Source organism: Globicephala melas, chromosome 21, assembly GCF_963455315.2.
Source record: "Globicephala melas chromosome 21, mGloMel1.2, whole genome shotgun sequence".
NCBI lineage: Eukaryota > Metazoa > Chordata > Mammalia > Artiodactyla > Delphinidae > Globicephala > Globicephala melas.
The window spans coordinates 17,223,489-17,338,139 of NC_083334.1; the positions used below are offsets into that span (position 1 = coordinate 17,223,489).

Consider the following 114,651-nt stretch of genomic DNA (forward strand, 5'->3'; position numbering starts at 1 on the left):
AAGTCTTTCACTTCCTATCCTACCCTGTCATCACAAGCCCCCACCAACGGGGTAGCTATAGACGCTCATACTTTGCAGTCTGCCTGACCCAGGGTCTTGGTTATGAACCCCGTGGAGCTGCTGTCAGTGGTCAGTGAAGGCTCTTTAAGGCCAGAGATTATGGCAGTGGCTTCAGCCGTGATGAATAAAAGCGAAGATAGTGCTCCCAGCAAACAGGGTTGCCATTGGGTTGAGCCATAACAAAATGCATTTGAAATGAACATGACTAAACTGTGTACATACGAACAATAATGAATGTTATGGAAACCAACCACTAAACCAACAACAATAACAGATCAGGCCTCTCAAAATTCAGAAACCAGAAAGCCATTAAAAAATGTTTAAATATGATATACAAGGAGATAAAAAAAAAAAACTCAGCTAAACAACAAAGTCAAGCAACCTCATTTTCACATCTACGTGTCTGAAAAATGACCTGTGATGGCATGAGTTCCTACATGAACTTTGGTACTTCTTCCCTTGATATTTTAGGACAAGTTAGAAAACGTAGGTAGAAAATATACAGAGAAGGCACTATTTTGGCACTAGTCAAAAACCAAAAACAAACCAAAAAACCCAGTTAATCACAACCCCCCAAGAAATTCACACTAATCATGTGAATATTAATATTCCATGATGCATACTCTAAACCCAATCCTTTAAAATTCTGTGGACATTGTGTTTTTAGTTTGAATTGTACTGTCGCTTGAAGCACATCAGGAGAAGCCCAGACAGAGAGCATCAGAAGCAACATCACAGGTAAGTCAGAGTTGGAATCTTGGCACAATTTTATCATGTGGTTTATAATCTCAGAATGTGCTGATCTAAGAGGAAAAAAAGCTAAGACTAACCTGCTCCCTCTGGCACTACCAGCATTGGCGGGCGATTACTTTTCCTTATTCTCCCTGCATTCAAATATGTTTCGAAAATAGTTTGGTAAATACAAATTCTAATTCAAAAGATTTTAACGTCTACCTGTAAATACCCAGGACTTAGAAGATATTTTGGCTAATATTTAAAATAAAAGAAGTTTAAAAATCTTTTATTCAGAAAAATTTGAAGAAGACAGGCCCTTGTCTTTTAAAGGAAGGTAGTTCTGAAACATATTTTCTACCAAGTGTGGTTGATGACAGTAAAGTTTTATAGATATCATCATTAGTTTTTCATTAATGTATATAATACCTCAAATGATGTTTTGGTCTTTTCTTGATAGTCATCTCTGGGGAAAATGTGATTAAGCAGTATACATCAGAAGTTCTAAATTTTCTCATAAATACTTTTTAAACTTGGATTTGCATAGCTACCTAGTTAAATGTAGGGTAGGCATGGCCTTTGTATGTTATTCACAAATCATCTTTCTTTTTTAAGAGTATAAAATAAAGGTGCTATTATTAAAGTCTTTCACTGAGAATGTTCAGAGAGCATATTTCCTAGGGCAAAAAAGAAAGGTAATTCAAGCTGTTTTTACTCAGTCACAATTAAGAGAACGTATATGTATTTTTTAATTTCTGAAAAGGACTTTATATAAGTGTGACTGATTACTAGTAAAACCTGTACAGAACATTTTGGCAATCCTAGGAAAGTAAAAACAAAATTTTGTTCAAAAGGTTATAAATTCAAATGCAGGGACAGAGAGGTGATAAAAGACCTGGTAGTACTGGCTTTTCCTAATAAGCACAAACCAAGACAGAAATGTCAGAAAAGGTGCAGCAGAAGCAATAAACAGAAATCCCCCAATGCCCCCGCCCCCAACTCCATTTCAGATTATAACGCTCCCGGTATGATGTACCAGACTTCAGTGATTTCATATTAGAAACATTATAAATATATCTTTCTTAAAGAATCTATCTATAGAAAATATTACACATATAAAATTGCTATATATTTCAAAATAGTTTAAAACCTAAAAATTTTGCATAAGCATACCTATCAATATAAAACATTATTTTTCCTCCATCAGTTGGGTTTTTAAAATCTAGACAACAGTATTATTTCCAAACCCCATCCTAAACCCAGCTGACTTCTACACTGACATTTGAAATATACACACACATATATATACGTGTATCTGTACACACTCACACATACATACGAACATACATTTGAGTTTTCACAGAAAAAAAGCATAGTCACTGACAAAGCATCTTTTCATAGATATTTGTATTTGTAAAGTGTTTCAAGGTAGAAAAATAATTTTTAACTAAATTCTGCTCCTAATTGAACACAGTGGGCATAATAGTTTTAGCTGCCTGTCATGTTCTAAACAAATTTCTTGATATTGTTACAGTAAAAGTTTTAATATTCACATATGAAATTCTTCATGTTCCCTGTGTGAAGGGCCTGTTCTAGGATGATTTCAGAAAAAAAGGCTTCTCAGTATACGGCAAATAACAGCAAGGACTTATGATTAGGTCCACAGTGCTTACAGAAATACTTTACCCCTTGCATAGCCAACTCTTCCTCTCCAGTAAAACATGCAGCTTCAAAGAATTCTGGGCTTCAGATTTTACCGTGTGCACCCTGGAAATTGTGGAATGTTAGTACTGAGTCCTATGTCAGAGATGCTACAACACTAGCAGCCAGAAACCCAGGCCTTCTACCTGTTTATTGGATATTTAATCACAATAAACTCCTCAACAATCATAACTTGCTTTTTAATGAAAAAAATAAAGTGACATCTCTTGGAAAAGCTGTCAGAAAATAAATGTGTTCCTTGCCTTTGGAGTAAGCTGGTCACCTGGGCTTGATAATGTTCTTCCTGGAAATAGAACCCATACATATGTAAGTGTTTAGACTCAGTCTCATCTAGTGAACCATATAATTATTTGTAAGAAAAATAATTAATGAGAAGCAAAACACACTGCAGATAAGTAGTCCACTATTAGAGAACCCTATTAAGTAAAATACAGTAATTATAGAATCTTACATTTAAAAACAAACTATTTACTCATACAAAGGTTATTGTGTTTCTATGGCTTTAATTCAATTTGGTTAATTTTTCAGCTTGACGTTTTAAACGATCATGTATTTTACCAAAATATTCTATTCCCCGACCACTGATGGGTTTTTGTAGCATACTAGAGCTTGTATCAATAGGTTTAGTGTGGTCATTTAAAAATAAATGAAATAAAAAGTGCTAAACAATTTATGGGATGGGGGAAGAAAAACATCCCTGTTTCCAAAAGAAACATCAGAGGCAAATTAGATCTGAACCCCTAAAATTGGGTCAAATGCCCTTTAATAACCGAATAGGCACTTTAAAATCAGAATAGGGGAATTTTCGTTCCTTGTATCCCTTCATTTTTTCCTTCTTTTTTGCATATAGTAGAAAGAGAATTTGCTACTGAGTTAGAAAAAAAAGTTGAACTGTGATTGTTTATTAAGTAATGGAAAAAAGTATGAATCATTCCACCAATTGTGTGATCTGGGAGATTCTACTGGCTTATTTTAACTGACTTTTAAAACAGGGGTGCTTGGGGTCTACTTGTCCAAGCACAAGTCTACTCTGATCTTCAAACATCTCCTCATCTTTGCCACTTACATGAGCTTCCTGCCCATGGGGACCGCGCTCACTCTCTAGCACAAAGGGTCCCAAGTAGATCACACTACCTCTCCCAAGCCTCTGACTGGACTGGGACAGGGCAGGGGGGAATATATCATTCACAGAAGGTGAAGGCCTCACATTTGAGGACCACTGTTCTCAAAGAAGACAGCAGTTCAAAGGGGTGCCTGACATCTGATGACACAGAGGGCCACTCCTGCCCTGCGCAGCCCGGCAGACACGAACACTCCTATTGGCGAAGGTTTTAGCAAACTGTCACACCTCACGGAAGAAAAATCTGTACTAAAGCCACTGCTGGCATTTGTAAGTTGTAGAAAAGGCTCATTTCCTATCCCCTCCTCTTACTCCAGACCAATGACAGACACTGTGATGGGTAAATGCATTTTTAGCATGTTCTAACTTGACATTAATAAAGCCTAATAAGGAAAAGCAACAGCTATTTCCCCAACCACACCCAGCACATACAAAATATTTTTCTATTCCGTGATTATCTCCATTTCAGTATGTGCAGTATATGCTACCGATTAATGACAACACTGGAAAAATGCAATACAATAATAGTAAAACACCAACAACTTTTAACATTGATATTCCCCAACATATACAAACATACACACACACACTCCCACAGTCCCACTATTTGGGGGACATTCATCACCGAGGAGCGAGCTCAGGGTGTTTTCCCTGGATGCATAATTCACCATCTGAGGAGGTGCTGTCCAGGCGAGTAAGTATAAATTAGGGTGAACTGTGTCTGCAGCAAACCGATGACAACCTAGCATGACGATGACGTCCGTCATGGTTCACTCCATGTAGGATATGTACGTGAAGACTGTGGACCAGCTCTGCTCGTGCAGGTACTAGCATTCACTTGTCTTTTCATGGAATATGAAAGGTAAACTCAGGTTTCTTTGGTGATGGTCATTTGCTTGAATGGCAGATTTTTCTTCTGTCGCTGCATTAATGTTGTCTGAATAAATATCTTCATCATCATCGTCATCCCTCGAATTACCCTCCAGGCTGTGTCTAATGCCATAAGCGAAGTAAATCAGGAAGCCTTTTAGAGAAAAAAAATCAGTGTCTTAGGTGTGTCAGAAAATGGCTGTTTGTATATGGAAAATTTAATACAGAACTTAATAGTGCCTTTTGCCTTCTCTTTCTGTGCTGTTTTAGAAGGACGGAATGCAAGTACAGGATATCCCATAAAAGGTCCCTGACAAACATCTTCCCAATAGAATGTGCTTCTTCCTTTTTAACCTGCAATCTTTATATGCATGTTTTTTCAATAAATATTTTTCATTTGTTTATGTAGAAAAAAAATTTTTTTACTTTCTCAACACTCAACACTACACTAAACAAAAGGATCTGTGGGGAAAAATCTCATATACATCCCCCAAAACAAGTGGCGGGTTAACAAAGACACAGTCAGATATTTTGGAAAGCATGCCCTGTGTGAACAGGGGACACGGGTGTGCCTTACACACGTTACTGTCACCAGGAGAGGATGAAAAACTGTGTACTAGGCCAACTGTTTATTATCAGCCACGCTGACTGGGGATCAGAGGGAAATGTTTGAAGTATTCTCGCAAGATATGTAGGCATTTTGCTGTATTGTAGCTATATTTTAAAAAATTGGTTGAGCGTTTTGGGTTGATGTGAAATGCATTATAATTTTCCCATGTAAAATCATGGGAAGCAGGCTACCAATGAGTATTTTGGTAAGTCCAGTTATTAGGAGTGATTCTATTTCCTCTCGTGTCCTTCGAGGTTTGAAGATCCAACCTTCCTTGTCCTCCAATAAAGGTACTGTTATCACCATTTTACAAAGAAACTGAGGCACAGAAGCAGGGGTATAACATGGCCTAGGTGACACAGCTAATACATGGCAGGGGTGGATTGAAACGTGGAGAGTCTGGCTCTGTAGTTCATGCTCTTCACCAAGGTCAAGTACATGATTAAACCTCAGTGAGCTACGACTTGAAGAAAGAAGCAGTGGCTTTTGGAAAGGCAGGAAGGGTAGAGAAGCTCTCCACCAGATTACAAAGAGATTCTTCTGGGCTCAGAGTAGGGGAGAGAGTGCTATGGTCCTGTTCCCCGGGGGGTTGGGCTCAGCTTCCTGGCAGCACCTGGGGAGGTGGCGAGATCACAAAGGAATGGCTTTGTGGTACATTATGGAGGGCAGAGCCGACGGGCAAGTGATTCCCGTCAGGATCCTGGCCCTGATGCAACAGAGCCACCTATCAGAAGTGGCCACAGTGACAGAGAGAATACTCCAGAGTAACCTGCGTGGAGGGATAGCCTTTGATGCACCCCAATTCCTTGACACAGTGTCAGATCCCCCAAATATGGGCAAAACTCTAGTGTGGGGATGGGTGGGGATGGGCAAAACTGACCAGGTTAAATCTCCTATCAACTCAAGTGGGTTGGTGGCTTGAGACTGAAAGTAAGTTAATTTACAGCCACAAAAGAGATTCATTCGTTCATAATAAGAGATTCATTCTTATTAAGCCAATGGGAGGACTGTCAAAAAGCATCAACTCTCAAACTCCTCAGGCCACCAAAACCAATGCAGACTTAGCTCTCATTTCTCACTGATGCACCTTTCAGCCACTTCAGTTCATATTTTTAAAGACAGTTGGTGCTCAGTGCTTCAGTTACAACAAAGTTAAACTCTTCATTTCTAAGTCAATCTTCACATAGGAAACTGAAGAAGTCATGATGGAGAACAGTGCAGAATAGATATAAATAAGCTCACTTATGTTATTTAATGCCAAATTCCACCCCAAGGCATTCTGGTATCAGAAAAGAAATTTCTTGATATAAGCACATTCAAAATGTTGCCAGAAATCCACTGGTACTCTGGAAGGAACTGGCTTTGGAATCAGACTCTAGGGCTGCCATTTGCAATTTAGATCCCTTGACTTTTAGGGGCTTCATTTTTCTCACTCAAGAAGTTAGAAAAAATAGGACCTGTAGAGTTTTACAGGGCTACTGGGAGAACTGAATTTTCCAAAAGCATCTGGAAAAGTAAGCACTCAGATGTTCTAAAAATTGGGAAAGGAAGAAACTGAAAAAAAGTCTTTATTTCTAGGAAGGGGGAGTGGATGCATTTCTCTAATCACAGTGCATGACATTGGAAAAAGAGAGCCCACGTTCAGAAAGCAAAAACATTAAAAGACCTACCAAGCGCCATCCAAATGCTAAATCTGATCCAGGTGTCTGCACTCAACTGGACCATCAAGTAAATGTTCACCAGGATGCTGAAGGCTGGCAAAAATGGTAAGAATGGAACCTAAGGGGGGAAATATCTTCTTAAATATACTCAAATTTTGAAAGCACATTCCCCAAATTATTTCGACATGGTGGCAACTAATTTGACATACATACTTTCACACTGTGTCAGTAAGTTTATATTCTCACAAAAAGGACAACCTGAATAAAGGCCACTCATCTTGAGAATACTAAAAGGAACACCATATTTCACATTGTTTACTGCAGCCCAAAGCAACAGAGGATTTATCCAGCCCGCTAACACCTGCATCATCACCAAGATGCGATTGGTTTCAAGGTTTCGTTTACTTTAGGGTGTACCGGTTTAGTTCAGATATCAACAGGGCATGCCTCTGGAACTGGCTACTCATGGTATCTCAGGGGGATCCTACTCTTAGTTCAAATGGGACAAGATAATTTCACTTGCAGTGGAAGGGCTTTTGGTGGAAATAATCTTCCTGGGAGGGTACTGAATTTCCAAAATAAAATATTCTAGTTATTCTTCTGACACTTCAGAATATCGGACAAGAAATTCGTTTACTATTATATAGAATAATGTGATAGGGGCACATTCAAGTTTTTGAAAAGAATACTTTAGACAAAAAGGAGCATCTCAAAGAATTGTGACACTCTTGTTCATTGGTTAACGTCATCGGAAGTGCTTTTTTTTTTAAAGAAACAATTCACAAAAACTAACGTACGAGAGAAAATGTGCATAATATTTAGGATCTCCAATCCTCATGACACGTACCATAAAGGCTACTTTTTGCTGATTCTGAGGCTGCCTCCAAATGATGAGCACAATGGCAACGCAGAGAACAAGCAACAGCACAAGAAGAGCGAGGCTCCACGCTTCCAGCCTGGCAATCGTGTGGACTCCGTGCGTGGTCAAAATACTCAGGCCCAAAATGAGAAATGCTGCAGAGGTGACAGGTTCGGGAAACAAAATCAGCACACGCCCTTCACTCAGACCCCTATGTTCAAAGAGTCTATTTTGATAAGACATCAAGTTCTTTCTAGATCTGCTCTGCCAAATACTAAAATTCTTCATTTTTATTCTGGGAAGAAATGGCTAATTTCCCTGATTTAAGAAACACAGCTCGCTGACTCATGACTGTCTCCCCTTAGAAGCCAGCCTCCCCTCTGGGCACTACCATCTTGCCTTTCGGCTCATGGGCTACAGTCTCAGATGAGATCACGTGGATTGATGGGATGTTGTCCGGGGTGGCTACTTCCCTTTTTTCAAATGGGAAAAGCAGGTCTGTTCATGTTCAGCTGTTGTAAACACTGACTGTTTATGTAAACAAATAATATATGATCTGCACCTTTTCTCCCTATTTCAGAGAGCGACATCACCGCCCACCCACCCTTCTCTGACCATCAAGTCTGCATTAGGGGTCCCTCCTACGTGCTCTCAGAGAAACCTGTACTGCTCTTAGCTTGCCGCCAACAGTCCTGTTCTGCAAAACCCAGTGAGAGCAAGGACCATCCCTCTTGATATCCCAAGTACCCAGCAGAGTTCTGGCCACACTAATGATGCTCAATAAGTGTTCCTGAAAACATGCATGATTACGTAACTGTGGGTGAGCAAACAGGATCTGCTACATTGCCTCGCAGTCTCCTTGGGTCTCCGTTCAGTTATTGCCAGGTGTACTTTGCTTCACACAGGAAGCACCCTCGCAGCTGACAAAATGGACCAATTTTGTACTTCTGCCACTCTCACCTTAGGGAATTTCTTCTTCAATTACCAAGATATAAGCAATTTATCCTGCTAATATAGAGATGAGCTCAATGACCAGTGACCAGTTAGGTTCAAATTTCAGGACTGAGGGTAGTGCTAACATATTCTTTCATCCTCTTTCACATCATACCTGCTCTACCTACATATACCTGCTGGGTCTTTATAATGTACACAGTTGAAGGGGACTTACCAAGGAATCCTACCAGAAAGCTCACGAGAGAAGCCGACTGTTTTGTGGGCAGAAGCGAGGGGCTGAAGAGGGTTCGCAGGCTGAAGCCCTGTCCTGGCGGCACAGTGACCTGGGACTCGCTTTTGGAGGCAGTGTTGGCACACGATCCCAGAGCTTCTTTCTCAGGACAATATTTGGGTTGCTCGTAAGATAAGCCAGGCTGGTACCTATTCCCAAATAAAGGCATGTGTCTTTATTCTCAACGGACACTTGGTCCAAATGAAACGAGCATCTGAAACTCTAAGAGAGACATTTCCATTCACAGCTGGTGCAGTAAATCCACACGTCTTGTGGCTGCAGCCCCAGAATGTACTGAAGCAAGCCACACACCTGCTCAGCAGAATATCTGCAGCAACTCTGAATTTCCTCTGATAGCCACTTGATTAGAAAGTTATGTACATTAGATGCCGAAGAGAGTTACATTTTTATTTTATTTTTTTAAACATCTTTATTGGGGTATAATTGCTTTACAATGGTGTGTTAGTTTCTGCTTTATAACAAAGTGAATCAGTTATACATATACATATGTTCCCATATCTCTTCCCTCTTGCGTCTCCCTCCCTCCCACCCTCCCTATCCCACCCCTCCAGGCTGTCACAAAGCACCGAGCCAATATCCCTGTGCCATGCAGCTGCTTCCCACTAGCTATCTACCTTACGTTTGGTAGTGTATATATGTCCATGCCTCTCTCTCGCTTTGTCACAGCTCACCCTTCCCCCTCCCCATATCCTCAAGTCTGTTCTCCAGTAGGTCTGTGTCTTTATTCCTGTCTTACCCCTAGGTTCTTCATGACATTTTTTTTTCTTAAATCCCATATAGAAGTGTTAGTATACGGTATTTGTCTTTCTCTTTCTGACTTACTTCACTCTGTATGACAGACTCTAGGTCTATCCACCTCATTACAAATAGCTCAATTTCGTTTCTTTTTATGGCTGAGTAATATTCCATTGTATATATGTGCCACTCTTCTTTATCCATTCATCCGATGATGGGCACTTAGGTTGTTTCCATCTCCTGGCTATTGTAAATAGAGCTGCAATGAACATTTTGGTACATGACTCTTTTTGAATTTTGGTTTTCTCAGGGTATATGCCCAGTAGTGGGATTGCTGGGTCGTATGGTAGTTCTATTTGTAGTTTTTTAAGGAACCTCCATACTGTTCTCCATAGTGGCTGTATCAATTTACATTCCCACCAGCAGTGCAAGAGTGTTCCCTTTTCACCACATCCTTTCCAGCATTTATTGTTTCTAGATTTTTTGATGATGGCCATTCTGGCTGGTGTGAGATGATATCTCGTTGAGAGTTACATTTTAAAGTGAGGCAAGTGTGACAACAGGATAATTATTCTGGAAGTATCTATGTCCAAAGGAGATGCAGTTCACAAAAACAGCACAGAAACTCTGGTTAAATATCAGCTACAGAGTAACATACAGCCTTCGGTTTGGCCTTCAAAGGCCTCACTGTAACCTGTCTCTCTGGCCTCATCTCCCTCATCTCATACAGCCACCTCCCACCCATTCTCCTCTATCACTGATCCCCTTCCCCTTTAGCTGGCATCAAGATATCAGCCTGCTTCAATTCCTAGTATCTGCCCATTCTCCCCAGTGTGGTCTTTTCCCTCTGAGCAGCCTTTGGTTAAACTTAAAAGTAACATTTGTCCCCCATCCAAAGAAGAAATATGCTCACCGAGAAAAAAATACACAAAAAGGGGGGGTACGCAGAAGAAAGCTGAAGCCACCCATTACACCACTACTCAGTATGAATCACTGCTAGCATGTTGGTACAATTTCAGCCAGGTATAAATGCAAATATGTGTGTATATATGCAAAAATCATTTCTTCGTGTAAATGTACGTTACTATTTAAATAAATTCAGATGCTACATATAGCTTTGCATCCAGAAACTGATATATTTCTCCATATAATTAAATATAATTTTATTTGCTGTTAGAAGAGTCAAATGATAAATGTACCCTTCTTTATTTAACTATTCTTTTTTTTTATTGAAGTGTAGTTGATTTACAATGTTGTGTTAGTTTCTGGTATACAGCAAAGTGTCTGTGTGTGTGTGTGTGTGTGTATATATATATATATATATTCTCTTTTTCATATTCTTTTCCATTATGGTTATTTTAGGATATTGAATATAGCTCCCTGTGCTACACAGTAGGACCTTGTCGATTATCTATTTTATTAACTATTCTACTACTGATATTCAGCTTAGTTCAATTTTTTCACTATTGCATATATCTGTGTGTGCCTCTTTGATTAAATCTTTAGCATAAAAGCTTAGCAGCTGGATCACTGGGATAAAAAATATAGTATTCTTAAGTGTTTTTATACATTATGAGAACTTGTTGTTCACACAGATTAGGCCTACCTTTGGTAATTCTCAATTTTAGTTGATTCTTTGCTTATGGACCAAGTATGCTAATTATGCTTTGTACTCACATTTGTATGTCTACGGCCTCTCACCTCTGTGAGACAGCTAGCTCCTTGAAAGCAAGGTCAGTGAGCCCTAATTTTCCCCGGGCCCCACATGACACACACTCTTCAGAACCATCCGGCAATGAGGACAACTCACCTGAGGATGAGAACACAGGCTGCGACCAGAGAGTAGGCCAGAAGGGTGCCAATGGACATCATGTCCACGAGGGCCTTCAGGTCAAAAAGAAATGCCATCACAGCTATTGGGAAAAGAAAGAACAGGGAGGAAAACAGCCTGTGAGAAAACTCCACACAGTTGATAACTTTCAAGTCAGGGATAAGTGATGGGCACTTTTTTGTTTTAGTGCCAATGGTAAGTCAAAGTGTAGAAAGCGTATTTCTCACAGTTAATGAGATGTTCTTGAGGTCATACAAACTGATAATAGAACTTCAAAAACCCTCGGCTGTCTATCTAACAAAACACATCTACTTTGATTACTTAAAAAATATTGGCCTGACAAAGAGTGAAAATATTATATGACAGGATACTCTCCTTTGATGTTTCAGAAGGAAAACACTGCTAGGAAATACTGGCCGGCTCCTTTTTAAAAAAACGTAAAAGAATTCGAACAGAAGAGCTTTCATTATAGATGTTATAGAATCATTTTAATTCCCATCTGCATTCTGAGTTATATCTTCTACAGAATAAAATAATGTCCAATTAAATTATGTTTCTGATAGTAGCTAAATTCTACTCTGATTAAAACCACACAATCTGACTAAATTTGAGCGATCTGTGACCCATCCCCAGGCCCCAATAATGTTAAGAGGCAAAGTATAATTTATACAGTTGAATAGTCAACTTGCACTTAGCAACGTTTTTTCTCCATTGAAACATCAAAATAGTGATGATATTAACTTGAATTTACCAAATAGTTGTCCCTATCATAATAAGTAGAAAATACCACATTCCACTCATGGGGTGTTCCAGACACCTCGGCAAGCTTTCTATCTCTATGATCTGCATTTATCTTCAATTCAATAATCCTGTGAGACAGGGGAAATTATTTAGATTCAGCTTTATAGCGCAGTATTTGACTGTTTTTAAACAAAACCCCAGCAATTTCACATGGTTTAACTAACAGGATTATTATCCTCTTTTTTACAGACAGGCTGACTTAACAAGGTTACAACTAGTAGGTAGAAGCGGGGTTCCAGCTAAACCAACATGCCCGTGCCCCTTCTATAATAGCACACTGTTTCTTTAAATACACCCCATGCCTTACTTTGAAAAATCTCCATTGCTAGTATAGTTATACATCAGATTAAAATTTTAATATGTTTTGTAAGAACCGCAGATAACCAAAACAAGGTAGCCAAAACAGAAGAAAATGATTAATTATCCATACAAGCTCTCTGATTTAAGTTAAAAACAAGCAAAGCAAGATGTGGGACTACAGAATAACAAAATATAATATTTTAGAGCATTAAAAATGCTACAATTATCTTCTTTTAATTATTAATTTCAATATCTTATTATGCTGGCAAATTAAATTCTTCCTGAAGGAAGAAGAGTAAAAAAATTCTGAATACATAGTAGAGAATTAATGGGCAAGATTTTACTGGAAAAAAAAAAGCTTTTATGGAGTAAATAAAATATGTTGTTCTTTGTCAAGATTTATGAACTATCTTTAATATCATAATGCACTGTTTAATCGTAAAGTGGGCCTTAAATCATCTAGTGCAACCTTCATTTTATGGGGGCAGAAATCTAAGCACTGAGAAAATAAGTGATTTGACCTCCCAACATACATCTAATAAAGTGCCAAATTTATTACAAAACATTATAAAGTGCAGTTGTTTAGGCAAATACTTTCTGACTCTGAAAGAATCCCATTTCATACATAATTAAGCATTAGTGTTCTCTAATCTAATTTCCCCAAAATTCAGAGCCTCAACAAAATTATCATTTTTTGGTTTGAATTTCTACTACCAAGAGTGTTTATTGTTTTATCTATAAAGCTGGCTAAAGTCTTTCTCTTCCTCCATATAACAGGGGCTTTAGGCCATTCTCTTGATCTGTGAACTCTCTTTGAAAATTTCCACATGGAATAAGAATCTGGACAACTAGGGTGCCTGCTGGATGCTGGTGGGCGACCTTGACGCCCAAGGAGATGGACGGAATCCCCACGTGAACCGGTAGGACGCAGGGGGACTGAGGGGGGAAGAGAAGTGGAGGCCGGACAGGACCAGTGCCCTGGAGGGGTGGCTGGAAGGGGGCGGGGTTCCCACACCTGGAGGGACCCTCAGGGACTCGGATCAAGGGGGAATGTGCTAAGCATTTCCCCTGCCCAATTGGCCCGGCTCTCAGGCAGGTCCTACACCCTCACAGGGCCCCTCCAGGCCGTGTTGCTCCTGGGGGCTAGGAGGGAGGTTGGGGGAGAACAGGAGAGGCAGGCGGGAGGGGCCCTCCAGGACCAGAGGAGCAGGAGAGGAGCAGAGGGTGTTTGCCCCTCCGACTCAGACCAAGAAGCCTGCTGTGCTCTCAGGCCGGGTCCCCCACCCTCTGAGACCAGAGGCACAGCCAGGACCTCTTCTGTTGCGCCTAAGCCCCACCCCTCCCAAGGGCCTTTTCCAGCTCTGTGGGTCCTAAGCATAGGCCCCACCCACTGCCAAAACCCGGCCCCTGCCTAAGTCCCGCCCCCACAGCCAAGGCCTTTTCCACCTTTTTTTTTCTCCTCTTTTTTACTATTGTGGTTCTGTTTTACCTTCCAAAAGTTGTTTCACCTATATTTTTATTTTTATATTCTTTCTAACATATCTGTTAGTTTCCTAGTCTAATTTTATTTTTTACTCTTTGTTATTGTTCTCCTTTTTCTTTTATTGCCACCCCATGCAGCTTGTGGGATCTTGGTTCATGAGCGGGGGTTGGGCTGAAGCTCCTGTGGTGGGAGCTCCAAGTCTGAACCACTGAACTAACAGAGAACCTCAGACCCCAGGGAATATTCATTAGAGTGAGGTCTCCTGGAGGTCCTCATCTCAGCACCAAGACCCAGCTCTACCCAACAGCCTACAAACGCCAGTGTTGGAAGCCTCAGGCCAAACAACCAGTAAGACAAGAACACAATCCCACCCATCAAAAAAAAAAAAAAAAAAAAAAATGAGACAGCAAAAAAATATGTCACAGATGAAGGAGCAAGGTAAAAACCTACAGGACCAAATAAATGAAGAGGAAATAGGCAATCTACTTGAAAAAGAATTCAGAGTAATGAGAGTAAAGATGATCCAGAATCTCGGAAATAGAATGGAGGCACAGATTGAGAAAATACAAGAAAGGTTTAACAAAGATCTAGAAAAACTAAAGAACAAACAAACAGCAATGAACAATGCAATAACTGAAATGAAAAATACACTGAAGGAATCAATAACAGAATAACTGAGGCAGAAGAATGAATAAGTGAGCTTGAAGACAGAATGGTAGAAATAACTGTTGAGGAGCAGAAAAAAGAATGAAAAGAATTGAAGACAATCTCAGAGACTTCTGGGACAACACTAAACGCATGAATGTTCAAATTATAGGGGTCCCAGAAGAAGAGGAAAAAAAGGGTCTGAGAAAGTATTTGAAGAGATTATAGTGGAAAACTTCCCTAACGTAGGAAAGGAAATAGTCACCCAAGTCCAGGAAGCACAGAGAGTCCCATACAGGATAAACCCTAGGAGAAACACACCAAGACACATATTAATCAAACTGACAAAAATTAAATTCAAAGAGAAAATATTAAAATCAGCAAGGGAAAAGCAAAAAATAACATAAAAAGGAATCCCCATAAGGTTATCAGCTGATTTTTCAGCAGAAACCCTGCAGGCCAGAAGGGAGTGGCAGGATATACTTAAAGTGATGAAACAGAAAAATCTACAACCAAGATTACTCTACCCAGCAATCATTCAGATTGAATGGAGAAATCAAAAGCTTTTCAGACAAGCAAAAGCTAAGAGAATTCAGCACCACCAAACCAGCTTTACAACAAATGCTAAAGAAACTTCTCTAGGCGGGAAAAACAAGAGAAGAAAAAGACCCACAAAAACAAACCCAAAACAATTAAGAAAATGTAATAGGAACATACATATCGGTAATAACCTTGAATGTAAATGGATTAAATGCCCTAACCAAAAGACACAGACTGGCTGAATGGATACAAAAACAAGACCCATATATATGCTGTCTACAAGAGACCCATTTCAGACCTAGGGACACACATAGACTGAAAGTGAAGGGATGGAAAAAGATATTCCATGCAAATGGAAATCAAATGAAAGCGGGAGTAGCAATACTCATAGCAGATAAAATAGACTTTAAAATAAAGACTGTTATAAGAGATAAGGAAGGACACTGCACAATGATCAAGGGATCAATCCAAGAAGAAGACATAACAATTATAAATGTTTATGCACCCTGCATAGGACCACCTCAATACATAAGGCAAATGCTAACAACCATGAAAGAGGAAATCGACAGTAACACAATAATAGTAGGGGACTTTAACACCTCCCACTTACACCAATGGACAGATCATCCAAACAGAAAATAACTAAGGAAACACAAGCTTTAAATGACACAACAGAGTGGATAGATTGAATTGATATTTATAGAACATTCCACCCAAAAGTGGCAGAATACATTTTCTTCTCAAGTGTACATGGAATATTCTCCAGGATAGATCATATCTTGGGTAACAAATCAAGCCTTGGAAAATTTAAGAAAACTGAAATCATATCAAGCATCTTTTCTGACCATAATACTATGAGATTGGAAATCAATTACAGGAAAAAAACTGTAAAATACATGGAGGCTAAACAGTGCACTACTAAATAACCAAGAGAGCACTGAAGGAATCAAAGAAATAAAAAAATACATAGAAACAAATGGCAACAAAAACACAATGACTCAAAACCTATGCAACACAGCAAACGCAGTTCTGAGAGGAAGTTTATAGCAGTTCAATCTCACCTCAAGAAACAAGGAAAATGTCAAATAAACAATCTAACCCTACACCTAAAGCGACTAGAGAAAGAAGAACAAAGAAAACGCAAAGTCAGTAGAAGGAAAGAAATCATAAAGATCAGAGCAGAAATAAATGGAATAGAAATGAAGGAAACAATAACAAAGATCAATAAACCTGAAAGTTGGTTCTTTGAGAAGATAAACAAAATTGATAAACCCTTAGTAGAGCTATCAAGAAAAAAAGGGAGAAGACACAATTCAATAAAATTAGAAATGGAAAAGGAGAAATCACAACTGACACCGCAGAAATACAAAGGACTATAAGAGACTACTACAAACAACTATATGCCAATAAAATGGGCAATCACGAAGAAATGGACAAATTCTTGGAAAGGTACTGAACCAGGAAGACTGAACCAGGAAGAATTAGAAACTATAAACAGACCTATCACAAGTAATGAAATTGAAACTGTAATTAGAAATCTTCCAACAAACAAAAGTCCAGGACCAGATGGCTTCACGGGTGAATTCTATCAAACATTTAGAGAAGAGCTAACACCGATCCTTCTCAAACTCTTCCAAAAAATTGCAGAGGGAGGAACACTCCTAAATTCTTTCTATGAAGCCACCATAACCGTGATACCAAAACCAGAAAAAGATATCACAAAAAAAGAAAATTATAGAGCAATATCACTGATGAACATAGATGCAAAAATCTGGAACAAAATACTAGCAAACAGAATCCAACAACATATTAAAAGGATCATACACCATGATCAAGTGGGATTTATCCCAGAAATGCAAGGATTCTTCAATAAACACAAATCAATCAATGGGATAGACCACATTAACAAATTAAGGAACAAAAACCATATGATCATTTCAATAGATGCAGAAAAAGCTTTTGACAAAATTCAACACCCATTTATGATAAAAACTCTCCAGAAAATGGGCATAGAGGGAACCTACCTCAACATAATAAAGGCCATATAGGACAAACACACAGCAAACATCACACTCAATGGTGAAAAACTGAAAACATTTCCACTAAGATCAGGAACAAGACAAGGATGTCCATTCTTGCCACTCTTAGTCAACACAGTTTTGGAAGTCCTAGCCACAGCAATCAGAGAAGAAAAAGAAATAAAAGGAATACAAATTGGAAAAGAAGAAGCAAAACTGTCACTGTTTGCAGGTGACATGATACTATACATAGAGAATCCTAACAATGCCACCAGAAAACTACTAGAGCTAATCAATGAATTTCGTAAAGTTGCAGGATACAAAATTAATGCACAGAAATCTCTTGCATTCCTATACACTAATGGTGAAAAATCTGAAAGAGAAATTAAGGAAACACTCTCATTTACCATTGCAACAAAAAGAATAAAATACCTAGGAATAAACCTACCCAGGGAGACAAAAGACATGTATGCAGAAAACTATAAGACACTGATGAAAGAAATTAAAGATGATACAAACAGATGGAGAGATATAACATGTTCTTGGATTGGAAGAATCAATATTGTGAAAATGACTATACTACCCAAAGCAACCTACAGATTCAATGCAATCCCTATCAAACTACCAATGGCATTCTTCGCAGAATTAGAACAAAAAATTTTACAATTTGTACGGAAACACAAAAGACCCCAAATAGCTAAAGCAATCTTGGGAAAGAAAACTGAGCTGGAGGAATCAGGCTCCCTGACTTAAAACTATAATACAAAGCTACAGTAATCAAGACAATATGGTACAGGCACAAAAACAGAAATATAGATCAGGATAGAAAGCCCAGAGGTAAACCCATGCAAATATGGTCGCCTAATTTACAACAAAGGAGACAAGACCATACAATGGAGGGAAGGCAGCCTCTTCAATAAGTGATGCTTGGAAAACTGGACAGCCACATGTAAAAGAATGAAATTAGAATGCTCCCTAACACCATACACAAAAATAAACTCAAAATGGATTAAAGATTTAAGTGTAAGACCAGACACTATAAAACTCTTAGAGGAAAACATAGGAAAAACACTCTTTGACATAAACCACAGCAAGATCTTTTTTTGACCCACCTCCTAGAATAATGGAAATAAAAACAAAAATAAACAAATGGGACCTAATGAAACTTAAAAGCTTTTGCACAGCAAAGGAAATGATAAACAAGACAAAAGGACAACCCTCAGAATGGGAGAAAATATTTGCAAATGAAACAACAGAAAAAGGATTAATCTCCAAAATATACAAACAGTTCATGGAGTTCAATATCAAAAAAAAGCCAACCCAATCATAAAATGGGAAGAAGACCTAAATAGACATTTCATCAAAGAAGACATACAGATGGCCAAGAGGAATGTGAAAAGATGCTCAACATCGCTAATTATTCGAGAAATATCAAAACTACAATGAGGTATCACCTCACACCAGTCAGAATGGCCATTATCAAAAAATCTAGAAACAATAAATGCTGGAAAGGATGTGGTGAAAAGGGAACCCTCCTGCACTGTTGGTGGGAATGTAAATTGATAAAATCACTATGGAGAACAGTATGGAAGTTCCTTAAAAAACTAAAAATAGAACTACCACATGACCCAGCAATCCCACTACTGGGCATATACCCTGAGAAAACCATAATTCAAAAAGAGTCATGTATCACAATGTTCATCGCAGCACTATTTACAATAACCAGGACATGGAAGCAACCTAAATGTCCATCAACAGATGAATGGATAAAGAAGATGGGGCACATACATACAATGGAATATTACTCAGCTATAAAAATAAACGAAATTGAGTTATTTGTAGTGAGGTGGATGGATCTAGAGTCTGTCATACAGAGTGAAGTAAGTCAGAAAGAGAAAAACATATACCGTATGCTAACGCACGTATATGGAATCTAAAAAAAAATGGTGCTGATGAACCTAGTGGCAGGGCAGGAATAAAGACACAGACATAGAGAATGGACTTGAGGACACGGGGAGCGGGGGAAACTGGGGTGAAGTGAGAGAAGCATCGACATATATACACTACCAAATGTAAAACAGATAGCTAGTGGGAAGCAGTGGCATAGCACAGAGAGATCAGCTCGGTGCTTTGCGAGTACCTAGAGGGGTGGGATAGGGAGGGTGCGAAGGAAGTTCAAGAGGGAGGGGATATGGGGATATATGTATGCATATGGCTGACTCACTCTGTTGTACAACAGAAACTAACACAGCATTGTGAAGTAATTATACTCCAATAAAGACATATTAAAAAAATTAAAAAAGAACTGTGAGAAAAAAAAAAGGATCTGTCCAAAAGCATTTTACGTGGATATTATGACATGCCAAAAGGTAGGCAAATGGAGTTCGTGTTTTTTTTTTTTTTTAACATGACTTAATATCATAACTGTTGAAAGGGAAAATAGATTCCTAATGGGGTTTATGACCGTATAGGTATTAGTAACTCTTAGAGAACCATGATGGCCCAGGAAGTGGGGTTAGCCACCATACTGAGGGCAGTGATAACAATGACCAAGTATAAATTATCTTTGACATTTCTTATATTTAATTAAGAATGGGTAAACTTTAGCTTTTCAAAAATCCTATGGTCGTTTAGCAATATTCAACTTAAATCCTGGACAAAAAAGAAAATATTGAATCATTATTTTTAATTAACAATTCAAGTATTAAGTAATCATTCTTTAATTAACATTTCGTGTGTCAATAAATAATTTTATGTGGTCATTCATCGACCTGAAAAGCATTTGATAGCTGATATATAGTGAAGAACCATCACAAACCTTTGCGCATTTGTTAGAAGCCCCAAAGGTTAAGATAACGAAATAGGACCAAATCCCAAAGGGTCAGTTATGATTTCGGTAGAGCACCACCACCACAATTTGCAGATGTGATTCCAATGTTTATACCCTAATTTATCAGTGATTTTGTTCTTAACTTACATGCACAGCAAGCAGACCCTCTTTATAAGTCCATGCATGCGCATAAAATGCTCAAGTCCAATGTTGAAGAATCCTATGTTTGTAAAGCTTACCAGAGATGACCCCTGCAGTCAATGTGGCAGCTACTGGTGACTGCCTCTTACTCACTCTGGCAAGAAATCTAAACAGTAAACCATCCCGGGCCATGGCAAACAGAATTCGGGGCAAAGGAAACATGGAACCCAGAAGACTAGAACAGAAAAATTCATAATCCACATGTGAGTTATTACAAGTATTATTCTAGATGAGTATATACTGGTAAAGACTGGACACACTAAAGTACAGAACCTACAGCAAAAAAAGAAATTCAAAATCGGAAATATTCACAAAGAAGTTATTAATCTTTATATACATAAAAACAGAAAACGACCTAATTTTTTTTCCAGAATCCTCGATGAAAAAAGATCCCCCTTTACTTAATAAAAGTCAACTCTCTCACCTGCCACCGCACCCGATGATAAAGTAGCAATTATTGGTGTCTTCGTTTTGGAATTGATTTGAGCTAGACATTTGAAAAGCAACCCATCCTCCGCCATAGCATAGATTACACGAGGCATTGGGAAAATGGATCCAAGAAGACTGAATAAAAAGCAAACACATGCAGTATGGCAAACACATTCATGCAAGATTACATCCCAGAACTGAAATTAAGTAATCGCATAAAACTCAGCATCACAGCTGTGATTATGAAGTCTTGTTATTTTAAAATGTATTATGATTGGTCATTTAAAAATAGATACCAATTAACCATTGTGCTACTTATTATTCTCTTACAGATATTTGCCCAGCACAATTATCAGACTAAAAACAATACTGCAAATAATTTGTGCAGGCCCATGATTACTACTAGATTAAAACTAAGGAATTAAGACCAAAAAAAAAACCAATTATATCATTAAGACATTTTTAACTTAGAAAATAAAATTTATAAATTGATATGTAATTACAGAAAAGATTAAGTAATTTGATTTTATAGTATAGTCACTTCATTTATTCAATAACTACACATTTTTCATATTTATTTTACCATTATTTTTCCTCATATAGTGTGATCTTTGATCAAATTAATAATTCTTAGCATCATAAGATAATCAAGACAGAAAAAGACACAAAAAAAATCAACTCACTGTATATTTAGTACATAAAAACAGCCGCAATTAAACGTTAGTAACAGTGCAGTTTAAGAAAATGATTTTTTGCTTTAGATGTTTTGAATTACTTGTGTGTTTACTGGCTGCATCATTCCATACATGAATTAGTTGTAAAAAATAACCACTGAAAGAGAAAGTAAGTAAAATATATTTTTTAAATCCGTCTTCTTTATCTTTTAATAAAGCTGGGTTGAGTTGGCCACAAATAAATCTTTGTCCATCTCTCTTCTAAGACCATGGTGGCAAGGTATCACCACAGTTCAGATTTCTGAAACTGTTTGAAACTATTTAGAATAAACCTCAACACTGGCAGATGGCTAAGAAACCAACAGGGGTAATTTCTAACTGCTGCTTAATATTATCTTGAATACAAAATAAAAGAGAGTTTGAGGGGAAAAAAAGCTAGGCTGATGAATTATACAAAAAAAATTCTTTTTCCAATTTCTGACTTTTAGAAAATTAGTAATCAAGCAGAGATTAATTTTTCTCTTCGTAAGAATGCTCTAAGTATAGCACACTATAAAACTCAAATGAAATATCTTATGATCGTATGTTAAATTAAAATATGAGTAGCTCAGGAAACTTGAGAAACGAATCATAAAGTATTAAAATAAGCAGCTACTGAAAAAAAATAAATAAAATAAGCAGCTACTGAAAATCTGAATACTTGAGATTCAACTATTCTTTTCGCATAGATTTATACAAATTTCCACCATTAACTTGAGAACAGTAATTTCCATTTCTACACCAAATTCACTCTGATCAGTGCTGACAGGAAAAAGTCTCAGTGCTTCATAATAAAAAGCACATTATACTTAACAATGCCACAGCATATAGCTTCCACTCATTACAGACTTGATATTATTTTAAAAGACAGCAGAAAATGTCAAGTCTGCACATAAGGTCTCAAATGTCTGTAGCACTACAAGTAACACCAAAACCAGCAGGGGAACATACTAGTATAAGCACTGTAAAGTTTTACAGTACATATATATATATGAATATGTATGAAATATATAAGTGTGTATTAATGCCATATATATCCACAGAAGCTTGGATCATCATTATCTTGAAAAACTGAGTTTTAACTGACGGGGGAAACGTTTTTATCACTTAAGATTTTGATATGGCAATTTGGGCGAACTATTCAGAGAATACAGTTGTATAATGTGTTCCTCATATTAGGATTATTTTTAAAACATACAAAAGCAATTCTTTAGGCACTGACTACCTTTGCAGTAGCCCAGACAGCCCTGCCCCAAAGGCAATGCAATGTACCTTGTTGACAAAGCACAGAGGGAGCCTGCTGCAACGACATACTTGGCTGGACCCCATCCAACATACTCAAACGCTACAGGAAGGGGGCTTTTCTCATCGAGGAGGTAGTATGGCATCATCAGTGTTAAAGCTGCTGAGACCCCAAAATAGGCCATAAAGCAAACGAGCAGAGAAGTCACAATTCCAATAGGAATAGCTTTCTGAGGATTCCGGACTTCCTCACCTAAGGAAACATAAACGAAAGATTTGCATATTTAATAAAACATGAATTCTTCTTCTCCTTCATAGTAACTCTACTCCGCTCTGTCCCTTCTGTTTTCTCAGCTTGCTCCATCTATGCTACATGACGTTTCTTCTCTTCTTGAGGGTCCTGTGCTGTCACATAAAGATCAAAGCCCGGGCTTCCCTGGTGGCGCAGTGGTTGAGAGTCCGCCTGCCGATGCAGGGGACGCGGGTTCGTGCCCCAGTCCGGGAGGATCCCACATGCCGCGGAGCGGCTGGGCCCGTGAGCCATGGCCGCTGAGCCTGCGTGTCCGGAGCCTGCGCGTCCGAAGCCTGTGCTCCGCAACGGGAGAGGCCACAACAGTGAGAGGCCCGCGTACCGGAAAAAAAAAAAAAGAAAAAATAAAATAAAATAAAATAAAAAAGATCAAAGCCCAGAGGCAAGAAGAGAAAGCAAGAAATCCTGCAAGTCAGTTTCCTATTTCCAGAAAGAAAAAATATGTTATCCCAGCACTATTAAATGTTTAGGGATAGAACAGAAGTCTTAATCCATTTGGAAAATGATTCCTCCACAGAGATTACACATCATGGCATTCTGCAGGCCCTTAAATATGAAGGCTTCCATATATATGAAGACAAACTTCTCCTCAGTGCATTGATTTATATTAAATTTTAGTTTTAATAAAAAACAGCACTTTTTCAATCTTTCTAATACAATTTGGCAGTTGAAACACCCAAAATATGGTCAATTATAAGGCCATGCAATAAGGTGAACCCAGAGAAAGCATTTAGAGACTAACTAATTGTAGCATGATTACTTTGTTGTACAGGATAAAGAGAAAAGAATTACCACAACGTATTTTGTCCTGTTAAAGAAGAAACAGTTTAAGAGCATGATCATCGTTGTTACTCACTGTGATAGCACTTTCAGACCAAAGCACTTTCAGACCAAAGCACTTTCAGACCAAAGGTTAAGGGTAGTAATTATGACCAACACTTACAAAGTAGCTGACAACTTGCAAAGTATTTTTCCTAATCTTAGGTGCCCTTCATAACATCTCAGAGGTAGGTATTGCTCTCCTGATTTTACCAATATGGAAACCAAAGCTCAGAGAGTTTCACTAAGTTTCTTTTTCTACAGCAGGTGTTACTTCTGGGTCTGGAACCAGCCCTTATTATCCCAAATTCCACTCTCTTCCCTTGAACCTCTGTTGTCACCTATGGGTACTCATGTGGTTCAAAGAACAATTTTTCCTTCGACATAGAGCTAAGAGTTTGCTCTTACCAGTTGTTGCAATGCAGTCAAATCCCACAAAGGCATAAAAGCAGGTTGCAGCCCCAGCCAAAGTTCCTGCAAAGCCATAAGGCATAAAGCCGCCAGCCCCATAGATACTTGTTCCATTTTCAGAAGGTGGCTCCCTAAGGAAGAGAAGCAGCACATTGGAAAGTCATTTTCCTAGAAAACTGCTTCTTCAAGCAATTTGTCTCAAACTACAGCCTCGGAAGGTTATTGTGTTCATCAGCCCTTGGAAGCTGATGTGTACAAAACTGAAGGTAAACTCTGATTTTTTTCACCCTATCCTAGAGGATGTGGTGGTGTTCTCAATAACGGCACCCCTCTCCGGTTACCAGCACTCAACTAGAGGCTGATCTTTAGCATAAGCAGAAGACTCAGTTCCACTCTGGCCGGAACTCATAGCCAGGCGGGATTTTGAGAACAGAGACCCCATATATGGGCCATGATCTGAAATAAAGACAAGAAACTTTCTCTTCTTGTGGACAGTGGGGCAGACTGTACATCTGAAAAATTTACTAAGAGGACTTTTGACAAGGTGAAATAAAATTCTCTAATCTTGATTAATAATACTGAAGTTGAATATTCTATTACATGTGAAAAATTATATAAAACCAGAGGATGCTAAATTTTTGCCTCATCAGAATGGCTACAAACAACATATGTAAAGAAAAACATGTACATGACTTCATGTAATAGAAATTTTTGTAATCTTATTTACACATAGGAATATTATGCTTAAATAAATCTTAGGATGAAACCTTTCATATATAATTAATTTAATATTTGAGATTATCAGGTTTAAAGTGAAATACATAGACAATTCTGCTTATGCAATCAATAACATTCTCAAAAAAACCAGCAGGCGTGAAAATTACTACAAGGTTGAAAGGATGCAATGGAACCAAAGGGTGTCCCCAAAGGAAAAACTAAAGGATGCATGACTCAAAAATGCTCTTTGTTATTTTGAGGTGACAAATCTTTGGAGGGAAAAAACCATCCTTCCAATGGTTAGGACCTGTCCTTGCTCTTCCTTAAAACTGGAGCCAGGCTTGAGATTAAGAACCAGCAACTGCATGGCTTTAAGCAGCTGCTCCGTAGTGAGCACACCTATGCATTCAGGAAGAACAGTCTTGAAACAGAACAGACCTTCAGAAAGTTCTCTGAAGCAAAAAGTCTGAGAACAGTTTTTCTAGAGGAAAATGTAACATAAGACAAAAGCAAGCAAATATTTTAAAAAAACCTCAAAATAGGAGAGGAAAAACCCGAATATTTAACCTGGCACTTGCAGATATATTTTTGAGAAACTCTTCACTAATCTTCCAGTTTGCCACGTTTCCTTTCACAAACCCAGCAACCATAACAAAGAGAAGGACCAGGATATTGATGGCTGTGAAGACTTTATTCACCCAAGCAGACTCTTTTACTCCAAAAGATAAAAGACCTATGGAAAAAGAAAGGGTATTTTAGTGTTTACCTAACCTTTAGGAAAAGGCAACAGCATTCTGAGATAGTTACAAGCTTTAGGATATCCTTTCATCAGCATTCATATATTTAACTGACATTTACCCCTTTCTATTGAGAGTTCTTAGTCACCTAACTGTGAATAAAACTAACTTGATTTCAGAATGCAGACTGTGCTCATAGCCAGGAGATCCCAAACTCTCTGATAAATGAATCAATTTAGTAACTGGCTTTTATTATCAATGGGTAGGTAAAGTAACTTAATTTTAATGAAATGCTGTTCTAAAAAGCCATTTCAAGGTTAATGGCTGAAACATTTTTAAAGTAGAAGCTCAATCATATTGTCTGCCTCATATTTACAGAACACATTAAACAAAATAATGATTCAATGGTCATGACAAAAAATATTTTGTTAAATCTATTCACGTTAATAGTTTTATTTTTATATTCTGATTGTAAATGCAATCAATTTCCTATTTAAGTAACCTGAAGATACAGAAAAGAAAAAAAAAGAAAGGAAATAAAGATCAAGTGTAATTTCCTTTCTAGAATTTTGCACACACACACACAAAGACACACAGGCACACATTTACATGTCAACAAACATATAGCCTCATTTTTAACCATCACAGACTCTTCTACTATATGGAGACACTACAATTTACTCCTATATTTACAGACAATCAGGTCACTGTTAGTTTCTTACAACTATAAACAGTACTGACCTAATCATCCTTTTATAAATATCTTTTTACACTTTCTAATTATTTCTTTACAATAATTTTCTATAAGGTAATACCATATCAACGGTATACACTTTATGTAAGACTTTTGGTTCACACCATCAAAACAGTCTCCAGAAAGTTTGGCCCAATTTAAATTGTCCATTTTTTCCCATTAGGCTATTCTTATTCATATTGATTTATAAGACTTATTTATACAATAATGCTATAAGCTCTCTCACTGTATATGTAAGAGCATGTTTTCCCCAATTTATCATGTACTTTTAATCTTAGTGTTGATTAAACATGTAAGAAAGTTTTAGAATATACATTTTTCCTCTTTAGTTTCTACCTCTAGAAAGATTTTCCCTAATATTAACCCCAAAACATTCACTTTTGTTTCCTTCCAGTACTTTCATGATTATATCTATCATATCTATATCTTTAATACATCTTGTATAAGATATGAATTATGGATCGAAGAAAGTTTACTTTTTACTGTTGGGGAAATAACTGTGATGAAAGGCTTATATCACATACATACTTGCTTCTTCCCCGTTATCTGTACCACCCATGATCAAATAAGCAAAATTATCCAAGTAGAGATGAGAAAAGCTGAATTGCATTCTCCTACCTGTATAATTCCCAGAATTATACAAGAATACAACTATACTAATATAAAGGAAAACTGGTCAGTACAATTACTGACTCTGTGACTATCTGTCAGATTAGGAAACACTATATAACTCTACACCTTGGAAATATACACTATACTACTACACATGTGGGAAAATAACAAAGCCACCGCCAAGTTTTATAAAAGTTTCCCAATACCCCAAGTGCACTCTCCATTCTGAGATCCCCAACTCCCACCAGTAAATTAGCCTTCTCATCTAAATGCTGCATACACTTCCCTTGTATCTTTAATAAAACAACAGCCTCAGTTGACAAGACATTTGGCATTACAATATGAATAAAGATTACAACAGGAGGTTTTGGTCTTTGAAGTTTCTAAGAACAAAGTTGTCATGTAATCTTAGCCTGTCCTGAAAGAAAAGACATGATGGTTGATGAACATGGGACATAAAATACAGGCCAAGGCCTGAGTCTTGCCATGGAATTTAATGACTGAAACTGTGTCATAACTACATGCTTCTCATCGTTTAGAGATTAAAGCTGAATATTTAAGGTCACTGAAACCATCCTTAAATAAAATGTGATGTAACTAATTTAATGTTAGCTAGGCGGTTGAGAAACCGAAACAAATAAAACCTATCACCTGTTGAAAAACAATTCATGCAATTTTTCTTGACATTAGAAGGAAAATGCCAAATAACTTGGACCTATAAATTTTGTTCATGTCCCTACCCATATCCCTACCTAAAACATTAAATTAATGGCTAACGTTTTAAAGGGTAAAGTTATTTTTTTAATTATGTAATTTTATAAGGAAAAATTATAGAAAGATAGGGAGAAAGTAGCTAGTGATAAGGTTGGACAGGAAAGCAAGGGTCTATCAACCAGGAAATGGGAACAAACATGGACTTTATTCTTAGTGCAATCCTTGATGGATTTAAGCAGGAGTGCCATGTAGGATGACAATCAAAATTGAAAACGCTCAAATAATTAAAACAAATATTAGGGGACAGCAGGGATGAGCTATGCCTACAAAATAAAACTGCCGGCCATCTAAGAGCTTACCATGTATCAAGCAAAAAGCCTGCACAAGATAAACATTGACGTCCTCATTTTATGGATGAACAAACTGAGTCATGGAAAGATTACGTCACTCAATGTTCTAAAGATAGTAAGTGGCAGAGTAGAATTGAAAACCTGGTCACTCTAATTCCTATGCCTTTCTAAACTATTATGCTACACAACTGATGAAACCAGGAAAATTCTAGTATCAAGTATGTTTGTCTCCATAATGTCTACATTAAAAAAAATGATGGGTGGTTTGAATATGTTCCCTTTTTCAACCAGATGTCTACATTATATAGGCATAAATAGAAAGACAGAATTTCTTCTAGAAACAGTATGCTTGCAAATATCCTTAGCTGTAACTAACAAGATGAAATAAGGCCAAAAATTTTATATCCTTCCTTATTGAAGCTTTGTTGCCATTCCTGCAAATCTCCAATTAGTATTATAAAATTTATGTACCGTATCTGATTATTTAGTGCATTCCAGGTGTCACGGACTCAGAAGTACTATTTCTACCGTTCCATGTAATTTAGATTTATTTTTGGAACATACTTATCACAGAAGATAAAATGGGATTCTGGCTAGTCACAAGGCCCACAGATGTCCAATAGTAACTTATGTGTATAAGTATGCTGCCTAACCTTCGAACTCAGGTCCCAAATTCAGTGGTAACCTATTTTCCTGGGACAACTAGCCCGGCTCATCTTAGGGAGAAGTGTAATTGGTTTTCTTACCTGCTAGAAGTAATATAAGGCACACAGCAAAAAAGTCAGGATACTCTGCAAGGCCAGTATAATTCATTTTGAAGTATGTCCTGAAAAACTGACCAATCTGTTTGCTAAGAAGTTCATCAAAGGTGCCACTCCAAGCCCTTGCAACACTTGACGTTCCTTCCAAAACACAGAACGTTCAGAGAATACAAGGTCAGTGGGAGAAAATTAACATAACATCTTTTGCTACTCTATTCTAGAATAATCATGGGTTAGTTCAGACAGAATTGAACATTTTAATCACATATAAAATTATCTTGATAACTTTATAATTACACAATAGCAATGAAATGCTCAAGTCCATAACTGTGGAATCAGGCAATTTTATTTGCATTAAAGAGCTATCGTTTTTTAAGAAAGGTTTTCAAACCCACTAAGTGATGGCATATTCAGAGATGAAGCAGAATCACCGAATTTTGCAACTAGAAGGAGACACTTTATTTAGAGGTGAGAAAAATGAGACACGCAGGGATCAACAGATACATTCTGATCACCTAGTCGCTAATTAATGCAGACCTATCACAGAACCCTAAGGCCGCTGACTCAGGAGTGCCATTTCTACCATTTTACCCAATTTGGTTGATTTTTTTTGCAAACATACCTATCACATAAGATAAAATGAGATTCCAGCCAGTGATGAAGGCCCACAGTTCTCCGACAGTAACGTAAGTGTACAAATAGGCAGACCCAGTCTTGGGAACTCGGGCCCCAAATTCAGCATAGCATAGGCCTGCCATCACGGAAGCCAGCGCAGCGATGAGGAAGGAGACCACGATGCTGGGGCCAGAATCCGCTTTGGCAACCTCGCCAGCGAGGACGTAAACCCCGGCACCCAGAGTGCTTCCAACGCCCAGGGCAATGAGGTCCATGGTGGATAAGCAGCGGCACAGTTTGGTATCTTCTAGACTGTCCAGAGTGACGATTTTTCTCCGGATCAGACATCGCGCAAAAGACAGTGCTGCTCTGCAGGGAATCATTCTGAAGATGGCAACCTGAAGAAGAGAAGGGAGGGGGTTAAAAGCTGATCTGGAACTGTCATCCGTCCAGTTACCCTCCCAGTTTCTCCGCACAGCTGTGCCACCTGATTGCTTTTACTCCTTGCTGGAGGTGCGGCCCGGAGCAATCAGAAGGAGGGCTGAATGAGCCAAAACTGTGATTTTCTCAGAGCTCACTCTGATGTGGCCTTTTAGAAGGATCTGCCACAAATGACTTATTTGGGGAGCAAAGGAATAGGAGCCTTGGGGGATTAAAAAGATTTGCCATTTTTGCTTGTTGTTGCAATTTTTAAGGATATGCCCATAGAAATATATTCCAAGAGATGGCTTATTTGTCGTTGCTTCAGGCAAAGGGGTAAATCACCTCATCTTTCTGGTTCTCTCTCTGTCTCTTTTCTTCAATCATTCCTTGAATTCATATTTTTTTAAGCCTTATTACACGCCAGGGATTGTGCCAAGATTATGTCTAGTATGGTGTGGAACGCTGGTATGGCCTCCAGCTTTACCAGACTTACATTCTAGGTGTTGCCTAAAAGCAGGTAAAAACGCCATCGTTATGTGGTCTACAGCTTTATCAAATATGTGTGAGCTCTGCTTTCATTTGTTTCATTTTAATGTGGAGCCACTTGAACCTTTTAGAATTAAAAGAATTCCCCCCAAAACATGCTTAGAATTTTCTCAATAAAACTGCTATTCACTTATGCTTTAAGTATGCATTTGTAATAAAACACACATGCTTATTCGTATTTACTTGCAATTTCTAAATAAATAAATAAAGTCAAAGTCCATGCCAAGTTTGATATATTCTTTTTTAAATGGAATGAATAAGGTAGACAGAAGGTCTCACTCCCCATACCTTACAGGCCCAAACAACCTAACAGTGAAAAAAAAAATTCGTCAGGTTATAAAACGTGGATTTAGTAAGGAAAAAATACACATATTACAGTAAAAAGTCTGAAGCAAAATATACCAAAATATTAACAGTAATACTGGTAATATACAATATATATTATATAGCTAATATGTTTCTAAATTTACCTCCAATGACTATGTACAACTTATATACAAAAGAAATATAAAAATGAAAAGGCACTATATGGCCTTGTCTATGGAGACATATAATTCAGAAGACTAAGAAATAACTGAGGAATAGGGAATATAATAATATATGCAGCTTCTCAGTCAATAAAGTTAAATGTATTTAACTTTTAGAAGTTCAGAATCATGTTTACCCTGATTGCACAATGATCTACAGAGGCTGCATGTTATCCCTTCAATCTTGTTATACTCATTAGCAATAGCTTAAACTCATGAGATCACAGCTTGACATCTTCTCTGAAGAACTTAGGGCTTTCTATCCTATGAAATAAATCCTTGAACATTTCTCGACCTTAATCTCTATAAAAGAAAACTATTATTAAAACTTATTTCATTTAAAAACAGTAGTATAGGGCTTCCCTGGTGGCACAGTGGTTGAGAGTCCACCTGCCGATGCAGGGGTACACGGGTTCGTGCCCTGGTCCGGGAAGACCCCACATGCCGCGGAGCGGCTGGGCCCGTGAGCCATGGCCGCTGAGCCTGCGCGTCCGGAGCCTGTGCTCCGCAACGGGAGAGGCCACCACAGTGAGAGGCCCGCGTACCGCAAAAAAAAAAAAACAAAAAAACAAATAAACAATAAATAAATAAATAAAAATAGTAGTATAATAAATTTTCTATACTGAATCTCAATGACTTACTGCTCATAAGAGAAAAACATTTCTGGGATATGCATAATCCAGTTTCATGCTAACCTTAGTATATAAAGCTAACTCACTCAACATTATTCACACATCAATATAAATGCAAGTCCTTGATGTTGAAAGCAGCTGATTCAAAGAATATAGAGAAAAATCCTAAAGAAAAATGAAAATGAGTGAAAAGTTCCTTGATAATAAAAATAAAGTTTTGCACATCATTATCGGCCACACCACCTGGCACAGTGCCAAGCACGCCACTTCACAGATACTTGTTGAAAAATTTGCAGAAACAGATGACATCTCCCATTGTGCCCATACTTGCGCTTCCAAAGTCAAAATCTATCAAACTTCCATAAATCAAATGTGTATCAATTTCTACCCTTACCTAGCCCTTAAATAGCTATTTCTCATATAACACATCTAGAAGATAAGGGAGAGAAGTGTTTTGCTTTAAAAAGAATCAAGTGAAAAGCTGGAGTTATACAAAGGCCAACTGAGGTGGGAGGATGGCAGTTGAAGGGATTTATAAATGCTGACCTTCAATAATATTTAAGCATTTTTATACAACAGAGATGTGCAAAGATCAAGAATTAGGGATAACTGCCAACTGAAAAATGCTAAGAAATGAAGACCCACTGAATTTTAGTAATGATTTAAGATCATAGGAAAATGGAACATGTCATACACAACTTTAGGAGACAACTGATGTGCAGAATGAGGCACACCTGTTAGTCATTAATTAAATAAAACACTTGGTAAAGTGATGGATTAACCTCACATGCTATGAATAAAAGACAAATTCTACAACTATTGCAAAGGAATCTGGAAGGAAGCAAGGAAAACTAAGAAGAAAGGAGAATGATATGACTGTGGGTGAGCTTTTATTTATTTTTTTAATCCTTATTTTGGTAATATGGTCACCATGTTGTTTTCGAAGTTTCTAAGCCCCCCCCCACACAAACACAAGATAGCATAAAAATAAAAAAGAATAAGCAAGCCAACCGATAAACAACCTTCTTTGAAATGCTAAAAATAGTGAAAAGTTTTCTTAGTAACATTTACCCAAAATGAATAAATGAGTGACCCTCATCCTGTCAACAGAAAAGTGAATTTAATTCACTCCAGATTACATGGGAAGCAGAACTGTTTACAGAAACATACAGCTTTAATCAGAGAAGATCTGATTGCTACTGCCTCTTTCCTATTAAAAATGGAAAGTATTTCATGTTCAGTTTTTCTGCGTTGCCCTGAGCAAATAAGTCAAAGCTGCCACTTGTCAAGCATTCATTTGCTTTTGAGTAACACAAATGCAGACGTCAGAAACGCTTCTCTGAATTGACAGGTTAGGCAATGTCCTTGGCAAACAGCCTTAACTACGCACAACTGATAAAATACTGATTGCAAAAGCTATGATACAAAACCGACTTTGCAGAAATATAATGAGATGGGAAAAAGCAATGTAAAAACATACCGGGTCAATTTAATGAATCGTTGTTAAATAAACATTTATTAAATCCTAGCAGGTGTATCATATAGTCAATAAAGAAAAAAGAATCCCGTGCTTTTGTTAAATATGTTTTTGTGGAGATACACTGATATATGGAAGTAGAGTGGCAACAGGAGAATGAGAAAAAATAAGATATTTGTGTCTAATGTAATATAATTTGATATTTACTTTTTTAAAATTTAGTAACTTTTCCTTTAAAGCATTTAAAAAGATATGTTCCTTATGTAAATGGTTATGACAACCTTACTCTCATTTCTAGAAGGTCCTTTCATTGCTGAAAAAAATCCACTCATACTTATTCTTTGACACATGTCTGCATTTGCTGTCCCTGCCTGGGCTCTGGTGTGTTGTCTCATCAGCAAACGACTATGCAGTGAAAATATGCAAGGATTTTGAAGGTGATTCTATTTGGTCTGGAGGACAGAGACTGTTTTCCCAAGAGCAGACAATGATCCAAACCATCATACCCACTGTCAGCTGTTGCCACCATGACCAAGGATTGGTACTGAGTATGAACCCTACATAAATGTAAGTAAAGGACAATGATGTTAGACTTTGGGAAGAGGCCCATGCAACACTCATACCCATGACCTGAACCTTAAAATATAAAACTCTAATCAACATTCCTATGAGGTCACAAATGATTCTGGTGATACTAGAAACAGACACGTATCCTTTTTCAATAAACAGTTATTTTACTAATTGCTAAGACAGTGGCCTCTCTACTGAGGCGTACAATATGCACATATTTGCTTAGATCTGAAAATGTAATTAGCCAACAGAAAGCCTCGGAGGGGTCTGCAACAGCTCAGGCAGCAGTAAAGTCTGGGAGTGGATTTAATGAGTCTGGTGATAGATCTTTCTGAGTCCCTTCCCCAATCCCCAACCCTAAGTATAACAGTTTTAAGACATCTAACTCCCCGATGGAGCCCTTATTAATTCTTGCCAGAAAGCTAAATTCCCTCCTCAGCAACTTGGAATTATCCCCTTCTCAAACTTCTTCAATCCAGGTTGTAAACTTGACCATGTAGAGTTTTAGGTCAAATAAATCCCTAGGCCTGATGATATAACAACACTATATAGAGAGCAGACCTCTTTTCCACTAACCACAGAAATCTTGCAAAATCTGCTAATTACAGTCAAAAGTTGATCCTGGATTTTCACTTCGGTTCGAAAGTTGGACGTCGCATTTAGCTGCACAGAAATGCAGCTCCTCCCCTACATAAAGGCTGAAATTTCAAACTTAATCCTCGGTATCAGTATCACAGGCCCTGACAACAAATCTTACAGGAGATAGGAGCTGCGGGGGCAGGCATTCCAACAAATCCTCACTGGGTGCTCTCCTCCGGAGCCTAAAACCAACTTTCCTTTCTCATGTGATTGCTGGTTTCATGGTGAGATATTTGCACTTTCTGTTTTGGGCCTGATAGGGAAAAAGGGATCAAACCATGTTAAGCCTGGGAACTTTGCCCCATTCTGTGTGTGTGTTTTCTCTGAACTAGAGCTTTGGGGTTTGCAATCTCCAAACTCAACATCAATTACATTTCTATAACTTTTCTTTTTAACATCTTTACTGGAGCATAATTGCTTTACAATTATGTAAAGGGTGTGTTAGTTGCTGCTGTATAACAAAGTGAATCAGTTATACATAAACATATATCCCCATATCTCCTCCCTATTGCGTCTCCCTCCCTCCAACCCTCCCTATCCCACTCCTCTAGATGGTCACAAAGCACCGAGCTGATCTTCCTGTGCTATGCAGCTGCTTCCCACTAGCTATCTGTTTTACATTTGGTAGTGTATATACGTCCATGCCACTCTCTCACTTCATCCCAGCTTACCCTTCCCCCTGCCCGTGTCCTCAAGTCCATTCTCTACGTCTGCGTCTTTATTCCTGTCCTGCCCCTAGGTTCTTCAGAACCATTTTTTTAGATTCCATATATATGTGTCAGCATACGGTATTTGTTTTTCGCTTTCTGACTTACTTCACTCTGTATGACAGACTCTAGGTCCATCCACCTCACGACAAATAACTCAATTTCATTTATTTTTATGGCTGAGTAATATTCCATTGTATATATGTGCCACATCTTCTTCATCCATTCATCTGTCGATGGACACTTAGGTTGCTTCCATGTCCTGGCTATTGTAAATAGAGCTGCAATGACATTTCTATAACTTTAAAGTTCAGAAAATATTTTCAAATTTTACTGTAGGCTAAATAATTTAGTGAAAGGGGAAAAAAAGATATGGACATAATACCATGGAATTATTGATCTTTCTTTCATTCCTCTTACTTTTAAGAGATTAATTTCTCATAAAATACACCAGAAGTACAATGCAGGATAAAAGATAATCAGAAATGGTAACTGTTCACTTTGGTATGTAAAAAACAAAAACAAACAACAACAAACTTTTGCATTCAAACCTAAAACCTTTATTTTTCTGGAAAACAAAATACCCTTTCACATACATTTCACTTATATTTGGTCCAAAACTTATCTTTTCACCAAAGCAACATTTCTGAACAGTATCATCCTCCAAAGTTTTCCCCAGATAGGTGAACACAAATGCAGAAATAAGTAAAAGTGAAGGACACAACTGAGACCACTATAAAGTCACAATCATTGTGGCAATAATATTTATGTTTCCTCCCCTTTTATATCAAATCGGTACTACCAGGAAGTTAAACTATTTCAAGATTTCTGACACAGAATCCAGACACAGACAAGCATCTTTCTAAGGACATCCGAAGCAAACAGCTGATGGAGAATTCTAGTTTGTACAGGCAGCTGGTGCTTCAAAACACGTCAATCCATTTAGCTTTATTAAAGGCCAAATTACAGGAATAAGGCATACCTAGCTGTCTCATTCAAATAGATGCAGAGCAATTTAAAAAATTAAGCGTCCAACTTTTGTTTTAGGGTTGGAGAAGAGAGGAAGTAAAAAAAAAAAGAAAAGAACAAACAGAGCCCCCAGCAGCTGGGTAATCAGAGTACCTGCCCAGTCAGCGACCCACTCACAGTCAACGATCTTGGTGGCTCGCTTCAGCCCCGGGCAGACGCCCGTTCCCATTTAGGCTGAGCAGTCTCCGGCTAATAAATCACTCCAAATGCCAGAGGGTACCACCTGTTCCCATGCTCCAAGCAGCAACTGAAGGAAGTGTCCTTGGCTAAGCCCAGTCACCCTTTACATGCCATTTCAAACATCAAGAGATACGCTTTGCAAAGGTATTTCACACCCGTCACTACTCTGCGAAGTGCTAGGCTAATAAAGATGGCTGATGTTTGTTGACCACTTACTGTGTGCTTACTAAGCCCCTTTAATTTATTCTTTCATGAACCTTCACAATATCCCTATAAGATCAGGACTCACATAGTATCGATGAGGAAACTGAGGCAGACAGAGGTCAGCCAACGTCACAGGTAGACGTGGAGCCAGGGATGAACCCAGCAGGCATGACTTTGGATCCTTTATTCACAGCCACTAGGTTAAGCTGCCATCTCGCCAGACAGCTTAGTCATTGCCCACCTGCCCACACCTCCTTGGAAGAGAATCTGCTCTCCTCATAGCACTCTCCTCCCATCCCCCAAGCCACAGGTAACCGGACCAGACACCTGACTCTGGGTTTAATAGCCAAAGGCCAGGTACACTCATTTAATATTCTTGAAAATCTGAATGACACCATTGAATGGGTCAGGTCCTTCCTGTTGTTGAGTGTGTGAGCCCTCTGTATCCATTCAACAAACTTCCTGTTCACTTACTCTATTTTGAGTGATCTCTGTTCCCTGAAACCAGAGGCAACTGATGAAGGTCAAGGTGGTATCAGTAGGGCTGGCTCCAGCAACCTTTCTCCTGATTTCAACCCTTCAAATCTTCTGCTACTTCCTGCCATATCTGGTGGGTTTCCTGATAATTCCTCTTCTTTCTAGAGCAGGTGTCCTGATGGAATAACTTGAATTTGTTTATATATTTCTCCAATAAGGTACCCATAGAGTTTAATATGCATTAGGTCTGTCCTTTATGCACACACACAGACATATATACCCTCTACCTGAGAAAGGTGACTTTATATAGGGCAGAGAAAATCTATCCTTAGACATACATCCAACCTGGGTTCCTGGTACCACTATTTCTCCAATGCCCACTACTGAGCCAGGAACATCCTCCACCTTGTCAAAGACCCAGAAATAGCAAACAGAGGCTCTATAGCGCTTACTAAAGATGTTTAAAACATTTTGTTCACCAATGAATTATAGTAGTAAACCAGTAGCAGAGCCATTATTCACCTAATGAAGGGAGGGAAAATAAAGGAAGCACTGGAAATATTTTATCATACTCGAGAGGGTTTTTAAGAGTTTCCTGAGTCACAGAAGAGAAGTTTCTCCACAGCCCTGCCTGTAGACCTTAACATTAGTGGGTTATTTTTTGTTAAAAATTGCAGATTTCCTAAAAGCACTTTTCACCCTTTTATTAGTTCCACAAATACTTCGGTGCACACCACTAGGCACTGAAACAGCCATGAACAGGCTGCCAAAATTTCTCCCCTCACGGCACTTACAGTGGAGTGGGCGGCGCAGACAGCGGCCAGTTCAATATCATGAAGCAAATGCTTCTGCACAAGGGAAGGCGAGAGGGGCCCACAGTGAAACCACACAACTCAGATTGGGACTTGAACCCAGCCAGAATTCAGACTGAGACTTGAACCCACGGTCTTTTTTTTTTTTTTTAACATCTTTATTGGGGTATAATTGCTTTACAATGGTGTGTTAGTTTCTGCTTTATAACGAAGTGAATCAGTTATACATATACATATGTTCCCATATCTCTTCCCTCTTGTGTCTCCCTCCCTCCCACCCTCCCTATCCCACCCCTCCAGGCGGTCACAAAGCACCGAGATCACACACCTCATCTTAGGACTGACTGAAGCTCAGGTTCTTTATGTCTCATCGCAGAAAGAATTCAGTGAGAGACAAAGTGATAGATAAGAAGTGGATTTATTTAGAGAGATACACACATTCCATAGAGAGAATGAGGTCTGTCTCAAAAGGTGAGAATGGCCTTGGGAGAAACACACTCCACAGACAGAGTGTGGGCCATTTTCATCTCAGAAGGCAAGAGGGCCTGAAATACAGGTGGTTAGTTTTCATGGACTGGGTAATTTCATAGGCTAATGAGTGGGAGATTATTCCAACTATTTTGGGGAACGGGAGGGGATTTCCAGGAATTGGGCCACTGCCCACTTTTTGCCCTTTTCTGGTGGCCTTGGAACTGTCATGGCGCTGGTGGGTGTGTCACTTGGCTAGTGTGTTACAACGAGCATATAATGATGCTCAAGGTCCACTAGAAGTCAAATCTTCCGTCATCTTGGACCTGGTTGGTTCTAACCCATTTACGTCACATCCTCAAGGGCTACGTCATTCTTTTAAACGTTGTGCTCTGCCCCCTTCCCTCTTGTTTCAACAGGAGGGGCTCCTCACTCAGACTCTGACTGGGGTTCAGGTGGTCAGAGGAACTTTCCTAGAGAGAGCTATGTCTAATCTGAGGCCTTTGAAATGATGAGTTGGATTTAGCCATCTGAAGGTGCAATGGGAAGGAGGCTGGGGGGGAGTGGTGGGATGATGAGTGCTCTGAGCTGAGGGAACAGCAAATGCAGAGGCACAGAAAGTAGTTTCATGCATATAGAGCTCAGGGGCTGGGGGAAAAGCTAGAGGGAAGTAGGGGTAAGCAGAGGCGTCCCCAGGCCATGCAGGGGGCTTGGACTTGACCCTGAGGGCAGTGGGGAATCCCTGAAGGACTTTAAACCAGATACACAACTTGACAATTATTGTTCTGATTGTGTTATACGGAAGGGATGAGAAAGATCAAGACTGGAGTTAAGGGGAAGGGTAAACAGGCTACTGGGATAATCTGGGCACGAGGGACTGTGATCTGTACCCTTTTCTAGGGTAAAGGCAGTGGGGTGAAGAGAAACGAATGGGCTACAGTGCCCTTTAGGAGGTGGAGGATATAGGGGTTGATGACTGTGTGGATCTGGGACCCAGAGCTGTTGGATGGTTTGTGTGCCTTTTATGAGGAATTAGCAAGAAGGAGGTTCTTTCTGACCACTCTGATTTTAAGGAATGTGTGGAATTGCCATGTGGTTTCAGCAAAGCTCAGGAGAGCACAGAAGACAAGAAATCTGAGAATGATCAGCATAGAGATGATAGTTAAATAGACAGTATCACCCAGGGAGAGACTGCACAGGAGAAGGGAAAGAAAGGAAATACCAAAGATGTATACTTTTTTTTTTTTTTTTTTTGCGGTACGCAGGCCTCTCACTGCTGTGGCCTCTCCCGTTGCAGAGCACAGGCTCTGGACGCGCAGGCTCAGCAGCCATGGCTCACGGGCCTAGCCGCTCCGCAGCATGTGGGATCTTCCCAGACCCGGGGCACGAACCCGTGTCCCCTGCATCGGCAGGCGGACTCTCAACCACTGCGCCACCAGGGAAGCCCCGAGATGCACACATTTAAGGAATGGGAAGGAGGATGAGGAGTGGGAGGGGGAGGGGGAGGGGGAGGGGGATGGAGGGGAAGAAGAAGGAGAAGAAGAAGAAGGAGACGGAGAAGGAGAAGAACCACTACCATCCCCCACAGAGGAGCTGGAAAGGAGAGGCAGGAGTGACGGAAGGAACCAGGAAAAGTTCTGACCCAAAAAAGGAGTGAGCTTTCAAGAAAGAAGGAGTGGTCATCAGTGTCAGATGGTGCTCGAAATGAAAGGACAATGTTTGAACGCTGCAAAATTATGGGCAGTGCGGAAATGAAAGCAATACATTCAGGTGCCTTTTTCAAGCCAATGCCCTGAGGGGTCCATGGAATCAAGGAAGAGCGTTTTATACAGAAGAAACTTAATCTGTTTAGATACCAATGGGAAAGTGCCAAGAGAGAGAGGTTGAAAATCCAAAAGGGAGAATGGATAAAGCAAGGCTCTTGAGATGTGGAAGACTGAGATCGGTGCTGGGTTCAAGAGCTGAAATTAGGTAGAAGGAGAAATGGCATCGCCACCTTAAGAGTCAAGGAGAACAGTGCGGGACGGGCCAGACAAGTTTGTAGGCTAGGCGATCGGCTGTTGAGCTCTTATTCTATTTGCGAGCTCCAGAAATCCAAACCTTATAAGGCATGTATTTTATAGATAACAATAAGAAGGGATGAAGGAATCATGTCCGAATGAGTTCAGTATAACTTTATACAAGGACAGTTTTGTTTGTGTTTTCACCATTTAAAACTTGCACTCCCATTCTAAACACAAAAAAATAAACAGATAGTAACTTTAAATATATGCTTCTACGGCATAGTTAAAATTTCCATGTCAATCTCTTTGAACTGTCAGAAAACTAAACACAGGAGTTTTTGGCATGACGTTTTCCCGAAACAAGGTATTCTAGATGAATGGGCTCTCTAGATTACTGACGTTTAAATCTGTATATCTTTGATGATTGTTGATCAAATCTTGCCACAATTCAGTGATCCTCCTAAACACTACTGAATTTGATGACGGCTGTCTGCTACGGTACCAGGCATGCAAGCTGCCCGTCTTTACAGGAAGGTGATTCATTCCGTATTACTTCTTAAAAAGCTGTTTAATAAGACTGACAGAACTGTTTTAAAAACAAACAAATAAATACTCGCTATTACCTTAATTCCAATTTTAATCCACCGTCCACACAAATTAGAATCAACTCAAGGATGCCAAGGAAATCCAGATGACCTGGACGAACCCATGCTGTCAACAAAGAGCCACTGCTCAAGAAGTTTATTTTTACTTATTTCTGGATTAGTAGCTGAATTTCAGATTAAAGATGCTAGAAGTACATTCATGGACTAGGAGGTGTGTTAAAAGTACAAGAAAGCTCTTTTTGTCTGAAGGCAAAAACTGAGAAGTCCTTTAGAACACTCTGATTTCTTCTAATCATTCTCTTTCCAGAGCCAAAGTATCCCTCTTAATTCACTTACCCCACACCCTCCTCAAAAGGCTACCTAATTTAGTTGTTAGAATGCAGCCACTTTTGTTTCAATGCTAGGCAAAATTCCTTCCATCAAACTGTGGCAGAAAAGGAATTCAACCAGAATTCACATTCGTTTTTAATTCATGTTCAAGAAATTTAGATGGATACCATGTCGAGTATACTTATGGTTTATGGTTTTGCTGTAAAGTCATTTCTTGAAAAACAGTCATTTTTGAAACTGTATTTTTAATTTTGAAAAGCATGTTCTGATTTGGTACTTCTTAAAATACAGAAACCATATATCACCAGAGATTTTTATCCTTAGCATCTTGGCAGATTGCTGAAACACTGTTATTGGCTGAGAGGTTTGGAAATTCATGTTGGCTTCCAATAAATCTGAATAAAACCTTTCTATTATGTGCTCAGAGAAAGTAATTAAAACAGTGCCAGCTCTTCATCATCATGATTCAAAGCCTCTAAATTCAAGTTTAGAATATGCAAACTAAGAAGAATTTTAAAAATTAAAATAACTTGAAATGGTGAGGTCCTTAAAACTGAAGTCTGATAGTCTTGTCACATTTATATTCTACTTATTAATATGCAGTAACTACAAACAACTTCTCCAACTTAAGCTTTCACCAGATTTTTCTATTTTTATATCATTGCATAGACTGAACTCAACTGATCAGTTGCTTAATGACTGTCAGTTTCTCTAAAAAAATCAAGCCTTAGAAATTAAAAAAAAAAAAAGGCAATTTCTAAATAATATTCCAGGGGGCAGGGGAGATACAGGCAGAGGGAGAAAGACAAATACAACAGACCATTATCATATAGTGTGCTTGTGGGTAAGGGAAGTCCAGGGCACTACCAGAACACACAGAAGGGAGTGCCCTGTTCAGGGGGCTGGGGTGGGTGTCAGCAGGGGAGTCTTCCTGGGGAAGCCATGACTGATCTGATTCCTTATCCATTCTTCCATTCCAGAATTTATTTTTTTTAAAAAAGGCTGAATACCGCTTAAGGAGTCCTTAGAACAAAGAATACAAATATGAAAATCAATATTGAATTTTTCTAATAAAGAAGCAGTATCCAAAATCTTTAATATTCATTTTGAAATTGACAATTTATACAATCAGCCATTTCTTAAAGTCAGTTATTTAAAACTTCAATTTTTCTTCTCTTACTTTATTTGAAAAAACCCTTTTGGTGGGTGGGAGGGATAAATTAGGAGTTTGAGATTAACAGATACACATTACTATATATAAAACAGATAAACAAGGACCTACTATAGAGCACACGGAACTATATTCAATATCTTATGATAACCTATAATGGAAAAGAATCTGAAAAAGAATACACATATAACTGAATCATTTTGCTGTACACCTGAAACTAACACAACATTGTAAATCAACTACACTTCAATAAAAATATTTTAAAAACAAAAAAAAATTTCTTGGAAAAAGATACTGAATTTTATATAAATACTTAATAACAACTAAAGTTACTTCCCTAATAAATAGTAACCAATCCTTAAAATAATCATATTAATTTGCAAATTCTTAATCAGAAGTTCCTGGAAATATCTATCTTGATTTTTAATTTTGAATAGCAATACCTTAAATTACTATATAATTTAATATTCCTGTTATTTCATAATCTTCTAAAAACTCTATTTGGTAATCAATGATTAATAAGAGTTTTCTAAACAAACAAAGTATTTAAATAATGTGTGAAGAACGGGCTCTATAAGGAATAGGATTTATAAAAACAAAATATATAAAGCATTGTAAAACCTCCTGCTATTTAAGCAGAAATTTAAAATATGTATACACAGATAACTACTACTCATCAGGTTACTCAAATTTTGTTTTTCCTTTAAAGAAAAAGAAAAAAAATATGTTCTCCTTGTGATGCGAACTCAGGATTTACTCTTAGCAACTTTCAGATATTAATCATGTACATCACATCCCTAGCACTCATCTAAAACATTCATCTTTAATCTTTTTGTTACTAAAAAATAAAACTGTAACTTGGCCTCTCTAATGGCTCTGTACTACAGTCTGGCAATGGTGTCCCTGAAGTATTAAAATAAGAAGAAGGCACTCTCTTGCTGCTTCTCTGCAAAGCAAAGAGCTGTTTCATCTGATCTTCACAGTATTCAGCACCAAGATGCAGAGAGAGAAATATCTCCCGTGGGGCTCTGATTCCTGCTCTGTCCAGGAAACCAGCACTGTTATTTCCCAACCCTGACTTTAAATGAAACCATACCATGCAGAGACTTGTAGATGAATTATTTTGGTCAATCAGGGCTTAGTGTCCATAATTTTAAAATATGCTTGGAAAGGTTTATAAGTATCAGCACACTCCTAAGTAACACAGAATTATGAAATATGCAGCATGAGCTGAATGTTAATGCTTCAAACCTATCATATCTAATCTACCGTATCTAATCGGCCTCCTGCCAACTTCTCCAACTGGATCAATCCAGCCTGGGTTTCAAAACCACCCCTCTGTCATCTGATCTCAGCCTGCCTTCCTAGCCTTATCCTTTGCTACCCTCCACATGAATACTGTAATCCAATTTGTCCATCAACTGCCCCTAGAATACTGCCCTCTTGTCCACACACAGGTGACAAGATTTATGGACCTGTCTGATTCTGGTTGCCCCCTTGTCCTCTAGGGAGGGTTCGGTTCCCAGGCCTTCAGAGCTACTGCAGGGACAGCAGGAAGGTTCTTTCTTGCCTGTCAGCCAGCTCCTGAGCTTTCCTTTGACTCAAGGAAGAAAAAACCCACCTTATGCTTAGCAAATATAAAGCCAAGAAGCAGGCTGATTTATATAATAAAGGGCTGGGGGTGAGAGGAGAATCCACGCCTAGAGAGAATCCACCTGGCAGAGAGAAGTGGGGAGGAGAGGAGAGGGTTTGGAGAAGTGCTGGTATGGAGTATGAGTTGGATGTCCTTCAGGAGATACAAGTGCATGTGGAAATTCCTTTCAAATATACTTTGGGCAGCTGGTCAGCGTTTCTCTGAGTATGACCGACCTCCCCCACAAAAGAGTATGGCTCCCGTGGCACTCGGGTAGGAGGGACACTTGGTTTATGCTACGTGCCCTCCTATGCGCCCTCCTGCTCTCTCCCTGCCAGAGAAGGTAAAATTGCTGGTTTGGTATAAAACAAAATGTACACATTTACATGCCATCACTTCTAAATAGGATTTATTCAGCTTAACAGAAATGACTGGCAACAGATCCCTGGAAACAAATTTAATAGAACAAGTCAAGTAAGGGCAGCTGAGAGAGCGTCAGAAAAGGAATGAGAGAGTTGTACCAAAGATGTGAGGTTAAGGATAATTGCTGTAATTACAGCAGAGGGTCAGGAAAGACAAATGCATCTAAATAATTCTGCAGTCTTCTTTGAGATATAACTGACATATAACATTGTATTACAAAGATGTTTTAAATGAATTCAGTTACTTAGTAATCTCCCAATGATATTTAATTTTAAAGCCCTTTTAATGCTCTTACTTTTTAATTATAAAGTACGAGGAAATGTATTTTAGAAATCTTAACATCACACTTGAACCCCTAGTGGATACTACACTGAGTTTCCTTTTAATGTCTTCAGAGCTCCTGGTCTCTCCCCGCCTCCCGGCTTCCTGCACAGAGGACCTTAGAGGCAAACACCCCTCACTCCACGTTCACTGCAGTATCCCTTGCATCTCGGACGGGTGGCCATCCTCCACGGGCAAACACTTCTCAAGGCTCCTGCTCTCAACTTGTGTAGCTCCCACTGCTAGAAGACCCTTCTTTTACAGAGCCCTCCTGTAACTCCTACCCATTGGCCTAATTCTGCCCTAAGAATAAAGGCAGAAAGTCCTGCCATTCAAATAATTCCAAATGGCTGTCATCCCAAGATTCCTCTCCACGCAGATAAATACATTCATTCAAAGTACAACACTGATAAACACTAACTTAAAGTACGACACTCCCAGCAAGTCAAAGCATTCCATATGTGGTCAAGCAAGTACAGAGTCTAATTTATTACCTTCTCCATTCTATATACTTCTACCATTCTTTCTGTTTTTTTATTAGTCACCTCAAACCATGGCAACACAGTGCGCAGAGCTCCTCTGGGTCTGGCGCCTCGCCATCTCCTCGGGACATCTCCTGCCTCTTCCTCATACCCTTGTGCTACGCGGGGCTTTCCTTTTAATGTCCTCAGAACTCTGAGCCTCTTACTGCGTCCAGGCTTTCTGCATAGTCGCTGCTCCTTTCTGGAAAGTTACTCTTTCTCCTCTTCTCCTGGAGACCTCCCAATCCTCCCTGACACCCTCCCCCAAGCTAAATTAGGTCACGCTATTGCTTGTGCTCACAGCACTCCGTAGTTTTGTTTTGTTTTGTTTTTTTGCGGTACGCGGGCCTCTCACTGCTGTGGCCTCTCCCGTTGCGGAGCACAGGCTCCGGACGCGCAGGCTCAGTGGCCATGGCTCACGGGCCCAGCCGCTCCGCTGCACGTGGGATCTTCCCAGACCGGGGCACGAACCCGCGTCCCCTGCATCGGCAGGCGGACTCTCAACAACTGCGCCACCAGGGAAGCCCTTTTTTAAAAAATTTTTATTGGAATATAGTTGCTTTACAATGCTGTGTTAGTTTCTGCCGTACAGCAAAGTGAATCAGCTATACACATACATACATCCCCCCCTTTTTTAGATTTCCTTCCCATTTAGGTCACCACAGAGCATTGAGTACAGTTCCCTGTGCTACACAGTAGGTTCTCATTAGTTATCTATTTTATACACAGTATCAATAGTGTATATATGTCAGTCTCCATCTACCAATTCATCCCACCCCACCCCTTTCCCCCTTGGTATCCATACGTTTGTCTCTATGTCTGTGCCTCTATTTCTGCTTTGTAAATAAGATCGTCCATACCAATTTTTTTCAGATTCCACATACATGCGTTAATATCCGGTATCTGTTTTTCTCTTTCTGACTTACTTAATGTAAGGCCAGACACTATAAAACTCTTAAAGGAAAACATAGGCAGAACACTCTTTGACATAAATTGCAGCAAGATCTTTTTTGACTCACCTCCTAGAGTAATGAGAATAAAAACAAAAATAAATGAATGGGACCTACTTAAACTTAAGAGCTTTTGCGCAGCAAAGGAAAACATAAGCACTCTGTACTTTTACGACACTTTTTCTTTATCACAATCATACTCAGCTACCTGGAGGAACATGTTTTACTCCTTGTTATGGGTTGAACCCATTTAAAAAGAAGAGAGAGAGATGCTGAAGTCCTAAACCCTTATACCTTATTTGGTGACATTATTTGAAAACAGGGTCTTTGCTGGTGTTACCAGATTAAGATTAGATCATTAGGGTGAGTCTTAATCCAATATGACTGGTGTCCTTATAAGAAGAGGAAAATGCTGTGTGAAGACACAGACAGATGGGAAGAATGCCATGTGATGACAGAGGCAGAAATTGGAGTGACGTAGCTGCAAGCCAAGGAACACCTACAATTGAGGACCACCACCAGCAGCCAGAGGGGGAAAGAAGGGATTTTTCCCTCCACACTTCAGAGGAGCGTGGCCCTGCTGCCACCTTGATTCTGGGCTTCTAAGTTTCCAGAGCTGTGCAATGATACATTTTTGTTATTTTAAGCCACCCAGTTTGTGGTGCTTTTGTAATGGCAACCCTCGGAAATGAATACACTCTTTTACTCTAAGTTTCTGGAAAGGAAGGTCTATATTTTCTTCATTTGCTGCATTTTCACTGTACTCATAGTGATTAAAATATAGAGAGGAGTGCAGTACACATTTGTTCCGTGAATGAATGACTCATACTTGGTTTCTAGTTAACTAAAACCTTGAGGTCTTTTTTTCTCAAAGACATCAACATAGACTGGTCTTCTTGATTCCATTTTATTTCATTGATTATTTTCAAACCTAAATTCAGAATTTTAAGTTTCATATTATTTGAGATTATGTGTAACATAAATCCATCCATCAGTGTATTAAGCATCGTACCTATCTTTATGTCACTGCAAATTTAACAAGAATGACTTCTACCTTAATCCAAGTAAATGATAAAAATGTGACAGGGCAAAGGACAGAGTACCATGGCATGCCACCAAGAATGTCCCTCCAAGCTGGTATCGACCCATTAATCAACACTCTAAGTATATCGTGCAAACAACTAGAGACCCACATTTCTCTCCTGCTTATCCCAAGGTTATCACAACACATGGTATTAAATGCTTTGCCGAAATGCTAACTGTTATGTTTAAACTTTTGAATTCCACCATTCTGATAACTACGTAACAAAGAGGGTACGCAGTTCGTTAGGCATAACTGTTCTTTATGAACTCACGATGCCTTTTGGGGACTGGTCACTTCTTCTCCAAACCACACCACACAGTCCTAGAATTTTTCTGGTGAACTGTATCCAGCCCCCTGATCTGTGGTTTTCAGGATCTACATTGGCCTCCGTTTTGAAGACAAGGGTTACTGTCTCTTTCTTGCTGCTCCCTTTCTTGTACTTCAGGGCACCTCCAAGATGACAGATGGTCCCGCTACACTCATATCTACAAATTATTTTAATATTGCAAGATGTAATTCATCCAGGCCTGAAATTGTGAGATAGTTTAAAGCAGCTGCATTCTCTCTCACCAATTTGGACCTCAGCTTCCCTTTCAATTATGTGTTCTATCCTTCTGGTCAGAGAGCCACCCTTCTCCTAAATACAAGAGCAGTTCTGCCTTCCCTCAGTCATCTATTGCTACCACTCTAAGGTCGCCCTTATTTCTCCTTCCTGATTAAATATTTCATAAAGATTCAACTCAAACATTCCTTTGCTCCTTTAAATAGATTCATACTTTATTCTTCCACCTTTGAAGTCTGAGTCCCTCAAATGAATTCCTGTGACAGCCACAATGAACCTTTCTGGTGTGTGCCCTTCTCATTCCTCACTCTGAGCATTCACTATCTGATTAGGATTTTGATTATACAATCGTCCCTCGGTATCCGCGGGGGACTGGTTCCAGGACCGGCCGTGGTTACCCAAATCCACTGATGCGCAAGCCCCATGATCAGCCCTACGTATTCACAGGTTCCCTATTTGCGGGTTCCGCATCCGCAGACACGGAGGGCCAGCTCTATTTTTCTTTTCTTCTTTCCAAACATTATTACATACAGTCCATGAAATTATATCCGTATTTTCTCTGAGTATTTAAAAGTCTAACTTTTAAAAATCTAGAGTACGTAGACTGAGTCTGCCAGATGGCCGTTAGGGAACATTCTAAGGTTTAAACAAATAATTTCCTTGTCACCAAGAGACAAACATTTTGTGAATATCTCCAAAAAGTAGAGCTTGTGCAAATTCTGTGAACCGCCTAAGCTACTACTTGGCCTCCCTATTTCATTTATCTTTGGTCAACAAAGACCAAGTTTGTTTAAGAATCTTTCACAGGAAGGTTTCAACGAATCCCGCTTGCGGGAAGGTCGTTGTTTGCAAGCAGCAAAACAACGTTTCATCATCTACGGCCCTCACACCATCCAGTTGCTTAATGTACTCTGAGCACAACCTCACAGGCACCCAGCCACGAACAGAGGTGTAGAAGGCAGGATTCTACCGTGGTCATTTGAAGGTAAGCAGTTCACTGTCGAATTAAAACTCTGGCAAACAAACCCTCCTGGATTATCACTTGTGCCTCCCTCAGGACTTGCCTGCAGTTCTCCAAACCCGTATCTGTGTAGTGTCCTGTTTCTAGGACAGCTTTCTGGGAGTGTAAAGATAATTTATTGAGGAATCAGAAGAAAATGCAACAAATACTAACAATTACAACTATGATTTTTGGCCACTTTCTTGCTTCATATTCCAGAGCTTACTTACTTGGTTTTCGAAAAGACTTCCAAATACTTCCTTTTTCTTCAAATAGAGAAATACTTATAAGCAAAATGTTATCTCTAATGGGGCAGACTAAGGGTCCAGCACATTAAGGACACCCAGTGAAGGCTATTATTCAACTTGAAAAGTCAAGGCAAACTCCTCTGGTGGGCTGAAAGGATAATAACACAACTGTAGCCAAAATATGGGGAAAATACATAGAAACATGGTTCCACGCTGCATTACAACTTTATCTAGGTGCAGGGATAGAGTCTAGTTCTGAGTCATCTTTGACTCTTGCCCCAATCAATAATTTTTGGTAATTTCTCCACTTCCAAAAGTTAAAGTGCTATCACTGTGCACAGCCGAGGAGACACAGGGCAACTAACCATGTGTGCTAAGAACTTGTTTCTAGTGGCATATTGTGGCTCTGGATTTTTCCCTGCTGCAAACAAACTAAAAAAAAAAGTCAGGACTAGATGTGAACGTCACAACTATGTACATAAATGCATAAACACTTTAGCCAATTATTGTACTCATTCCTGAAGCAGGGATTGAAGGGAGAAGGGGCAGACAAAATGCTTTTCATTTGCCTCTTTTCAATGGCAATAACCACAAAACAGCAACTAGGATTCCCCCCTTCCAGGCATCAAATAGAAATTTGAGATTATTTTGCCCCCATGTAAAATTAAACACTTTAAAAATTCTAATGAGATCAAGTATAATGATAATATTACCATCCACACTCATTTGATCCTATAGCTAAGTGACAAAAGCAGACTCCTAAAAACCACCCAGAGGGAAGACCTTGGGGTTTTAGAGACAGGTGGACCAGTGTTTACTTCTTAGCCCTCATCTCCTCTCTGGTAAAATGAAGATATTCTCATAAGATGGTTTTGAGGATCAAATGAGATAATGCATGTGAAGGGCCCACTACAGAGCACTCAGTGGACGGCAGAGGCTGTTGTTAATTTATTATTATAATATAAATGAAGGACCCAAAGACATGTGTTTGACATTCATGTCTTGGAACACCAAAAAGAGTCCGTTTATAAAAGCCACTTACTTTTATTTTAAAATATTTGTAGGTACATAGAAATTAGGATTTAGAATGAAACTGATTGCCAATCCAGTGCTCTAGATTTAAAGGAGAAAACTGAGGCCCAAGGACTTTTTCTGGGCACACAGATAGGTAAGGAGACTGGCTCAGGTTTCCCCATTCCACCCTACCTCTTGGGTAGGACAAAGGGAGTTAAAGTAGCCCAGCTCAGTAGCAGTTTTATGCACCTAATCAAACAGTCTCCTAGCTTATTTGTATATATAAATGCAAAACCCACCCTGGTTTTCCAAAGGAAAACCCACCCTGTTTACGTCTTCAGGGTTCTCACAGATTAAATTCAACGTAATATGTGTTCACAATCAAAAATTCCCCAATACATGCAATAAAATAAACCACTACTTTTTGGGGGGGGGGGTGGTTCAAACAACAGAAATTAATTTTTTCACAATTGTGAGACTAGAATTCCAAGAGCAAAGTGCCAGCAGGCTTAAGCCACTACTTTTAATAGTCAGTGAAAACAACCAACAGATTTAACCCCCCTAAGTCTTCAGATACGAGAAATACCAGACAAGCGTATGGAATAACTATGCAGAAAAAGTTTAAAAAATTAAAAGATTAAATTTTTAAAATGAATCAAAACAAGAGACCACCAAAATAAAAAGGCAGATTTTTGAAAGAACTAAATAAAATTTACATAAATAAAAATATAATGGTAGAAATTAAAAACTCAGCATATGAGTTAAACAGCATATTAGGGAGAGAAAGAATTAGCAAAAGAGAGAATTCATGAACTAAAATGCAAGGCAATAATTACATGTAAGTTGTAGATCATAAATTCTAAGTTTTTTGTATTATTAGGGAAGAGATCTGGGAGACATTTTAAAAGTATGCATGGTGAAATTTCATATGGTCTACACTAAAATAACAGAAATAGAGTGCATATCATCTAAATAAGTAGAGGAAATAAACGGAATAACAAATAAAAATCCCCCAAATGCAAGAAATAATAAAAAATATAAAACATATATAAAGCATAAATTAAGATGATAGAAACATGTCTAAAAGATCAAGAATTTATAGTAAATATGATTGACTAACTTTACAGTTAAAAGTCAAAGAGTATCAGATTGGATTTTTAAAATTCCAGTAATATGTGTTATCACAGAGATACATCAAATCAAAAGAACCTGGAAGTGTTGAAAGTAGACAGAGAAAGAACAACCATGCAAGTGCCAATAATAAATAGAGACAGAAAAAACAAGCAAATAAATACTAGTAAAAAAGAAAGCCAACGTAGTTATATTAACATAAGATACAATAAACATTAAGACTAAAAGCCTTATTAGGGCCATTACACAATGTGAATAGATTCAATTGACGAGGGAGAAATTATTTTGAATTTGTATACACTAATAAAATAGCCTCAAAATACATGAAGCAAAAAGGGAGAGAACTATAGAGAGAAATTGAAAAATGCACACCTTTGGTAGGAGAGTTCAACTTACCTCCCTCAATTATTGACGTTAGATATACAAAAAAAATGATCATTACTACAAATGATTTGAACATCACAATTAATTTGACTTAATTAACATATAAACTGTAATCAGAATCTGTTAAGTGTCAGCCACTGTTCTAGGCACCGGAGAAAGAGCCATGAACAGAATACAGTCCTTACCCTAATGGAAAGCACAACTTAGATGGGGAGACAAACAATAAAAAATACAGAAAGAAAGGTAGGGTACTCACACACACAGAACACTCCATCTAACAAGTAGAGAATCCACACTCTTTTCAAGTCCATAAGAAACATATATAAACACTGATATAACTTAGACCCTAAAGTAAATCTCAACAAATTTCAAAGAAAACCAAATCATACAAGTCCGACCACAATGCAGATTGGTCAGTTAAATCAATCACAAAGCCATTTCAAAACTAAAGCTTATGAAATTTAACAGTATACTGAAGAAATTTAGAATAAAACTTTATAGCTTTCATAGAACTACAGGTTTAGAAAAATCTTGCAACTATCAAATGTCCCATTTTTATGCAAAAGAACTACATATAAGCTACTCTAGTATAATTGGACTGAATTTTAAAATATCTTCATCCCAGAACTTATCAGTTCCTTCTAGGTTTTATTCTGTTTTTATAACACTCTTCACCATTAAAAAAAAAAAAAAAAAGAAAAACTATCCTATGTTGAAATTTTAAATCTCTTTTGCCTGTCTTCATTTCTACTTCTACTACCACAAAGTCCCTGTATTCATTATGATTTAGGTTCAGCTGGCACTGACAGAAAACCCCAGATAACAATGGTTTGGACCGGAAGCTCATTTCACTGTTGTGTATAGTAGGTCTACAGGCTGACTGCCTGGGCCCCACTGGATCAAGGGCACAAGCTGCTTCTAGCTTGCTCCCCTGGCATCCTTGCTATACAGCATTCACCTCATGGTCTAAAGGCGATCATCAAACTCAAACTCCAGCCACCACATCTGCCTTCTAGTCAGTGAGAAGTAGGAAGTGGGAAGTGTCCCAGTCAGCTTGGGCTGCATACCAAAAATACCATAGACTGGATGGCTTACACAGCAAACATTTCTTTCTCACAGTCTGGAGGCTGGGAGGTCTAAGATCAAGGTGCCTGCAGATTCGGTGTCTGGTGAGGGATTCCAGCCTTCTGGTTCATCCATGGCCATCTTCTTGCCCTCACATGGCAGAAGGGACAAGGGAGCTCTCTGGAAACTCTTCTATAAGGGCATTAATCCCATTCATAAAGGTTCCATCTGCATGACCTCATCACCTTCCAAAGGCCCACTTCCTAATACCATCACCTTGGGGGTTAGGTTCTCAACATATGAATTTTGGTGGGGGGCACAAACACTCTGTCCATAGCAGAAGGGGTGAAGAGAGAACCCTTTTTTAAAGGATACTTCCTAGAAGTCACAGAGGTCACTTTTCCTTACTTGATATTAGCTAGAATTAGTCCAACACCACAGAATGCTTCAAGAGAAGCTGAGAACATAGTCTTTATTTCAGGTGTTCATGTATGGGTCCATGTATGGGAAGTAGATGTTGAGGACAAACATCTGAGAAAATGTGATAAGATATAGGAAGAATCCTGCCCAGTCCTCTCGGCCAGCTACCAGGGGGGTCAAATGAGTGCACAGTACACTTGGGTCCCAGGCCACGTGCTCAGCCCTGCTTCTCTGTGGCCAGTAAGGTTTTTAGTCTCTTAGGCCTCAAGTGTATCCTGGATCATTTTCCTCCCCTTGCCTAAGAGGTTGTGTTGCTGCAGCCATGATAGTCTTTAAGGCACAGTCTCAACGGTATTCTGAGGCTTCAGTTAGAAGAAATTCCAAATACAGTTTCCTAAGCATGGCCACTAGGTCCTATCTCCCTAAAGAAGTTGCCTGACAGAAAATTTTAAAGTGGGAAATGAAAGCATTAAGAAACTTGCCCTCACGTTCGGGTTTGATTTCTCCCTTTCATAACTGGCTACATGCTAGCAGTGCATCATTCCGGGCAGGGACACAAGTAAAAAGCTAGGCTTTCTTCAAGTCTTCTCCTCAAGTGCTCCTCCTTAGCGCCCTGTGCTAATGAGAGACATGCTGCCAGAAAGCCAAAGAGAGGCCACTTCTTCCTACCGGCACCACCTCTGGGCTGGCTGTTGCCATGGCTGTCTTCACAGCGAGCGAGGTCTGACCCAGGATTCCAGAAACACTGGATGGATGGCAATTCCGTGTGGGTCAGACAGCAGAATTCCCTCGGTGTGAGTCCTTAACCAAGAAGGTTACCCAAACTAACAGGATGGAAACAATGTGCCTAGAATTAAACATCAAGAAACTATCGGCATCCTGCCAAATTAATCTGATATAAATTATTCCAGTCCTACACTATCCCTTTCCCATCAATCACAAAGAACAAACACAGGCCATTTGCAAGCTCTTTTGTGTGTGGGAAAAACACAAAGCATGCCAAATGTTGCCTAAATTCTAAGGGGATTTCTCTGCACTTTTTCTGAAGTGTAAACATATCTTTGACCTCCCTCTATCAAAATATACAATTTCATCTTTGGAATATATTTTTCCTAGAAGGCAAGTACTGTAAAAGCTCAAAGAGTACAAAAAAGATGAATAGGGGAAAAAATGTAGTCACCTGGCATATATTAGCCTAATCAATAATGTCAACAAACCAGCGAGAGTAAATATCATTATGGTACTATGTGTTTTCTTTCAAAATCAAACTGTATCTGAAAAACGCCAAGCCTGAAATAGGTTTACAGAAGATCATTTCAGTAACATGCATTTTAGCTCAAGGTTAAAAATTTAAGTAACCTTAAGGCAGGTAACAGAATTGATTTGCTTTTAAGATACAAATAGCAGTTCTGTGGTCACAAGTCAATAATGGAGTATAAAATAAACTAACATCCTACTCTACTAAAAAATATATTCTCTTTTTTTGAAGACTTGGAATTTGCAAATATGAAAACACTAACACTGCTGCCCATGGGGACTTCATTGTTTGTGTGTGTGTGTGTGTGTGTGCGCGGGGGCAGGGGAACTTCTAATGTGCCCAGTTACCCGGGTTAAAACTTCCTGTGAACACCCTTTTTATTGCTGTAACCTCAGTTCATCCATGGTCCTCACTTCACAGGAGCTCAGTTATTCCTTGTGGCAATTCAGACTCCTCACTGCCAACCGAATGACACACTCATTACCTCATTATCCAAAGTCTGAACTGAGCCTATCTGTGCCTCCGGCCTTCTCTTCCTTAGGATTAAATCAGTCAATGCAAGTAAAGTGCTTAAAACAATGCCTGGCACATAGTAGGTACTCCACAAACATTAGCTATTACTATTATGCCTCTTCTCATCCCCTTCCCTTCCCCTCCCTCCAATTCCCCTACATTCCACCTTACTTTGGTCGAAGAGAAGCATGTGCTCTTTTGCCAACACGTCTCATACTTTTCAGGGTCCTTTGCTCACACTGTTTCCCCATCAAGAATGTCTTTTAAACCTCATTCTCTATTTGTAGATACCTCTTTACTCCTTTTTCAAGATCCTTTTCAAATCCCACCTTCTCCATGAAACTTCCGCATGATCCCTCAAACAGAAGCCACATCTCCGGACGGCATTCATCACCTGTGCCCTGGACTGGAGCATCACATATATCTGCCTTATCACCCCGTCCCCAATACACATCTACCTGATAAGCTGCAAGGCAGAAACTCTGTTCTATGTGTCATCATCTAACCCCTTTGGAAATAACCACACACCCTTGAACTGAACAAGACGCTAAAATATGTTTAATTTTTTGAGGTGAAAGTAATTTTTGTGTTGAAAAAGTACTGGCCTTTTTACTTAAAGAACTAAAGGATGTGTGTGTGTGTGTGTGTGTGTGTGTGTATGTGTATTATCTATTAGAGCCAAAAATACATTCTCATAAATCCCTAAGCTTGATATGACTCGGCTTTGAAATATATTTTGATGGAATGTATGCCACAAGAAGAAACTTTCTACTACTGATGATTCTTTGCTAAAACACATTTACTATTTTTTACACAAAATGTGTTTAACATTTGAAACATATTTGTCATTTATCATAGTCTCAGAATGTCCCAAATTCTAAAATCAGTGCCAAATAGCATTCAAAACTAAATATACTACAGCCTTAATATATGTGTTTCACTAGAATAATCATTAATAATTCCTTCTTACAGAAAACTCTTCTTTTCCCCTATTCACTGTTGGAGAATAAGATGTTTCAATCTATCAAATGCTCTGCTGGTAGACAGTGACGATGGATCCATTACCAAGGTTCATAGAAGAAGCAGGGTGCTCTTCCTGGATCAGTCTAGAAGGCCTTATAGAGAAGAGGGAGAAGAGAATATTTTAAGCAATCAGAAAGAGTCAGCTTGGCAAAGTAAGTGCGAACGCTGGTTTTAGGAACCTGGCCACCCCTATTCAGAAGACCTGAGAAACTCACATCTTCTTTATATAGATGACCTTTGAATGAATGAAGGCGACAAGATGGAGCTGCAGAGGGAAAAGTAAGAGAAACAGGGTGAAGGGTATGGAGCAGAGATGAGAAATCCACAAGGCAATCGGAAACAAGCACTTACATACAAGGCGGTGTCAGAGGCAAAAGAAGAGCCCATAACTCCACATCCTCCATGGAGGCTGGCCTGGGGGCACAGAGCTGGAGGAGACAGGATTCAGAGACAGGCAACTTGGAATTATCCAGGGAAGGAAAAACGCAGCATTATAAAAAAGAAGAGCGAGACTTTCTTAAAGATATTTCTTTAAGATATTGCTTAAAGACAATTCGACCATCAATTTAAAACTTAAGAAGAGTTCTGGGAATTCCTGAAATGAGATATGTTCATAAAATATACACAAACTGACACCACTAAGACTTTTTCTTTTGCTGCTACTACTGAGAGCTAACGTTTATCAAAACACCCTAGGTTTTAGGAGGTAGGCTAAGTGCATTACATACATTAACCCAACTAAATTACCCAACAACCCAATTAGGTACGTACTATCCCTATCCCTAGCCTACACATGAGAAAACCAAAGCTTAGAGAGGTGAAGTATTAGCTAGCTATATGATACTGGCATTGACCTCGTGGAAGCAATGGAATGAAGTCTCACAATGTTTCTATTTTGTTACAGTCACTGAAGGTTTTTACTGGTTTGTGCCACCTAAAGATACAAGCATGAAGTGTGTCTTTCAGAGGTCAGCGTTCCCATGATGAACCCTGGACCAAGGGGACAGCGCTTGGACGAGCAAAGCGCTCACCACCACGTCCTGCAAGTGAAGCACAGGCACTCCTTCGCCAATAAATAGTCCGGTTATGAAGTACAGATTCTAAACTGAGATGAAATACTATCCAGAGCATGCCTTAAGGAAAGAAACTTGTCGCCACAGCTTGGTTCAAAGCCAATGTTAGCTAACAATTACATCATGTAGCTCAAGATAGCTTGCTGAAGAGAAACTCAGAACCAACGGAGCTGCAGGGTACTGTTCCTTTAGTTTTGGATATGGTGGGGGGGAAAAGGAAAGAAAGAAAAAAGTTATAAATACTTGAGACTATCCTCTGGGGAGAAAAAAACTGAAAGGATTCCATTCATAAGCAAGGCCACTTACCACAGGCTTAGGGATATGAAAATAAAAAGTAATCATTGGGGTCATTCACTGCTCTTGTATTATGTTCTGGGCACTTGATATACATTATTTACTCCTCACACACCTCAGCGGAAATGTTGTCCAATCCTCAGTTGACAAAACTGAGGCTCAAGGATGTTAGGGAACTTGCTCAAAATCACAGACCTAGATTTGAACCCAAGGTCTGTGTAGCTTCAAAGTCCATGCCCTTTCCTCTATGCCACATAACCATTTCAGCACAAAGAAATGCAGAATTCTAGCTGTTCCCAGGCTCCTGGCAGCCCATCTAAGACCCAGCTGATGATGAAAGGCATCACCCAGATACCAGAAATATATTCAGCAGACTTTGGAATTTTAAAACCTCATCTCCAACAGAGTCTAACCTTCCAAACTCATGAACCACTATTACCTTAAGATTGAAAGTATAATAGTTATTAAAATATAAGCAATGGAGGGACTTCCCTGGTGGCGCAGTGGTTGAGAGTCCGCCTGCCGATGCAGGGGACACGGGTTCGTGCCCCAGTCCGGGAAGATCCCACATGCCGCGGAGAGGCTGGGCCCGTGAGCCATGGCCGCTGTGCCTGCGCGTCCGGAGCCTGTGCTCTGCAACGGGACAGGCCACAGCAGTGAGAGGCCCGCGTGTCGCAAAAAAATATATATATACATACATATATATATATATATATATATATATATATAGGCAATGGGGAAAAATTTTTAAGGACCAATTAATTAACTAGATAAGTATCATAACTGATGTCTGTATTAAAAATTCTAACATATATTAAAACTCATTTCTTCTAGCTACAAAAATTTCAAAGAATTTCATAAAAGAAGGCTTCCTGCAATAAAAAACTGAAGACTTTTACTACTTTTACAAAAACATATACCATTTTCTGAAACACTGTATTCATCTTACAATTTATCTAGTTCATTCCTTATCCATCTCTTGGGTTCTCAAATATCTCGTATTCTTAGTCCTCCCCACATGTCTGAATTCAGAACATACCGCAGAACAAATAAAGTCTTGGGCCCAGCAAATCACATCTTACATGCTTTCATTTTGCTTAGATTTTATTTCAAATGGCTTCTGATAATATCAGAGACCTTTCTCTTCTATTACCAAAAGTTTTTCTGTGGCCTCATTTTGTGCCCGGAAATAAATTGGTATAATTCAATAGAAGTCAGCATTATTCTCTCAATACAGAGAAGGAATCTGTTTGAAGGGATGAAAAGGGGGAAATGAGCAGAGATATTATATTTTTTAATACATTATTCTACGTTTTCATATAGAATTCCCATCTTAACTTTTTTTTTTTTCTTTTGGTTGTACCAGGTCTTAGCTGTGGCAGGCGGGCTCCTTAGTTGTGGCATGGGAACTCTTAGTCGTGGCATGCATGTGGGATCTAGTTCCCTAACCAGGGATAGAACCTGGGCCCCCTGCACTGGGAGCGCAGAGTCTTATCCACTGTGCCACCAGGGAAGTCCCCCATCTTAACTTCTTAAGAGCACAGAACCCGCTACTCCAATTCTTCAGTCCCCTGTTTCAAACTCCTCTTGGGTGTTGCTGTGGGGGAAGGGGTCTGAACCCTGTTGGAAACCCTCCGAATGTAAGCTTCATGAGGGCAAGAACTTCGTTTGACTGCTTTGTTTACTGGTATATCCCAAATACCTAGAGAATGTCTGGCACATAGCAGCCACTCAAATATCTCCCGCATGGATGGATGCTTGGCTGTAGCTGCCGTCTTTTTCTTAAATGCTGACCAAGTATGTCCAGTAAAGAGTGACCAGGGTAGGGTGAGGGGTCTGGAAGCCACGTCATGACTTGAAGGCAATTAAAGACAATGCAGGTGTTCAGGTACGATAAGCAGGGAGGCAGCTGGGCCCCAGAGAGGGAACCCTGCTCTGAGTCTAGCCAATTAGCTCTGAGAGTTACCGGCCATGTCTGGGCAAGTCACTGGACTCTCAGTCTTCCCATATCGGAAAGAGATGTTACAGAAGTGATATAAGGGTTAAGTGAACACGAAAAGTGCCGGGCAAAGAGCTTTAGAAAGATAAGTTGCTCATATTTCTACATTTTGCTTCTTTTCACTCTTGGGGTGGGGGAAAGCCTTAGCGAAGAGATGATAGCTTTCTTTAAATATGTGAATGGCAATGTGTAAGAAGACAATGACTCCATATTATACTAGAAGATAAAACTACAAAAAAAGGATATAACATAAAAAAGAGCAAGACACTGACCCAGTACAATGCATCACACCCTAATAAAGAGTGTTCCTGTCCATTAGAAGCTGCCTTCCAAGAAAGGTGTCAGATTTCTGTCATTTTAAAGAGAGGACAGGTGATTCAGAATGATTCAGAAATGTGAGGAACCAGGTCTAGTTAAAAGGGTATTAGCGGGCTTCCCTGGTGGCGTAGTGGTTGAGAGTCCGCCTGCCGAGGCAAGGGACGCGGGTTCGTGCCCCGGTCCGGGAGGATCCCGCGTGCCGCGGAGCGGCTGGGCCCGTGAGCCATGGCCGCTGAGCCTGCGCGTCCGGATTCTGTGCTCCGCAACGGGAGAGGCCACAACAGTGAGAGGCCCACGTACCGCAAAAAAAAAAAAAAGGATTATTAGCTAAATTATCTGCCAGCTCAGATTCTATGATTTAATGATACAACTTCTTTTTTGTGGCTGATAAACTAAGTTTGTCATGATTCTCTGCAGATATAAACCAATAGTCAGAGAACAGGTAGTTCGTTTACACCAAAGTCCATATTGCTAAAAACCTCCCACCCCACTCAACATCCTCATCTTCCCAAAAAAGTGATAATCACGTAAGTTCACGGTGACTAGAAAATTTTAAAAACCCACAAGGTATTACACCATTACATATCCCCTATTCAGATCAAATAGATATTGATTTGGTAAACCTTTCTCAAGTTTAAAGGTTCACCTTATGCAACAAGCCTATTTTAGTATTCGCAACTGTAATTCCTCTGTCTCTCCCCTTCCCCATGTACCCCTGTATGGAATATTTAACTCTGAGTAGTGGGTAATAAAAACCTCTACCAATGTACCTACCTATCACACATAAAACAATCTTCTACAAGACCAGAAAAGAAAAGCTCTATCATTCACCCACATAGCCTAGAAAATCACAATATTAAATGCTGGGAATATTCAGATCACACACAAACAGGAGATTTTACCTTTCTCATTTCAGCAAAACTTATCAGTCTCCACTGCCTTTATCCTCACTACTGAATGCTTCCAAGACCTAAGGAAGTTGTGATTCATAATTTGAAAAAGTAGAATCTGTTTGGAGATGAGGCTTTAGTTGACCATTTTTACAAGAGAACATTTTTGGCTGAATGAAAGGATAATGAAGCTAGCCTACGAGACAAATACGAGCTCTAAGAAGCAGGGAGAGGACATTCTGCCAAGATTGAATTTTGCTTCCACTCAGAGTATCCTTAAGAGAATAGGGAAATCCGGAAAACCTGAAAATTGATGGGCGTCAACTCCCATCCATAGCTACTATATGGATATTTCCCAACCTCTTTCTTTCTATGTGTCTTTTTAAGAAAGGAAAATAGATTTGCAATTGCTTCATTTGCCAGTGTGTTCTGACATATTTAAAGGGATCTAGGATACAATTATGGGTTTTCTGGGCTGCAGTCTCATTCCACAATGTGACATTCTCACAATGTCAGGAACTCTGCTTGGTTCTGTGTAAATCTTTTATCAGTCACTCTTCCCAACTCCCAGTGTATGTTTTTGGGACACACGGTATTTTAAAATGGATTGCTCTCTGGCTCACAGTTCCCAACCATTCCTTACTATTTTGCACTAACCTGTTTCATTCATTTGTATCACATGCCTGTACCCAGGGAATTGGGAGCAAATCAACGGGAGACTCTGTGAGGTAAAGGAAGCCTCATGAATGTGCTCAGCTACTTTGCTCCCAAGCAATCCTGTAAGGGCAGAGCATGGACTCTTGCAGGGAAGAATCAAGCTTATTACGTGCCTTTGATATTTACATGCTGTTTGTGGGTTGAGAGAAGCCCAGAATTTTCCTTTTTGACCTACACTGTTACATAGACGTTTGGGGGATTAAGAAATTAAGGACAAAATGCTGATTGTTTTCTTCAGTTATAGATAGTCTCAACATTTTGTTTTTAAATATGAAAATATTATTATTTATGATACTAGTTAGGAAATTTTGACTCTCCTGCAGCTATGTCTGCACATGTACAATCTCCAGCTCACTCTTACATAGTACACACGCCTATGAGGAATGGTTAGGCATGGTTCTGCTTAAAATGAAATGTATAGGCTTCTTCTGAGCCTAGAATCTCATGATTTATTAAACTAGCAATGCATATATTATGCCTTTAAAGACATGGAAAATCCAATTCAGAAAATAATTGCAGTAGAAGTTCTGTTGACAAGAATACTAGAGAAACATTACTTTCTCTGCCTTAAAACATTATTCTAGGGCTTCACTGGTGGCGCAGTGGTAGAGAGTCTGCCTGCCGATGCAGGGGACATGGGTTCGTGTCCCGGTCTGGGAAGATCCCACATGCCGTGAAGCGGCTGGGCCCGTGAGCCATGGCCGCTGAGCCTGCACGTCTGGAGCCTGTGCTCTGCAACGGGAGAGGCCACAACAGTGAGAGGCCCGTGTACCACAAAAAACAAACAAATATTATTCTACATACATCATTTTGGGGAGGGCAAAAAAATAAAGATTTTTGCATTCTTTTTTCCCCTTTTATTTCACTCAACAGAAATTATACTTAGTTCAATAAAATGAGCACCTTTCTTCCAATTCTTGAAAACAGTCTGAATTCTGATTCATGCATACAAAATTAGAAGTGAAATTATATAGCTTCACTTTACTGATTTCTCTGGTCTAATATGTAATGAATTAAAATTGTATGTGATGAAGTAAAGCCCCATTCCTAAAACAAAAGACTCTTGAACTTTCAATTACCATTGGTACCAGCTACTAAGCTGCTACCTGCACTCCTCACTAGTCAAGTTACCTCCACTTCGGTAATACCATCCTGCCCACCTGAGGCCACCATCATGTACACATTTCCCACCACACACAAGCATCGACCAACAACTATGAACAGGCCGGTGATGGTGAATCAATAGAAAGTCAAATATTGGATTGCAACTCTACTAAATTCTTTCAAAATTGGGATTAGCAAAATGATGTGGGTTCTTGAAACTTTAAGGCTTAAAATCCTTATAAAAATTAATTTACTACCAGTTCTAGTAGTTCAATGAGATAAACAGTTCCTTATGCTTTCAAAGTCACTGAACAATTTTTTTGCAAGCAGCTCATGGAACATACCCGGCATTAGCAATGCAGTTAAGAATAGAAAAATACTTTAATTCACCAGAATAACTTTTAAAATGATAATACTAGGCTGTTTGTCCTTCACATTTCTTTCTTACTCTGTAGCAAAAAAGATCAGAATAATGTAAATATGCTATTCATTATTCAGAAAGTTCATGTGATCCATTTCAGTGAGATAAAATGCACCATCAACAGAAATTTTATGCAAAGTCTGTTCTTTTTTTGTTTGGTTCACTGAACTAAGTGCAAACCATCTGTTAGCTATGATAATCAGAAAAAGCAAAAATTCAAACAGGTTTTTTTTTGAAAGATAGCACAACAGCACTCCAAACAGAACTTGTTTAAAAGCACCACTTACGAGGTATAAATCCTAATGACTTTAGATGGCTTAGAATCCATGTGTAAAGTCTTTTTAGTTTTAGGTTAAGATTACATTTTTCCATTTTGGGGGCTAAAATATGCTATTTAATAAAAACTGTTCACATCACGAGCTTGTCGCTATTACTAAAATGTCTTATTCAAATACGTTAATTTCCAAGAAATTTTAAGATGAAAAACTTTCAAGTTAAAATTGTCTTTTGATCCCCACTTATAAAATTCCTACCACCTAAGTAGTGTATTATAGTGATTAGGATTTGCTTTTACACAAACGGAATGGCCTGGTATAAATGAGCGCTTTTGCTAAGTCAAAAAGCTTGAAATCACGTCTTCACTCTGCTCCTAGCTGTCCTGACCTCAGATGAGTTACAACTCGTAAGATCTCACTTTCTTAACTGTTAAAAGAGAGCTCTAAAATGTCATTCTCAGGAGGCTACTTCCTTTACAAACCTGCCTAGCACCGTGCTTGGTACACTTAGAGCCAAGAACTCAGTAACTGTGCATGACCACGGGGGCTGGAGGTGAAAGCTTCCAAACTTGAGAAACTGCCCACAAGACAGCTTTCGGTGTATTGTTAAGTTTAGGGAATAGAATACAAAACCTGCCGGCACGACAGTGTGTCACCATCCTTACAACGGTAGAACCAAACTTCCAGGATGCAGTGCCTTATTCATGTACTATCATCTAATGAAAAAATGATTTTGTTTTAAAGGTGGAACTCTAAGTTTCAGGAGAGTTTACAACAGGCACGTTTCCGAAGCTCTAGTACTACAAATGTTATCAACACCCGCTGTTGTTTCTCCACGGCCTGTAAATGCGCTTTGTGCTATTTTCTTGATGAATACTGCACACAGACCCGGCTCCACCTACACAACCACCAGGTCACAAATGTAATGCATGTAAAAGAGGGCCTTTTTGCAACAAAACCTTACAGATCTTAACCACTTACAAAACAAGTTTGGCAATGGATAAGAATTTCAGCAGAGAAACCAACTTAAAAATTCTTCACTCTGCTTTGCTATTATTCATTAGGCATGCTATTAAACAAACATGACAAGTAAAAGGAAAAGCTTTCAGTGAGTTGTTTTATTTTATTTTTTTGCAGTACGCGGGCCTCTCACCGTTGTGGCCTCTCCCGTTGTGGAGCACAGGCTCCGGACGCACAGGCTCAGCGGCCATGGCTCACAAGCCCAGCCGCTCCGCGGTATGTGGGATCTTCCGGAACCTGGGCACGAACCCGTGTCCCCTGCATCGGCAGGCGGACTCCCAACCACTGCGCCACCAGGGAAGCCTTCAGTTAGTTATTTTATACTTTGAAAACTGACAAGGCTCTGCGGTGACGCTTACGTCTTTATTATGACCTCTTTAGTTCTATTAAACCATAAGTTTATTACATTTCAGAGATTACTACAAGAAGATCCATGTCAGACTGACATTGAGCCATAAGGTTGGATTTCTAATGTCACTCGAAAGGTATTCCAATTTTAGATAAGAAAAGAGAGCACTGATTATTCTTATCCATTCTTTCTTTTTCTTCCCATTTGTGTATACTTCCCATTGTGTATACATACTCAATGATCTCAGTTTAACTTAGAATCAAATTTATTTCCTGGCCCACAGGTAGACATAGACATCTGTGAATCTCAGAATTTGGAGGAAAGAATTCTGATAATTTTGGAGGAATTTGATGCTGGTGACAATTAAAGTCCAAAGTATCCCTTCAAGGCCAGGGAACTGCTTCCACCATGGCACAAACGGGAATGGTCATCACTGCGTTATTGTCCGGGCTCTTTAACTCGGAGCACCCCACTGCCCCACCCGCCTCTGAGCCCATCCTCAGCTCGTCCTCGGAGGCCACAAGCAATGTTATATCAACGAGGGGAAAGGACGTATGACCGGGACGGCCCCATCCTGCCCCAAAGTGTTCTCTCCTAAGACAGTTTTCCCACAGGTTGAAATGGCTTCTGAGTTGCAGGGTTCTTTCTTATTCTGGGTTCCAGAGACCCTAGGTGTCCACTGGTTGGAATTCAGGGATTCTTGAACTCCCATGGGGTAGGGGCATTTTACATGCATATGTGTGGTTCTTCTTTCTTCTACTGAAGCATAGACATTATTAGAATCAAAAGAATTTGACATCTTTGATATCTTTGTATATCAAAGAATTCTAAGTACTACAGGACTTATACCAAAGAACTGTTAAGTGCCATTAGTTCAAATACAGTTGATCAAAACTGTATGAAACTTGTCATGAAGCCTTTCATTAGAAAAGACATATGTCAATGTAATCTTTTCTTTTTCAACCTGAATCTCTTTAGTTCTCCCACCTGATTCCCTTGTCCAGTCTTTTAGGAGGTACACAGTTACATTTCACAGACTGCTTAAACAGCATGGACCCCATGTTGTAAACATTAATATGATTCTACGAAAAAGAATATGACCTTGAATTTCTGCTCCAAATGTGTCTATGTAAATTCATAGTATAGGTTAAAAAGCCAAAGAGAGGAAACTATTCACTCTGAACACCATGAAGCTCCATAGAGACTAAAGTGGGAGCCCCACCGGCCTCTCTCATTCACCTCTTCAGACACATGCTCACACGGCACGGAGCTGGTGCTCAATACTTACTCCAAGTGCTGAGACGCACTAAAAACTCAGCAGTGCCCTCTAATTTCAAAGGGATGAAAAAACTGAACTCTCAGTAAGTTTTACACTTGGATGAAGGTTGTTAGTCCTTCTGTCAACTCCTTCCTGGAAGTCCAGATCGCTGCAAAATGTCAAAAACTAAAAGCTGAAACAGCAATCTCACTTCGCCTGATTAATCATAGTCAATTTGACTTCGTTTTCTAGCATGGGCTGCCTTGGAACAAAGATAAATTCCTAATGTCGCGGAAACACTCCAGAATGTTATTAAGCCCTTAGGATGGAGTGTGAAAGCTCACCCCAGGCTCCTTCTAAGTCTCGTGAAAATACCTCCCAAACAATTGCTCAGATTACAACGGAATTAAATAAACCACTTAAATCTTTGTGTTGGATTGAAATACAAGTATAAAATTGTGTTGTTTAACATGATAATTAAAGCACATAAAAAATCTATACAGAGTAGCCTGAATTTTTTTGGACACAGGCTTTTCCCAGAGGAATTCATGTCCAAGTTGATACAAACTACAAGGAAGTTTTCATTTGGATTTTTATCAGGACAAGCACCTAAGCAAATTGCAAATATCCTGTGTACTATGAGCCCCATTGAAAAATAATAAGTATTCTTTGCTTCAAGATACCAGGAATGGGGCTTCCCTGGTGGCGCAGCGGTTGAGAGTCTGCCTGCCGATGCAGGGGACACGGGTTCGTGCCCCGGTCCGGGAAGATCCCACATGCCACAGAGCGGCTGGGCCCGTGAGCCGTGGCCGCTGAGCCTGCGCGTCCGCAGCCTGTGCTCTGCAACGGGAGAGGCCACAACAGTGAGAGGCCCGCGTACCGCCAAAAAAAAAAAAAAAAAAAGATACCAGGAATGTTATGGAAGTGAATATAAAGGAATTTTAGGAGGAAAAAAAATCACTGTCTAAAGAAAGCTGTCCTTCTGAACGAAAGGAAAATTTCATTCAGTACAGATGTTCTCTACTTGAAGGAAAAACACAAAGGAGACATTTGTGAAAATTTTATTTACTAATTTATTTAGGGGAAATTGAAAATTTTATTTATTCATATATCATTTTAAAATCATAATACAGTGAATATCCACCCACCACCCAACCCAAGAATCTAAAATGGGTAATATTTATTGGCCATACATGAGCCAATAATGGCATGACAAAGTGTACTGCAAACAAAGAATTATGATTAAAGGAATTCTGAGCATCTGAGGTCCATTAAACAAAAACCCTATGAAGTGATTTTTACCTAGTAGAAATGGATTCACCCCAGGTAGTCCTTTAAATAAAGATTTGCCTATTACACTGAGAATGTAAATCAATTCCCTGTTCCCCCACACACACACCACCTCTTGGGAACAATTATCAGATTTTTTTTTTAAAGGTACATTCACAAGAGCCTGAAACCTGGAAGGTGAAGCAGTGGTACCCAGTTGCATGTCTTCATTAAAAACCCTCCTTGTACAATAGAAGAGCTATGTTGAATATGACAGTAAATATATTTTTGGTTAAATAATTTATTTTAGAACATTTTTTTCTTCTTCTAGGTCAATGGTAGGAACTGAAACGAATGTGTTTCCTTCTAACAAAAGAACTTTCCCCTCTCTAACAAGTAACAGAAAAGTATCTCTTCAGCAACCAGCATTTTTTAATCAGTCCTTTGTCCATTCTAAACTGAAAGCCAAGACTAGAATCAACACTAAACTGTAGCTGGGGATTGCTTTCCTGGATTTCAGAGGGACTCCTGCAGGAGAAGCAAAAGTGGGAGGGATGGCTGAAGACCTCTTACGATTTTTACATTCCTGACAAGGCCCCTTATGGGTTTTAAACGCACTAAGTTTGTATAAATGCACTAAACTTAACCAACATAACACTCAACTGTCAGAGTGAGAAGTTAAGATAATCTCATGTTCTTAATTTGACTGCACTTTTGGAATGACTTTATTCTTCAAATTTTCCACCTAAAATATAATCTCCTAATGTGTTTTAACTTTCCTCTAAGACCTTTCAGAATAGTTTGAATTCTCAGTTAAACATCATAATTTTCTTGAGTGTCAGGGTAATAAATGACAGACAGTTCTGCCAAATGATTAATAAGTATTATTGCCCCCTCCCAAATGCAAATTTTTGTGAATAAATGCTCAGCCAGAACTCAAGTCTAAGTGACCCAAGTTTCACCAAAGAGCAACTGGAGGAGGAAGAGTGATAGTGGTTTTAACAGCAATAATAGTAACAGTAATGGTGATGACAACAGTACCTTAAATTGATGGAGCATTTAGTCTATGTCAGGAACACAACACACATTATAAAAAAGAGAAGTTTAGGGCTTCCCTGGTGGCGCAGTGGTTGGGAGTCCGCCTGCCAATGCAGGGGACACGGGTTCGTGCCCAGGTTCCGGAAGATCCCACATACCACGGAGCGGCTGGGCTTGTGAGCCATGGCCGCTGAGCCTGTGCGTCCGGAGCCTGTGCTCCGCAACGGGAGAGGCCACAACAGTGAGAGGCCCGTGTACCGCAAAAAAAAAAAAGTTTAGAACACACTGTTACTTCTCCTTCTGATACCTTCAGCTTTGTGTATGGCTCAATCAAATGGCAGCTTTATCATTCTCTTCCTACTGTGTGTGTACTCGTTAACTCCTTCACTGGTGGTCAAAGCCCACAGAGACAAAGTCATTGATTTATTCTTCGCTTCTCTACAGACTCTCGATCTGGGCTGTATATATTTATAACACATATTCATCCAAAATGGATTAGCTAACCTCCGATCATGGAAGACTCCAAATGGATCATCTCCTAGGATATTCTTAGAATCAAAGTCATATTTCCTATTCCAAGGGAATCCCAATGTATCAAAACAGTATTTCAGTAATTTGTACATACAATTGCTAAAAACTATGATTTCGCATGCTAGTTTCACAAAAATCAAATTCAGCTGTTTCCACCAAATGGACGCATTTTTTTTTTTTTTTTAAGAAACCAGCAGGATGAATAGGGGCTGGTGAGGGAGAAAATCCAAAGGATACAGATACTTTGGAAAAATACAATTTGCATGTGATACAGAGATGACTTCCCACCCCACCACTCAAATATATTTCAAATTCTAGAGATTTTAGTGTGATTTTTTTAAAGTAGAAATTGAATTGCATTCTGAAAAATCTTCCCCGAGTTCACATTGAGGAAGTAAACAAATAAGGCTGAACATGCAAAGAGAACCAATTTTTTCCTTACGGTTCAATATATAATGACTGTTAATTCCACTAGTGACTATCACCATTATCATCATTTACCAGATGACAGCTGGATATCTAGAGCCAAGTGAAGAAAAGACCCTAACCAGTCAACTTTTATCTTCTAATTATGATAAGTTACCAACTCAGATAACATCTCCCTGCCCACAAAGGAGTAGAATGAATAAAAAGTGAGCTTGAAGGTTTATGTTAAACTTGACTTTTTGAAAAGACAAGCATCTGTTTTTAAATGGAAAGATCCATTAAAATCAAAAAAAAGATGGGCAACAGTAGAAGCATAAAATGAGCATCTTAATTACAGTACTGTTCAGCATCCCTGGCGACATCAAGCTCTATCCACGGTGATCACTAGGTCTCCACTGGAAGGAAGTGGGCTTTGATGGCATAAAGAGCATTGTATTAGGTATGACTGTATGAAGACTTTTAAAGCCTTTGATGAAACCAGAGTGGGCGAAGGAAAGAAAAGAATTTTCCCCACAACTGTGGGAAAAACTAGCAAGAATCAACAAGGAACATAAAAATTCTTTGTTGTGTATTGTTCATAAAATATTCCAAAAATGAATATAACATAGTCAGGGCTTTTTTTTTTTTTTTTAAACTCCTAGAAGAAAGGTTATGAAATGTTCTTATCTCATCCACCTCACTGCCGAATCCCAGATGATACAAGTTCTGAACAGAGGCGCTAGTTAGTATGCAGTACTAGAATAGGTGTGAACGTATGGGTTTTATTTTTGTATTTTTTATTTTATTTTTGTAGTGGGATAAGGAGAAGGCATAAAATTAAATACATGACATTTGCAGTATTAAGTCATCACATAAGACACCCAGCTGATGTTTCAATCTTGGATGTAAGAAACTTGATTTTCAACAAACCATTCATGTTTGTACACACCCAGAAAAACCGAGAACCACAGACTTTTCGGAGGAGAGATATTGGAAGTAAAAGTCTAAATATGAATAGAAGAGATGTGACCCACATATTCAAATCCAGACTTTTAAAGAAAAACCACATTAACTCAAATCTTAAGTCAACACTAATTGTACTTACCAATGAGAAGGTTAACAATGGCAGCAGAGGCCATTCTCAGAAACATTTAAGGTTTAAAAGAGTCCACAAGCACTTGAAAAATAATAGCATACTGCTTGTTTCCACAGATTAATATACAACAGTTATTTTTACTAAATTGGACAAAAAAAATTAGTAGGTAAATCATGCTCTGATTATCTTAACTCAGCTAGTTAGAGCCTGATCAACTAGTTAGAGTCTGGTGGAAATGAACCCCCAGTTGTTGCTTTGGTTTTGTCCATAGCATCTGCAACATTTCCACGGACACCACTTCTTAGAAAATAGCCAGAAATGCAATGAAAGGAAAATATAAGAGTCAGGACAAATTTGTTACTACCAGTAAAACAGAAATGCCAAAGCACATGTGCTTTTGATGATGGAACAGAAAGTAACATCATCTTCATATTTCAGAGAATGTGTTCCTTGTTTGCTTCCTGGTGTAGAGAGTACTGAAGTCATCTGTTTATAGGTGTTGTTACCTTACATAAAATTACAACAAAATAAATAACTACTCTTAAAATCCATCAATGGACGGTTTCCGGAATATAAAAATAATTGTAGAATCTCTCCAAAATTGGAGCTGCACACTACTTTTCGATGTCTAATGCTGAGTACAGAGTAGGGACTCAGTACTTTCCAATGAAGGAATATACCTTTGAAGACAGACATACACCCTTTCTTAAAGTATTAAAAGCAGTGGCGTTCACTCAACAATAAGGAGCACATGTTATGTGCCAGACATTGTGTCAGCCTGTAGAATGAAAAGCTATTAAAACAGAAAACAATGAAAAGAACAATATCATTATTTTTTTCTTATCCAGGCTATATTTACATGGTTTTGAATATTCAGATAAAGGTGTAGGAATAAGTTAACCATTTAAGTCCTCAAAATCATTTAGACAAGAGGTATCATGTAACTGAAATCTTAGTTAACTGAGTTTTTCAGTGTTCAGTTGGGTGACAAAACATCCAAATGGGCACATGTTACTAAGTATGTGAATATTCAGAAATCTACTCAACTGAAAATGTTGCTTTTGTTCTAAATGTCTGACATGCAGTAAGTCTACAAGAAGCCAGTCCATGAAATCGATGTGTTCATATCCTGTTTGGGGAAATAATAAAACAAATAGCAACCTACCGGTATCTTCAAGGTTCTGTTTTGAAAGTTGGTCACTGAAGGGCATCAAAATAAAACAAGCAGATGGCTCTGAACACTTAAAAAATACACACATGTATAGAGAGACAGATATGGATATATGGAGCAGCAAGCAAATATAACAAAACAGAAGGGAAGACAGAAACTAAGCTAAATAGAGAAATCACAAAGAAAAACTATGAGGGAGAGTCCATTTGAAAAAGTAGGGCCAAAAAAGAGAAGAAATGGCCACAGACAAGTGCTCCAGGTCTGGCCAGAAGAGCCAGGAGAACCAATGATAAATTACGCAAGGCAGCCTGAGAAGAGAACAAGGTAGGCCACCTAGAAAGGAGACTAGGCCCCTCCACTCTGAGAAGGTGAGCAGGTTTGCAGTAGAAAGCAAGAAACATGAACTTTAAAATCCTTCGGACACATATGTCCCAATGACAAAAACATATGAGTGTACAAGACGAAAAACTCCAGAGTATTTTCAGACTTTTAAAACTCCAACAGGTACCATGTCTTCCCTTCCAGCCTCTAAATCCAGGGATAATGATTAGAGACTTTGGAATCAAAAGGGCTTTAGTAACAGGTTAAGCTAAACGAGGCCAAGGATTCTGTGAATTGAATCCTTGCAGATACCATGCAGAGTTTTACTCTGGTTTCCAAGGCCACGGCACACCCAAAAAGACTAAGTAAGGTAAATGACATTCCCCTAATCAAGGCACAGTGCAGAAACCAAATGAGGGGCAAGGGAGGAAACCTGAAAACTCCTAATAAATAATGTGGCTTCCAGAGTCATCCAGAGTAGCTAACTAGCAGCTTTTCAGGGAGAAATAAAAATGCATATGTTCTATTTCACTGAGAAATCATTCCATGTCCAGCTTTAGTGAGATTAAAAGAAAAAAAGGATTTAATATTACAAAAAGGAAAAAGCAACCATAAACATATAATTAGCATATTCTTACCCTGTACATCTTCTAGAAGAAGATCACAAGCACAAATGTTTGCAATTTCCTGAGGAAATAATTATTATTAATGCTGAGGGGGAAGAGAAGTGACAGAGGTTCTAAAGACTGCCTAGGGCAAGAGTAAAAAAGCATCAAGTGGGAAGCCACAGACACACTGACTTCGTATCTCAAGTCCCGCCGGGATTCAGATAGCTCTACTTGAATAAAATCTGACGATATCCCCTAGTTAAAAGGATGAGTGTTTCTGTAGAAACGACTAGATAAATCTTATCCCCAGTCTAAAAACTGCTTTTTTAGGCAGTTCTGCATAAATATTTGAGAGTTTGAATATTTGAACATTTTTACTCCTGAAATCTGGGTACTGTTTGCACTTCAAAAGACTTATATAACTCTGTGAGCGGATTTCTTTTCAATATCTTTAAGATACAATCTCTGAAAATGTTAGTCCTTGGATTGGATATACGCATACCCAGAACTTGCAAAGCTCTCCGGAGGAACGGGTACTCTGGGGTTGACCGGCAGAGTTCCTAAACGTCAAGAATGGTATTTGGAGTTCAAGGTTGAAGGCGGCATGAAATAGGCTTAAAAGAGTATATAGCCCATCTCAAAAGGGTTTAAAACTGCACCCCATTACTTAAAAAATACCCCAAACAGACAGCACGACGAGCCATTTTACCTGTCCTACCAGTCCCGGGCAGGTCGGGGTGTGAAAAGACTTCCAGAGCTCCGAGCGGTGTCCTATATGTAACCCAACAGCCTCAAGCGAGCGGCAGGCGACTTCGGGGACCCGCCAGTGCGCAGGGCGGGGTGGGGAGGCCCGGCCGGTCCTCCCGCACGAGGGTGCCCAGGGCCCCTCGGGACCAGGGCGGCCAAAGGGAACCGCGGCGTCGCCGTGCCAGGCCGCCTACCGGCCCCCACGACCCGCACGGCGGCCGCGGATCCCGACGCCCTGGGGGCCGTACGGGGCGAGGCGAAGCCCGGAGCGCGGCCCCGGGACTCTCCGTCTCCGAGGGGCCGGAGCGCGGCCTCCGGGAAGCTGCGCGCAGCTGGACGCGGCCCCGGGCGCCTCCGCCCCAGCCCTATCCCTCCGGCTCGGCGCCCAGGCCGCCCCTCGCCTGCGGCCCCTCCGCGCCGCCCGACCCTCGGGAACTTACTGGGGCAGCGCGAGGGCCGCGACGAGGGGCCGGGGATGGGCGAGTGGCAGGAGAGTGTCGGGGCTCGCGGCTCGGGGAGGCTGCTGGAGCGGCCGCCGCCTCGCTGGTCCGCGCCGAGACTAGCGCCGGGGCCGCCGCGCTGCAGAAGGCGGGCTGGGCAGGTGGGCGCAGCTTGTGTAGCCGCGCCGGGGGCGGGGCCTGGCCGGAGGGCACCGCCTCCCCCTCCCCCCTTCCTCCCCCTCCGGCCCCCGCGCTCGCCGACCCCCCCACCCGAGCCCGCCTCCCGCCCCGACAGTCCAGGCCACGCTGCCAGCCCTCGGGGTAGGAGGGTCGGGCTGCAGCGCCGCGGAGTCTGTCTACGGCCCGGTGCACTTGGCCGTGCGCTCGGCCGGGGCTAGGCCCGTGGGCGCCGGCGGGCGGGGAGGCCGAGCTCTGCCGGGCGGCGAATTCTTGCTCTCCCTGGAGGTCCCAGCCTCAGGCGCATCTCCGAGGCTGCTTCTAAGTAGAGTTCCTCTAAGTGGGATTTTTGTCCCCGATTTATTTTTTATTCTGAGAAGAATTTGCAAGTAAGAAAGTAATGATAATAAAATATGTCAAGGACCGTAATAAATAGAACCCAGATGGGCGTGCTTTGTCAAATAGTACTACTTCACCAGTAAAAACCGTAAACCGTTTGTTACAATGTTTAGTTGCTAGTTTGAAAATCCCGGTTATGTGAATAGGTAGTCCTGATGATTTAGGGGTGGGCTTATAAGAAAGTGACATTTGCTGTTTCTGAGAGAGTAGTAAGAGTTACATGACCAAGGTTTCTCATGCTGTGCTGTTGTTTAATTTAGGGGTCTCTGATAAGATTAAAGACACAATATGAAACTGTTCATTTTAATCCAAAAGGAGGCCAACGCTGGCACTGAATTGAGCAGTGAGTGTATATTATTGTTTTTGTTTGCTGGAAAGATCTACCTTATTTTGTTTAGTGTTGTGGTAAACATCTTTATTCATCTACCAGTAATGCTCGTCTCTTTGGCAAAGCGCCAAATTCATATTGAAGAATTATATGTACATTTTTCATGTGATGTTCTAAATCATTCTTAACTTCTCTAAGACATGTGTTCCCAAGAGAATCTGATTAAAGATTTAGGGCTTCACTCCAGAAACTGGTCCATGTACCAAATCTCAATGACTATTTCAGAAGCGCATGTACCTCATGAAGCCATTAAGAACCCCATTAAAGAACTGGAAATCTAAATAGCAACATGGCTACAAGAGTATTATCTGTTCCAGTAAATGTCCTAAGTAATAGAGACACTGTTAATATAAACTTACTTTTATAGTATAAAACGGATTCCTTATGCAAATAATTATTAATGACATTGAGGAAAATGATACGTATAGACTCTGACACCAAATTCATTCAGTCCCGCAAAGGCTAAGAGGCATTGTACAGGGGGGTGAAGACTCAAGACGCAAGAGTATTTGTCTAACTTCTAAAGGTTAAGAACACAATCTAAATGTTTTTACCTGTTTTTTTTTCTTTAATAGAGATTGCTATTTTTTAATTTATGAGATTATTTCCCCGCATATTTTTATTTAAACATCGTGAAGGGACAGTCTGTTATTAGGTTGCAGAACAATGACTGGGGATAAACTAATCTATTTGACATTTAGAAACTGCCAATTTAGTCAAAATACCAATCTTTGAGTTTATCTAGTAATCTGCCCATCTGATTTTGGTACTTCTTGAAACAATACATGTGTCCATGTGTGTCAATAATGAAAGCTATTTCATCTCTAAGCAAAAACGAACAAGTCCTTTCTAAAAAGCACAATGTTTGATGAATATCTTGACACAGTAGAAGGTTTTTTTTTTAATTAATTTATTTTATTTTTGTCTGCGTTGGGTCTTCGCTGCTGCGCGCGGGCTTTCTCTAGTTGCAGCGAGCAGGGGCTACTCTTCGTTGTGGTGCACGGGCTTCTCATTGCGGTGGCTTCTCTTGTTGTGGAGCACGGGCTCTAGGCGCGCGGGCTTCAGTAGTTGTGGCTCGTGGGCTCAGTAGTTGTGGCTCGCGGGCTCTAGAGCACAGGCTCAGTAGTTGTGGTGCACGTGCTTAGTTGCCCCACGGCATGTGGGATCTTCCTGGACCAGGGATCAAACCAATGTCCCCGGCATTGGCAGGCGGATTCTTAACAACTGTGCCACCAAGAAAGTCCCACACTAAAAGTTTTGATTTATATATTCCTTTTCCTGTTTGCAATTACTTGTTAACTGTGAACCCCGTATCTCATCTTTGGTTATTTCTCAAATGTTAAAATGTATTTAGATGTAGAAAGAATAGAAGATCCACAGATCTAGTATGAGTCTTTAAGACTGACTCTGAGAGACAAAGGATATTAGAATGGAATATTTAGAAGTAAAATGTTTGACATGGTCTAAGCTATTTTGACATCTTCATTTGCATTTCCTTTAGCACTACTCTATTCCTGCTACAGAAACAGAATTATTGTCTTCTCCCTATTTGATTAATCCTTTCATCCACCTCTGCCTCACCTGTGTGGAGTACTGTACAGTAATCACTTTTCATTTTCATGTGTCAAACTTCCTGCTTAGAAATGAAACAGAAAATCCAAGTTAGTCATTTTCAGCAGAAGGAGTAATCTAGGTTGTTGTCTTCCAAAGATTTCAGAAACATTTGTGCATGTCTGAACTCCTAAGGTTTTATGAAATTACAGGAAAGTTCAAGGGACTTTTGTAGCTCAATAAATTACACACCCTGTATCCTACACTTGCCAAACACAACCCAGAGTAAGTCTCATATCCACGAATAAGGGATTTACTTTAACTATCAAGGCTGAATGAGTTGATTCTTATTAGTTCTAATTTTGACTCTATTATCCCCAAGCTATTTCAGCAAAGACAAAGCTAAAATCCACCAGTTTTTTTTAAATGGTTGGATACTAGATATTGAAGCTTGTTTTATAGTTGAATAAATAGGCTTGAAGGAGAAAAAAGTCTTGGATCAGAGTTCAGACCACTAGAGTTTCAAGTGCTTTCAGGCCACTGTTGTTCTCCATTTCCCTTTCAAAAACATGTAAAAAATTAAAGGTGATTTTCCACACATTCCATATTTACCCATTCCTTAAGATAAACAATAAAATATTGAAAAAAATACAATAAGCCCTTATAAGACAAATTATCTTTTAAATTTGTATTTTTCGACTTGTCTTTTAACAAAGACCAAATAATGGTTTCGCAATGGTTTTCAGTTCTGCACTGCTCTCCCTATGAATTTCCCTACATCCTGCCACTCAGCTAGTTTCTGGGTTTTCTTTACATTGGCCATTAATCAAGAATCGCCCAGAGCTCCACCCGTTCCGTGCTGGTCTCTGTTTCCTTCGGCCAGGATTCCTGCTGGGACTGTATCTGCTGAAAAAAGTCAGCCTTCTCAATCCAAACATCTTCAGTCAGCCTGTTGCTCTAAGGACTGAAAACCAGGGAGGGGGTCAGGAGAGAGCTCAGCTGATGTAAATCCTTCTCTGTCCCTCCACCTTGTCAAAGGTTCTCACTGCTCCGGCGATGGCTTCCTAACCATGTCCAGTGGACTTCTCTCAGTTTTCAACTGCCTCAAATTCTCTCCGGCTTTCTATCCTTTTGTCTGGAAATTGTTTTCCCCCTTGGCTTTCGTGATCTCTTCATTTTCTTCCTACCATCCTGACAACTTTTTGTCCTCCTTGCTAACTATGGAACTCCTAAGAATAAATTCTTGAATCATTTTATCTTCATCCACCTTCACAATCTTAGCTGTTATCCATTCCTAAGGCTCAGCCAACTTGATGGCATCTCTCCCAAAAGCTACTTCGTTAGACCTTGTGTTTGCTCCAAACTGTGTCTCTGGGGAGATAAACTTGCAAGTACTTGAAATTATATGATTGAAGAAAAATCCATCTCTTCCTTAGACTGATATCTCTCTCCAGCTTTCTTCTTACTATTTTTCTGGTACTCTTTAAGTTATACATTCTCCTGGTAATAACCTTAAATTGTTATTTACAGCTCTCTCCTTTACTTTTTTTTTTTTTTTTTTGCGGTACGCGGGCCTCTCACTGTTGTGGCCTCTCCCGTTGCGGAGCACAGGCTCTGGACGCGCAGGCTCAGCGGCTATGGCTCACGGGCCCAGCCGCTCCGCGGCATGTGGGATCTTCCCAGACTGGGGCACGAACCCGTGTCCCCTGCATCGGCAGGCGGACTCTCAACCACTGCCACCAGGGAAGCCCTCCTTTACTTTTTTTTATGTTCCATCAGTCACGAAGTGCTGCTACTCTTCCTCCGTTGATTCTGTATTACAGAAACAATTTTTTCTCTTGATTTCTAATCTCCGTCTCCCTAATCTCTATCCTTATCACGTTTTCTTTTTAACATCTTTATTGGAGTATAATTGCTTTACAATGGTGTGTTAGTTTCTGCCGTATAACAACGTGAATCAGCTATACCTATACCTATATCCCCATATCCCCATATCCCCTCACTCTTACGTCTCCCTCCCACCCGCCCTCCTATCCCACCCCTCTAGGTGGTCACAGAGCACCGAGCTGATCTCCCTGTGCTTTGTGGCTGCTTCCCACTAGCTATCTATTTTACATTTGGTAGCGTATATATGTCCATGTCACTCTCTCACTTCGTCCCAGCTTCCCCTTCCCCCTCCCCATGTCCTCAAGTCCATTCTCTACATCTGTGTCTTTTCTCCTGTCCTGCCCCTAGGTTCTTCAGAACCTTTTTCTTTTTTTTAGATTCCATATTATCCTTATCATGTTAAGACAAGTTACTGCAGTCTTCTCAACAACTCATGGTGTCTTCTCATCGATTATAGAATCAAACTAAACTCCTATCTTGTACAGACCCCATCAGTATATCTTCTTGACTTATCATGTGTCCAAGATGGTAGCCACTTGCCACGTGCACCTCTTGAGCGCTTGATTCATGACTAACCTGAACTGAGATGTGCTGAAGAGTAAAATATACCCTGAATTTCAAAGACCATACAATCAAAGTCATGTAAAAATGGCTCACTAATAATTCTTTCACATGGATTACATGTTGAAGTAATGTTTGGGCTAGGCCATCTAGATCATTGGAATTATTTTCACCTGTTTCTTTTGACTTCTTTTTCTATGTGACTGCTAGAAAATGTTAAGTTACAAACGTGGCTCACCTTGTATTTTACTGGACAGCGCTGCTTTAGACAATCAACAAGCCTGTCCTGGGCTAAGCAAGATGCAACAAATTTTTTAAAAAGCACGAATGATCCACCCCTTCACAACCCAGCTAGGGGGATAAGACATTGAAAATCAATTATTGACACCACCGGTAGGAAAACGCCAAACGACTGAAGAAGAAAATTAGCCCTGTGGAAGCTTAAAGGAGAGAAGTGGTCAGGAAGCCTTTCCTGAAGAAGTGGCATTTCAAAAGATCCTTGAAGGACAGATAGCTTTTTTTTCTGCAGCTGTGGAAGAAAGATAAAGCCATTCTGGGACACAGGAGGTGGGAAAGCACTGAGGAGGCTTGGGGTAAACGTGTAGACCATTGGCTGGGGTGAGTGCCATGCCCTGGAAGGGACTCAGGTCGACGCATCTCCTGTGCCTCTATGTGCTCAGTCACCTCTAGGATGACCTCTTGCCTACTTTTCTCATCATTCTCTGTCCCATTGCTTCCTTCCAGGCTTTACCATACCCAGGACCTGAAGCTAGGATAAAAGTTACATGCACGTTGCCAGCCCTGCTTCTGACGAAGTTTCCAGAAAGCGTGCTCCAATGTATGCTCCCAGACAGTGACACCGCATGGTGTTTTTGCTGAGGAAATGTTCTCCCGCACTGGGGAAACCTTTGAATGGAGGGTCCGACCCAAATAAAGAACAGAACTCAGTGTTTATTTAAATTGCCACCTATCTACGTTGGCCAACCATTCTGATTTGCCCAGGAGTGTTCCAGTTTTAGCACTAAAAGTCCCAGGACCCAGGAAACCCTTCAGTCCCAGGGAAACTGGGATGGTTGGTTCATTTTACTTACTCTGCCATGTTCCAGGTTCTGACTTTGTTTTTCCTTTTTAGTCACTACTGTGATTTCTAAGACAAAATGACAGATAGTACAATTGTGTTGAAAAGGAGTGTGGTTGCTTTCTCTGGTCACAGTAGTGCTGACTTGACAGCATTTTTTCTCAGCCTTGGTTTTGTGATGTCCTGGGGGGGTCACAATTCTTCATGTTAAATTCATTCAACTTCCATTTTAAAAATATGTCACTGGATACACCCAATCAAATAGAAGGGGGATACTTCAGTTCCAAAAAGTGGGAATAGACAGAATCCTACCTGCAAGTAACCTTACCTCTTCACTGGAGCCTAATCATCCCCGTCAGTTCCCTGTTACTTCCTCCTGAGCCTCTTTCTGGGCCCTGGGAAGTCCCGCTCCTCTTGTAAGTCCCATTCTTGTTCTCAAGGCCTGATAGCTAAAGGACGTCATCAATATGAAGAGAAAACACCTAGATGAGAAATTCGAGAAGCAGATGCAATTCCAAGTTCTGGCAGGAAAAGGCTTACCTGATTTAAGAAGTCTCCTGGTCCCAAAGGAATGAAGCAGCAATGGTGAACTGGGTAGGTGAGAGGATTGGACTTTTAAGATACTGACCTGAAACCTTTCAGATCATCTACACCATATATTCATAAAGCTTAGCCGCAGTAGAATCACTTACCCAAAAGTTCTTGCCCAAGTCTGAAAAAATATCCAAATTCCAATTTCCACTTAGCAACCACCTCTTGCACGGTGCTGTGAATTCCAAGTTGCAAAACTTCGGTCTGAAAATGCTCATGTGGAAAATGTTACTATCTACCACCTTCCAGGGCTTCTGTGTAGCCTCATCAAAAAATTAAATACTTGGAGGTCAAACAATGAAAAGCAAGGGAAGGGAGAGGGACAGTTGGTTCCTTGTTTAGCATGACTTTGATGTTTTACTGTCTGGCTTGGGCTCCATCCCTTAAAAGATCCATCCCTCAAAAAGCTCTATGAGTTGGTAACCTGTCCTTAAAGACCTCAGGGGATGAGAGCTTCAGAGAGTATACTTTTTTTTTTGGTACGCAGGCCTCTCACTGTTGCGGCCTCTCCCGCTGCGGAGCACAGGCTCCGGACGCGCAGGCTCAGCGGCCACGGCTCACGGGCCCAGCCGCCCCGCGGCATGCGGGATCTTCGCGGATCGGGGCACGAACCCGTGTCCCCTGCATCGGCAGGCGGACTCTCAACCACGGCGCCACCAGGGAAGCCCCAGAGAATATACTTTTAAAGCTCCCACCTCTTTTACTTTTATATTTGGATTGGCACGAATTGATGCCTCTCAGCAAATTAAGCAGTCTTTTGTGCCTATTGTATCCTAGACAGAGAGGCAGGGTCTGTTTTAATGACGAGCAGTCTGGTACGCCGAGTTTCTTCATACAAGTCAATGTTGGTTTACTCCGTCCCAGGGAGAACACCTGAGTTCTTCCTCGGTTACATAGAAGAGTTCAGAGTGCTGGCTCTCATGTGGCTTGTTCCCTAGTCTCTACTGTCAAATCTGACCGCACTAGAAACTGTGTGCATTTTCTCCAGAAGCTTTAGGGGAAATTGCGCTTTTGTGCTTCTGCATCTGGGGAGAGAGCTTGTACAGCCAGGCTAAACCTGAGTAGGATCCTGGCCTAATTTGGAAGGCACTTCAGTTCTGCCTGGGTTTTCATTTTCATCTTTCCCAAAATTTAATTCTGGGGAAGAAATCATGAACTAAAAAGATATAATTACATACAGATGTGCAGTAAAAAACACAAATTAATCCTACTGGTTGCTAAGTTAGCTAAATGTATGATTTTGAGCAAAAAGTTCTCAACTGCATTTTTTTCACTTTCTTTTTCCTGTGAAGTGGGGATAATAATACTCCCTTTAACTTCTCCAAAAGATTGTGAGAGTGGTACACAGGTAAGCAAAAACACTGCGAACAAGTTAAGTCACTCATTAAGGTTTGGCATGGTTCATACCCCATCAGTCTAAAATTCAGTTCCAAATACAATTTCAAGTTAAAAATCTAACTCATTTCTCAGGCTGTGCATGTAAACCACATAATGTAGCATTATCTTTAACATTACATTGAAATAAAATAAAGTTTTAAATAACTGATACTTTTAAGCCAGGTTGACCTGTCCAAGCAATCTTCCAACAATAGTTCTATCTTTGGGGTCATCTTCCCTGTGTCAGCAGCAGTCATCGCCAGAGTGTGACCCATGACCTGTTAACTGGCCGAAAGGACCTCAGCCTGATGGTCATACTGCTTTCCCTTCTGTTGGCCCCTGTGTTGACCTTCTTTCTAGCCTTCTTACAGTTCAGGGAAACTTAGAGCAAAAAATAACGAGCAGAAGAAAAATAGGAGAGAAGAAAAAAAATCTTGAAATTGCAACATTTTAATTTTAAATTCTCAGTCATTTCACAGCCTATGTAGGTAAGTGATAATCATTAAAAGTATATAAAAATATGTTCCCATTTATTATTAAATGCATCTAAGGATGAGTCTTAGGAAAATCTACTGGGGCCCCACTTCTAACGCTGCAATCTCAACCTCCCAGCAAGGCCAGGCAGGTAACATCAAACTTTGAGGCTAGCTGGGCATCAGACAATAGTGGGGTGGGGGGAAGGAGGCTATAGAACTGAGAAAACATTCAAATACAAAAATTTAAACACTGAGCCAGATAGGCAACACACAAATACAGGCTGAATTAGTCCCCAGGCAGGGATGCCAATTTTCCACATCTGTTCTAAAAGGTTACTCATATAACCGTGCAGTCAACTGAAATTATTTATTAAAATTATTTTTTAAACCACATTCACTATAGGCATAGTGGATATTTAATTGTCTGTACGATTCTAGTATGTTATTCCCTTTAAGGTACAGTTTCACGTTTTTTTTTTAAGGAAATACAAAGTTTAGTGTAAATTTCTTTCAAAAAGTTACATAAGCATATTTCCCATGAGAAACTCCACTTGTTCGTGTGGGAAACTATACAAAGGAGTTTATTAGCAATAAATTGTGCATGATCATCAGAATAGCAAAGTAATCATTTTGAACTGAGTGCATATTCTAATCCTCCTGTATGAATTATGTGAATAAAATCTTTGAAGAATTGTTGAGGAGGCAATCTTGGCTAAATTGAATTTGACAGTGCCCCTTTATCTAGTTCCAATGTGATTAGACTATGGGGTGCATATAGAATCATAGAGGATACTGCTTTAAAATATGGTGCAATGAGTACATTCCAGCATTAGATAAAGCAACTTAGGACAATGAACCCTGCATTGAATAAAAGTAACTTCAACACCCACAGTGTAACGTTTCCTTTTTGGGGGGAGGGGTTCAATTTGATAGGCTGTTTCACATCATTTTATTTTTATGAAAGTTTGACAGTAATATCCAAGGGGGTAAACATTCATTTTACAACTGTATGTTTTATACCCTTAAGTTCCAGCCGGTTGTGCCCTGCATGACCCCAGGAGGTGCCATTCTTATGGACAACAATGTGAAAAGCATTCCTGGGATTCAGGCAAAGTACAATGTACACAGCCTTAAAGCAACCTCACTGAAGACTCAAGGGATAAACAAGCTGTTCTGCATAGGCATGTTTCTCAAAGAGCAGAAATTTGTCCACTTAAGTACCCAAATTTAAAACATCTGTGTGAGGCTTCCCTGGTGGCGCAGTGGTTGAGAGTCCGCCTGCCGATGCAGCGTGATACGGTTCGTGCCTCTGTCAGGGAGGATCCCACATGCCGCGGAGTGGCTGGGCCCGTGAGCCATGGCCGCTGAGCCTGCGCGTCCGGAGCCTGTGCTCCGCAACAGGAGAGGCCACAACGGTGAGAGGCCCGCGTACCGCAAAAACAAACAAACAAACAAAAAACATCTGTGTGTATGTACATAATTGTAAATAAGCACTTTAAATGGTTTTTTTAAATCAGTGTACAACTTCCTGGATCCTTAAAGAGATGATGCAGATGAAATTTTCTTGTACCTTTGGGTCACGATTATGAGGGTGCAAATAATGAGAACACTGTTTGTAATGTGTGTTACCCCCGTGGTTTTGAAGTGTGCATAGTATTTTTAAAATGTTATGAATATGTCTTTAAAGAAAAGACAATATTCAAGGACTCTATCTTAGCTTGGATTTCCCCAGAAACCAACATGAGACAAGGATTTGACTGCAAGAAATTTATATGAGAGGAATAAGGAAATAGGGAATTAAGATGGGGGAGGGAAGTAAACTAATAAAGGGTGTTATCAAAAGCATGTTGACAAGTGGCGCTTAACCCTTTGGGAGACAGCGTAGATGTTGTGTCTCAGAATTCTCATTGAGGGAGAGGGAAATCGGACACTTACACATCAATTCCATCACCTTTGATGCAGGGCTTCTCCTGGGGGCTATTAACTCTCCTCGAACATGGACAAACAGGCTGAACTAGCCAGAGGAAGCCCTACAAAGGCACATGAAGGACCTTGTCATCTCCGTCCTCAATATGTCATAGCAGCCCTGGATCCTCATGTTAATCAGAACTTCTTTCTTTGCTTATTGGTCACCTGGAATAAGAGGCTGAAAATGCCAAGGGAGAAGATGTAACTTAAGGTTCAGTGGAAACTTGCTCTGTCCCCTTATAGAAGGATCCCTCTCCCTCCCAGGAACCAGGACCCAGCATAGGCAAAGTGGAGGGAATGGGAAGCACAAATTTCCAAGTCATTCCCTGACCCATGTATTTTAAACATGAACCCTGCTGCAGGCTAACTTGTTAAATTAAATTAGGGTATATCAGAGCTCACAGCCCCTGCATCCTACAGTTCTGTTCAAGACATGACATTGTTCTTGATTTCTTACCATGGCCAGTAGAGGCACCTTTAGGAGACTTCCATTTGGCCTTTCTTAACAGATGATTTACTCTGCAGGTCAAAGAACCTGTGCGGGGTGAGGTTTTGCCAGCTCTAAGCATAGTCATTTTGATTATGCCCTTGGGCAACACAGACATTTCTACCTGGGTGTCCATAGATGCACTGGATCTCTTGTCAGATGAACTTGGGCCAGGACTCCAGACTCCATTTATTCTCTAGCCTCTCTAGCCTGAGTATCCCCCACTCTAAAAAGGGGCCACGGGGTTGGCTTACAGCCACCAGGATGAGTATCCTGCATCTCACAACTGGAACTTAATTCTGCTGAGGAAATATAGGAGTACACAGTACAGTTCCATCTATTCTTCCATTCGGTGTGTTTATGCCCCCAATTAAGCATGAGACAGGGACTGTGAGTCTGTTTGTCATTCCTTAGCTGCTTTCAGATCCCATGTTATCTGTCGTTCCACTGCACCAGTTACGACTCTGTGATTTGAAGGTACATATGCTTTGTACGACATGGTCTCTAAATGCAATCCGTAACTCATCCAATGCCAAGCAAAGTAGCGATCTGTTCCAGTGCTGGAGGAAAACCAATCGTGAAATAAGTAAGAGATAGTTTGTCTCATATGAGGTGACTCTTGGCATCCACCACCATCCTAAGAGATTTCCAAGGGTCATGCTTTTCCTTTGCCTTCACGCTACCCTATTTAATCTAACCCCTGAATAAGATACAGTCCCTTGTAATGTTTGCCCTTCACTGGTGTCATTTAGTAAAGAGATTTGGGGAGGAGCTAATTCTGTTTTCTCTTTGAGTGTAATATTTACTTCCAATTTTGTAGCTGGTTTGCTAAGCTTGTTGACATATCTCTGAGGCTTGCCTATTTTTTTCTCTCTAAGAAGTACAACTTTTAATATTTTTTATTTTGTTCTCTTCTCTGTCTTTAGCAATAAAATGAATCAATTTTATACTAGAAGGTATTATTTTGTGCTTGTTCTGGAAATAGGTTCACCAGAAGTGTTATTGCACTTTTTCTTTTTTTTTTTTCTTTTTAATGGTGTGAGAGCTTCCATGGCTTTCTTTTACTCTTTGGCAATGTTTTCTGATAAACAGTGTCCTGGGCACTAGTGGTGATGGGATTGCTGGTCTAATAAAAGCATTTTCAGATATTCTTCAGTATCTTTCTTATTTCCTTCTCTTTTGTAGCTGCTTATACAAAATCACCTTTCAGATTCATTTGTTCCAACACATACTGGTTGATATTCTATATTCATGTTCATGTGTTGTGTTCCCTTTCTACACATATGGCTTGCAATTAGATGTTTTGCTTATTTTATTTTAAAATAAATCATTCTTGGGCAGTCAATCAATTTTTAGGATTGATTGTAAGAAGAAATAAAATGATCAAAGGAGAAAAGCCTATATGCACATTTTTATCTGACCCATACTCTCCCATAGAACTTCACTGGTGATAAAACAAATGAAATCTGCAGCATTTTCAATGTGCTTACAAGTATGCGAGAAGGTGAGTGGATATTCCCAAGCATGAGTTAGATAACATCTTAAGATTATTTTTATGCTGTGGTTCTACTATTACCTCCAGGAAAAGAAAGCAAATGCAACCAAATGTATTACAGGACAGTGGAGAACCTGGGATTTATATTTTTGCTGTTCATTGGTAAATTATACTGTCGTCATAGAACCATTGAAAGCTAGAGTTGAAGTGGGTTTCTGGCATGACCCAGCACAGCTATTCCATTCTTCACGAAAGTGGGGACCTAGGTAATTTAAATGTCTTTTCCTAAACTCATAGCCCTAGTTAGTGGTAGAGCCGGGGGTGGGGAGATACCCAAACTGAATGTTATAATTTTTTCGCTATCATTTTACTTCTCAAAGCAAATCCCATGGCGGTGCCTATAAGTAATGTAGGAAAATTCTCTGGAATTTCCCCAGTCAACTGGACGTCTTGACTTCAGGGAAGAATGCAAATGTCAGGAGAGGTCCACCACCAATGCATCACTGCTCTCGTAATAAAGGGGGCAGGTGTCCTGTGGGTCAAGGCTGAAGCACTTGGCAGGAGAGTAGTACTTGCCTCAAACACGCTTCACCACTAGACAAATACAGGATTTCAATACTTAGGACAACTTGTCCTGTAACCTTGTGATTTCAAACAGAGATGTGAGTGGAAGTGTAGGTAGAGAGACAGAAAGACAATGACTAGGCATTTGCTAAAACCATCTGTCAACTAAATGAAATGTATCAAAAACCTGTACAAACACAAAAGATAAAGTACATGGGGTACGTTATTAGAAAAGACCAATTTTCAAACATTGCTTTATCCATCTCCAATGTACTGCTTAATTTTTCTCTAAGGGATTAAAACGATGTCTTCTCAGTGGTTGGGAGAGGTTAGGTTATGTCTCTATGGTTAGGTGAGGTTAATAGAGAATATTATACAAAAGGCAAAGCTTTTAATAAAACTTAAGTGAAAATGAAGCAAGGCTGAATTGTTGGCTTGTCTTTCCCATCTGGCAGCCCTGTGATTAGTGGTATCAAGGGGTGTGTGGAGGGGGTGTGTGGAGGGGTGTGTGGAGGGGTGTAGCTGGAAAGCTGCAATCATTGCTTTCTCTCTGGTGTTGACGTAGGTGTCAAAAACTGGTTGACATGCTTGATATGTTGGGCAATTCTTGTGATAACTTAGTTCAAGCTTCTGCTCTTAGGCAAACACGTAAGTGGAAAACAGACTGTAAATACCCACTAGCTGGAATGCCCAGAGGCTAATCTGGTTTTGCTCCATGTACAGTATACACTTCATCCCAGCAGATGGTCAGGATGTGGTGGTGCAGGGTGATACATGCTTTCTTATTCAGAGACCCACCGATGACAAATTCTCTCCTTTACACCATTAGCTCTAGTTTAATGAGATCCTGAAAATAAATGTTAGGCTAACATTAAATAATGTTTCTAGGGAAATATATAAGGGGCTAAACCACTTTCCTTAAATTAAATCTTAATAGTGGTAACTTGATTTTGTGAGTGCAAAAGGGAATGCTATGACACCTCTACATGGGTTTGAATATAAAAATTATGTTTAATCTGCTGTTACCATAGATTTAGCTATAAAAATCATTTCAAGGGCATTGTGTTGTGATGTAATGTACAACATGACGAATATAATTAATACAGCTGTATGTTACATATGGAAGTTGAGACTAGTAAATCCTGAGTTTTCATCACAGAAAAAAAATTCTATTTCTTTAATTTAGAACCTATATGAGATGATGGATATTCACTAGATTTATTGTGATAATCACTTTATGATGTATGTAAATCAGATCATTGTGCTGTACACCTTAAATTTATATAGCACTGAATGTCAATTATATCTCAATAAAACTGAAAAAAAAAGAACATTGTGTTTTTACACTTCTCTGGGAGAAAAGTAGACCTTTCTAAAAATAATAAAGGATACACACACAGGCAAATTTTTTTCCTTTCAGTTAATAAAAAGGAGTAATGCTATGCAATTTGAAGCACAGCTGACATATATTTGGCACTTAATAAAACTAACTTTGTAATAAATGAATAATTATTTGAGCTTTGAGGGTTTTTTTTTTCTTTCAGTAAACCTTATAATGCTTTGAAAATTCTCTTAATACAATTGCATTGGTCATCATCCAGTTCATAGAGAAATATGGAGCTTTTTAAACACCATATAAGCAGATAAAATGTACACAGTCTGCTTTCCAAGAGCTTTCAGTTGGAAAGAATAGTCAATTAAATCAATATGTAGGAAAAATTCAGATATGTAAGTGTATAGCAAACTTAGGGATAATAGAGCAAAATCCACATTATTGAACCTCCTTTTTTCAACACAATAGTTGATTTTATATAAATAAAATTTTATTTTCCCACCCACCCATTAACCCCTAAATGAAATATAGTCAACTTCATTTCCACATAAATTAGCAAATCTGAACACAGAATCTTTTCTTTAGTTTCATGTATTCAGTAGAAAATCATAAGCAATGCAATAGTCATCCATAAAGTCCAAAGTTTAAAATAAGGGATATCCTCAAACGAGACATTAAAAAGGGGAAAAATAAAATTCAGTGCTGTGCCACGATTTTAGTAGAAGTCATTAAGAATACAAATGAAAAGAATTTCACCGGGTTTGGTTGACAGAAACACTGTACCAAGTTCTTCCCAGAACATGTTTTGACAACCATGGTTGCACTTGGTTTTTGAGCTTATATGCATTACAAAGCAAATGAAATCCATATGTTTCTGATTCACTTACACTCAACTCACCAAAATGTAGTTGTAGGAGCTTCTTGATGTCTGAGCAGCTTATAAACCATACTTTGCCCTTATGAAATAGAACTCAAAGACAGAATTGGTTTGCATTAACATATAATTATCTAAAAACTATCTGAGGAATTTTGTTCAACCCATGTGGTTTAATACATATTGTGCTATCTCTTGGAAATGAACAAGCAGTACAGGATGTTTAGCCAAATAAATCCTTATTATCCCTTCTTCCCATTGCCTTTTTGCTTCCATTGGTTTTCAAGGGAAACAGAAGGAATTTAGCCTGCCAAGAGAAATCTGTTCTCTCCTCAAGGAACATAATATATTATTAATCTTCTCTCTAATTCTTCATGTAAACAATAATGAAAAAGAAAAAAAAAAAAAGGACTTCCATGGTGGTCCAGTGGTTAAGAATCCGCCTTCCAATGCAGGGCATAAGGGTTCGACCCCTGGTCGGGGAACTCAGATCCCACATGCCAAGGGGCAGCTAAGCCACAGTTAGAGAAACCCACGCGCTGCAATGAAGAGCACTCTCACTGCAACGAAGACACAGCACAGCCAAAAAAAAAAAAAATGTTTGTCAACTATGGAGTTAAGTAATTCTCATTCCTAGTTCTTGGTTGGACTTTTTTTTTTTTTTTAGTATTTATTTATTTTTGGCTGCGCTTGGTCTTCGTTGCTGCGAGCGGGCTTTCTCTAGTTGCGGCGAGTGGGGGCTACTCTTCATTGTGGTGCTCAGGCTTCTCATTGTGGTGGCTTCTTTTGTTGTGGAGCACGGGCTTTAGGTGGGAGGCTTCAGAAGTTGCAGCACTTTGGGCTCAATAGTTGTGGCTCGTGGGCTCTGGAGCACAGGGTCAGTAGTTGTGGTGCACTCGGTTAGTGGCTCTGTGGCATGTGGGATCTTCCTGGACCAGGGCTCGAACCCGAGTCCCCTGCATTGGCAAGCAGATTCTTAACCACTGTGCCACCAGGGAAGCCCCTCTTGGTTGGACTTTTATTCAGAGAATTTTGATCAGAGTTTGATTATTGTTTATAACGACTTGAAGTGTTAGCTCCACAAAGACAGTGACTGTGTTCTTTAGCCTTGCGTTCCCACATCTGGCACAACACCTGGCACAGAAGATTTGGTTGAAGGAATGATCATGGCAGGTCTTGTCGAGGCGACTGGTCCTTTGTTCCTTGTTCCTTAATAGAATATAAGTGGCACTACAATCAATTTATTTTAAGTAGATGTGCTTGGGGATAATATAGAGATGTAACAGTAAATCTGATATTGGGTTTTACAGAAGATTTGAAATATTTTAGCTGCTCAGATCATCAAGAATTCTTCAGGCAGCCTTTAAAGCTGCTATGTTATAACCAAAATGGGATTCAGGAGAGTCACCAAACAAAAAATCCAGTGGACAACTTTACTGTGGGGTCAGTAACATTCCGTGCTACCCCATGAGAGAAGGTCTTCTCCAGAGACAGTTCTTCTAAGGCTATGGGTTTCTCTGTCACTTCTTCACCTACCTGGTGGGGTTGGAGTCCAGCCTCAACACAGCAATTGGTCCCCTGATACGTGGACCTTGTAGGCAAGGAATTCGTAAAATATATATTTACTAGGTTGGTCTCTTTTCTCCATTAAGCTGATTCCACAGATGACCCTGCAATTATTTTCCAGTCCCTTCTAAAGGGGATTTTGTCATTACATCCTCTCCTCTCAGCAGGGCTTAAGAAGGCAGTGAGATATAGAAAAAAAAAGTATTTAAGGTCAACAAACCTTAACCTGTGTAACCCTGGGTAAGTGGTTCAACCTCTCTGAGCTTCAGTTTGGTTATTTCAAAAGCAATTATAATAACTAGCTTGAGGATTGTAATAAGAATTATACACAGTGCCTAGCACATGACTGGTTCTTATAAATATTCTTTTTTTCCTCTCTACTCTGATAGCCTGAAGAATATCATGCCTACTTGTACCCTCACACTTATTATTTCAGCTCATATTCATCAGGTACCATGAGCCAGGCAGTCTGTTAAGTAACTTGGCCATTGGAGTGAAGGAAAGGGATGTGACCATGTCCATGTCAAATTGAGTGGGAGGGAGACATTAAACAATTACACAAATGAAGATGTATTTACAAATTGCAACATTCTGTGAAGCAAAAGTAGAGTACTGTAGGCACTGATGCTGCCAGGCATCCACTCCTACTCAACTGACTTGTTTCCAGGCAAATATCGAGATTTATAACACCCAGGGAATTTTCATGGCCCTAGCTGCAGTCACATGTGATGCTTTCCAATCGTATTAGATTTTTTTTTTTTTTTGGCGATAGGCGGGCCTCTCACTGTTGTGGCCTCTCCCATTGCGGAGCACAGGCTCTGGATGCGCAGGCTCAGCGGCCATGGCCCACGGGCCCAGCCGCTCCGCGGCATGTGGGATCTTCCCGAACCGGGGCACGAACCCGTGTCCCCTGCATCGGCAGGCGGACTCTCAACCACTGCGCCACCAGGGAAGCCCGAGTTTGACAATTTTTGATGATTCCAGTCCCGAGTCCTCTGATGAGGAACCACGAAGAGAGTTCTGATACGTCACATTATAAACACGGATCCGTTGCAAAACACCAAAAGCTCCCATAAAATCAGAAGGAGATTTTGGTCCTTTAGTCTGGACTTGGCGGTACGCGGGCCTCTCACCGCTGTGGCCTCTCCCGTTGCGGAGCACAGGCTCCGGACGCGCAGGCTCAGCGGACATGGCTCACGGTCCCAGCCGCTCTGCGGCACGTGGGATCTTCCCGGACCGGGTCACGAACCCGTGTCTCCTGCATCGGCAGGCAGACTCTCAACCACTGCGCCACCAGGGAAGCCCCGTATTTGATTTTTATAGCGTTGGGAGGGATCAATACTTGTGTTTATCAGACATATAAAAACACATAAAAAAGAGTGTGGGATTCATGTTAAAGCATTAATATAAAGAGAGGCTAACATTATCATTAATGTTTATTTATTATAAATCATCAGTAGATTTGCATCCGGAAGGCTGTATGACGCATCTGCTTACACTAGCGATATCCTATAGGCAAGATTCTTATTGCCAACGTAGAACAGAAAGGAGCCATCATGTGTTATTGCCCAGGAAAGGGAGTGCTCTATTCTTCTTTTTTTCAATTTCTTGAGGTTACTTTCCATATTAAAAATTGCACGTATTTAATGTATACATTTTGATGAGTTTGTACATATGCATACATTTGTGATACCATCACTACAACCGAGCTAATAAACATAGCCATCACCTCCAAAAGATTTCTTGTGTCCCCTTGCTTGTTTTTTGTTTGTTTCATTTTGTTTTGTTTCATGGTAGTAAGAACACTTAGCAAGAGATCTGCCTTCTTAATAAGTTTCTAAGTGCACAGCACCACATGTTAAGCATAGGCACTAGGTTGTACAGCTGATCTCCAGAATTTATTCATCTTTTTTTTGTGTGTGTGTGCGGTACGCGGGCCTCTCACTGCTGTGGCCTCTCCCGTTGCAGAGCACAGGCTCCGGACGCACAGGCTCAGCGGGCCATGGCTCACGGGCCCAGCCACTCCGCGGCACGTGGGATCTTCCCGGACCGGGGCACAAACCCGTGTCTCCTGCATCGGCAGGCGGACTCTCAACCACTGCGCCACCAGGGAAGCCCTATTCATCTTAATGTAACTAAAAGTTTGAACAACTTTCCATTTCCCCTCCCCACCCCACCGCCTTTTTATTCTCTGCTTCTATGAATTTGACTATTTAGATATGTCATATAGTGGCATTATCAGTATTTGTCTTTCTGTGACTGACTTATTTCACTTAGCTTAATGTCCTCCATGCTGTTGCAAATGGTAGGATTTCCTTTTTTAAGGCTGAATAAGATTCCGTTGTATGTATATACCATTTCCCTATCTATTCATCTGTTGAGGGATATTTGGGTTGTTTCCATATCTTTGCTATTGTAAAAAATGCTGCAGTGAACATGGAGATGTAGATATACCTTCAAGATAGTGAATCTCTCCTTAGGATATATACCCAGAAGTGGGATTGCTGGATCATGTGGTAGTTCTATTTTCAATTTTTTGAGGAAGCTCCATACTGTTTTCCATAGTGGTTACACCATTTTACATTCCCATCGACAGTGTTACAAAGATTCTTTCCGATTTTGTTGACAGTGATTTAGAATTCAGAAACAATGTAATGAGTGATGATGAGGGACCCAGACCAGCTCACATGGCATAGATTACCCATTGCATAGCTGAATCTTGATTTTTAATAGCTGTAAATTGAGTCTGAGCCCTGTGAAATGAGAAGTAGAAGATAGAATCTTCCTTCTGATGTAGGTCTGATCCCAGACCAAATTTAAAAACAGGCAACTGTGAAAGGTGCACTTTCCAGCTTGCCCCCTCTACTCCTCCTACCAAGCCCAGAGCCGTGGTGTTATCCAAAAACTATGCCCTTGAGCTTGCTCTAAGTGATAAATAGTCTAAAAATTGGGGGTGGGGTGGAATTTTATTTGTTTATTTTGAGTTAAAAAATAAAACTATATTTTAAAAGCATAGAAAATACAGAAAAGCAAGAAGTCCCAAATTTTCATCATACCAACATATATATCATTCTTCTATATTTCCATTTCCTCTTTTTTGCATAAATGTAATGCATACTCTTTGGGAGGGGGAGGGGAGGGGAGGAGAGGGGAGGGGGGAGGGGAGGGGAGGGGAAGAAGATACTTTGCTATCACCACAAGACTCCCTTATATTACCCCTTTATGGCCACACCTATCTTTCCTCCCCCATCCCTAATCCCTGGTGACTCCAAATTTGTTCTCCATCCCTACAGTCATATTATTTCCCCAATGTTACATAAACAGTATCTTACAATATGTATCCTTTTGAGATTTTCTTCCACTCTGCAAAACTTCTTTGAAGTTCGTCCAACTTACTTCATGTATCAATAGTTTATAACTTTTATTTCATGGCATGCATGCACCAGTTTGTTTACCCATTCAGTCAGTGAAGGACATTTGGTTAATTTCCAGCTTTTGACTACTATGAATAAAACTGCTGTAAACATGTTTGAAGTTCTTCGTGAAAATAAGTTTCTGTTCTTGAGAATAATTGCTGGCCTGCAGGGTATTTGCATGATTAGTTTTATAAAACACTGACAAACTGTTTTCCAGAGTGGCTGTGGCATTTAACTTTTCCATCAGCAATCAATGTACGAGTGATACAGTGTCTCTGCATCCTCTCCAGAATTTTGTGTTATCACCATTGAAAACTTTTAGCCTTTCTGATAAGTGATATCTCATTATGGTTTTACTTTGCATTTTTCTAATGAGTAATAATATTGAACATCTTTTCATGTTCTTATTTGCCATCTGTATATCCTCTTTGGTGAAATGTCTAGTTATTTCTTTTGCCCATTTTCTAATTGGATTTTTTTAATGTTCAGTTTTGAGAGTTATTTATTCTAGATGCAAGTCCTTTGTTGGATGTGTGATTAGAAATATTTTCTCTAGTTGATAATTTTTATTTCTCATCTTTTTAACAGAATCTGTCACAGAAGAAAACATTTTAATTTTGATGAGGTCCAACTTATTAATTTTCCTTTTATGAATTATGCATTTATTATTTAGTCTAGAACTCTTCATCTAGTCCTTATTCCCAAAGTTTGCCTTTTCTCCCCCTTGGAAGTGTTATAGTTTTACATTTTACATTTAACTCCAGGATTCATATTGAGTCTAATTCTGTATAAGGTGTGAGGTTTAAGATATAGGTTTTTTAATTTGTTTTGTTTTTTTGCCTATGGGTGTCCAACTGCTCCAGTACCATTTATTGAGAAGGCTATATCTCCTCCATTGAATTGTTCTTGCCGCTTTGTCAAAAATAAATTGAATCCATATTTGTGTAGATCTATTTCTGGGTCCCTATTCTGTCGCACTGATTTATATGTGTCTTTGTATCTGCCAGTACCACAGTCTTGGTTACTGTAGCTATGTAGTCAGCCTTAATCTTGGGAAGTTATTTTTCCCAATATGTTCTTTCTCAAAATTGTTTTGGCCATTCTAGGGCTTTTCCCCTTTCCATGTAAATTTTAGAATAAGCTTCTCTGTGTCTATAAGAAAGCTTGCTGAGATTTTGATAGGAGTTGTGTTGAACCTATAGGTCCATTTGTAAGAATTGACATCTTTATTACTTTGAGTCTTCCAATCTTTGAACATGTATGTCTCTCCAAGTACTGAAGTCTCCTTTGATATCTTTATTCAGCATTTTGTAATTTTCATTATCTAGATCTAATACATGTTTTCTTAGACTTATACCTAAGTATTTCATTTTGGGGGGTGCAATTGTAAACGGTATTGCATTTTTTAGTTTAGTTTTCACTTGTTTGTTCTTAGTGTATAGAAACAATTTCTGTATGTTGATTTGTATCATGTGACTCTACTTAACTCACTTTTAAGTTCTAGGAGTTTTTTTGTAGATTCCTTGGCATTTTCTATGTAGACAATTCTGTTGTCTACAAATAGAGATAGTTTCATTTCTTCGCTTCTAATCTGCTTGCTTTTTATTCCTCTTACTTGTATTATTATCATAGCTAGAACTTCCAGTACAATGTGGAGTAACAACGGTGAGAGTGTGCATCCTTGCCAGTTCTTGATCTTATAGGGAAAGCAATAGGTCTTTCATCGTTAAATATAATGTTAGCTGTAGATTTCTTGCAGAGGCTCCTTATGAGGTTGAGGACGTTTCCCTCTATTCTCATTGTACTGAGAGTTTTTACCATGAGTCAAAGTTGAATTTTCTCAAGTGATTTTTTTTTGCATCAATTGATATGACCATATGATTTTTCTTCTTTAGCTTATTGATATGGTAGGTTACATTGATTGATTTTCAAATATTGAACCAGCTTTATGTTCCTGGAATTAATTCTACTTAGTCTTGGTGTGTTAGTCTTTTTATACCTTGTTGAATTGCTAAAATTATGATGAGGATTTTTGCATCTAACTGCATAAGAACTATTTGTCTGCAGTTGTGTGTGTGTTGTCTTTATCTGGTTTGAGTATCAGAGTAATAACGGCCTTGTAAAAGGAATTGGGAAGTATTCCCGCCTCTTTCTGAAAGAGATTGTATAAAGTCAGTGTTCATTATTTGAATGTTTGGTAAAATTTTACAGTGAAAATATCTGGGTCTGGATAGTTCTTTCTCAGGAGGATGAAAGTTACAAATTCAATTTCTTGAATACTTACAGCATTATTCAGGTTACCTGTTTCGTCTTGCGTGAATTTTGGTAGTTTGTGGAGTGCATAAAACGGGGAAGGGGAAAGTATTTGGGTAAACACAGTGTTCCCACAATGTAAGGCAAACTACACCTAAAAGTCAGCCCAAACCTAAATACTCCCTAACAGATACCACTTGTTACTTTTCTCACTAATAGAGCTCCGAAGCTTACAGACTTTCTAAAGGATCCAGCTTTGATTTATTGTTTTAACAGCATATGCAACTTGTTTAGAGCGGTAACTGTGGCAGTAGCTACTCGTCTCTATGTGTAGTTCAGAAGTCAGTCTCCATTTTTACAAGTATAATATGTGCTGATTCAGGCCCACTACTGGTTTTGTGGCAGTACACACTCCAAGGCACATGTAAACTGAGTCACATACAGACACGGGGCAGTGACAGAACACCCAAGCCCCTGCGACACGATGAGTTAAGGTAGAGCACCCCCAAATGCCTTTGAAACAAATACATGCCTTAAAAACCAACTCTAGTGTAAATGCTCTTTATTTTCAATTTGAGAATATTGATTATGAACAAAAGGAAAAAAGGTTTAAATTTATTTCTCAGAGAAACTGATCTAAATATTAAGGAAACTGCTGCTGAGTATGGGGAGAAGCAAGTCCCTGTTCTGTTTCCTCCTTCCAGCAGTGTCAGAGATCATGGACAAGTTTCTTAGCACCACGCCCTAGGAACCATGACTGAGGCTTTTCCAATGTCTCCAGTCTCTATGGCACCCGTATTCTAGAAACAGAGTTTAGTCACTCAAACCTGTGGCTTTTTAATCATATAGTTGGCAAGGTTGCTATTGGCTGCTCACAAAGAATTCTGTCTTTTTGAAAAGCACATCTGTTGACTTAGGATGGTCTTTTCATGTTGGATTTTCGTGTTTATCACTTTTTAGCAAATAGTCACAGCATGGGTACCCCCTTCAAAAACAGATCTGAACATCTACATTCACGAGGAATCAATTTGTTAAGTCTGCTGGAAGGACACAAGACCTGAGGATGTTAACCAAATCCCCAGGCCTGGTTAGGAGTGGTCATTAGACCATCAAATAATCAGGGACCCTATGATCACAAATAGAAGCCAGAAACATCCCAAAGTTATCCTGACTCATGTTCCAACCATCTACCCATTACTAATCCAGTTCTTGGCCAGAATATCTTTAAGAACAGACTCTAACTTTCCTAGGTCACCATAGTGGAGATTTATTTTTTCAGTTTCAGAAGAATAAGACACTGATGAGTACTGTAACTCCAGACTACACACATTGTAGGATTTTTATCCTATAAAGTTTCACATTATAGGGATTTGGTCACCATATGAAAATTACCGGTCTCTTAAAGCACATATTTTATTTACATATCTGCTGTTGTATTTAAGATATTTAAGAAATAAGAATACTTAAATCAGAGATTCACTTCTAACATTTTTATTTAGACAATCTTTTGTTCTTTTCTGGACAGACGGATTATAGGCATACCTCATTTTATTGTACTTTGCTTTACTGTCTTTCACAGATATTGCTTTTTTCTTTTCTTTTTTTTTTTTAGAAATTCAAGTCTTGGGGCAACCCTGAGTCAAGCATGTCTATCAGTGCCATCTTTTCAATAGCCCTTGATCACTTCATGTCTCTGTGTAACATTTTGGTAATTCTTGCACTATTTCAAACTTTTTCATTGTTATTATATTTTTTATAATGATCTGTGATCAGTGATCTTTGATGTTACTATTGCAAAAAGATTATGACTCACTGAAAGCTCAGATGATAGCATTTTTTAGCAACAAAGTATTTTTTAAATTAAAGAACGCACATTGTTTTTTTAGACAATGCTATTGCATACTTAATAGACTACCATATAGTGTAAACATAACTTTTATATGAACTGGGAAACCAAAAATTCATGGGACTCGCTTTATTGCGGTAGCCTGGAACTGAATGAACCCACAATATCTCTGAGGTATGCCTGCCTGTATTTTGGTATTGTTTTATAAAATGAAAGTGAAAACAGTGAGACATATGTCATCTAATTTTATGAATAAATTTTATCAAATAAGCTTACAACAACTTAAAGTATTAAAAATATGTAGGAGTGATGACATGATAACATTGCATTCACTTCATTTTGCAGAATATGACAACTGGAAAGAAACATTGTGGGTGGGTGCAAACCCCATGATTACAGCTGCTTAAGCCCCAAACTGCAAGGAAATGGTCCCAATTTCTTCTTCCATGAAAACGTGTAGCTTGTTATCATCCTTCATTTGGAACTTCCCGAACCTTTTTCAAGTCTGCCCTTCTGTCCATATTGTGATGCCTTTCTATTTCATTCTGAGAAGCAATAAGATGTGGAGTGGAAAGATGCCTCTGATTTCCCCAGGTGAGAGAACACGCCAATGACAAAGGTTGTTCTGGTGTTTTATTTTCCCCTAAATCAGTGCTTCCCAACATCTATGAGGATAACAATGACCAAGGCACTTGTTAAAAACACTAATTCTCAACCTTTGCCTTTGAAGAGTCTAATTCAGTAGGCTTAGGGTGGGACCCAGGGAGCTCTCATTATAATAAGGTCCCAGGATGCTGTTACTATCAGGGCAGTTTAGGAAATGTTGAATTAAAGTAGGTTTTTTTGCACATTGCATTTCAAGGACCCCCTTTAAAGAATCAGGGCCACTGAAGGAGGCTGTGCAATTTGTTCTCCACCAGCCCTGCTGGCTAGGAGGCGCTCTCTGGCAGGAATGTGTGGGATCTGAGAAAGGAGAGCTTGTTAAATTTGTCCCCCCAGAGGAGGCGCTTTTTTCTAATTGGCACCACATTGCACCTGTGCTAGCAGCTGACTCTCATCAGAATGGCCGAGAATGCTGGTTATATATACAGATTCCTGGATTCTTACCTAATACCTATCGAAAAAGGATCTCTGGATTGGGTTGTATTTTAAACAAGCTCCCCCACTTCCCACCACTTTGACTCTAGTACGTATAAAAGTTGGAGAACCACCAACAGCTTAGACCCAAACTCAAATAGCAATCTCTTTAATAGATGTGGCTCTGTATTCTTTAATCTCTAATTTTTGAGGACCTCAGCTCCTTGGCCCAAAGGCTCTTTACCAACTCCTAATACCTTTGAATCCAGAGCCAATTTATAATAAACACTGCATACCCAAATTATGATTTCCATCACTGGAGCTCAACCACCACTACCCTGACTTGCATTGCTGTGTTAACCCAACACCTGTGTCACCCTCATTTTCCTCTTAGTTTCCACGCTTTATTGGACTCTATTCTTCATGTTTCAGTTGTACTGCAACTCATTTGAAAATGTGTCTCTATTCTCTACAAATTTTGCAAGGTCCCTGAACCCAGTCTCCTCTGATATTTCATCTGATTCCTGCCGTGTTGCTTTCCACTCCTTGATTCTCTGCAGCTCTTCCTTCTCACCACCTGATTGGCTGCTATCCACCCACAGTGCTCAGCCTCATGTAAACTCAGCACCAGAGAAGTTCCCTCTGGACGTGCTGGTTTCCTTCCTGTGGGATGAACCAAACAGCTTCTTTGGATACCCACAATCGATCAAGCTGGTAGGAGCTACTCAGGTTTGGATGTCTGGGAACAGATGTTATTGAATTGGTTTTTATTTACTTTTTTATTTAGTCCTGTGATTGGCTGCTGTTGCACTAATTTTAGTCACTGCATTTCACAAGATAGTCTCTGATTTAAAGCTTAGTGAAATGAGACACGGGAGAGAGGACAAAATGAAAATCACCACAAAACTTAATCAACTTCTCCAGTCCTTATTTATCTTATAACTAGAAGTTTGTACATTTGACCACCTTCATCAAGTTCCTCCACCCTCTACCTCAGGTAACCACAAATTTGGTCGCTTTTTCTGGGTTTTGTTTTTTGCTTTGTTTTTTTTTTTCCCCCCAATTTTATTTATTTATTTATTGATCACAGGTGGTATCTTTTTTCATTGTTTTGAATTTTTAAATTTAATTTAATTTTTTATACAGCAGGTTCTTATTCGTTATCCATTTTATACACATCAGTGTCTACATGTCAATCCCAATCTCCCAATTCATCCCCCCACCCCTCCCCCACCGCTTTCCCCCCTTGGTGTCCATACATTTGTTCTCTACATCTGTGTCTCTATTTCTGCCCTGCAAACCGGTTGTTTTGTTTTTTTTAAGAGTCCATATGTAAGTGAGATCATACAGTATTTGTCTTTCTCTGTCTGACTTATTTCACTAAGCATAATGCCCCCAAGGTTCATCTATAGTTAACCCTGCTATATGGCATATTTGAAAGTTGCTAAGAGAGTAGACCTTAAAAGTTCTCAGGACAAGGAAAAAAAACCTTTTTTTTGGTAACAATATGAGGTAATGGATGTTAATGAAAACTATTGTGGTGATCATTTCATAGAATATGTAAGTCAAATCTTCATGCTGTACACCTTAAATTTATACACTGTCATATGTCCATCATATCTCAATAAGTCTGAAAAAACTTAAGCAACTTCATATTTGTGGGTAAACCTTACATAGTGATTTAAATTCTGCTTCCCGCTTTCTTAGAATCTTTTCTAATGTTAGAATTTAAAAAAATCTGTATCCGAGGGGCTTCCCTGGTGGTGCAGTGGTTGGGGATCCGCCTGCCGGTGTAGGGGACGCAGGTTTGATCCCCGGTCCGGGGGGATCCCGCATGCCGCGGGGCGGCTGGGCCCGTGCGCCACAGCTGCTGAAGCCCGCGTGCCTGGAGCCCGTGCTCCGCAGCGGGAAAGGCCACGGTTCACCACGGCTGGGGAGGGCCCGCGTGCAGCAACGGAGACACAACGCAGCCAAGGATATAAAGAAATAAATAATAAATAAATAAATAAATGCAAGTCCCTGCTCTTTGGGAAAAAAAAAAAATCTTTATCCGAATATTTTTTCTTGATCCCTGCCTTCTAAACCAGTGAATGCCTATAAGTGCTAGTAAGTCTACCCACTTTAAGACACAGCGAGGGGTGCCTTTCCTAGTCTCAGATTCCTTCTCTGTATTATTGGTTACTGCTGCTGCCACGATAACCAGGCTCCTCCCACTCCAGAATTCAGATGATTCTATTAGATGAGTTCCGGAAGGAAGACCCTTCCATTAAGGGTGATGGTCTTTAATGTGGTTTCGCTTGACTTCACATAACAAGAGTCATAAATAACATTGTAGCAGATCAAAAATCACCATTTTTTAAGCTTTAAAAAATAGCTTCCCAAGGGGTAAAAGAACCTTGATTTGGGGGAAATCGTTGATTGGGAGGCAAAAAACACAACTGCAACCAATTTTTCCTAAAAGCTAATATCGTGCCACAAGGATTAGATCCACCTATGACTTGTTGTTAGTCTATGATCATTAGAAAATGACCAGTTCTGAAAGTGAAAGGATACTCATTTTATTTATGAAATGTTATTAATGAAGCACACCGTTTTATTTAATAATACAAAGTGAAGTTTTAGTCTTATAAAGCAATTCATTTCCCCTAAGAATTTGCCCCCAGAAAACTGGGTTATGGATGCATGGCTGCTGATTTTCCATGTGACTTGACTGGGCTTGAGTCATCGTTGCAAACTCTACTTAACGATGTCAAACATCTTGTGATACAAATACCCTAAAAAGGTTTGCTAATGATGCACTTTCAGTGGCCTTGGCCATGGAAATCAATAAAGTGAAATCTCCTCTTGAAACAAAACCATCTGATGGTAGGCAACGTTCCACACATGGTAAAGTAACTGACTCACGTGACGGGAATGACACACCAGCTAGGTGGTGACTTCACAGAGGGAGAGGAAGCTTAGGCTATGTCCAGACAAGGTGTGTCATTGTCATCAAAGGAAGGGGACAAACTTATGCCAATTGCCAAATGGTGTTTTATCTCCAGGCACTATTTTCCTGTCTACCTGCCTCCTTGTATTCAAAGTTACCCAAAGAACACCTCCGGTTGAAAAAGAATTTCTCTTTTACTTGCAAAACCAAATCTATATCTGTATCTCCTTCTCTTACTCAGATAATTTGGAAAATATTTAATTGCTATTGCCCACTGTGGTAGCCTGGGTTAAGGGAGCTAGAGCAGCGGAAGGCTAGGGATCTGACGTAGATAATACAGAGCCTGGTTCCGGTGTTTTCCCTCAGCCCTAGTGTTCTGTCCTGGAGAGAAAATAAATCAGTGCTCTAATAATAAAAGCAATTTCCCAAAGAGCTGAATTCATAACGACATAATATTTGAAAACGAGGGTTTACATTCTGAAAGCTTTAGAAAGTGATCTGGTGCCTTTCTTTGGTGGTTTAGAGAGAAGGTGAGGAGATTGACGGGAGGGTGTTGGTTAAGGGTTTTGCTGGGGTAACAGGCCCCCCGACCCCCTCCCCTGTGCTTTTTTAAGTTCAAGGTATGAAGACGCATCATCTCAAATCTTAGCGGGTGGGGGTGGGGAGGCATGAAATAACGGTGAGTCCATGCTTAGTGTCAAGGTTCAGATAATATTTCAAAGTTTATGGTAAGTTCATAAACATCTGGAATCTCCCAAACTGGCCTGGCTTGGTCGCAAGAAAGGCTCTCACGAGATTTTTCAGAGTTACTTCCTGCTCTAATCAGGACGTACATGTATAAATATCTTTTCCCAGTACGTCTCCACTTTTGTTTCCAGGTGAAATGGGATGTGTAGATGTGATCAGAATGCAAAATGAGAAAACATATTTCACATATTTTATTAATGGAGGATTGTTTCCATAGCTTCTATCATAGGTCTTTAGTAGTCAATAAGATCTATCTGGTAATTTGTTTAAAATGTAATTTTAATCTCGCTATTTATGTCTATATTTCTACATATATATGTATGTGTGTATTTACACACACAAATATATATATACATATATAAACACACATATATACATATACACACAAACACACACATATTTACTTGTTTGTTTATGAAAAATAAGAGAGCAAGACATGGTGTTCTGGTGTTCAGAGACATAGATACACAAGTGCTACAATCCTTTTTTGTGTTTCAGGAGAAAAATGTGGTAGCACAATATATGAGCAAATATGATTTTATCTTTAGTAAAATTCTCTATAGGAAATTATAAGGCAAATTTTAAAGACTATTTTTCCTCTGTACCCAAAACCCAAATATATCAACTGGCTTAATAGAGGAAAAAGTAGATAAAAATAACATTTTAAATTTCTGTATTTCTCTGTAGTGACATTTTAAATTTCTGTATTTTTCTGTAGTAGGGAGCAAATGCTTAGAACTATAGAAAATTGCAAATACTAATATTTGCAGTGTTACAGGGAAAGTTCGAAACTTATACTAGAAGTTTCAAAGCCCAACTTCTGAGTGCTGAGCCTTTGCCAATATACAACATTTATTTTTGGCTCCATGCTTACAGAGTTTGCTTATACCAAGTTTTATGTAGCCTTTGATTTTTATCCAAAAGATTTGTTCAACACCCCTAATGAGCTTCCTTTTCAGGCAGGTTAGTGGCCTTTCTATAGGGGCTGAAATGTTTGCACCAATTTGGCTCATTTTAAATAAACATATAAAACCAATGAAGGTAATGGAGAGAATACACAGGAACCCAGTGCTGGGACCTCATGTCACAGCAGGAATGATTCATCAGTAAGGCAGTCAGAGTTCCCAGGGTAAATGATTTCCATTTTACCACTGGACTAGAAGATAAGGATAGAACTGTCTTTAAAAAAAAATTAAGTTTAAAATTTCTGACATCTTTTATTTGATAATATCTTAGAAATACATATATATTAAACTTTATTCTTCCTAGTCCCTAAAATACTTGGGGTAGGGAGAGATCTTACGAGTAAAAGAAAACTCCCCAGGGCCAAGCATGAGGATAAGAGATTACAAAAACTTGATTATGAAGCCTAATCATATCTAGTTAATGGAGGACAAAGAAATTTCTTACGAAAAGGCAAAAATAATCAAGCTCTAATTTTATTTTATTTTAAATTTGCTGAGTCCAGTGATTCAATTTTTCTAGGGAGAAGTCTAAAAGACCCTTTACTTCTTGAATTCAATGAATAGTATGTTGTGGTTAATAATTTATTCAACAAACATATCAAAGAAGTTTGAAAACAAGCAACCATGCTAATTTAGTTTATTATCCAAAAAGTGTGGGGTTCAGTATTCAAGTAATGCTTTCAATTTAGCTAAGAATCAGATCTGAGAATGTGTAGCCCATCTACTAGAGGTGAAGGGAGCTGCACAGAAGTTCCGGCCAATCATTCGATCATCAGCTATTAGTTATCTATTTCTATAGCAAGTACCATGCTACGCAATGGATATATAGAAATGAAGAATCAAAACTGAGTCACTAAAAAAAAAAAAAACTGAGTCACTCATGGTCCAGTGAGTATCTGAATGTGTAATAGATTATTGTAATATACCATGACAAGGGCCAGTCACTCTAAGTGCTGGGCATTCTAAGAAAACATGGGGGTCATAAGACAGCGATTGCCTCAAAGAACTGGGAAAGGCTTCAAGGATGAGGTGACCTCGGAGTTGGGTCTTGGAGGATGAGCAGGTGTGTTTCTGACGTGGGGGGAGCTGGTCATTCCAGGCAAGGGAACTGCCTGTACCAAGATGCAGAGTCCTAAATTTAGCAGATCTTTTAAGAAAGCTGAATGTTGCTAGAGTGTTTTGAGCTTGTACATGAGTACAAGGGCAGGGTATAGGACACATGGGTAAATTCTCCCATGGTTTTCCTGTATCATCCTTGCCTGTTCATTCACTTTATAAAATAAGACTGAATGATCCTTAAGGTTCAAAATTTTATGATCCTACGAAAGGAAAAAAATTCTGATCTGAGTTGGAAAAAAGAGCTTGGGGGTGAACAAGGGTGTGGGATTGTTTCTATGAAAGTGAAGCTTTGCAGCTGCTTCACACAAGTTACACTGAGTAAAGAGAAAAAAGAAAAAAAAAGACTTTTTTTTCTATTCTTAGTACGTTTTGACATGTGCCTCTAGCACTATTTGGAAAGAAGATGACAATTTTTATTCCCAATAACAAATACTTCTTTTTTCATTTTCTTTTATTAGACTCCCTCGGCAAATGGAAAGTTTTTGTCCTGGTCTTGTTCTTAGACAGAAAAGCATGTATTTTAAAACTAGGCAATCTATGTCTAAGAACCAGTTTGTTGTCATTTACAGATAGGCACATGTGCAGGGAACCAGGGTCTAAGTTCTGGGCAGAGCTGCCCTGTAACGGTGTTCTTTGCAGACTTCAGACACCAAAACTGAACCTCAGGTTACTGGGATGAGAGAAACAACCTGTAAACCTGATAGGCTGTTGACAAATGAAAGAGAAACAGAAAACTATTTCCCATGTGGTACATAATCTCAATTAAAAACATAGAAGTTGAAAAAATAAGGTGTCTTATAAAAGACAAAGACATGGGATTTTTCTCACACATTCTATTGAAAATTACCATGAGCATTTATATTCATGGGGAAAGAAATGAATGTGTTGTTTATTTAAATAACTGAAATTTAACTCAAGAACACAGACACTTAGTTTAAATTTAAACACTAGGAAAGGATAATTACTTTTCTAAATGATACTCTCTGAGAGTGTAGTTTTACAAGTAAAGGAAATCAGAAAAAAAATTTCTGATTTTTTTAAAGCTTGAATTTTAGCTAATTTCTTTTATTTTAACATCCAAAGTCCTAAAGAGTACTTGAGCTGTTTTGCTACTTTGAGATTGGTAGTTAAAGACTACTGATTGCTCTGACATAAGTAGCTTGGCCCCAATACACTTGTACTCTCAGACAGGAAACCTTTGCATTTCCCTGTTCTCATGCCTTTCAGAGAAGCCTTCCTTCACATCTTCATCCACCCAAAGCTTAGCCACTTTTAAGATCAAATTCAAACCATCTCCCCTGTAAAATGTCCATTTGATCATCTCTGCTTGAATAGTTGCTTTCTGCTCAGAAATTCTTCACAACCTATTACCCATCACTTAACTGCCAATTAATCCCGTGCTAGCTAAACAAGCAACCATGCTAATTTAGGATAATCCCATTATTATCCTGAATCTTGTATTGTTGACTCTCAGTAGGAGCAGGTGTTTGTGCCTAACCTCCTCAACAAGATCATTGCTCCTTGAGGACAGAGACCTTTTCTTCTTGGCGTCTTTACAGAGTTGAGTTCGGTAAATATTTGGTGATTTGTGTAATTGGTTAATTCAACAAACATTTAGGAGGCAGCCACCATGTGAAATGAACTAAGGCTAACAGTAGTTAGTCAGGAAGGCTAACAGTAAATCTAGAGTCAATAAAATGTAAAAATCTTCAGCCCATCTGTAGATGAGTCGCTAATTTCTATAAGTTATTAAGTCAGGGTCCAGACTTCTTTTTTGTTGGTGACTCCCTTGGGCCTCACATGGACCCTCCAGGTTCACATTATTCTAATTTCCCAGCAGTCCTGCTGACGTTAGCAGTCTTTTCTCTACAGTCCCTACAAAAATCTCATTTCACTTGGTTGGTTCTGATTGGATGATGAGAAAGTTTCTACTCCCCCACCCAACCTCCGGCCCCATGTATGAGTGATGGGACAGGATGAAAGTGGATGGGTTAGGGTGGTGTTGACAGAAAAACAAACCATTGTTCTGTTACCAGGACAAAAGTAAGTGAATGTTGAGTAACAAAAGAACATATATCGGCTGTAACTTTCTTGCTCACTATATAAAAGTTGATAGAAACGAATCTCTAATATAATGAAATTAATTGATTTCCTTTAAAAAGAATTTTCTTTTCTAAATTTTGTCTTAGTCCTCACCAAAAAATCCCACAACAGGAATAAAAAAAAAATGTGCCAGTTTTGAGATGCTTGCAAATACAGAATACAAAAATATTGGTGCTTCTTTTTGTAGCAATTTAATTTGTTTCTTAAACTTCAGTCAGGGCAAAACACTACCACCAATGGAAATGCAGATTGTTTCAGGATAGGTTAAAAAAAAATTTGATACCATAGCCATTAGCCACATGTTACTATTCGAATTAAAATTAAATACAGTTAAAAGTTCAATAACATTCACATTTGTCACAGTGCAGGTGTTCAGTGGTCACGTGTGGCTAACAGGTTGGACAGTGCAGATGAAGACTGTTTCCATGGTGGCAGGACATTCTATGTGCAGCAATGATTTAAACTATGATATTTATTTCCAGAATTTTATCACAGATCAGATTTTTGAAACCATCTCACGTAGGACAACTTAATTAGACAGGTAAAAGCAAATTCTGAGGGAGTTACAAAGAACGCCTCATGCCTTTCACCTTTCTGTCCTTAATGTCTAGATGACTCCCAGTTTTATGAGGTTGGCTGGATGCCCTTCAGTGGCTATTGTTAACTGTCCCATCCCAGTGCGACAGTTGAGTCCTTCGTGGCTAGACCCTAGAGTCTCCAGCGAGTAGTCGGTATTCAGTCAGCTCCGTCTCCTACTGGAATAGAGCATGCCCTCAGCCTCAGAGCAGTTACTCATGTGCTGGCTGCAGCCGCCCTCTTGCACGTGTCTGGCTGGAGCCAAAGCAGTTCGCTCCTTCCCACTGACCCCATGGCCAACCTTCCCATTGAATCTTTTTCTTTTTTATTGAGATATAATTTACATACAACATTGTGTAAGTTTAAGGTGTTCAATGTGATGGTTCGCTCCATGCCTATATTGTGAAATGCTTACCATTATAAGGATAGTTAACATATTCTTTACCTCACATAGTTACCATCTTGTTGTCACGGTGAGAGTATTAAAGCTCTCCTCTCACAGCAACTTTCAAGTATACAATACAGTGCTGTTAGCTGTAGCTACCAAGCTGTAACTTAGACACAGAACTTGCTCGTCTTATAACCAGAAGTATGAGCCGTTTGACTAACATCTCCCCATTTCTCCACCCTTCAGCTCCTGGCAACTACTCTGTGTTTCTATGAGTTTGATGTTTTTGATTTCACAAAGAAGTGAGATCATACAGTATTTGTCTTTTTCTGTCTGACTTATTTCACTTACTACAATGCCCTCAAGGTCCATCTATGTTGTCTCAAATGGCAGGATTTCCTTCTTTATTATGGATGAGTAATATTCTACTGTGTCTATGTACCACGTTTTCTTTACCTATTCATTTATGAATGGACATTTAGGTTGTTTCCATGTCTTGTTTGCCCATTTTAAAACATTGCTTGGTTTGTTTTCATAATACTGAGTTTTGAGAGTGTCTTATATAGAAGTCCTAGATACAAATCCTTTATCAGATATATGATTTGTAAATATTTTCTTCCAGTCAGTGGCTTGTCTTTTCACCCTCTTGAGATGTCTTTCAATGAGCAGAAGTTTCTTGATTTTTGATAAAGTCCAATTTATGTTTGTTTTTTTTTAATGGATTGTTGTGCTTTTGGTGTTATCTGTAAGAAAACTTTTGCTCAACCTGAGGTCACAAAGATTTTCTCCTATGTTTTCTACTAGAAGTTTTATAGTTTTACGTTTTACATTTAAATCTACGATCCATTTTGAGGTGAATGATGTGAAATATGAATCACAGTTTATTTTTGCATTTGGATATCCAATTTTTCTAGCACCATTTGTTGAAGATTATCCTTTCGCCACAGAATTTTGTTCTTTTGTTGAAAATCAACTGACTATATATGTGTGGGTCTATTTCTGGACCCTGTATTTTGTTTACTCTATTTGTCTATTCTTAAACTGATACATTGTTTTGATTACTTGCGGTTTTACAATTTTGAAGTTAAATACTATAAATCCTCCAAACTGGTTCTTATTTTTTAAAATTGTTTTGGCTGCTCTAGGTCCTTTGCATTTCCATGTAAATTGTAAAAGCAGTTTGTGAATTATACAAAAACAACCTGCTAGAATTTTGACTGGGATTGCTCTGAACCTGTAAATACATTTGGGGAGAAACATTATAATAATATCAAGTCCTCCAATCCATGAAGACAGTATAACCCTCCATTTATCTAGGTCTTCTTTAATTTCCTTCAGCAATGTTTATAGTTCACAGTGTACAGGGGTTGCACATTTTTTTGGTTAGATTTATCCCTATTTAACATTTTAAATGTATTTTAAATGGTATTATTTTTAATTTCCAATTATTGGTTGCTAGCATGTAGAAATACAATTGATTTTTGTATTGATCTTCTATCCTTGCTAAGGATACTTGTACTAAGTACCCTTAGCATAATTGCTAAGCTTACTTGTTAGTTCTTATAGTTTTTTGTAGGTTCCATAGGATTTTCTGTGTATAAAATCATGTTGGTTGCAAATAAATAAGTTAACTTCTTCCTTTTCAATCTGGGCATCTTTTTTTTTTGCGTTACGTGGGCCTCTCACTGTTGAGGCCTCTCCTGTTGCGGAGCACAGTCTCCGGACGTACAGGCTCAGCGGCCATGGCTCACGGGCCCAGCCGCTCCGCGGCATGTGGCATCTTCCTGGACCGGGGCACGAACCCGTGTACCCTGCATTGGCAGGCAGACTCTCAACCACTGCGCCACCAGGGAAGCCCTAAATCTGGGCATCTTTGAATTCTTCTCCTTGCCTTATTGCACTGGCTAGAATCTCTAATACAATGGTGAACAACAGTGGTGAGAGTGCACATCCTTGACTTGCTTCTGATCTTAGGGAGAAAGCTTTCAGTCTTTCATCATCAAGTATGACATTAGCTGTAGTTTTTTGTAGATGCCCTTTGTCAAATGGAGGAAGTTCCCTTCCATTTCCAGTTTGCTGAGAGTTTTGTTGTTTTTAAATCAGGAATGGATGTTGGTTTCTGTCAAATGATTTTTCTGTATCTATTGAGATGACTATATGTGTTTTTTTCTAATTATACGATAAATTACATTGATTTTTGATTTAAAAAAAACTTGACTACCTGGGGAAAATAGAGTTTTTATTTTTTTATTTATTTTTAATTTAATTTTTATTTTCTATTCAAGTATAGTTGATAAATAGCGTTTTTAAAACAGAGAAATCAAGTTGGATTTGAGTTTAATCTACTTCTGCCTAGTTATCATAGCACAGTTTAGTAACTTATGAAAGATTATTTTTCTAACTATGATTGTTTTCAAAAACTCTCAAAAATTGTTAATTTTCAGAGTGAAATGATATTGAAATAGATAAAATTTGTAAATAATTGGATTACTAAGGTTAAATGCAATGTATTCTATTCTTTAGTCTTTTTATTTTATTTTTAAAATTATTTTTATTTATCTATTTATTTATTTTTTGCGGTACACAGGCCTCTCACTGCTGTGGCCTCTCCCGTCGCGGAGCACAGGCTCCGGACGTGCAGGCTCAGTGGCCATGGCTCACGGGCCCAGCCACTCCGCGGCATATGGGATCTTCCCGGACCGGGGCACGAACCCGTGTCCCCTGCATCGGCAGGCGGACTCTCAACCACTGTGCCACCAGGGAAGCCATCTTTAGTCTTTATGATTGTGTTCAAAAACTCTCAAAAATTGTTAATTTTCAGAGTGAAATAATCTTGAAATAGATAAAATTTGTAATGCTAATTGGATTACCAAGATTAAATGCAATGTGTTCTATTCTTTAGTCTTTTTAGAAATGAGAAAATATTCAAAGTGTCTGCTTTTCATGAGCTGTTAGGCATTTCCAAACACATTATTTTTCAGTGTAGGGTGAAGTGTTTTGTGTGGTTCCATCCATTTACACAACTCTCTTTCCCCCTCTCTATTTTGTGAGAACATTGGTTGGGAACTATCATAAATCAACTCCCTTTTGGAGTCATTTTTCTCAGAGGAGGTTGCAGGAACACTGCTCCGGGTGACCCTGGTAGTCCACAGAGGGGGAACATGAAAGAATTAAACAATAATACCACCCATCAGCTACTGCTCCCAGAGAGATGCACAGGAAATGTTCCTGATCAAATTTCACTTGAAACTCAGAGCAGGAAATGACTGTTCCCATTAGAGGGGAATTAAAAGATTCCCTCAGGCCTCAAAGGCAGTGAGGTTGATTGTACCACTGAGCAAGTTGCCACAGTGAGAAGGCAGATAATGAGCCTCTGGCTGGAGACACAGAGCCCATCTGCCGTTTCATTAACCAGTAAATCAGGTGGGGCAGGCTGGAAGGAATCCAAGCCTTTGGAAGCAATGGCGTGATCAAGACTTCATCCTCAAGGAAGTTAAGCAACTTCTTAAGCAAAGACTAGGAATATTGGCAATACAATGGCAGGATTTCAGAACAGGGAAGCAGGGTGCAAATATTGCCCGTACAGTTTCCGACCTATGTTTCCTTCTATTTTCTTTCGGGGCCTCCTTCAGTTTTCTTGTGTTATCGTTGGGTGACATACATAAGGCAACGAGCTCGTTACTGGTACATAGTTGTAAAAGGAGAAAGATGCCATTCATAACCTAGGTGACTTCTAGGGACGGATTTTGCTCCATGGAAAGATGCTTCATGTTACCTGAGACTTAACTGGCTTGTGTGTGATGAGATTAGGAGCTGGTGTTGACTTGCTCTGCGCGTTGCGGAAGCAGAACTTGGAGTTCCCAAGGCAAACTGGGTGGAAAGGAACAGAGAAGTGAAGGTGAGTAGAGAAATCCAGAAGGAAGAAGAAAGGCTGGGTGAAGGGCCAGTGAAACCCCAGAGTGAATGCCGTGGTACTTCAACAGCAGGAATGCCTGATGTTTTGAGTAAAAATTGTATACACCTTCCTCATATATTGCACAGATACGCAAAATTGGAACTTTCTTCATTTCTCTATACCTGAACCAAATTTTGAGTCCCCTTTTTAATGGGTAGCGACAAGATAATCTTCTGATTTAGTGTTAGCTCAGATACTTAGGGTTGAAACTCCATAGATTACGGCTGTCACTTCAATCATTTCCTATTCTTCCTCAACTCTTTCCTCCTTTCTGCCCAGGAGGTAAGCTAAGTTCCAGAATGAAGTGATTTTAACAATCATCCAGGTCAGGGGAAGAGGATGTCTGGTCCTCAGTCATCCCGTATCCATCTCTGGCAGCCCCTGAGCTGCACCTTCTCCCACCAGCCTCCGGATGCACCTTCTACTGCTTGTGCTGAAGTGACCACTGTCCTCCCAATAACCCTCCTGATGATCTGTTCAATGCAGGCCACTCCGGGTCCTGCTCACTGGGGCGTAGATCCCAGATTCCTCCACGCCCCCTGACCTGAGTGTCACTCCCACCCCCCTTTCAGGGGCTACAGTAAATTTGTGTTGTTGTCCCCATATCACCCTGGCGGCCCCTGAGGCTGCCCTTGGGCCAGCTGTCTGGGCATTTTTCAGATTTTGCTGGTGCCAGTTTCTCTAAGAGACTCGCAGACTTCCCATAGTATGCTTTGAGAGGGAAGGTCTAGTCCTTTCCTGCCTTGGGTTCTCTAAACCCATCTTGGATTTCCAGTTGTCTTCGCCACCTGGACTCAGCCTAGGCAGGGAGTGAGGCCAGGGTCCAGGAGCACCAAATACTCACAAACTCACACTCCCGCTCTTCTCTCCCCTTTGAAGTTCTTTCCCTCGACAAGAAAAGTCTTTCATCCTCTTCTTGTGTGGCTGAATACGGACTCTTCATCTTTCTTCTCCCCATATATTGTTTGAGGGTAAACTTTATGTCTTCCTCCCTCAGGCTTTGGATCTTAACAATTAAAGCTAAGTTTTTGGAATTGAGAAAACATTTTTTTCCCAGGTATTGTGGCTCTCAGCTCAACTCTCTGCTACGCAAGGGCTTTTGGGGTCTAGCTTTTATCTGACCTCCTCTTAAGAGCACATAAAAGATATTATAGCTGCCTGAGTAGTTGGAAGAAAGATAATGGTAAAAGGAAATGTAAGGAAAGGGAACTTCGATTCATATTTCAAATAATATTCACTACACTAATAGGTGTTTTCAAATTGGTAGTACTGTGCTGGGTGATGTGACATAAGCAATCCTAAAAATTAAAAAAAATATATCTTCAGTATTATCTACATTTTCTCAAATATTTGGTTTGAGTTGTTTTATGTAGAAATACAGGAAAAACTGAGTTGTAAGTCTAAGGTGACAAACCATGGAAGAGAGGCAACAGGACCCTAGAACCTGTGTTGACTTTCCTCCTCATGTAAAACTCTGCAGAAATGTGGACTTTCATGGGGCCTGGACTGTGGGTTTAAGCTAATTTCATCTCAGAGAGTGAGTATGTCCCAGCTGACATCTGGGTGAAAGAGGAAACAGTCAGTAAAGGTTAGCTAATTACAGTTGTGGTGGAATTAGAAATCGTGGTGGTAGGAATGTTCTTGAAGAAGCAGATACCCCTGTGCCAGTTGGGTGGGGAAAGAACAACAAGGTGCAAGGTCAAAGCAGTGGGTATCCCCTTAGCTTGTTTAGAGTCCTAGGTGAGAGAAACCGAGACTAATACCCTAACCCACCTTGTATCTCCTACAAATCATTACCTACCACATAAAATAGTGTTCCAGAGGACCTTAGCATGGTCATCGATCCATGCTGGTTTGCTGACCTTGCGAGCAGGTGCTGTCTCTCTCTGAGCATCTGTTTAAGTTGCTATGATCAAGTACTTTTGGGTTGTCTGTAAGCTGCTAAGTGTATTAGTCACGGTTCTTCAGAGAAACAGAATCAATAGGAGATATATACAGAAAATATATAGAAGACATCATAGGCTATATAGATCTATAATTATATATTTATTTTATCATCCTAATATCCTATATATATTCTATTATCCTCTGTCCTATTATCCTGTTAGGACATTCTACTATCCTATATGTAGTCTATTTATCTTTCATATCTATATCTATCTTCTCTCTATTTTTAGATCTAGATATGGATTGATTTATTTTGAGGAATTGGCTCATGTGATCATGGGGGCTAGAAGTCCAAAATCTGCAGGGCAGGCCAGCAGGCTGTAAATTCCAGCAGGAGTCGTTGCAGTCTTGAGTTCAAAGACAGCCTGGAGGCAGAATTCCTTCCTCTTTAGGGACCTCAGTCTTTCCTCTGAAGGCTTTCAATTAATTGGATGGACCCACCCACATTACGGAGAGTAATCTGCTTGACTCAAAGTCTACTGTTAACCACAGCTAAAAAAAATTGCCTTCACAGCAACAAGTAGGCTCGTGTTTGACCTCACAACTGGGCAACTTAGCCTGGTCAAGCTGACACGCAAAGTTAACCACCAAAATAAGGGCGTTTGCTTTTGTTTTCTCTAGAGGCAAGGACGGTGGAAATCCTGACTGACACATTGTTTCATCAGACAGGTTTGAGCACCAGTGGAAAGATGGGTGAGCCACTAACTAAAGGAGTTCATGAGAAATTCTGTGGACTCTGGACTCAAACAGAGCTGCTTTGCAATTCAGAAAAATGTGACCCAGAGCTGGGGAGAGAGGCATCCTGCCCACCTCTGTGAGAAACCCAGCATGGTTCCTGCCCTTCAAAATGGTCAGCCTGGAAGTGCCAGGAAACAACCCCCTCGGCATGATGTTAACCTTCTCATTGACGGTAGCAGTGGTGTTGAGGACGTATCCCCCAGGTGGGGTTTTCATAAGACGGAAGCTGGAGTGGAGCTTGAGGAGAACAGGTGTTCCTGGGTGTATCCAGTAAGCCTCTAGGAATGTCTAGACATGCCTGGGGGTAACATTGCTGGAGACAGGAATCTCTGTCTGGGTAAATGGAGACAGTGAGCCCATGGAAGTCGCATCCACAGGCTAGAAAGACCCAGAGACTTCTGGCTTATATTCTTTTTACTTTACAGACTGAGAATTCAATTAGTCTTGATACACTTTTTGTGGATTCCATAGGAATTCTTACAGGTATTGTTATCTACATCTATCTACAAACTGTTTGAGCTCTACCTGATCATTAAAGTCAAGAGTCCAGGGCTCAAGATGAGCAAAACCATCTCTGTTCAAGGTCTACCATATAGACATAAAGATGAGTGTGTTAACGTTGCATAAAATCTGGTCTTTGGTCAAACTTATGGCGCTCTCTGAGGGTCAGCTGACTTA

General features: G+C 39.6%; 1 protein-coding gene across 3 annotated transcripts; it reads right to left on the bottom strand.

Moving 5' to 3' along the window:
* Nucleotides 1-403: 403 nt before the first annotated feature.
* Nucleotides 404-73,270, bottom strand: SLC7A2 (solute carrier family 7 member 2). 3 transcript variants are annotated; one of them, XM_030831867.2, is made up of 12 exons: nt 73,143-73,270; nt 29,456-29,846; nt 28,819-28,974; nt 25,473-25,638; nt 24,186-24,319; nt 22,679-22,901; nt 20,689-20,828; nt 11,426-11,528; nt 8,803-9,008; nt 7,623-7,789; nt 6,785-6,893; nt 404-4,658 (listed from the first exon to the last, which is right to left on the bottom strand). In XM_030831867.2, the coding sequence occupies exons 2-12, from the start codon at nt 29,829-29,831 to the stop codon at nt 4,462-4,464; spliced, it is 1,977 nt and encodes a 658-aa protein (XP_030687727.1). In that variant the 5' UTR covers nt 29,832-29,846; nt 73,143-73,270; the 3' UTR covers nt 404-4,461. The 3 variants fall into 3 exon arrangements, with proteins under 3 accessions (XP_030687727.1, XP_030687716.1, XP_060147551.1); XM_030831856.2 differs by lacking the exon at nt 73,143-73,270 and adding an exon at nt 72,665-72,822; XM_060291568.1 differs by lacking the exon at nt 73,143-73,270 and adding an exon at nt 45,120-45,262.
* Between the last annotated feature and the right edge of the window lie 41,381 nt (nt 73,271-114,651).

Coding starts and splice junctions, on each gene's coding strand:
- SLC7A2 (XM_060291568.1), bottom strand. CDS start 45,146: ATGGTAGAAGTATATAGAATGGAGAAG. Junction 29,847..45,119: donor AAGTATATAGAATGGAGAAG/GTAATAAATTAG, acceptor TCTCTTCTTCAG/GTTGCCATCTTCAGAATGAT. Junction 4,659..6,784: donor TAGCATTTGGATGGCGCTTG/GTAGGTCTTTTA, acceptor TTTCTCTAAAAG/GCTTCCTGATTTACTTCGCT.